The following is a 144,179-nucleotide window of genomic DNA, read 5'->3' as shown; positions in this document are numbered from 1 at the left end:
ACAAATTCATATATTGTGGGAAGGGTTTTGTTATTACAGTTGTTGTTGTTTATTTTTTTTCCAGATACATGGTTGATATTTTCTGTGTAGACAGACATGCTGTCTGCCAATGGAGAAAATTTTATTATTATGTTTAAACAGTATGCCTTGTATTTTTTTGTGTGCTTTATTGCAGTGGTTAGAACTTACAGTATTGTTTTGATCAGGAGTGGTAAGAGTAGACATTTTTGCCTTGTTCCCATTAAGTATAATGTTAGTAGTGGTGTTTTTGGTCAGTGTTTATTATCAAGTTCCGGTACTTCACCTCCTAATTTTCTGAAAGTTTTTATCATAAACATGTTAGAATTTATCAATTGCTTTTTCTGCATCAATTGATATGATCCTATGATTTTTCTTTAACTTGATATATCTATTATATTGATTGATTTTTAAATATTTAACCAGCCTTGGGCCGGGGATTTAGCTCAGTGGTTCCGGTGCCTGCCTCAAAAGCACAAGGTCCTGAGTTCGATCCCCAGTACCAAAAAAAAAAAATATATATATATATATATATTTAACCAGCCTTGCATACCTGGAATAAATCCCACTTGGTCATAGTATATAATATTTAAATACATTGTTGGAATTGGCTTGCTAATATTTTATGGGAATTTTTGCACTTATGTCTACAGTTTTTGTCCTATTTGTTTGTTTGTCTATCTTTTGTGTTTGGCACTGTCTTTGGTTTTGTTATCAGGGTTAATACTGGCCTTATAAAATAAGTCAGGAAGTGTCCTCGTATATTTTCAGGAAGAAATTATGTAACATTATTATTAATTTATCTCTAAAACTACCACTTATAGTCTGACCCCACTCCCACTTGCAGCTCTGGTGTCTCCTGTCTCAGTCCTGTGGAGACAAACAGGATTACCCAACCAACCTTCGGGGTCTCTTCTAGCTCTGCCTGCCTACCTCTATGTCTCAATGGAAAGGAGGAGACTCAGACCCAACAAAGAAGCCTGCCTCCTCAGTTCACTTATTTCCAGGGGAGGTCCCAGTAACCCACTTCCAGAATATGTCAAGCTCACTGATATTGTCCAGAGGACTCTAGTGTGATCCAGGGAAAAGATTAAACCTGCTTGACCTGCCTTCTATTGCTAGGTTGAAAGGCAACGTAGGTCTGTACGGCTTTCCTCTGTTGTATGTCCATAAGAGACCCTCCCATGGTACACTGTTCTAGAGAACCAAGGTCTTAAACTACATTGTCTCCTTTTAATAACATTTCATAGATCTCTTCTGATTTCTTTTGAATTATTTCTAGGGATTATTGTTGTGCTTAGTTGGAGAGGAGCAGGAAAGATAGGTATACACCATCTTTCCAGATTGGAAGTGATCTTCATTTCTTTTTTTTGGTACTGGGGATTGAACTCGGGTCCTTGTGCTTGTGCAGCAGGTGGCAAAAACACTGAGCTAAATCCCAGGCCCCACCTTCATTTTTAATCATAGAAGCTCAAGGACTTGATCTGTTCTCAGAGGGTTTAAATTACTTGAATTCTGCATAGAAGGACAATGACTTAGTATGAAGAGGAGGAAGAACAGGAGACAGAACCATGTATCATTGAAATTAACCTCAAGGTGATACAGCACAAATAGACAAAGAGGAAAGAAGGCAACCATATGAAATGGGGGAAAAAGTCCTTTCCTTTGTAATAGTTCCTGGCCAACTTGTCTTTTCTTCATAATGACCTCTCTGCTTCATATTTTTCATGTAAAGTTTTTCACATCTAATATTTTATTCTATGGATTGTGGAAAAAATTGTGAAATTTGGGGAGCAATTACACTTTTCAATCAACCAATAGATTAAAAAAGAAGTGGGGCCGGGGATTTAGCTCGGTGGTTCTGCCACCTGCCTCACAAGCGCAAGGACCTGAGTTCGATGCCCAGTACCAAAAAACAAAAAACAAAAAAGAAGTGAACCAGGGATTTAGCTCAGTGGTGCTGCTGCTGCCTGCCTTGCAACACAAGGTCCCGAGTTCAATCCCCAGTATCAAAAAAAAAAAAAAAGTTAGCACAAACTATTGGACAAACGTAACATTTTATTATTCATCAGCAATGGATTAAATGAGAAATCAAAGTAGTAATAAGGAATAACATGTTTTTGTTCTTTATCTTGATACCTTTTTTATAAATTGACATTTATAGAAAAGACATACAGTATTCCTTAAGACATGAATTTTTTTGCTATCTTGAAGAGAAACTATTCATTTCCATAGACTCATTACTGATCAATTTCTGCCTGTGAAAGTCAAACCAGATGCAATTTAGGAGAATTTCTTTATTAAATTTTCACTTAAATACGCCAATATTTATCACTTGTGATTCCTGAAGAGAGTAGTACATCCTCTGGCTGAAGTGGATTGCCCTAAAACAATAGGGAACATGATTTTCTGTCCTGGGTTTGGCGTTCTTGAAACCAATCTAGTTACTATATCAATCATCATTTTTTTTAGAATCCTTAATGGTGCATTCTCTATCATAAAGTTTTGAAGATATCAAAATACTTTAGTGATGAATCAGTGTACTTCAGTGCTTCCATTTAGTAGTGAATCAGTGTACTTCAGTGCTTCTATTGCAAGTAATGCCATAACACAGGTAAATTCCTATGATCAATTTGCAAAGTTATATTAGGCAAATAATTCTTTTTTTTTTTTTTTTGGTACTGGGGATCGAACTCGGGTCCTTGCAGGCAAATAATTGTTATAGTACACAATTCCATTTCCATGTGAAGCTAGTATATGGAGTGATATATATTAAACTCTCTAATCTTAAATGGAATCATAATAACACTCCAGCTAATGTTCCCAAAACTATTAAGGAGCAAACCTAAATCACTACAAAATCCACCTGAATTTTAAGTAGTATTTACTGATGAGTAATTACTATCCTTAAGAAAATGCCCAAAAATAGCAACAGAATTTTTGGCTCTAAAAATAGCATTCTCCCACTCAGAAAATACTGGGAGCCACAGCAGAAACTTAACTGGAAGTCTTGAAAGGAAAAAAAAAAAAGCTTCTGGGTAATATAAAAGATCTGCAGATTCTTTTAATCTATATTAAATTTACTCTACTATGACATATTAAAGTTGTGCTACATTGAGGCAATACTCTTAAGTGAAATAAATAGTCCTATTTATTTCATGTGTAAATACTGAATAGTTTCTTGGGTGTGAAAAACTAAAAGTGTAAATAAGGATCAAAATGTATAATTGATATAGTGAAATAGGAAGAAAAGGTCTAAAGTAGTAGGGGAAGTGAGAGGGGTAGTGGAAAGAAAAGAAAGGAAAAGAAAAAATATGAGAAAAGGAAAAAATGGAAACAAAGTCTTTGTGAATAGGGAAGGGTGGAGGGGAATGGGGAAAAAATAAGAACCAAGATACATCATGTACAAGATCCCAATGATGAATGTATGTAACTGTACTGTACACCTAAAATGTACCAATAAACTTAATGGAAAAAAAAGAAGTTGTGCTATACTTTTCAGACTATTGTTTGAATCACATAAAAGTAAAGTATTTATATTTTTAAATGATATCAAGAGTAACCCTAACAGTTGTTAGAATTTTGTGAAAAAGAGAAAAGCCAGCTATCTAACATTCACTATATACTACTTGTCAGTTTCTAAAGTCATGATTAATTGGCTTTTTTGTTTGTTTTGATTTTTGAGACAAGGTCTCACTACATAGTTCAAGCTGGCCTTGAATTCACTATGTAGCCCAGGTTGTCCTTGAACTCACTGTGATTCTCCTGCCTCAGCTTCCCCAGTGCTGGAATTACAGGCATACACCACTGCACCCAGCTAATAGGTTTATTTATTATAGTTAATATACTCAAGTACCATCATAATTAGTAATTATTCACAAATTGACCTTTTCAATTCCAGATAACCTAAGTTTATCCCAGATGAAATAAGCCAGCCTCTTATAGTTTCCTAATGATATCCAAGAAATTATTGGAAACAAACTAGATAGTAGTTTTTGAACACCTTAAAGCCAGGGATCCAGTCGTATTTATCTTTACAGCCCTAAAACTTAGTCCCATAATTAATAATGGTACAATGGGTATTTGGTAGACTGTTAATATTTTAGAACTAACAGAGAAATGTTACTCAAACTCATATACCAGACCATGAAATTTGTGCATTGGCCAGCAATGTTTTGTTTGCAAGAAACAGATCTTACAGTACATGTCTTAACAGAATTAGCATATATTGCCAAACTTCTCCCTACCCTGCGTCAAAATGTCACTTTATACAGCTTTAGCTGAAATTGGATCATATGCTCACAGAATGAAGTGATTGGCCTGAACCTGTGAAAGCCAACTTTTAGAGCCTGATTGGTTTTAACTCTTCCCAAACTGCTACTAGCTGAGAAATCTGGAATTTTCTTAGGAAAAAGACAAGAGAACTGAATGCTTGGTAGGCAACCAACATATACATCCACTAAAGATAATATTGGGTCCTGTTAGGCACAGAGAGTACAACTTCCATGAGGTGGATAGTGGTTTAAAACTAGATACTCTAAAACTTGTGTTCTTACCACTTTAAATTATATTGTGTTTAAAAGAAGTATTGATATAGTTAGACTCTGGACTGCCCTCCAAAGGCCCATTTGTTCAAGTTCTGGTCTCCAAGCTTGGTACTGTTGGGAGATGATGGGAATTTAAAGATGTGAGGCCCACTGAGAAATCTTCTGGTCATAATCCTAGAAGTGGACCATGGGAACCGTCTCTCTCTCTTCCTATTTTTTGCTTCCTGATCACGAGGGGAGTGGCTTTGCTCTACCATACACCCTCTTCATGATGTGCTGTTGAAGACCCAAAACAACGGTGCCAACAGACCATGGGCTAAAACCTCTAAAAATGTTTATTAACATCATTTTAATGACAGAAAACTGGCTAACATAACTAAATATTATAAAATATTATCCTTGTCCTAATTTTAGAAAACTAAAAGTTTCATCCTGGAGAAAAAAGTGTGGTTGAAATAAAATATCTTCTCTTCCCTGTTCTCTATAACCGTTGTTCCTACTGTCCTTACACACACTTTCCCTAATCCACTGGAATACTTCCCATCTTGCCTACCCCAGCCCAGTGCTCTCATACTCCATGGCACTGGTCCATGCTCCAAAATGATCTCTTCATTCTCATTTTAATTCCCATTCATTTAGGTGTTAAATAAAACAATTCTCATTAATAAAAATATAATGCATGACCTAGCTATTCCCCTGCCGGGTATCTTCCCAAAAGAATTAAAAGAATCATACCACAGTGATTTATGTGCACCTATGTTCATAGCGGCATAGTCTGTAATAGCTAAAACTTGGAAACATCCCAATTGCCCATCAACTGGAAACTGGATAAAGAAAATGTGGGGGTTTTTTTCTTATAAAATGGAGTACTACTCAGCCATAAAGAATAAGAAATTAGAGACATTTATAGCTAAATAGATGCACATTGAGGTGACAGTCTTAAATGAAATAAATAGGACACACGTGTAAATACCAAATAGTTTCTCTAGTGTGAGAAATTGAAAGTGTAAATAAGGACTAAAAGGTATAACAGATAATGTGAAATAGGAAGAAAAGGGGCAAAGGGGAATGGGAAGTGGGAGGGGTAGGGGAAAGGATAGAAGGGAATGGAACATGAGAAAATGAAAAAAATGGAAACAAAAGTCTTTGTAAATAGGGAGGGATGGAGGGGTTGAATGGAGGGCGGGGGGCGGGGGGAATAAGAACCAAGAGAGATTATGTAAAGGTACAAATTTCCAATGATGAATGTCATTATATTGTATAGCTAAAATGTACCAATAAAATTAATTTTAAAATATAATGCATTACCTCTCCTAGGGATATGTGCAACTTGTATCATACTTGTTGGACACAACCCTGTGTGTTTTGCCCCCAACAGTCTCTCCAATAGGAATTTCCAGTGGAGAAGATAGTAAAAGGTGGATATGCTGATTTAAGGGTGTCCTCCAAAAGTTCTAGTAAAGAAACCCTAATTTCTCAATGTGTGAGTGTTGGGAAATGAGGCTTTGTGGTAAAGTTTGGGTCAGGGGTGCAGAGCCCTCATGAATGTTTTAAGTTTTTTCTCGTGTAAATGTTCTTGCTCTCATGGGGCTGGATTAGTTACTTCAAAAACAGGATGATATAAAGTAGATCCACCCTTGTGTTATCTTGCTTTTATATACACCTTGCCTTCTGCCATGAATTGGAGCAGCACAAAGACCCCATCAGAAGCCACACGGGCACCAGCACTGTGCTCTTGGATTCCTCCAGCTTCCAGAACTGTGTGCCAAAAGAAACACATTTCTGTATAAATTACCCAATTGTAAGTATTTTGTTATAGAAATAGAAAACGGACTAAGGCAGTACATAAGAGTTTTATTTCAGACAAACCTTTCCTGAGCCCCTAAAATAAAACTTTGAAAGTGTCCTCATTGTGTCCATGAATATGTGACTTCCCCACCTTCATTTTTATATTTAAAAATTTGAGCTATTCCTTATATTTAAAGGTTGGTAATTGATTAATATTTTTATGTGACAGTTTAATTTTCATATTATTCTTCCTCTGCTACACTTATAAAATTATCCTTACTTAAAAATGATTTACAGGCTGGGGATTTAGCTCACTGGTGCCACACCTGCCTCATAAGTTCAAAGTCCCGAGTTCAATCCCCAGAATTGGAAAAAATAATAATTTACAGATTCAGGTGCACACCTGTAATCCCAGCACTCAGGAGGCTGAGGCAGGAGTATTGCCATGAGTTCAAGGCCAGCCTGGGCTACATAGCGAGACTCTATCTCAAAAACAACCACAAAAAATTTACAGAATTCAAATTGCTTTTGAATATGATTATACCAATATTCACCACCACCACCATCTGCAAAAAAACCATTTTTCACTTAGGTCCTTTAAATACACAAGAACTGAAAATAGAAGAAAAATTAAATAAAATAAATAAAATAAAATGGGTAAAATACCTAGAAATCCATCATTTTTAAGAATGACAAGCTGGGTGTGGTGGCACATGCCTGTAATCCCAGCCCTCGGGGGGTTAAAGCAGGAAGATCTGCAAGTTCAAAGCCAGCCTGGGCTACATAGTGAGTTCAAGGCCAGCCTGAATTACATAGCAAGACTGCCTTGAACCAAAAAAAGACAAAATTTGGGATTTATCCATCATAATGGCTAATGGCTTCTTTTTCCTTACAGAAAGCCAAACCTAGTTGAAGTCTAAATTAAGAAACTCTGAGTTGAGTGCTATAGGACTGGTGGAACCAAAAGTTAACATATACTACCAGTCTGTGTCTGGTCAGTTCTAGTCTGGACTGGTAAGAGCTAGACAGTAGGTTGCTTAGCACTTGTAAGTAAGCCAATATTAGACTGTGAGCTCTAAGTAACTGACCCTTGCTTTTAATGCATGCAACATCTAAAAGGTTTATAAGCTTCACCAATATCTTCTCCTGCTTTGCAATCACAAACATTTGCTGCTTCACTACTTGCATATGAGACAGTCCTTCCCACCCACCACCCACACAGAGAAATACTTCTCTTTCAATATTCTGAGCATCTCAGCCACTACATAGTAACTGTTAAAGTGCTTATTATGTCCTCCTTAGAATCTGATGTATTATATTCTATTTTTTCCTAATTGAAAGCAACATTGTATATAATTATAGACTTTCTTCTAAATCAAATTTAAAAAGTCTCTTAGTGATCTTTATAAGACAATGTCACAATTGTTGAAATTTTCAGTAATTTTTATTATTGGCAGAATGAGATTTCTTTTTTTGAAAAAACTATAAAAACCAGGGAATTTTAGATGTGGGTGGCAATTCACTTGGACACATCCATTTAAGCCAAAATGAACCAATTTATGGGTATGATTCTTGTCTGCCAACATTTCTAGAACATTCCCAACACTCAGAATGTGAGAGCACTGGGGGTGGAGAACGTGGGGCCATTTGGGGGCTGCAGCTGCAGTCAGAGCCCCTGCTCCCTGTTTCAGGCTGCATATGAATTACTCCCTCTGCCTACTCACAGACAAGGCCAGCCTGAAACAGAGCATTAGAATCAGGGAGGAGAAAATGATGGAATATCTTACCAGACAGAAGTTCAGAGACAGGCTGATTTTATACCAAAAGACAATCTGACGACACCAGTGTATCTTTCTATAAATCATATGTTCAAGTTTGATTATTGGCTCTATTTAAGAATCAAACCAGCAATCTTAGCTGGATTCATTGCACAGGTAATATTTAAATTCTATTTTTTAAATCCAAGTTTTTTAAGAAAGGCCATATGAACTTAAGCTTGCCTCTGTACCTTCTATGAAACTAACATTTATTGAACACCTGCTGTGTGCTAGTCATGGTGCTGAGTAGAAGAAGATAAGATAAAAGCAAGAAAAAGCCTTACATTTAAAAAGCTCTGTCGGGCTGGGGATTTAGCTCAGTGGTTCCTCCGCCTGCCTCACAAGTGCAAGGACCTGAGTTCGATCCCTGGTACCAAAAAATAAATAAATAAATAAAAAATAGCAGTCTACAAAAAGCTCTGTCTAGTGTGAAGGAAGATATTTGAAAAAATAATAAACATCTAACATAACAAATTATATAAGTAGAAATGTAACTGACCAACAAAGAAGATAACTACATTGGCTAGAATAACCACTGGTGTTGAGATTGGAGGGATATTAAATGGCGTCAATGCTTAAGCGCTTAAATATGGATGAGTAGTGTTCTGCTATGATACATTTAGTCCTCTGTGTAATCTTGTAACTTAGCAGTGTGGATTATAAATCCTCATAGTGCAAACCATATGTATATTCTTCTTCCTTACAGTCAAGGCCCCTCAGTACCTGCTGAGCTCTACTCTAAGATCAATTCTGTATTCAGTTGAGAAGGACTTAAGAATTTCTGATTCATCTACCATAGAGCATCCTACCTGTGAGAGTAGTCAGGCTGGCCATGGGGAGCAGGCATAAGAGGAGAAGCAGGGTTCTAGAGACACTGAGAACCATCAGATACAGAAAGTACATTTATATCTATAAAGTGCTGATTATGTTGTCATCTAACTTAGAAGATTTTAGGCTCAGATACGAGTAGTAATCTATCACACAGGTAGTGTTAGAGATGAGACTTTAACATAATTTTCCTTCAAAGGTTAAATGAACCTATTTTAACCAGTAAGGCAGTTATAGTGCATCCTGTTTCTTAAATTAGGTGGTAGGTACATTGGAGATTATTATTTTACATTTCTTTAAATCTTACATATAATATCATTAGGATTTTATATGTGTTCAGTATTTACCAAAACAAATTTAAAGGATACAATTAAGTGGAAATACTGGATGAGTAGGACAGTATAAAGAAATGTTTCTAATTTTAAAAAAGAGAAAAAAAAAGTGGCAATCAGTTGGCATCAGCAGCATCCCACCAGGAATATTAAAATTATGCTCCTAGAAGAAGCATGGTGCTAAGAAATCCAGAATCAATGAGGTATAGCACCTCAGGAAAGTTCAGAGGTAGGGAACAGGACATCAGGCACACGTTGGATGTTAAGGAAAGCAACCAAACCTCTGGTCAGAATGAGAGAAAGAAACAAAGCAAGTACCAACCCAACTCAGATCCAAGAGATAAGAAAAGTTTCTCGTCACTACCACTGAGGAGATTGTATCTCAAGAACACAGCAGAACCTATGCTCAAACTAAACCAAAAGGCATAGCCCAATCAAAGTAAGAGCTCCTCAATGCACTAGAGGAACTTAACTAGAGTTTTTACATGCTTTCTACGAGGTTAGTCTATAATGGAAAGGATTAGGAAAGGGCTGAATAGTGTCAAGAGTACAAAGCTTGGGCCGGGTTCTAACACATGCCTCACAAGTGCAAGGTCCCAAGTTTGATCCCTGGTACTAAAAAAAAAGTACACAGCTAAGGAAGGAGGAGAATGATCTATAACCCAAAACCTGAAATGTCTGGATAAGAATACTACCTGAAGGGGATAGCTGCTGTGATTTTTCTACCCTTCATCTAGTAAGAGCTAATTTGCTAGATTCTCTCTGAGACCTTTCCCCATCTTCCAAGACTATAGGCAGAGTGGTATGTCAACATGTCTTTCCAACCTTAGGCCCAGGACAGTTGCTAAATCAGCTGTACTCTCTCTCCCAGAATTGGAATCTCAAAAGAAGGAAGGGATGGAAAATATTTGATGCGGTTTCATTTCTGAGTCTGGATTTCAGTGCAAAGTTATTGCCAAAGCTGATCTAGTTCCTGAGCCTTCTGAAGCGCCCGGGCCATCAGTATTTTCTGGATTATGGAAATATCCATGTCCTTCCAATGCATTGTTTCTTTCATTTACATTAGCTGAGGTCATTTCTGTTGCTTGCTACCAAAGTGTCCTAAGTGACTCAGTATCAAAATGACAGCAAGATTCCAGTTCCTTTCAAAATCAGCCTTCCCAAAGGTGGAATCAGAATCAATGCCCTGAGCCTGCAATTTGTGGAGCCCTAAAGAGTTGCCCTCTATCTGCAGAATCATATCTCTCCAGAACTGACCAAGTCAAGCAGACTCTTCCAACCTCATCTCCTCCCACCTCCCTCCCATTCTCCATTCCTATAACTAATGAATACATTTTCTTAAGCTCCAAAATGCTTAAAACATAACTTATTTCTCTGTGATTTCTGTAAAATTTAAAAATTTATGTTTAGTGTCTGAAAGAAATGTCAGATGTAAAATAAATATATTATCATGAAAAGAAAGTATTGTGTTATCTGTTTCTTTTTTGTAAGAATCTTTTCAGTCATATCATGTAATGAGGGACTACTTTGAAGATAATGATACACAGTGTATTAACTATTGTTATTATTAGTATGAAATCTTGTTTTTTTCATAAAATAAACACTTTTTAATATATTGAAATTAAGTGAAAATAGTATGGACAGGTATATATTTTTACTTTAAATTATATCAGGCTAAGCATAACCACTTTTTATTAGATGTGACCCAAAAAAGTGACACTTTTCCTTGTTCAAAAACTAAAGAGGAAAATAAACAATTTTAGTTCAAAACTGAAAGATTTTTTTTAAAGCACACTATTTGCAAGTTTATACACTTGAAAAGCATGAAGATTTTTTCTAGGTCTTTGATTCAATCTTAACATTTTCATTATAAAAACTGAGAGATCCATAAGTGGAGAAGAACAATGGTCCTTAAACTACAAAGAGGTAACTGAAGTTATTTATAGCCATTTTCACTGGCGATCAATATGGTATTGATTTTCTATTCTTGCTTCTCTTGGAGTAATGTCCTTAAAACTCAACCTAAGCTCGGAAATATTAGCAAATAAAAGAATTCCAGTCTGTGGACATGAAAAGAGAAAATAGTGAAAGCCTAGATATTCTTCAGAGGTGAAAATAATTGTCTGCACTTAGTTACTTCTTGTAATCAGAAGATAGTACCACAGTGATCCAGGCTAGGAGCAGCCCCAGTGCAAAGTTCTAGGTTTTACTCTGTTGCATAGCTAAAGTCTAGACCTGTACATTAGATAGGGAGGAACATCTTTAATCCTGGGGAGAGTTGGGTGAGTGTGTCTGGGTCTGGATGGACTAATATGATCATTATTGCAAAATCTACTCAAAGTCCCTCTCCCACTGACTATGAATCAATAGTGTTATCTGAGTACATGAGGAAAAGCAGACTCTCATTCAAATTTAAAAAGAATTGATCAAATTGGGAAGTTTTTAAATTACTGTACATTAAAGTACAAGCTACTAAAGAAGCCCTGGGAAAATCCATTCCAGAATGAAATATAATAATTTCTTATAAAATTATACATGTTGAGAGGCCTATGTTGAGTAATTTATAGATAGAGATCAAAGCTCAAATTTCCAATTGAGAAAACTGGATCCTAAATAAAGAAACATCAAATTGCAGATTCATTTGATAAGTATAATTGTAATAGATTTGAAAAATTCAATAAAAATTACTTCTAAAGGACAAATCTATGCTTTCCTGACTTTATAAAATTGTTTTTCATTGTTGTTAAACAAATCCAAGAGTCACATATGCACAAAAAGCAAACATGGTAAAGGGTGAAATATGTTTGCCTTTAAGTCACACATATTTAAGTGAAATATGTTTGCTGTTAAGTCACACAGTAGTAAATATTTAAAAGAGAGCTGCTTTTAAATATTTCTTTTCTTCAGCATATTTTTTAAAGTATCTTTTCTAGGGCACATTTATTGTCTGACAGATCCAAAAGAAAGCCACCATTATTTGATATCAAAAGTAGTAAGATGGGTCATTTAAGCAATTTTAAAGGACAGTTCAAAGTGGTAATATGAAAATATTATTTTTCTGGAGCGCAACATTTGGGCCATGGGTCACATTCCTATTCACAAAGCAAAACCTCTTGCAATCATATAAGAAATGAGAACCTTGTTGCAAATAATAGAGATTTCTATGATGGCAAAAGCCTAAAATTCAACTTGGCATATTAAATTATAGTGATCACCAAAACCACAGCCATACTGATCTACAGCCACCAAACTGGTAACTCCCTGTGTTACCAGTTCTTGGTCAATTCTTGGTCAAGCTCCTCTTTTTGGAATCTTTTACCCTGATGACACAATGATTTCCTAAACTACACCTACGCAAATTTCCTCTGCCAAGGCATGGAATAAGCCCAATAGGTCTTCTCCCTTTACCCACTTCTCTTGCTAGCAGGAAAAACAAAAACAAAAGCAAAAAACACCTCAAAGATTGTAAACGTAAATATTAGCAAGTAAAATAACTCCTGCCAAAGGCATGGAAAGAAAATGAGACAGTGAAAGCCTAGATACACTTCAGAGATGAAAATAACTGTCTTCTGTCTGGTAATTTTGCTCATCAGAAAATATTACCACAGTAGCTCAGGCTGGGAGTAGGCCCATCTCTCTTTATCCCACGCTCTTGCTAGCCAGAAAAGCAAAAACAAAAGCCAAACAAAACAAAACAAAAAAAACCCTTAAACTGTATAAGCATACAAATTTTTAATTAACTATATTAAGTATTCTTCTCTAACATTTTGTGACACATAATTATTTAAATATATGTCCTTGCTGGCATTTTACACACTCAGAATAATAGAACTAAAAGTTACAGTTCACATAAAAGTAATTCTTCACTTATCAATGAGACCAAATTCTGTCCTAGAGCTAGAGGATTGGCCCTGGTTCCCTTTTCCTCCACTACATGAAAATGATTCTTTTTGTTTTTGTTTTTTATCACATTTGCTGTTCCATTGGCATTGTTATGGTCTGTTCATATATACCAGAATTGTTCATTTGTTCCCAGTGATTAAAAAGGGGGCTTAGCTCTAAAAATACACAATTAACTCTGAAGATTCTACATGATAATAAATAAATATAAAAATTATAACTGAAAGAGCTATTGTGCAGTCTCCCTTATAGACCTAATGTTGGTTTCACTGAATGAAATGGTCCCACATCACATTTTCCAGACACTCAAGAAGATGCCATGCTATGAGGTAAATAGTTACTTGTTGGGAATCCAGATAGTCCAACACTCTTTATGAAGAATCATTTGATACCAAGAACTGTGGTAAGATATTGGCAAGATGGATGAGTGTTGGAGACTTCTGAGAACACACTTTTGTAGTAATGCAAGAATCTGGGATTAATTATCTGAAACCTTCAGGCTTAAATACAATAAAATCATGCTATTACAGTATGCTACACTGTCAAGATAGTCAAATTTACTCAAATTATCATCTCTGGTCACCTACAATGACTACTGATCCAAGATAAGACTTTGGGCAGCCTGATGATTAATGACATAAGAAAATAGAGCATGTATACAGTGATTGTATGTACAATTTCTCTAATATTTTATGTTTTATATCCCAGGATAATTTTATTAGCATCCCTTTTCACTCTAGGAAGAGGAGATCAAGGAAAACTGTGTGCTTCATTTATTATCAGACAGCTTGAAGTTAGTGAATCGCAATAGATTTACTGGTTTTTTTGGTACCAATGATTGAACTCAGGACCTTGCACTTGCGAGGCAGGCGCTGGAACCACTGAGCTAAATCCCCAGCCAGACTTACTTTAAAAACAAGTAAAGAAACACAAAATATTTTCTCTCTTAAGTGACTGCATTAAAATGTCCAAAATCAAAACTCAAAATTTAATCCAACACATTAATGAATGTGTTAACTGAATCCACAGCTTTTCTAGGACTCTTCTATGAAAATTTATGTAGTTTCTGAAAAAGAGTAGAACTCATATAGGGATATTTGGAAAGAATTGAATGATTCAAAAGGTACCAACTTCTTTTCTGGATAAAGCTGTTCCTGCTTTCCCAGAAGACCTTGTCATGGCTTAATCTGAGGAAGTTATCAACAGGGGGCAGGGCATTTGAGTACAGGTACTTTACTACCCCTAAACTCGAATGTCCTCAGGCCTCTAATTAGAACCCCTAGAGACCAGCTCATGCAGGTCTTATTTAATATAACAGCAACAGACCTCTAGACTTGGAGAGCCTGCTTTTAGCTACCACAACAGAGTTAAAGCTCTTCACCTAATTCTCAGATGTAGGTCCATACACAGATATCACCAGAGCACTGAGAGAAGGCTAGATGTATTTACACTGTAGAAGTATCCTGTGATAATAGATATGCATTATGATTTTCTTTCTAAATTTCCACAAAGGAGTTTGTAGTCATTTAATAGAGTATTTGTGCAATGAGAAAAAAGAAATACCCAGACCTTTAAGGGATTATTGGACAAAGCCTTTGAGTTGACACTAATTCCAGAAGTTGAAGATGGATTATCAGTTTGATTCACTTTTTAGAGCAGAGACTTAAGGAGGTAATAAATAGAGTTCTGACCCAGGGAAGCCCCTTGGGCTTATGAACCTATGTAAATGTTATTTCCTGATTCTTCAATGTTTTGTAAGTACAGGTAAACTCAGAAAATGACCAAAACTCCCACACTGGATTCCTGGCCCTTGGTGTAACAGTTTATATCTGTATTTTTCCCAGCATAATTATTACTACTACTCCTTTGTTACTATCAAAAATATCTTCGTTTTGATGATTAATCATATGATTACCATACCTATTATGGTAGGAAGAACTAAGTAGACCTCTCAGAACTTCCCTTCTCTGCCAGAACAATAAATCAAAACCAAGGTCATACACTAGGGAGGAGACTGAGAGGTAGGGAGAAGATGTAAAATTAAATGCCTCATTGGAAGACTTAAAAGGTGTAAGCAAAATTTTTGACCTAAGCACAATTTCTCTAAGACTCATAAAATGTTTTAACACTTGTGCTCAATTGATTATCACACATTTAGTCTGTATTTCAAACTACAAAGGTCACTCCATATATAATTTCTTTAATAGAGAAAGTAAAATTTTTAGTTTGCATCTATTCACCTGACAGATGCTATTTCAAAAAACAGAAGTTTACTTTCTCTTGGCAGGAACAGTAGTATTTTTGTCTCATGATTACAGCTCTTGAACTCTATGCCACAATTTGGTACATGGGGTACTTTATTTCATAGGGCATCATGCTAGTCAATTGCATTATTGTACCATGTTGATAATATCCAGAAATATAAAGTATCAGTGATGGACTTTTTTTTTTTTTGGTACCGGGGATTGAACTCGGGTCCTTTCGCTTGTGCAGCAGGTGGTGAAAGCACTGACTTAAATCCCCGGCCCTAGTGATGGACTTTTGATGGCCCTTTCATCCACCTGAAGCACACAGAAATGACCTCTCCAATATGAAGGACAAGTTACTGTATCTTGCACCCCGTACCATTAAAGACAGAAACAACACTTGATACACCTCATTGGGTTTTGGAAGTAAGAGATAATATGGATGTGCTTTTTTGATTTATTCACAATATGTCCCAAATGGCTTCAAGCTTTGACTGGAACCACTGCAGGTAGCCTCTGCTATTTGTTTTTTAGGACCCAGTGAATCAAACAGGGCTCAAAATTTCTTTAGTTGATTGGAATGCTGCCGTGACCCACACAGCATAGTGTCTGAAGCCAGGGAGAGCCGTGGGAGATGAAGAAAATTGAAGAATAACAAGAAAGAAAGATACATACCAAATTATGCTTTATAGCTGGGACCATGTGGGACCATAGCCTGATGAACTTATGGCTGCCTGGAGTCCAGCAAGCTCTTTATTCATAGTGTAGGACAAATAGGAAGAGAAGGCAGGGAAACCAGTGCCATGTGGGCCATGTGGCCTAAGCTGAACTTAGTGTGACAGTCTTGTGATTGGGGCATGTCCAGAAAGGGAACAAGGATACATAATGTAACTGTCTCCTTGGACTGTGCCATCCAGGGTCTACAATCTTAGTCAAACAGGCTGTGTCTGTTTGACTCTCTAGTCTATGGAGGAGAAAGGGAGTAGAGATGCGGTGAAGGGCCATCTTCAGGCTCTGCCAGAGGCAGAATGCCCTCTAAACCTTGTGGAAATTCCACTTAAGGAACCACAAAAACAGAAGTCCCTGGGGTATTTGAGCATAGGCACATCCACTTTGCTAAGTAATAATTCTTCTTCTGAGGAAAAGCTTTTGGTTTCTATGAATGAGGTTCTGGAAAAGAGTGAATACAAGATTTGTAATAATATTGGACATTCTCTGAGACACTCTTGTGATTGCTCAATAAGCTCATAAAAATGTGGTTACACTGAAATAAACTTAACTATGTATTAGTTCAACTATACTGACTTCCCCTAACCAACACTGGTCTGATATTGCCTTGCTGAGTGTCCATTGTGACATCTATAGTAATCAGACATGAGCCTCTAATGTAGTACTCTAGGAGAACCAGAAGGTACTTGGTATCAGGCTGATTATATTTCTTAATGAAAGGGAAGTTTTGTCATTATTGAAATAGACATTTATTATTATACACTCTTCTAATCTCCCCCAAACCATTCTGAAACTTCTCTTTATAAGTCTGGAGAAATCAGTTTAGATGAAAATGGAGAATGAGAAGAATTTGCTACCTTTTTAAAGATAAATCTTTCAAATAAAGCACCATGACTGATTCTCCAACATCCCCATACTTGTCAAGAAAAAAGTTTTCATGAACAGTACTGGTCACATGTCTGAATAAAAGTTTCTAGGAGCATGAAGATGGTATATTTGACTCCTAAAGCTTCTGTAACAGGAGGGATTATATAATGGAGAATTTGGCTGAAATAACTGACTGAGATCCTAAAAGCCTTTCTCCTTCACACATAAAAATGACAATTAAAAAAATCAACTATCTAATGTCACTATAATTAAGATGTGATCTATTTATAAAATAATTATCAATATGAGTAAAATAAAAATAAAAATCATTTTAAAATTCTATGAAAGCAATTAGATTTCAAGCAGAGCTGTTGCAATAGAAAATAATTCAATTGTTGAATTTTGATAATTTCAACTTTTGAGGGAAAATATATAATACTGATGCGTACAATGACAACTTGATTGTCATAGATCATCACTGTAGTGGAGGTGACTAATTCTATAACTTACTGGATGCATTCTCTTGAAATAGCCTATTTACCTGTCTATATTCCACTTAAGGGATTGGGGTATGCTGCAAGTTGTTGCCTGCAAATACTATGGAGGTGTGAGAGACTGAGCAGAGCAAGATGAAGTATTTACCCTATGCAGTCAGAAGCAACCACAGGGATGAGTACAAATTATTATCGGAAAGTGATGCCAAAGACAAGAAAAAAGATATGAAGTCAGGTACTAGGGAAGCAGCAATAAATATGAAAGTGGAAGGGCAAGGGGAAAAGTTTTTGTCCTAGTGTCCACAAAAGGTGCAAGAATGCTAGATGCATAGTATGCGAGCAGTCTAGAAAACAGTGAGAGGTAATGCACTACCAGGCATAAGTGACAAATTTTCTGGACAATAGCTGGGAGGCTGAGTTTCAAGTAGTAACATACAATGTTAAAGCATCTGGATTTCAGCCCAGGAAACAGCTACTGGCAAACCTAATCATCAGTAGAATCCAATAGGCTTTTTCCTGCACATATGCCCATAGCATAGTTGCTGGGAGGCAGAGTTCTGTTAACTGGAGGAGGACTCTCATATCTGTTTCTGGGTCACAGTGTTACTTTGGGCTCCAAAGAAGAAAGGTAATCCCCTCTGTCTCATAGAGTTACCTGAGTACTCTCAGCACTTCCTTAACTTTTATTTGGAGACAGAACTGAGCTGCTTATATATAAAGAGTTCCTCCCAGGCATACCATAGTGTTTGTTCTCCTCTAACGTGTTTGAAAAATTAGAAATTGTTCTATGAAACATAATAAGCCTGCCATTAGTTTACATGGTTAGAAAATCTTTCTTGCTCTTCAAAATTCTCAGGAAAAAGAATTCCTATAAATAATGCTATTTTTATTAGTGCAAAATTCCAACAAATCACAAGAGTAAGGATCAAAACAGATCTGTATGGAAAAATACATAGAAACTTGAAACAAATAAGTGCTGCCATTTGGATATTTTTAAACAAAATTCAGGAATAACTTTCTGTACATTTTATCATAACTAAAAGCCAAAATTATTTTTTTAAAAGTGGTTTATAAATTCTAATATATCTTACATTTTGTAGGTTGCTAAAATTCATAAAAACTTTTAATTCTCAGTTATTTAATCCCTGGTAAACTCAAAATTATTGGGTTTGAATCAATATTTCCAAATTGTGATTTTATTTTTTCAAACATATTCTCAGTAAGGTTACCTAAGCTAAATGTATGCATATGCCAAAACAAAAATAAAGGAATTAATTTGCTGAAATTGTATTACATATGAAAGATATCACCTGTTTCCAAACATATGCAAATTGCAAGACAAGGATTGATATTTTTATTTAATCAGTCAAAACCTACTATCAATGAACAAGAGACAAAATATCTTGCCCTTATGGATCTACTTGAGTTCTCAAATTTATCCTTTTTCTTCTGATTGCTTGACTCCTGGATTTATTCTTTCTTTCTTTTTCTTTTTTCTCTTTCTTTCTTTCTTTCTCTCTCTCTCTCTCTCTCTCTCTCGTTCTTTCCAGATATGCACATGTTTGAAAGAATTAAACAGTGAAGAATGCTTCACAATCTCATCTATGTGTCCTCCTTTCCTCCTCCCAGAGACAGCCACTCTTACTACGTGTTTATACATCTGGACAGATTTTCAATGCATATGTGTTAACTTGCATTTTACACAAATAGGAACATGCTATGCATTCTATTCTGTATCTTATTTTTTAAAAATTAATTTTATTGGTACATTTAAGGTATACAATATAATGACATTCATCATTGGAAATTTGCACCTTTACATAATCTCTCTTGGTTCTTATTTTTTCCCCATTTCCCTGTCCTCCCTTCAACCCCTCCACCCCTCCCTATCTACAAAGATTTTGTTTCCATTTTTTTCTTTTTCTCATATTAATTCCATTCCTTTCTTTTCCCCTACCCTTCTCACTTCCCCTTCTCCCTTGAACCTTTTCTTCCTATTTAACATTATCTATTATAGCTTTTAGTCTTTATTTACACTTTCAGTTTCTCACACCAGAGAAACTATTTGGTATTTACACATGTGCGTCCTATTTATTTCACTTAAGAGTATTGCCTCAATGTGCATCCATTTAGCTATAAATGTCTCTACTTTCTCATTCTTTATGGCTGAGTAATACTCCATTTTATAAAAAAAAAAACCACATTTTCTTTATCCATGGTGGGCAATTGGGTTGCTTCCAAATTTTAGCTATCACGAATTGTGCTGCTATGAACATAGGTGCACATATATCACTGTGGTATGATACTTTTAATTCTTTTGAGAAGATACCCAGCAGGGGAATAGTTGGGTCAAATGGGACTTCCAGTCCTAGTTCTTTGAGGTATCTCCATACTGATTTCCACAGTCCTTGCACCAGTCGACACTCTCACCAGCAGTGGAGCAGGGTTCCTCTTTCCCCACAGCCCTGCCAGCATTTGTTATTGGTTGATTTCATGATAGCAGCCATTCTTACTGAGGTGAGGTAGAAATCTCAGTGTTGTTTTCATTTGCAACTCTCGAATGACCAGTGATGTTGAACATTTTTTCATGTATTTATTTGCTATTTCTACTTCTTTGTCTGAGAAATGTCTGTTCATTTCAGATGCCCATTTTTGGATTGGGTCTTTAAATTTGGGAGGTCTGATTTTTTTAAGTTCTTTATAGATTCGAGATAGTAGACCTTTGTCTGAGGAACCGCTGGTGAAAATGTTTTCCCACATTGTGGCTTGTCTCTTCATACTGCTGGTGGTTTCTCTTGCTGTGCAGAAGCATTTTAGTAAGAGATCCCACTTGTTGATTGTGCAAGTTCACAGGCAACTGAGGTTTTGTTCATAAAATCTTTTCCTACACCAATGTCTTCAAGAGTTCTACCTAATCTGTGTTCCAGCCGGTTCAGCGTTTCTGTTTTAATATTTAGATCTTTAATCCATTTTGTTTTTAGTTTAGTGCATGGTTAGAGATATAGGTCTAGTTTTAATCTTTGTGTATCTTACTTTTTAAAGTTAATATATTGGAAGTATTTTTCTATATCAGCACATATCAACCTCATTCTTTTTCTAAAAGTGTAGTTAATGACTGTGTATAAACCCACAATTTACTTAAATAATTCACAATTATATTAGTCGGGATAAGCTATGTTAAGTTGCAGAAGCAAATGACCTCACAAATCTCAGCGGTTTGTTTCCTGCTTACAAAATGTCTGCTGAGGTTCTGGGCAAGTCTCCAAGGCAAATGTCTTCCATGTGGCTCCACAGTGATTATTTGTTAGCAGTTCTTATTCTATAGCTATACCATCTGGAACAAGTGGCCTCCTTAGTTGATGAGGAGAGGAAGAGAGAGCTTTGGCATAGATGTAAATCCATATTGCTCAGCCTAACACACACACACACACACACACACACACACACACACACACCTTGCAATCCATTTATCACTCGTCTCTTGGCTTCTCCTAAAAGGAGGAGAGTAAGAAAGTAAAACACTCCTGCATACCTAAAGGAAAGGAGAATTGACCATTTAAACATTAGAAATACTTTTTTGAAACCATATTATTAGTTTGAATCTTCTTGAAGTATTACCTTATATATATTTGGTGTCCAATAAACATGGGTTAACTAATCAGCATGAATAGAGTACTCACATTCATTGACAGCGTACCTAATCAGTGAACATCACTTTACAAATATAAAATAGCTTAGTAAGGAAGCACCATCCAAAATTATGCCTGAATTATTGCTCCCATTTTCAGAAAAAATAAACATAGAAGATAAAAGCAAATATTTGAGGAGTCATTTTAGTACGTTTGGTTCATAATTAAGTTACTTATAGAGCTCTCAGTTTCAAAACAAGAAATATAAGTTAATACATCCATATTTATAGCAGTATTATTCACAATATTCAAAAGGTGAAATAATATAAATGTTCATCAGAAAATGAATGGATAAGCAAATTATGGTAAATATAGACAATGGAAATTCTGACACATAGTACAACATGAATGAGCCTGAGGAGATTTTGAAATAAGCTAGTCACAAAAGACAAATACATATGATTCCATGTATACAAAATATCTAGGCTAGTCAAATGCAAAGATAGAAAACAAAATGGCTGTTGCTAGGCAATGCAGGGTGGGAGAAATCGGGAGTTGTTGTTTATTAGGTATGGGGATTGAGTTTTACAAAATGAAAAGAGTTCTGGAGATGGATGGTTGCATAGCAATGTGAATATATTGAATGAACTATATGCTTAAAAACAGTTAAAATGGTAAAATTTATGTTAGGTATAGTTTACCACAAAAGAAAGATGAGTGAGTAATAATCTTTAGAAAATAACAACAAAAATCTATGAGAAACCTTATATTGCTCTGATTCCTTAAAGAAACTTCAGAGGCAGTTGACATGAGAGAAATGAACTAGCCAGCTAGAAAGAGGGAAGGTTGTAGTCCAAGAAGAAGACAATTGAATCACTGATTTATAGTGTAAACCAGTTTTAGTTGGTGACAAGATCTAATGTGTGGCCGTGGTAGCAGGTGCCTGATGTGAAGTAAAACGAAAGCTAATAAACTATGTGCATGTAAAAAACAGAGGCCAGAATGCTGAATGGAATATCCACATAAAGGTTTAAATCACCCCTGAGTGTCCAGAGTTTGAAATGAAGAGAAAGACAGAAAGGAAGAAAATTCTATGAATGAGTTGTCAGGGAATTGCCCATTATCTGATTAGCATTCCTACAATATTTTAGCTTCTATATATCCAACATACACCAGACAAGTTCATAAAAGTTGGCATGTATGGATGATAATGACAGCCTGCTAGCTAAGAAGAGAAATTTAGCAATCACATGAACTGTTCAAGTCTGCAAGTGCAGCACATTCTTCCCTGTAGGAAATCTGCATGGGAAAGCATTATTACAATCAAAAGCTATTTAGTGAATGTGGAATGAGAGAAAGGGTGGTGGTGATGGTTGAGAGGAGAAGAGAGGAGTTGTAATGCTTAAATGCCTACTAACATCATTCTATAGTAATTTGTTTTATCAGCCTCCAAAGTAAGGTCACATGCCAAAGAACAGTCTAAGGGCTCAAGCATCTTCCCCTTCACTCTATATGCTGAGTAGATATTGCCAAATTTTCTTCCTTTTTTCTAGGCATTCATGCTGACTATCCAACTTTAATTAATCCATTTTTTAAGTTATGATAATGGCATCACTTAATATGTAACCAGATATAATACTACTAAGAAGACATTCTGCTTTGCAAGATATATTGGCATTTGCTATAGACTGAATGTTTATATGCACCACCCCCCTCCAATTTTCATGTTGAAATCCTAATTCCCAGTGTGATGGCATTTAGAGGTTAGGCCTTGAGAAGTAATTAGATTTAGGTTAGTTCACAAACGTGGAACCCCAATAATCTGATTTATGCTCTTATAAAAAAGAGAATAATCTGACTTCAGCCTGAAGAATGGGGGGGAGTGGGAGCCATTAATGTTGGCCATTAACCTCGTGGCCACTGTGACCTCTCTTTCTCAGTGGCCCACTCTTACTCTGCATGGTGTACTTTTATTTCCTATCTGTATCTGGCCTGCACTCACTCTGCTGAGCATATTTCCTTTTCCACCTATAATAAATATAAAACCTCACTACCTTTAAAAAGAAAAAAAATCAAAAATAAAAGAAAGAATACATACACTATCTCTCGGAAGGCATGCATCAAGGTATACATGTAAGAACATAACCAGGAGGAGACCCTTCACCAAGAACCCAACCATACTGGCACCCTGATCTCAGACTTCTAGCCTCAGAAACATGAGAAAGAAAGGTTTATTGCTTAAACTATATAGTATGTGGTATTTGGCATAGCCATCCAAATTAAGACATCATTTTTCAGGTATCACTCTTTGATATCAGTTTTAGTAGACTCTACCTACATGTTTGCCTTGCCTTATAACAACTTTTATTTTACTTTTACTATTACTATAATCATTACTATTATTATTTCGTCAGATTCAGTTTCTTAAAATGTCTGATGCTTTGACTGCCCTCTTGATCATATTTATTTATTTATTATCATTCATTTCCATGAATCTTTGTACCAAAAAGTACTTCCATTTGTACATTATGTACTGAGATCCTGTGAGTCCTAAACTAAGCAGCACCGTCCATCATGGAGAGACTTGAAGTCCTAAAAGAATGATCAATGATCACTCTAAAGAAAATAGGTTCTAACTCTCAACTCTGGAGAAGGCTACACTAATTAGATTTTTCTCAGCATCTATTCAACTTTGAAGGACCATTTTATCTTGCTGTATCATACTTTGTGTTGGGTATTTAGAGAGGTGTATTAACACTTTCAAGTCTTCCAAGAACATTTTAGCATAGTATCACACTGAGAAAAAAAAAACCTCTGGTGTCCTAAGCATAAAATGACTTTTCATTTATCCCTTCTGCCTCCAAAATTTCAATTTCCTCTTCCTTTTTTAAATAGATAACCCATTATCCATTATGCATGCATTTGGAAGGGAACATTGGTATGTATTATCCCAAGTTATTTAGCTGGATTTTTAAGCTTAAAACTAACCTTTTTCTTAGAAAATATTATATGTGTGTGTGTGTGTGTGTGTGTGTGTGTGTGTGTGTTTGCCTGTGAGGATGTTTCCAGAGATAATTGGATGATTCCATGTAAGATGGCAAACTGAACGAAGAGACCTTGAGTATGGGTCACATCCAATTGGGTGGGGGCCCAGATGGAAAAAAAAAATGGAAGTAGGAGGAAGCCTGCTAATATTATACACTTTCTGCTTCCAGGCTGCCATGAGGTTAGCAGCTTTCCTGTGTTGCATCCTTCTGCCATAACATAGGCCTAAAAGCAATGAAGCCAACTCATCGTGGTTTGGAGCTTTGAAACCATGAGGCAAAATAAACCTTTCCTCCATTAACTTGTTTTATTCAGGTCTTTTGTCACAGCAACAGGCAACTGACTAACATAACATTTTTATCTGTGATTATGTCTCTTTTCCAACTTTCATTATCTATGAGTAAATAATTTTTATACATGCAACCATATGTATTATACATATAATTTGATCACTTATTTTTGCCTTATTGTGAATGTTTTTCTAAGTTGATGCACACAGGTTTATATCTGGTTTTATTTTTTTAATTTGTGGAATTTTAAAATATAAATATATAATAAATAAAATAAAATAAATGTAACTCTTACTCAATTAATGGATATGTAGATTTTCTCCAGTATTTTATTATAATAAATAACTGTTATGATCATTATCATACCTAAACTTTGCACAATTCATTCTCTGAAATAAATTTCTAAAGTTTGAATTTATCACAAGGAAATAATTTTAATACTTAATGGCATATTGCACAAAATTTTTCTGATTCATTCTCTGATTACGAGTGCTGATTTTCCTACACTTTCATCAATGCTAGCCATTATTACTCTCTTCTTTTTCTGCTAAGAAACAACAATTGATAATAAGTTGAGCTTATACTTGCATGTGCATAATCTTGACATTCTGGAACCTTTAAGAAAAATAAGCCACCGAATGGAGGCAGCTTGGTAGCATCTGGATATTGATCAGTTTCTCCACTTCAGCAACCCCCCTCTTCTTCCCTGCTTCATGGCAGGATAAAGTATCACCTTTAAGACTGAACCAGAGCACCAGCCCTTTTATTTCCAAATTTAGTATCACCAACTCACACACCTTTAGGTTTGAAACCTTGAAGTTTCTCTAGTTTGTGTTTATAATGGCCTGATCACAAAGTAAAATAGATTCCTCTTGAAATGTGTCTTGCATCTAGGTTTCTATGAACCCAGTTAGAACATCTTTATCCATTTTCTGAGGCTTAGTTTGTTTTTTTTGGGTTTTTTTTTTTTTTGGCACTGGGGACCGAACTCGTCCTTGTGCTTATGGTACAGGCGGCGGAACCACTGAGCTAAATCCCCGGCCCTGAGGTTTAGTTTTTATGCTACATTCTCCCTAGTCCCCTACTCAGCCTCTTCTTCAAACTAAACTATGCAACTTATTACACGTGCCACTCTCTTCATATATTCCCTCTTGGTACAAGGAGGAATCTTTTCAAGTGTTGAGTGTACGACACCTAACCACAGTGTGTGTCCTGACAGAAATCCCATTTCTTCAGTTTCTCTGCATCTTTGCAAATACATCTTTCTTTCCTTTACTCTTACTCTCTCTACAATAATATTCAGGTGTGTCCAAAATGAATGCCCCAACATAACCTCATATCTTTGTGGAGTAACATCATCTTTTTCTTCCCCTTCAGAACCTGATTAGAAAAGTTAACATGTTCTGGGGGCCGGGGATTTAGCTCAGTGGTTCCAGCGCCTGCCTCACAAGCTCAAGGATCCAAGTTCGATCCCCAGTACCAAAAAAAAAAAAAAAATTAACATGTTCTTAATAATTCATGTTCTCATACTCTCTCCTTAATACTATTCATTCAGGCTTCTCTCCACCTATTTCAACATGATGACTCCCAATATTGAATAACCTTCTTAAAATGTCAGAATTATGTTTTAGTTTAGTTTAGTGTTGCAATTTTAAACAAATCCAAAAATATACTCCATTGCATAAAATATTTCTCTGTTATTAGAAAAACAGCCCATAGCTTTAGCATGATTAACAAAGACAACTAACCACATCTTACACTTGTTTTTCTGTTCTCTTAATATATCAACCATTTCTAATCTCCATAGACATGACATACTCTTATCCATGCTCTTGGCTAAACTCTGTCTACATATACTGTATAAATCTTCTCCTGAATGACTCCTATTTATCTTACTTTAAATGAAAGTCAGATCCCTCTGTTATACAATTTTATTGTACTCTATTTTTATCATTTCACTTGTCATAAAAATTAATTATTAGCATAGTTATTTAAGGGATTTCCTCTCCAACAAGTTGTAAGTTCTATGAGGCAAAAGACTGCAATTATCAGACTTTGAAGATAATAGGAAATATTTTGCCATAATCATGGTGAAGAATTAGAGAGTTGACTAAATAACATAAATATTTTCATAGAGCATAGGAATATTAAGGCCAACAGACATGAATGTATGGCAACATTACCCTGCATAGTGTAAGATTGTCTTCACCAGACTGTAACAGGCTGAGTGAATTTGGTAAAGGCAGACAAATAGATTCTGTTAGGGTTAGTAACATTCCAGGAAGTAGGACAGATGAACAATTGGATAAAATAGTTTAGGATATTGGGAAGAGAATATTGTGGTATTAAAGGATAGTAACTGCAGGAGACCAGCTTGAAACTACACTCAGCAGGCTTTAAATATTATTGAATTGGTTGTAATTCAGCTACTGATTAAAATTATGAGTCAATACAAGGCCTAAGTGACTTGCTAGCAGAGCCATTGGCTGTCATATGGAGACAAAATTCCCTATGCCAATGGTCAAGTTGAGATCTCAATGATTGATGAGACTGTGACCTTTGTATAGCAAGATGACACTACAACTGAGGATTTACGACTCTTGTGCAGCCATTCTCCCAGATCAAACATTAGCTAAAGATAACACAGGTGGCTGTTAGCTATGATCTGTGAGATAACACAGGTACCTTGTTAACTATGACCTGTCCTTCACAAGAAAGCATTGTTCCTCCCTTTTTACAAGCCTGGCTCATTAGTGCCTTAGTCCTGCTGTTCCCTACATCTGGCATTACACCCCTTGCTATATTGTGTAATCAATAAATACTGAAAAGTCCGAGGATCATAGTCTTAGCCAAGAAGAGCTCAGATCAGGTGGTCTTAGCCAGGAAGAGCTAAGCTTGAATCCTGGCACCCCAGTAGCAAATTGTCATTTGTTCTTTATTCTTTGTTCTTTGTATATTATTCTTTTATCCTCTGTCATACCCTCTGTCAGATGATTGGGCACCCCCAATGAGTAACTAATTTATATAAACAGGAAGTAGATTCAAAGGATTGACATGTAAAAGGTAAAAGGATTGGAGATCTATGAAGCTTTAAAAATTGTGGCAAGAGTATAATTAAGAAGAAATTGGAAAAAAAGGAATATTTGAGCATAGCACAGAATACTTGAATTGGCCATTTTGAAGGTAGAATATTTTCTATTGATTGAGTTTCAAGGAGTGAACATGAAAATGAGTGGCTGAGGTGGGATGATGGAGATCACGGGAGATGTGTGAGACAGATGTCAAACAGACCATGCAGGACATCAAGTCATTGCAGATAATAGCCTAGCATTATGAATTATGGGAAAGCCTAGCATGGGAAAGAGAGAAAAGTAAGTTAAATGACAGAAACTTCAGACAATGGAAGGGGATATTAGACACATACTTGTGAAGATTTCTACAGTAGATACTATAAAAGAATATGAGACTGGCTGAAGAGAGCTTATAGCATAAGAAAATAAAAGAAGACCACCCATATTAACAGAGCGAAGAAAAGAAATCCCGACCACTAAAAATACAGGAAAACATGGCCAGATAAGTAAGAAAAAAAAACAATACAAACTTTTGAAAGTAAAGAAGATGACAACAATTAGCATATGCCTAGAAGAATGCTTTCTTATATATTATAATTTAAAAATATATGAATGAAGAGGGTTATACAGAAATGATATTTGTTGATGAACGAGCTTATTAGTAATTTTATGAGAAATTATAGAGTGAATATAAGGCATCTCACTTAATATTTTAGTTGTACTCGTCTTTCAAATCTTCTGAGAAATATTGGCAAGGGATGGAGTTCCTTTCATTTTTTTTCCACAGTAAAGCACCTGCCCCATTATGATTATACACTGGTTTAAAATTTCTTAGGAGACTCCTGCTCCTCTGGAAAGGGTAGTGATTTCTTCTTTCCCAGTTCTCCACCTCCTTTTGAAAAGAAAAAACAACTAGTTTATTCTCATGGGAACATTATAATTGAGCTGCTTCTCTAGTGAGAAATTGTCACAAATTAAAAAGATGTGGTACCCTACTATAAATTTGGAGAAGTCTCTACAGCATTTTCAATATTTTAGATAAATGTTTTCTGCTAAATTTTTAGATAAATGTTCTGGCTCTATTAATCTTTTATTGTGTAAGTGTAGTCTGGATAGAGACATGTTCTAAGTTGTGAAGTATTTCCTTGAAGATTTATTAAGTACATTTTTTCTAAGTAGAAGTGAAATGTCAAGTGTATTACCAGAGATAATATTATAAATTATGCATGAAGTGAATTTTTATTTGAAATGCATGCTGTATGTACTGTATAGTCCTATTTTTGGAAGTAAAAATATAAGCAAATATATAATATTCATGATATGTGTATAGATGAATGCATAGAAAACAGTCATCTTTCCATGGCCAAAATTTGCAGACTGCCTGTTATAAAACAGTCACTACTCTACACACTCTGGTGTCTGCTAATCATCCTAGCTTAGCATCAGAGTACAATGAAGAGATTTGGTTGGAGATTTCTTGATTGTGTAGCTCCCTGGGAGCTGCAGCTTGCTACTACTGCCCGTGATCTCAAGACAGTCTCATACAACATGGAAGTGAATAAGACAAGGATAGCCCTGTTTTTGAAAGACTATAGTCCCTAGGGAAAAACAAACATTAAACTAATATTTCAAGCATGATGACTATTACTACAAAGAAAGAACTATCCAGCACTATGGGGATGTAAAAGAGATGTTTGAAAAGGTACCATCCAAAATATTAATAAAGGTTATTTCAGTAAGTCAAGAAAGATTGCAAATGATTTTATATTTTCCTATATTATTATTTTATTTTTCAAATTTTCTGTTTAAAGCAAAACTTGTTGCACTAGATAGGGATCTTTACAGGAACAAAAAGAATAGGATGGATGGATAGATAATTTTATGAGAATTGGATCATGCAATTATGGAAACTGGAAAGTCTTATGAGCTTCCATCTCTAAACTAAAGAACTAGGGAAGCTGGTAGTATAATTTAGACCACTTATAAAGGTCTAAGTGCTAGGGGACCCAAAGGTATAATTCTCAGAGTTGAAGGCCTAAGGACCTGGGAAGGGGGTCCTAGTATAAATCCCCAAGTCCAAAAACCTGAGAATGTGGAGGTCTAATGTCCAAGAGCAGAAGATGGATGTCCTATCTCCAGAAGAATATTTGAATGCATTCTTCCTCCACCTCTAGATGCTCAACAGTTCTATCTGGGCCCTCCACAGTTAGTTGATGGACAGCTCTTAGTTTTTCAGTTCATTGTTTCAAATGCTGATATCTTCCAGAAACACCCTCATAGAGCCATCCAGAAATAATATTTTGTAGGCAGTCTGTAATGGCTTATATCTAGATGTCCCCCCAAAGACTCGTGTGTGGGAGACCAGAGGAGAATCTAGGCCTAATTGGCCTCCTCTGTGAGCACAAAGGAGAAAGGCTGCACTCAAGGGTGATGGCATATTGCAGGTTCTAAGGAAAAGTTAAAACAGCTGAGTTAAAGTTATTTGCCTGAGCATGTACTAATGGATATTGAAAAGCAGATGAATCTTGTGTTACCTTGACTGCTTGTACTCATGTTAGGGTGAATAAAGGTAAGATGAACCATAAGCTAGGGGCTCCTCTGCCTACTAGAGGCAAGAGCCCTCCGGCTCCCCTCAGGTCAGGGAGAACAAAGTAGCAGGTTTAGGTCCCCCACAAGTGGTGCCTGGGTGGGGAAAGCTTGGAGAAGTGGGCTGGATCACCACAGGGGGCACCTGGGGCAGGAGGGACCTAAGACTGGTGGTGAAGGCTGGCTGTGGGTTAACTACACTCATGTGCTCACAGGTGGGACTTTTGGAAGGTGAGTGGATCATAAGTGTGTGATACAGGATTAGTCCACTGATGGGTTTATAGCTGGGTGTGATGTTGAAAAATGAAGCCTGGTGGGAAGAGGTGGGTCACCGTTGGCATGGCTTGGAGGGTACATATCCCTCATCCTCCCCTGACCCCCTGTGCTGTTTGTTGGTGTCACATCGTGAGCTGTTTCTTCTCCACAGTGATGCCCCTCTGCCATGCTGCCCTACCTTAGAGCCAGATAACTATGGACTGAAACCTCTACAAATGATGTACCAAATAAACCTCTCCTTTAACTTGTGAGTGTCAGACATTGTGTTCTAACAACAAGAATGTAACTAAGATACTATTAGAGCATCCTTAACCTAGTCCAATTGACACAAAGATTACATTTAATTTTAACCACATTCTGTTACTAGAAAAGACACAATATTCTTTGAATGAAAATAAGCCAAACAATTCATTTTGGTCCTGCTTAATTTCTTTTAATCTCAATCAACAGCTTTGGGATTTTAAAATGTATTTTAAAAACCAAATCTAAAGACAATGTTGTGATGCTGGTGGTGGGGGTGTAACTCAGTAGTCATTGCTCTGCTCCATCTCAAAAAAAAAAGATGCATATCTCTTCTCGGATTAGTCAGTGGGAGTTGCTGGTTTTCATTCAATCCTGGATATTTAATACCATTTAGATTAAAGAATAGATTTTATAGCATAAAAACAAGCATATGGACTAGTGAAATAGAATAAACAACCAGAAATAAAGCCATGTATACACAGATGCTGCTCAAGTTACAATGGTGTTACTTCCTGAAAACCCCACAATGTGTTAAATATATCATAAACTGAAAATACATTTAATACACCTAACCTACCAAACACCATAGCTTAGCATCAGGGTACAGTGAGGGGTACTGGTTGGTTCCCCTCTTGATTGTGTAGCTCCCTAAGAGCTGCAGCTTGCAGCTGCTGCTCATGATCCCAAGAAGCTATCATACTGTATATCATTAGCTCAGGAAAAGCTCAAAATTGAAAATATAATTTCTATTTGATGCATGTAACTTTTACACCATCACAAAGGTGAAAAACCATAAAACAAAACATTTTAAGTGAGGAATCACCTGCATAATCTTTGACAAGGTTGCCAAGAACAGTACAATGGGGAAAGGAAAGTCTCTTCAATAAATGATATTGGGAAAACTATATATCCCCATGCAAAAGAATGAAATTGGACTCTTGTTTCACGCTATTTGTAAAAATTAACAAAATAGGTTGAAGACTCAAATGAAAGGTATGAGACCATAAAACTCCTAGAAGAAAGAATGATAGTTCTAGCAGCTGGGGGACAGTGAGTGGCAGGGGTGAAGGGAATGCAAAGATGAACATCCGCCACCTGCCTCGCAAGTGCAAGGTCCCAAGTTCAATCCCTGGTACAAAAAAAAAAAGAACAAATTTTGGAGATCTAATTTACACTGAGTGGTGATAACTTAATAATAAAATAGAACAACAAAAACGATAGATTTATGGGAGGTTTACTAAAATAAGCACTTATTTAAAAACCAAAAAATTCAAGGCCAAGTCCTGTGTTTCCTGAATCAAGATCATGAACATCTTGAATATCAATTCTTCCAAAGGAAGAAAGCAGAGAATATGATTGGCAATCAAGTATATAAAGGTAGAAATTCTATTTAAAGCAAATGTAAGCAATGTTCATATTTGTCACTATTAAAGGTGTAGTTACTGGAAAATTAAATATCATACTCTCCTTGGTGATAATTGGAGAGAAATAACTTTTATATCTATGCTTTATGTTTTTCCCTTGATTCTGAAATGACTCATTTATTCCCATACAGAAAAATCCAAATGAGAAAAGGGCAAATGCTAGAATATATATCACTCTTTGGATAAAGAGACTAATGACAATTAACAGCTAAAAATAGTTACATAGAATATCAATACAACACACAGATTACATTTCAAAATGGCTTAACAAATGCATTCAATACTAAAATTACATGGACTTTCAGGTAATACTGACAATCTTTAAACTTCAAGTTTATCATCATGAACATAATTTACTGTGATATTTGGAGTTGTCAGAGGACAAAATGCTATGTAGACATGCTTTTGTGATACATACGCTATAAACTGTAAAATACAAACTACAGATTTGGGTGATTCCTCATTTGTCATGTGAAAGTGAATTATTTCAGCCTAGTAATGGGTATATTATGTAATCTGGTTGATTGTTAAAACTTGAAAGAGAGTATGTAAAAATAAATGCATGACAGTGCATAACATATTTGATATTTCTAAAGCCAAACTTCAGACTGAATGTGCTGAATCAAAGCACTACTATAAATAGAGAACAGTAGACAGCACTGTACTTCTTTGGTCTTTAGATGGAGATCAGTGATGAATGAAGATTGGGCAAAATAGCAAGTGTTTAAATGGAAAACAGTGTGACAAGGATTATGGCAGGGTTATGGCACTGGCAATTAACTCATGTTAATGATACACTTAAGAAACACTGCCCATGATAGCTAATAAATCACAGCTGGCTATCATTAATATTCTATGACAGGAAAAAGAGGAGACAGAGAAAGAGAGGGGGAGAGAAAGAGAAAAGGGAGAGAGAGAAAGAGAAGGGGAGGGAGAGAAAGAGAGAGAGAGATCAGTAAAGGATACACAGTGAAATATGAAGTATCCTATAATTAGAATTATTTCTGATACCAGTGGACACAGGAAAAATTTTGTAGCGAATAGCTCAATATGAAGTGTAAACAAAATATATGGTGAATGTTTTAATTAACAATAATTTATAATGGTAAAAACTACATTGCCATTAATCCCCCTAAAATAGTACTTTCCCTCACTTCAAACACACTTATCCCAGCATCTTAACATTTTCTGAAGCAGTTCTGAAAGTCCTCTTTCTTGGATGTCTTTATGCAGTGCAATCAAAACTAAGGTGAATGCTACTACCGCATGACATCCAATGGGAAGGCAGTCTCGTAAAACATTACGGTGTGTCTTCATCAACCTTATTCTTTGGACCTGGCACTGTGTGACTATCTCAAAGTCAAAATGAGTATGAACGGTAAATTTTTTAAGCACAACTACAAGCATTCATGAAATAATGTCTTTTAAACAACTAATGAGTTCATAAACATAATGTCAGATTTTGAGTGTTTCATTTATTCCATTTGCTTTTGTGTGTGTATATATGTGAGCAAAGAGTACCATAATAGGCAGTTATAATTCGTTTGAATTTTAATTTTCTATATGTTCCTAAGAATACTGTAATTCTAAACAAAAAAGGCAGCTAATATATCACCATTCTAGTCTTTGCTGGAAATTCTTAACTAGACAATTTCCCTGAGACAACACATAATAATATTTACTTTCATATTACCCATACGTATAGAACTTAACAGTCTTCCAAAACTCATTTGATATTCTTGCCAGTATTATTATCTTTATCTTATCAATGATGCCAAAGTTCATAGTAAGAAGTACAGTGTGCTCATTTGTAAGCACTGACTGGACTATTAAACCAGCAATTGCCATATGTGTGATAAGTGGAATGCTAGGGAAAGGGGAAATAGTATTGCAAATGTGACTTTGAAGGTCAAGGAAAGTTTCCCACAGGAAGGAACATATAATATGAAACCTAAAGGATTTGTAAGAGGTAGGCAGGCAAAGATAGAGGAGTGAGGTAGAGATTATGACTCAAGTAGAGGAAATGTCATGTGCAAACTCTAAAATGAAAAGTAGCATGGCATTGTAGAAAATGAAAAACAATTTAATCTTCATTGAATGTAGATTTTGAGGTCTGAGTGGTGATAAATAAGTCTGGATATATATGCAGGCAAAGTTGGACATTGGTCTTTCCTATTGTACCTGCTAAATCATCAAAGTGTAAAAAACATTATGTACAAATACCTGGCATACTTTTCAGGGTTAATACTGTGTCCTTCTTTCACTTCCCTCCCCATCTTCTCCTCCCTCTTTAATGGAGATGCCAATAGGAATTTGATAGTTATAGACACCCAGGCAGCACCTTAATGAAATTTGTAGGTTTGGTGCCTCTGTGTCTAGTTATGTAAGACTAAAAATGGTTATAGTTTATCTCCTTTGCATGTATCTAGATGCAGTTTGCAACCCTACAGTGCTGACTCTTCTAAAACTGTGAACCTTCAAGCCGTTTATGAGTTCTGTCATTGTCAGGAGACCTAGTGAGCACTGGTTTGTTTCCTTTGGTTCCTAGCAATTAAGTACACAGTGATTCAAAGCTTCTAACAGTCACTATGAGCTATATTAGAAGAGATGATGCCTGAATTTGAATTCTATCGATAACTGATGTATTAGTTTGAGTTTGCTACTATAATCAAATACCTGAGGCTGGATACTTAAAAAGAAAAGAGGATTATTTAGCTCACAGTTTGGAGGCTGAAAGTCCAAACTGCAGAGCATCAGCTCCGGAAAGGGTCCCTGCAACCTCACCATTTCACAGTGAATGGCATCATAATGAGAGAAGTTTGTGGGAAGAAAGATCACAGGTGAGCTAGGAAGACAGAGCGAGGGGGAGGGGCAGTCTTGAGACTTCCCACTAGGCCCTATCTCTTAAAGATCTCACCCACTCCCACACTGCCATCATGGGGACTCAACTTCCAACACATGGATCTTTGGGTGGCAAACATCCAAGTCCATAGCAATTCACAAAGGTAGTCCTTTATGAGCTTTTTTTTCTTCCTTTTAAACCTTATGAATAATATCTACTTTATCATATCATACTATCTAGTTTATGTTAAAACAAACATGCTGCAATTGCAGCCACTGCTATTTGTAGAGCCTGACCTTAGTGGTAAACAGATGCCTCTACTTTTAAGGTCTTTTTGTTAGCCTTTATTTCAGGTAAGCCACCTTGTTTCCAATTGTTCCACACTAGGATATTCCATCTCTATTTCTTCTAACATATTTGAGTAGCACATAGTTAGAAGTTGTATGATGCAAATATTAAGAAATCCCTATGTAAATCATTCTGTCAACATTCCCAGAATTCCCATTCTCATTGTAGTTAAATAAAAGTGTGTATTACTGAAATACAGAAATAATTAGGGTGCCAGAACCAAGTTATTGCTAATGCTTTAGAACACTGTCATTTTCTATTAAAGTTGATTCAGAGATAAAACTCACAAAACTGAAACATTACCAGATGTGACATCAAATGGAATTAGAAATAGTTTAGGATGTACAGTATTAGCAAATGCAATCAAAAGTAGTACGGCAGTATATTCTTTGTAGAAAGGATTATCAGTGAACCAAAGATTCCCATAGATGATATTAAATCAGTTGATTGACTGAACCAACTGATATAATATTGAATTAAGAATTTGTTAGTATTTGATATCGTGGAAAATTTAGTACATTTAATGGAAAGTTGTTTAAGGAAGTACTTTGTATACACTTGGGATGCACCTTCAGGCTTTCCTGTGCTCACATAGTGGTATGCTAAAAATCACAAAAGCATACATATGGAGAGCTTTCCCTTGTTCAGGAACTGTATATACTGAAAATAGTAGAGGAATATACAATAGCTCCAAAAGGAATACTAACAGGAGGTTCTCTTTACTGCTTGGTCAAAGAGGTTTCATTAGAATCATTGTGCAGCCATGTAGGGAGAGTCCTGAACTGAGCCTGAGGTAAGGATTAAGGCCATCCAAGCACTTCTGAGGAGCTTCTGCGTAGACATCCATTATTCCATTTGTAGGAGCGTTTCTCATTGAAGACTAGAGAGGAAATAGAGAAGACACAGAGCTTTCTACTTCAGATAGTGCTCTTTGCAAGCCAGGACTTCAAATGTGGAGCTTAAGGAGAAAAAAAACTATAGATGTCTAGCAAAAAAAGCAAATCCCCTAAGGCATCTAAGGCACAGAATGTGACATCAAGAGGCGGGAGAAGTAGTCCCTTCCTCTTTGGGTGAAAATACCCTTGCTTTGGTGCAGAGATACTCCTGGGAATCCAGTGTTGGAAGCAACTTGAGAAAGCACTCTCGGTGTGGCTAGATATCTGCCTTGTCACAGGGCTAGTAGGAAGTGAGTCAAAGATGCCCTCAGCAAGTTTAGGCCAAAGTGGAAGAATCTGAGTTTTTATGAGATCAAGAAAACTATAATTTAGAAATCTCGTACATAAATTAGTGAGACATTAAATGGAGCTAAGGATGGGAAGGCTTTTCAACTTTGGATGACAAATTGTATTTGTTTGCTATCATTTTCCATAAATAGTCACTATAATCTTTTTATTTATTTATTTATTTTTTATTAAATTATTTTACTGGTACGTTGTAGGCATACAACACAATTACATTTCTCATTGGGAATTGTACCTTTACATAATGCATCTTGGTTCTTCTTTTTTCTCCATTCCTAGCCCTCCCTTCATGCCCTCAACCCTTCCCTATTTACAAAGACTTTATTTCCATTTTTTCCATTTCTCATCATTTTTCCTTTCCCTTCTTTCCTTTCCCCTGCCCCTCCCACTACCCCTACCCCTTTGGACCTTTTCTTCCTATTTTGCGTTATCGATTATTCATTCTAATCAATGGTACATTTTAGGTATACAATATAATGACATTCATCACTGGAAATTTGCACGTTTACATAGTCTCTCTTGGTTCTTATTTTTCACCCTTGCCCAGCCCTCCCTTCAACCCCTCCAGTCCTCCCTATTTACAAAGATTTTGTTCCTATTTTTCCATTTTCTCATATTAATCCCATTCCCTTCTCTCCTTTCCTCTAGCCCTCCCACTTCTTTCCCCCTTGTCCCTTTTCTTCCCATTTCACATTACCTATTATTCATTTAGTCCTTATTTACACTTTCAGTTTCTCACACCAGAGAAACTATTTGGAATTTATTCATGTGTGTCCTATTTATTTCACTTAAGAGTATCGCCTCAATGTGCATCCACTTAGCTATAAATGTCTCTAATTTCTCATTTTTTATGGCTGAGTAGTACTCCATTTTATTTAAAAAACCCCCACATTTTCTTTATCCAGTCTCCAGCTGATGGGCATTTGGGCTGTTTCCAAGTTTTAGCTATCACAAACTGTGCTGCTATGAACGTGGGCGCACATATATCACTGTGGTATGATTCTTTTAATTCTTTGGGGAAGATCCCCAGCAGTGGAATAGCAGGGTCAAATGGGACTTCCAGGTATACCTTCTTTGAGGTATCTCCATACTGATTTCCACAGTGGTTGCATCAATCTACACTCCCACCAGCAGTGGAGCAGGGTTCCTCTTTCCCCACAGCCCCGCCAGCATTTGTTATTGGTTGATTTCATAATAGCAGCCATTCTTTCTGGAGTGAAGTGGAATCTCAGCCTTGTTTTCATTTGCATCTCTCGAATGACCAGTGATGTTGAACATTTTTTCATGTATTTATTTGCTATTTCCACTTCTTTGTCTGAGAAATGTCTGTTCATTGCAGATGCCCATTTTCAGATTGGGTCTTTAAATTTGGGAGGTCTGATCTTTTTAAGTTCTTTATAGATTCGAGATAGTAGACCTTTGTCTGAGGAAGAGCAGGTGAAGATTTTTTCCCACATTGTGGGTTGTCTCTTCACACTGCTAGTGGTTTCTCTTGCTGTACAGAAACCTTTTAATAAGAAGAGATCCCACTTGTTGATTGTTTGTGCTAGTTCACAGGCAACTGAGGTTTTGTTCATAAAATCTTTTCCTACACCAAGGGTTCTATCTAACCTCTGTTCCAACTGGTTCAGAGTTTCTATTTTAATATATAGATCTTTAATCCATTTTGATTTTAGTTTAGTGCATGGTGAGAGATACAGGTCTAGTGTTAATCGTTGGCAAGTTGAAACTCAATTTTTCCAGCACCATTTATTAAAGAGGCTATCTTTCCTCCAGTGAGTGTGTTAGGCTCCTTTATCAAAGATAAGATGGCTGAGTGTGTCTGGCATTGTTTCTGCATCTTCTAATCTGTTCCACTGGTCCTCAAGTCTGTTTCTTTGCCAGTACCATGCTGTTTTTATCACAGTAGCTTTGTAGTAGAGTTGCAGGTTGGTGATTGTGATACCCCCGCATGTGTCTGTTACCTAGAATTGCTTTTGATATTCTGGGTCTCTTCTTGTTCCAAATGAATTTTTGGATTGTTTTCTCAAGGTCTATGAAGTATGCTGCTGGGATTTCAATTGGAATTGCACTGAATCTATATAGCAGTTTTGGAAGTATGGCCATTTTCACTATATTAATCCTTCCTACCCAGGAGCAGGGGATGTCTGTCCATTTTCTAATATCATCTTCAATCTCTCTTTTCAGAGTGACATAGTTTTAAGAGAAGAGGTCTTTGATTTCTTTCATTAGGATGATTCCTAGGTATTTCAGTGTTTTGGATGCTATTGTGAAAGGAATTATTTGCCCTATTTCTCTCTCAGTGAGTCTGTCATTCGTGTAGAGGAAAGCTATTGATTTTTGTGTGTTGACCTTGTAACCAGCTACTTGACTGAATTTGGTTATTAAGTCTAGAAGACTTTTGGTGGAGTTCTTGGGGTCTTCTATATAGAGTATCATGTCATCTGCTAATAATGACAATTTGACTTCTTCATTTCCTATCTTTATTCCTTTTATTTCTTTCTCTTGTCTAATTGCCGTGGCTAATGTTTCCAGGACTATATTGAACAAGAGTGGTGATAGTGGACATCCTTGTCTTGTTCCTGATTTTAGTGTGAAGGATTTCAGTTTTTGGCCATTTAGTATGATATTGGCTGTTGGTTTTTCATAGATGGCTTCTATCAGTTTGAGGTAGAGACCATCTATTCCAAATTTTTGTAGGGTTTTTATCATAAATGAATGTTGGATTTTGTCAAATGCTTTTTCTGCGTCTGTGGAGATAATCATATGGTTTTTGTCCTTGGCACTATTGATATAGTGTATTACACTGATTGATTTGCATATATTGAACACTGGGATGAATCCCATTTGATCAGGGTGTATGATCTTCTTGATGATCTTCTGCATTCTGTTTGCCATTATCTTATTAAGAATTTTTGCATCTATGTTCATTAGTGAGATTGGCCTATAGTTCTCTTTTTCAGTTGAGTCTTTCTCTGCTTTGGGGATCAAGGTGATGTTTGCTTCCAGGAATGAATTTGGGAGTATTGCTTCTCTTTCAATTTCATTGAAGAGTTTAAACAGTAGTGGCAGCAGTTCCTCTCTAAATGTCTTGTAAAATTCATCAGTGAAGCCATCAGGGCCTGGGCTTTTCTTAGTTGATAAGTTTTTAATTCCATTTTCAATTTCATTGGTTGATATTGGGTTGTTCAGAATTTTTAGGTCTTCTTCGTTCAACTTTGGTAATTCATATGTATCTAGGAATCTGTCCTTTTCTTCTGTGTTGTCCATCTTTTTGGCGTATAGATTCTGGAAGTAGGTATTGATGATTCTCTGGATTTCTGCTGGGTCTGTTGTCATTTCACCCTTTTCATTCCTAATTGCATGGATTTGGGCCTTTTCTTTCCTTTTTCTGACAAGGTTGGCTAAAGGTTTGTCAATTTTGTTGATTCTTTCGAAGAACCAACTCTTGGCTTCATTGGTTTTTTGTATCATTCTCTTAGTCTCCATTGCGTTGATTTCTCCTCTGATCTTTATAATTTCCTCCCTTGTATGAGCTTTGGGGTTGTCCTGCTCTTCTTTTTCTAGAAGCTTGAGGTTCAGCATCAGGTTGTTTAATTGGGCTCATTCCGTTGTCCTAATATGCGTATTCACTACTATGAATTTCCCTTGTAAGACTGCTTTCATTGTGTCCCACAGATTCCGATATGTTGTATTGTCATTGTCATTAAATTGAAGGAACTGTCTGATTTGTTCTTTAATTTCCTCTGTGACCCATTGGTTATTCAGAAGTGTGTTGTTCAATTTCCACGTGTTTATGAAATTTTTTGAGTTTCTTTTGCTATGGATCTCCAATTTCATCGCACTATGTTCTGATAATGTACAGGGGATAACTTCAGTTCCTTTGCACTTACTTAAACATATTCTCTGTGTGAGTATGTGGTCTATTTTGGAGAATGACCCATGTGCAGCTGAGAAGAATGTGTATTGTGATTTTGTGGGGTGGAAGACTCTGTAAACATCTGTTAAGTTCATTTGTTCAAGAGTTCGATTGAGTTCTAGTATTTCATTACTTATTGTTTGTCTAGTTGATCTATCTATTTGTGACAGTGGGGTGTTGAGGTCCCCCACTACAATTGTATTAGTGCATATGTGACTTTTCGTGCCCATTAGTATTTGTTTTATATAGTTGGGCGCACTTGTGTTTGGTGGACAGATATTTATGATTGTCATCTCTTCCTCTTGGATTGTTCCCTTTACAAGGATTTAGTGTCCTTCTTTGTCTCTCTCATTCAGTGTTGGTTTGAAATCTACTTGATCTGCCAAGAGGATAGCTACTCCTGCTTTTTTTGGGGTTCCTATCACATGGAGTATTGTTTTCCACCCTTTAACTTTCAGTCTATAAGTTTCCTTTTGAATTAAGTGTGTTTCTTGTATGCAGCATATTGTTGGATTTTGCTTCTTGACCCATTCTGCCAGTCTATTTCTTTTGATTGTTGAATTGAGACCATTAACATTGATGGTTATAACTGAAACGTATTGACTTGTCATTGTCATGACTTTTTCTTTTTGTTGGGTTCTCCCCCTTTACATTTAATTTCTTGTCATGCCAGATAGGTTCATTCTGGTTTGCTTCCTGGGGTTGTGATCCTCAATGTCTGTACCTAGGATATTGTGTAAAATTCTTTGGAGTGCTGGTTTGGTATTCACGAAGTTCCTAAGGTGCTCTTTGTCATGAAAGTATCTTATTTCTCCATCCATTTTGAAAGATAGTTTTTCAGGGTACATCAATCTGGGTTGGAGGTTGTTTTCTTTTAGGGCTTGGAATATGTCACTCCAAGGTCTTCTTGCCTTGATGGTTTGTGTTGAGAAGTCTGCTGTGATTCTGATGGCCCTTCCTTTGTATGTGATTTGTTTCTTTTCTCTGACTGCTTGGAGAACTTTGTTCTTCTGTTGTGTTTCTGGAATCTTAACAATTATATGCCTATGTGTAGATTATTTTTGATCAAGGCTATTTGGAGTCCTATATGCCTCACTTATCTGTATGTCAAGCTCTTTTCCCCTGCTTGGAAAGTTTTCTGCCATTATTTCTGTGAAGAGATTTTTTATGTCATCTTCACTCTCTCCTGTTTCTTCATTGAGTCCAATCAGTCTTATGTTATTCTTCTTTGCATCATCTAGCAGCTGCTGGATTGATTTCTCATGTTCCCTTATAATTTTGAAGCAATTTTTCTTTTCCTGGTCACTAATTGCAATCTTATCTTCTATATCTGAAATTCTGTCCTCACATTGGCTCATTCTGCTGTGTAGACTTTCAATGGAGTTTTTCATCTCCTGGAAATCTATTTGCATCTGTTTTATGGATTCCATTTGTTTCTTATGTTGGGATTCCATCATGTTCCTGAGCTCCTCTCTAGATTTATTAATCATGTCTTGCACTAGGGGCACAATTTCTCCTGTTATCTGAGAAATTATTTCTGATTTCATTTTTTCCAGATCCCCTTTTGTTGCCAGTTCAGTGTGTCCAGGTGGTTGAGTATCAGAGTGTTCCATCTCATTTCCCTTTGGGGTTGCTGTGGGTGATCTGGAAGTCTGGTTTTGAGACTTATTTACGTGTTTTCTCATTTCGACTGGGGCGGGGCCTGCTAGCGCCTGCACGGATTACCTCCTCTGAGCTGGGAGAGGTGGGACAGGGGCCAGGAGCAGCGGTAGGGATGGTAACCCAAAAGCCCTTTCCTATTGGCTGGGAGCAGCAGGAGGGATGGTGGCTGGGAAGCCCCTTCCTCTGGACAGGAGCAGTGGGATAGCAGCTCAGAAGCCCCTACCTCTGGGCCGGGAGTGGTGGGAGGGATGGTGGCCCAGAAGCCCCTTCCTCTGGGCCAGGAGCAGTGGGACAGAAGGTGGCCCAAAAGCCCTTTCCTCTGGGCTGGGAGCAGCGGGAGGGATGGTGACCGGGAAGCCCCTTCCTCTGGACCAGGAGCATTGGGACGGCTGCTCAGCCTCCCCTACCTCTGGGCCGGGAGCAGTGGGACTCAGTACCTTGGTCTGGTGGTTTGGTGTTCTCTGTGTCTTTGTAGTGTGGAACCAGGTGGCTGCCTGTCTGCAGCAGGGTGATTCGGCATCTTCCGCGCGACTCTGAACCTCGGTAGGGCGTGGGCAGACCTGCCTGTCTGCAGCGGGGTGATTCGGCATGTTCTGTGTGACTCAGGACCTTGGTAGGGCGAGCACAGACCTGCCTGTCTGCAGCGGGCTGATTCGGCATGTTCTATGTTAGTCACTATAATCTTAATATAGTAAGATTCTATATTGGTTACAAAAGCAGGAATTTTACAATGTACTTTATAAAGTAACAGTTTTACCACACTTTGTAGTCTATTCCTGTGCAAGTTGGATGTCTTTCTGTTTATGTTTTTTATTCTTTCCCAGATTATGGGTGACTTAAATTCAAGGAGTATTGGATTTGTCTTTATTCTCAAGCTCCTGTCACTCAATAAAAGTATGTGACACAGATGGATGAATATGTAACCAACTAGTGATTTATTAATATTCACCACAGTGAATACATGAAGAAAATATGATAAGACTCTCATCAAGTGAAAAATTTGGATTTTTAAATATTCTTGGGAGAACAAACATTTTGGATTATCTGTTTAATTGCTGTATCAAATGTTCTCAGTTCTAGTTTAATGCACTTAGAGGTACATAAATTCTTTTTAAGAGTTATTTTTAGTTAAAATAAATTTCTGGGGGCCAGGGATTTAGCTCAGTGGTTCCGCTGCCTGCCTTGCAACCATAAGGTCCCGAGTTTGATCCCCGGTACCAATAAATAAATAAATAAATAAATAAATAAATAAATAAAATTTCTGTTTTACTAAATGTAACCCTTGTGACTTTTTAAGCATTAATGAAGCCTGTCTAATTTATGCCTAAGGCTAACTCACTTATATGAAGTCCTCCCAGAATACAGACATAAATAGAAAGCTTAGAGTACTCCAGGGACAACTGAGCATCTGCTTGGTGCCTCGGGGGATAAGATACTGAAGAACACATCAGAGTGAAGAGATGTGGGTCATCACCCTGAGATTACCACCACTAGTCATATCAATCAATACCACCACTGTGTAAACCACTGTGTCATATCAGTCATTTGAAGCTGGAACCAGCAGTGGCTGTCAGTAACTACTAGTTTATCACAAACATAAATGTAGCATAGATGACAAGACGTTATCACAATGGAAGAAAGCACAGAAATTCTCAGGTAAAGTTTTGTGTTTGAGGGTGTGCTATTGTTTTTGTTATTATTGTCCATTGTTTTCCTGTTACAGTGGGGCCCAGGAGCTTGGTGGTTTTATACCACACTCAAGGTTGAAAATCAACATAACTGCATGATCCCCAATGGATCTTCCACATTGAGATTCTGTGAATCTAAGTTTTCTGGAAAGAGACAAAGTTGGTTATGAGCCAGAATTTGTTCTAGTTACCAAGCCAAAGCCTGCTTCTCAAAATAATGAGCTTCTGAAGAGGTTAAAATGTTCTTATTCTTATAGCGAGGAGCCTGTTTATAATAAAAGGAGAGCCGACTTCATGTTAAGCATGTTCCATTCTGCTACAAATCTAATATCCACATCAGATGAATCTGTCATAGACAATTTGAGCTGAGAAAATTAGAAATGATTGTTATAATTTTCCCTTAGAATTTAACCAGATGTGACAGGGAATTTTCTCAAGGATACCTGCTATATTTTAAATTGATAACCAATTTCTTATTCTGTGTAAAACACTAAATCCTTTTTTTCAAAAATTAACAGATAAAATTATCATTTCTGCAGCTCATTGCAGAAGAGAGAACAAGACAGTATGTTCCAATTAGTATAAACAGACAACAGAGATTTTCTTTTCTACTGCAGTCTCAGATCTTTGATAGGAGACTCTATGTCTGTTACAAGTTATCAAGGATCAAAAGTATTTTGTACCACGACAAAAAAAAAAAGACACAGATGGAGAAGGGAAAAAGGAAACTGTAACCTCAATAGTAATAATGAAACAACATAACATTCTACTAACCTTACAAAATTTCCAAGACTGAGGATTAACCCTAGAGTAGAGGATTATTTTCCATAGAAAATCATTTTTTAATGCAAAGATTTTTTGTAATCTTTTTAAAATTAATTTTATTGGTACATTTAGATATACATAATGACAACATTCATCATAGAGAATTTGTACCTGTACATGATATATCTTAATTCATTTTTTTCCCATTTCTCTTTATTCCCTTCAACTCTTTCCCCCTATTTACAAAAGCTTTGTTTCCATTTTTCCCTTCTATTCTTTTTTTCTCTTTTCTCTTCTTTCCTTTCCTCCTCCCCCCTCCATAGTTCCCCTTCCCATTTGACCACACCAGAGAAACAATGTGATAGTTAATCATGTGTGTCCTAAGAAACAGAAAAGAAGTGCTCAGGGAGAAAAGGGTGCTTTGAAGGAAAACAGAAGATATGTCCTGCAAGCAGAATGGACCAATGCAAGAACAAGAGGGCATCAGTAGCTCCAAAGTCAATTGCTACTATCCTCTTGTGTCTTTTTTTTTTTTTTTTTTTTTTTTTGCTACTGGAGATCGAACTTGGGACCTTGTGCTTGCGAGGCAGGTGGCGGAACCATTGAGCTAAATCCCCGGCCCATTTGTGTCTTTTTTGACAGTTGATCCAGGTGTCCCACATGATCTTGTGCCAGAAGATTGATATCTAGGTACCAGGTTTGGTGTGTTCTGTATCACAAGATTGGTACCAAGTCCTTGGCTTGATCCCATGTCAGGCTTAGGTGCTGCTGTTCTGTGCCTGCGATCAGTAAGTCTCCTCAACTGATACGCCATGCCCAGCTGCTCCAGCCACATGACCTTGCCTCTTATTACATTTCCCCCGTGAGGAATATAAGATCTCTGTCTAGATACCTCCTGCTGAAAGGGACTATAGTCCCTACCTACTGGGGATTATGTACTCTCTAACTACCTTAGGATAACATGGCTCACTAGCTGGGATGAGGAGAACCTGTCAGAAAACAATGAGTTAGTGTCTATATATGGAGAACTGTTGCGCTGTCTAACAGAAGAGAACTCAGTGGATCTGAAGAGGAACATTAGATAGGCTACCAGTGGCCATTTAAACTGTGATAGATTAGGAATCATTAGTGACTTTACTTCTCTGTCCTTGAAGTGGATTGGGGTCTTGGTTTCTAAAGAGGAACCTCAACTCTTCCAGAAGTTCATAGGAGTAGCTTTCTTCCTTTGAATGGTCTTCTTCAGATATTTCAGGTACAGCTGGCTTTATCTAGGGATATGGTGGTTGCAGAGTGGGCACGTTTGGCAGACCTGTCCGGTGGTCACTGCTAATCCCAGCCCTGTGAAAATTCAAGTGACCATTTCCCATATAACATCTCTTTCCACATGGAAAGAATCATGAAGGGTTTTTATAGCTTTCTGCTGTGTTCCCTGAGGAAGGACCAGTTTGTTTTCTAAATACCAACAGAGTCCCTTTTAACTCCCCCTTATTTTAAAGCCCATTCATCTTCTTGGTGAGTATAGATTGGTTGTAATGGTTCCTCGGGCTCGGGGAACAAGAGTAGGGTCTTGAGGGGCTGCAAAGCTGCACTTCTTCCCTCTGTAGCAGCCTTTTGATTTCCCAAAGAAACAAATATCTTTGGCATCCCCTGCAGTGAATGACAGTGACCCATTTGGGAAGACAGACTGCCTCTAGGAGCTGTAGAATTTCCTGATTGTGTTTTATAGATGATTGTTCATCCGTTAGCAAGCCCTTTTCTTTTCAGATTGCTACATGGGCATATTTAGAATCCGTATATACATTTAACTTTTTGCCCTTTCCCAATATCAATGCCTGAGCAAGGGCTATGAGTTGTGGTTTTTGAGCAGAGGTCCCTGGGGGAAGTAGTTTGGCCTCAATGACCTGTTGGGAACTGATAACTGTATAACCCACTTTTTGATGTCCTTCTTGGACAAAGCTACTTCCATCAGTGAGCCACACCTCCTCAGGATCTTGGAGGGGCAAGTGCACTCCCTTGTGAATAATGCTAAATAACCACAAATTTTACTTTGGAGGATTTCCTTTTTTCATAATTTATACAGGCTACTCTCCGCTCTGCCCTCTGTAATATCTTTTCTCGAAGTGCCATTCAACTGATTAGGTTTTCCCTTTCTTTGTTTTTTTTTCTTCAATACTGTGTATCTTTTTATTACTACATGTTTGTAGCACATAATGTTCACATTCCGTGTGAGGATCAAGAGATGGTCTTACTTTTCTTTGTCACAATTACTTTGTATTAATTTAATTCCATTGGAGATACAACCTTTTTACCTTGGACAGATTTGTTTGTTCCCAAGTCTTTCTGTCACATATTTAGAGACAATAAAATGACTAGACTCCCCACTATATTTCTACCCTCAAATTAGTTCTGAGTTACTTCACCTTATATTCTAAATACATAAAATTAGTGATAGACTATGTGGTTTTCAACCTTTGGTTCTCAAAGTGTGGTCCCTGGGCCTCCATCATTATCATCTCATTACAACTGCAACTTCTACAGCTCTAGCCCAAGTCCACTGTGACTGAAATTCCAGGGGAGCAATCCAGTAATCTTCATTTTAACATGTTCTCTAAGGGTTCTGAGGCATACTAAAGAACCACCATATTCGCTAAATCACACCAGATGAGTAAATTCTAAAAGGCTGTTAAAATTGTTTTTTAAAAAGTCTGATTAGCTTAATTAAAAATAGTTGTCAATGAGCATAGCTTGAAAAATGTTGTTGTACATAAAAATCTGTCCCTAGCACTTTGAGAGGTTGAGAAAGGATCACAAGTTCAAGTCCAGTCTGGGCAACTTAGCAAATTACGGAGAGCCTAGAAAATAAAAAACAGCTGGGGAGGTAGCTCAATACAAAGGGTGTGGGTTCAATCCTCAGTATAAAAAAAATTATATCATTCTTTGTTATCAGGTAGCTGATATGGAGTATCATGGGGGAAAGCTGAATGGAGTATCATAGTACATCTCTATATTTTACTTTTATAATTTATTATAAATATTTCAAAATTTAAAAACTTTAATCCTTCAATGCCTAGTGATCCATTTTTAGAATGCACATAAGAATGGAACATGATGAAATGTTTTCTCTTCAAATTCTTGTTCCTTGAATTTTTCTAGGTAACATATATGAATTTCATGCAAAAATTCAAGAAATTTCAATCTTCATCACACATGATGGGTTAAAAATGTATGAACTGTATAACTAAGGAAACTTACTTTTATGTGGAAGATGTTCTTGTGGCACATCAATGAGAAAACAAAAATCTTTACCAGGCAACCAATGTCATATTGAAATCTTTTGTTCTTCTTATCAATGATAAGGAAAAAGAGAGACACTTCAATTCCAAATATTCAGGGTCTACTTGGGAACCATATGACAAATCATGAACAATTAAGTTGATATTCATAAAATGAAAAAAATTAAACAAAACATGTAAATATATTCACAAAGATGTCAGGAGCCATTCTATATAATTTTGGGGAAAAATCATTTCACAATTAAATTATGATTAGGCCTAGTCTTCTTGTCTGCAGGCCAACTATGACATGCTGAAACAAAACTCCATTTTTTGCCTTAATGGTCTCATGATGCTATGATACTCAAGGGAAAGATTGCATCAGCTGAAGACATCTTGGTTCTTTGCGAACCAGAACCGAGTAGTAATAGAAAAAAATAGAATAAAAAAAGAGAAAGGATTCACCTGGGGAGGGACAAATTCCTAATTCCTCATCAGCTTAACTCATCCCACCTACTATTGTGTAAGAATGCTCTCCTTACAGTGCTCATCAACGTACAAACCTCATGACCTAAGATCTTCATCAGCATAAGATCCTCATCTACATAGGATTACTTCTGCCCCCCAAGTCACCTGATACTCTCTCCAATTATTGTATGTACCCAATAAATAATGGCTAGCTCAGAGAGTCTTTGTCTTTGCCCACTTTGAGGCACTGACCTCCCAGCCCTCATATACATTGAAATTACATAAGTCTCTGTTGTCTTTTTTTTCTTTAGCCCTCACCATCCCCCTTTGTAGGCAAAGGATTGACTGCCCTCCAAAACAAAGAGTTTTATAACTCACAGATACCAAGTTTTAATTTACAAAAGTATATGCATAATGTTTACAGATTTTCATTGACATGATTATACTTCACAAGATAAAATGAATACTTTAGAGCAGGGATGGCTTTTATGTTGGTTCAGGTCCTCTAAGCAGATGCCAAATGGCATTGGACATGCAAGAAATATATTAGGGGAAATGTTGTCAAGGGTAAAGAAGAGGAAGTAGAAGTAGGCAGAGAGAACCATCAGACCACAATGTGGGTCTAACACTTGTAAAAGCTGAGGGGGAAGGAAGAAGAGTTGGTTTAAAGTCTCAGGACATAGCATGGATCTAAGTAAGTTTGGCTGAACCAAAGTAGAGTGCGGGGTCTAAATTGCTCCTGGATGAATCCTGTGTCCTGCATCAGTGATCCTGCCCTAGAAAGCCTTGTGTGCTTGGACATAGCTAGGAACAGCACAGCAGAGGTGTGGTGTCATCTGTGTCCTAATGTTTAAGCCGATACAAATGAATGTAATAGCTTTCACAAATATAATCAAATGCCAAATTTAATTATTTTATAATTCAACCACTCACATATTCTGTTTATTGCCAGACACAAAACTCAACATAGGTCTACCAGTGCTTATAAGAGCAAGGTTACGGATACCACTCAGCTCTGTAATGATCCAGTTGTTCACGTAGTGGTCATTAAAGTTCTCTTTAGTTTTTAATTAATAAACAAGGTTTTAGGTTTATAGGAAATATGAGTGGAAATGCTCCCTGTCCTTACTCTTTCTGTCTTTACCCTCTATAGAGTTTCTCCTATTAACATTTGGCATTAGTGTGATTCTTTTGATGAACCAATATTTATACATCATTATTAGCTAAGGTCCAGGTTTATAGTTGGGTTCACCTCTTCATGCTGGTACATTCTCTGAGTTTTGACATATTTGTGATGACATGTACCCACCTTTATAGTCCCACACAGAACAGTTTTGCTGCTCTAAATTCTCTGTGCTCCACTTATTCATCCATTTCTCCCTTACCCACCCCACCCTAAACCTCTAGCAACCATTGATCTTTTTACTATCTCCCACTTTTTCCTTTTCCCACTTTTTCCTTTTACCAGAATGTTATGCAGTTGAAATCATAGAATATGTAGCTTTTTCAGATGTGCATTCAAGATATGCACTGAAGGTTTCTCCATGTCTTTTCAAAATTTGATAGCTCATTTCTGTTTATAACTGCATGGAAGTACCACAATTAGTTCATGTGATCACTTACTGAAGGACACCTCAGTTGCTTCCAAGTTTTGGCAATTATAAATAAAGATACTATAACTATTCATATGGAAGTTTTTACTTGAATGTGTGTTTTCAATACACTTTGGTAAAATCAAGTGTGATTGCTGGATCATATGGTAAGAGTATGTTCAATTTTGCAATAAATTGCCAAACTATCTTCAAAAACAACTGCAATGCATTAATACCTTTTCATAAAGAAGTCATAAAAATCAAAATTAACATTTTATAAAATCTTACCAACTTCCTTATTAGAGACTCAAATGCAATTCTCTTTTTGTACAGTAAAGGCAATGACAAGGCAGGGAGGCAGGGAGAGGTTTCCTCCACTCTAGACTCAAGAGGGCCCTAAACCTTTCTCACACAAAACAAAGCTTAACCTAGGTAAGTAGGAATTTCTCAAAATAATTTAATGCTTATAGTTGTTTCTGCCTTAACCTCAGCTATTAATTACCATCCATTTGACAAATAGGATGTCTACACTTCAAGACTGTGGCCAGGGTCAAAACATGTATTTTCAAAGCTTTGTGAACAACTGTTGGTAGTTTCTAAATATGTTCCCGGAAAATAACAACAGAAGGTAATGCTGGATTGTAGAAAAGGTATTAATTTTCTTCTACCTTTTCAGTCATTGAGGATAGATTTTAAATCTTTTTTAATTCCCTAAAAAAATCTTTATGAAAAGAAACAGATGGTCTACCATGCCTAGAACACCTGTTTAACTGGTTACTCTTAGTCAGACAAAGCTTCAAAAACAAGAGACTCATACTTATTTACTAAAAATACGTAATAATTACAACACATATGTTCCTCTACAGAGTGTGAAGGAACTGAGGTGTTTTCCAATTTTTAAAAACATTGTCATTAATAAAAGGAAATTCTACTTTAAAAACAAAAGTAGATCAACTATCTTTTCTTTCTAACTGTAAATGTAAAACAGTTATTTTAGGAATTTCAAGCAATGCTTAAAACTACACCAAATTTCACCATAAAAAGATAATCACTATGAATATTTTGGGTAATATATTTTTAGCATCTCTCATTCAGTACAAAAAATATATGTTTTTTAAAATCTGTGTTATGTTCTGTACATCTTCCCATCTAATACTGACCTCAATAACCAGTTTTTGATTGTATGATTATATCATAACTTATTTATGAATCTTACACTGTATTAAGCAAGAATTAGGTCATGCTAATTTTTTGGTTCGTATAAAAAATTTTATATTTCTATAAAATATTCTCGAGGCTTTATTTTTATTACCTTTTTCAGATACTTTAGTAGTACTATAGTATAATTAAGTTTAAGCTTATATAGGTTTTTTTTGTATTAAACTCTTTTATTGGTACATTGTAGGTATACAACACAATTACATTTCTCATTGGGAATTGTACCTTTCCATAATGCATCTTGGTTCTTATTTTTTCCCCATTCCTAGCCCTCCCTTCACGCCCTCCACCCTTCCCTATTTACAAAGACTTTATTTCCATTTTTTCCATTTCTCATCATTTTTCCTTTCCCTTCTTTCCTTTCCCCTGCCCCTCCCACTACCCCTACCCCTTTGGACCTTTTCTTCCTATTTTACATTATCGATTATTCATTCTAATCATTGGTACATTTTAGGTATACCATATAATGACATTCATCATTGGAAATTTGCACCTTTACATATTCTCTCTTGGTTCTTATTTTTTCACCCTTGCCCAGCCCTCCTTTCAACCCCTCCATTCCTCCCTATTTACAGAGATTTTGTTCCTATTTTTCCATTTTCTCATTATATAGTTTTTTTGAGGCTGCTATATTCCAAGTTTTGTGCCAAACTATCTTTCTACTACTATTACAAAAGAGTCTGAATTTTTTGACTTAGTTACTAATGCTGAGCATTTGATAGGTAAACACAACAATAAAAATACTTACAGATGGGCTGGGGATTTAGCTCAGTGGTTTTGCTGCCTGCTGCACAAGCGCAAGGACCTGAGTTCAATCCCTGGTCATATTTACAGATGAAAAATTCTGTTTTGTATCTTTTTACATTTCTTTAAATCTTAAGCACATTTTCTTTTACTTAATGACCATTTATGTTAATTTTGTCATTTGCCCACATTTCTGTTAGATAATATTTTTCTTATGAACTTGAAGATCTCACTATATGTTAGATGAGACAAAAGGTATTTGTTGCATTTCTAAAAGAGCTAATTTTTTTTCCATTTCTATTTGAAAGCCCCCAGTTTTAAATCTTCTCTGTAAAAGTACCAGAAAAGTATTAGTATGCTTCTGAGAGAAAGATACATATTGCTAACAAAAAATGATTCAAAAGAGTTTGCTTTCTATTCTCAAAAGAGATTTCAGATGACAGTTACAAAAATTATTTATTTGATGATAGCTAATAGCCATTATCTGACAGATGTGTTTATCTGCTGGTAGTGAAAATCAAATCAAACCAAAGAACACAAAACAAATCTATATATACATACTGCTCTTAGTTTATAGTCCTGTGATTTCTACTTCTATACTCTAAAATGATAGTGTATTGTATTGTCTGTATCACAGAAAAGAACTGGAACTCAAGAAGTAAATTAGTACAACAGCATGCTCACTTGTGACAATCATGGAGCCACCTGTGTCCCAATTATACATTCATTAGGTACTACAAATCACATCAGAGAGAGCAAGCCACCCTAAGTTAGTGCTTTTCTATTGTTTCCTGAAGAAGACGGTAAATTCAGACACCTACTCAACCAAATCTTTTGATTTTGCATTACTGGAGGAGCCTTGTAAAGAATATAATATACAGAGAAAAGCTCTCCTAATACTCTCAGAGCCTAAAAAGTAAGGAGATTCCTCCCTCTCTGCTTTGCAGCAAAGAGTAAAAGTATAGGGAGATCAGAATGTAACATATGTATAATTGTTGCCATTGTATATATTTTGAATTAACTTGTTAGTTTATTTCTAAAAATTGAATTTTTGTTTGTTTTTTAATCCACTGAGGATGTAATACAGTATATGCAAATATCTTATAAATAGAAACAGTGGGCCCAGGCTCACACTCCATTTCGATCATCAATGAACAGGTCTAAAATGGCATTTCTTAGCCTTTATTACCTATAAAAAAGGACACATCTCAAGAAGAGAGGACTGACATTATTTAATCTGGCCCTCCTTTCACCTTATAGTAGAAAGAATGATCTCCTTACTCAACGTGTATGTCTGGGACACAATATTCTGTTCTTGTAAAATATAGGATCAGTCACCCAAGTCAAGCCACAGTAATACAAAAAGAAGAAGAAAAATGTGAACTTCTTCTTCCTCTATGATTTTCTCTTTAGAGGAAAGGTATCAAACCTTTGTGTGAGATCAGAATAAAATGTCACCTTTTTAGTGAGTATAAAATTCTGTTCTATTCATATTTACTACTTATTTTATGAGGATGTTTAATTTCCTAATTAGATCTTAAGGGCAATTTGTCAGGGACTTTATCTCTTCATTTTCATGTATTTTCTCACAGTGTACATAACGAATATTTGTTTATAGTGCTTTGCAAGTCTTCAGAAAAATGAACTAAAAAATCTACATGTGTCACATAATTCATTTATAATAAATCTGATAATGCCTTTAAAAATATTATAAACTCTGTTAAATTCTTAAAGATGGGATTTATTTGAAAATATTTAAATAAAACACATTTGGTAGCTTTCATAGAGGGTGTGACTCTGCACTTAAAAGAGGTCATTATGTGTTTGCATGTGTAGTGTGTGCATGTGTGTGCATGTGTGTGCGAGTATTCCCTATCATGGCTGAACATAAACATTGTTCTTAAGCATAATAATCAAACACAGCAGAAATAGAGCATTCTATAACAGTAAGATTTCTATGTAAAAATCACATTATAAAAAAAATCTTTACTTTTCCTGTAAAAATAACCATCAAATTGAAAATGTGGCTGTCATTACATCTCTCTAGAGCTAAGCTTGTACTTCAAGTTTTGTCAGCCTCCTTTTTTTAGCTATAACCCCTTCTGATGATCCAAAAGCATCTATGTTCCTGAAAACACACAGTTTGCTTTCAGATAACAAATGATTAAAAGGTTTGCAACATGAATTTTTCTTTATAGAAACATTTCATTTTGATTCCTACATAACAATATTAGTAATATTTGAAGTTTTCATGATTTGCATTAATGTCATTATCCTATTAAATTTATCCTTATTACTTTGAAAATAATAATGCCCTGTTAAATACTTAATCATTTTTATTTTAAAAACATTTTACTAGTAAAACTGACTATTTTAAATCAATGCTTGGATTAATCTACATAACAAACTATAAATTGATTATGACTGCATTTGAACACTGAAATTCTAAAATTAAAAAATAGGTCCTGAATGTTATAACTACTACAGCTTAACATCGTGGTTATTTCTAAATATATATTTTGGTGGTCAGATTTTTTTTCAGGGCTAAACTACATGACACTAAGCAGGAAGGGAGAGGCAGTATGAAAACCAGTGACTTGTGTAATCTACTTTTGTCCAAAGATCTGCTTTGCTGTCAATTAAACAGATTCAGTTTTTCTGTTACCTTGGAACCGATTACCACAATGATATTAATATTTAGTAGGCATTTGCATGCTAAGTGCTGTGGTAGTTCACTGAATCCTTAGAGCAACCCTGTGAAGCAGTTATTACTAAAGCTACTTCACTGGTGAGAAAACTGATGTGTAAGACTAAACAACTTGCTCAAGGTCATGGAGCTAGTGAGTTGTACAGCTAGGACTCAAATGTATTTTCTCTAGCACTGAAGTTCATGCCTTTAATGTCTATTCATTGCTTCAAACAATTCTTTTTTATTTTTTTGCTCAAATTCAATTTGCTTTATTAAGGTAACTTGTGTCAGCCAGCCTTCATAATTGTTTATAGGCTTCAGCTAATTTAGGGGACAATCTAATACACAAAGAATGTTTGCACTGTAAAATATCTTACAAAGTGGCACCAGAGGGTGCAAAGGGTTTGTCCTCAGACTCCCTACTAATACTTTCCTGTAGAATTGGTGATGGAATGGTGGTACAAGTCAAAGACCTGAAAAATGGAAGCAAGGTTGTGGTGTCTCGCCCAGGGTTCTGCTTCTGGCAATTTCAGTGCCTCTGCCTCGGTGTATCCTTCCCCTGCCCATGCGTTCATCCTATACATGTTTTTATGTATTGAGGGCTCAGCCAAGACCTGACCAGGCCCCTGGTCTCGAGGGAGCCAGTCTCGAGGTGAGTCTGGGAGCATGCACAGTGATTTCTCATTATGCCGGAAAGGCTTCTCAGAGCAGCTTCAAACAATTCTTAATGAGCAGGTACTAAATGTCACATACCCTACCAGATGCAGAGGAAGGTGTATTCAATTGCATAATTCCTGACTTCCACTGGGCTTAGTAGGAGAGACAGACAACAAAGGAAAAACAAATGACTAAAGCAATTATGGATCTCGTGTGAGACTCTTGCACAGGTGTGAGCCTCTCAGAGTGGGGTAGTGATAAGTCAGCAGGTTCTCCTGACACCACTGTGCCATCCAGGACACACAGCATCTCTGATGTTTCTCTGTCCTATACTGTCTCAGTTCTCAAGGAGTATCAAGTTACCAAACACAGTTAAGCCTTTGTGTTACCAACAAACCTGTCAGCTAGATCATCCCTCCAACTCAAAGGAAGCTGGTGGGAAACATACTGGAGAGAATCCATGAATCCATGTGCCATATCAGAAGCTTGCTAACTCTCAAAGTAATCAGCCTGGGTCTCGGGCCGCCTGGTAAACAAGGTCACTCTTTTTTAGTTTGTACATGGGGACAGATGGCTTTCAGTTGATGGAGATAAGCAATTGATATCTTATTATGACTAACTTTATTTAGGGCATCATTCTTTAATAAGGTCCAATGGTATCTTGTGGAAAGAATCACATCTTTGAGAATGTAGTCAATAAAATTCATGGTTCTATTTGAAATCTATGGCCATTTCTATCACTAAAGTTCTTACATCATGATATCAACAAGAGGCAGAATCGCCTTTAGTCATGTGACTTGAATAACTTCCTTATACATGTGTTCACTGCAGGTTCCTGTATACACAGATTTCCATTAGGACCCTGAAAAGTACCTACTGCCACCAAAGAACCAAATCCAAATGTTGACTACATGGGCTTTAGATTTCAATGCCTCTGTGATATTTCCAGAAGCAACCTGAAGCAGTTGTGAAAAATCTGTCTTTTCTCAATTTTGTTCCACTCAGGAGATATATTAGTTTCCTAGGGCTGCCCAACAAAGCACCCCACACTGAATGGCTTTAAACAACAGAAATTTATTTTCTTACTAGAGGCTGGAGATCTATGATCAAGGTATTCACGAGGGTTGGTTTCTTCTGAGACCTCTGTTCTTGGTTTGTAGATTGCTGTCATCTCCCCAAGTCTTTACACATTCTTTCTTCTCTGTGTGTATCTGTGTCCTAATTCTTTTCCTAAAAACACCAGTCATACTGTATTAGGGCCCACCCTGATGACCTCATTTTAACTTAATTACCTGGTCACATTTCTTACCTCCAAAAAGTCATAATGTGAGGTATGGAGGTTAGGACTTCAATACAAGGGTTTTGTACAGACACAACCCAGCCTACAACAGGAGAGTTGGCAAGATGTGAGAGCATACACTGACTGACATATCATTCAGTCATATAGTAGGCATTCAAGATAACTCAATTCCTGAATAGTTCTTAAGGCTGGCCTAGAGCCGCTCTGAGGGCTACACCCTCTCCCCGTACATAAGGGGGGGGGGGTCCAAATCTGTAATTCGGAGAGGCAGACAATCAAATGAATGCCTACAGCTTCCTGTAGTACTGTGTTTGCTACAGAGGGGCGTGTACCACTGGACAGGAAGTTAGGTGATATAAATAACATTGAATAACATAGTGAAAGTGATTTAATTTCCTTGCAGTCTGAGGAAGTCCTTCATCAGACATTCTATGTTTTGTCAGTAATGCTTTTAACACTTGTTAATTCCTCTCTACTCACCCTTCAAAGCTTTTTTCTTAAACAGAAAATAGGTCTCAGGCTTAGAGTCTGTGATAAGCAAAAGCATCTAACTCTAATTACAGTTTTGGTTTTTTATTATATGTTTATTTTTATTGATTTCATGAAGCTACCTTGCATTTCCATTTGGGGTGATAGTTTTCCAATTAAAATAGTAAATTTTTTTTGGTACTGGGTATCGAACTCGGGACCTTGCGCTTGTGAGGCAGGCGGTGGAACCACTGAGCTAAATCCCTGGCCTGCAATATGTTTTTTTAAAAAATTTAACATACGGTATGTATAAAAAGTGAGCCAGGCTAGATGCGGTGGTGCATCCCTATAATCCCAACTATTCAGGAGGCTGAGGCTGGAGGATTGCACGTTTGAACCCAGCTTGTACCATTTATCAATATCCTGTATCAAAATAAATTTTTAAAAAAGAATGGGGATGTAGCTCAGTTGTAGAACTACTGGTAGCATGCGTAAGGCTCTGGATTCAACCCCCACTATTGAAGGAAAAATAAAGTCAGTCAGCTCAAGGAGCAACACTAATGACACATAGGGAATAGACAGATATGGTAAAAATCATAAAGTTAGTCAACAAGGGATGTGAAGTTTTAGAAGTACCACCACATAAAATAAGCAGAAATATTGGTCTTACTGACTTAAGATATCCACTAATGGACACTCCGTAAAGCAGTGACACTTCTGGTTACTTCCCTGACCAACCACTCTAAGTATTATCCCGCAAGCCATGATCACATACATATACAATTGATTCATACGTAATTGGAAGACTATCCTATCATGCTATTAATTGTTCTTTATCTGGGGCATGAGCATTTAAAATTGTATTCTTTCTGCTTTTCTACATGTTCCTAATTTTCCATATGTTCTTTGTATTTTGACATTTGAAAAAAAAATATTAAAGTTGAAAATAGAGTTCATGTAAAACAAAATGTCGTATTTTAATATTTCCAAGATGAAGTCCTTACTACCTAAAGTGAAGCCCACTGTAGGTCAGGGCTTTTTTTTTTTTTTAAAGAGATTTCTTTTGCTTTCAGCTAAGAAAAGCATAGCATAACTGGTGTTTCAGTTAGGCTTAAGCCATTGCTAGCAAGAGCACCCATCTGAGGTGTGATTCAGGGTCAATAAAACACAATAGGTTTGGTTGATTTCCTTAGCATCAAGTTAGCTAATTTTTTTCTTAAAGTGATTAAAAAATAATAACTTGTATCACAGAATTTTTGAAACCAAAACATCAAGTGAAAAAATGCTGACAGGATGAAATATCAATCTCCACATACATTATTTTATTCCTTTATAGCCTCTCATTGTAAGGGTTTTTTCTGGATTTTTGTGGTTTTTTTGGTAATAGTTCGCAATCATTTTAACTCCATCATTCCTGAAGGATCCAACAAGGTTTCTAAGAATAACTAACTATTAATACAGGAAGAGTGTGAACCTCAAACAGGTGCAAATCCAAATGGGAAGGAGAATTGCATGTGAATAAAATATGCACAGATGCTTCTGATACACTTCACTTTGCTAGTTATTGCTCTGTAATATTTTGTTGAATATTCAGATCAACATTATAGGCTACTACTAATAACAAAGTTTTACTAAATCATGCTGAACATTGTGAATGCAGCCCAGCTTCCATTCTGCCCTAGGCCTTCCTCTCTGTCCCCTTTCTTCCTGTCTCCACACCCCCTGTACTCGCAGAGAAAGATGACCTCCTCTCCAACTTCAGAGCGAGGCCTGGGTGATTTAAGAGTAATCTTAACCCTGCCACAGTGAACTTTGTAGGAGCTGGGCCTGGGCAAGTTGGCACTGGCATTCCCCGTGCCACAAGACTAGTTCAGAAATGAGCCTGTTGGCTAGTGTGAGTCAGCGGGACTCTGGCTGCTTGGAAAGAAATCCCCTTGGTGTGAGGAAACAGTGCTCAAAAGAGATATGCTGTCTTTCTCTGTATTGTGTACTCTTGTGAAGCCAGGACTTGGGAGAGTACCTCCCCAGTGAGGAAGCAGGCCCAAGAATGAAGCAACTCAGAGAAAAGGGCACAAAGGAAGGAATTACAAGGACTGCACCAACTTTAAAAATTTCCCACTTCTAAGGTACATGGGGGGAACATTTACTTGTCTCACAAGCCAGTTGAGTTAAAGTTTCCCATTTCTTGCAGCTGCAAGTACAGTTATAATGACAATACAGCGAATATTGAACTATTCTTCCAAATATAAGTTCATTGTCTTATCACACCATAGTTTTTGTGTGAACTGAGTTTCACTTAGTAGGTTGGAATGCATAGGGTAAGAGAGTTACTTTAGTCTGTGTAACTATCGATTTAAGTTAATTGCTTCAAATAGCATCTTAAATAATTCTAAAAGTTTCCATTAAATTCAATACAGTAATGTGGTAAAGTTATAACATATGAAGGCTTTTAGTAATCACAAATGTCAATGATCTTAAAGCATATCTCAGTAATAGGATTGTTTACCCTAAGTTTTATCTGTAATGTCCTTGGGATCTAATCTTAAAATATCAATGCTGATAAAAAGTGATTAAAATACATTTCTTTATGAATAATTTATGTATCACATCATCAAGCTGAAGAATTACATTGGGGGAGATTACAATAACTCTTTATAGTATAACCATAAAATAACCTGTGTGTTTTTAAAAGTGCTATCTTTTCAGAATATTCCTTCCTTTAAATATATTGAAATATTTAAAAGACAATATTAAAATTATAAGAATACAACATAGAAATAAAACCATAAAAATAAAGATGGGTTCTTTTTCAAACAGATGTGAAATTGTCTCTATTTGTTAAAATGTCTTGTGACTCCTGTGTTTGGGAAATCTGTGCCTTCAGGGTGTGGGGCCGAGGGGGTGATGGGGAACAGAGGCAGGGGCATCACATGACTCTTCTCTTTTTTCATCATATAATTATTTCCTGGAAGAAATGTAACTTCATTGACAGTACATGTTTTTATTTAAGATTACTTAAATAAAATAATTGTGGAACACCTGTGTTACATTGTGTTGGAAAATCTTCTGCCCTTCAAACATGCTTATTTTGGAGTTTCCACTTTATTCCCAATACTCAGCAGTATTTATTTTGCAGACTGCAGAAGCATAGGCACTTTGCCATCCGTCTTAATTATTTACTTATATTTAATTTGCTAGGTTCATATATTCTTACATATTATAATAGCATGTGGTTATAGAGAAAATAAAATATTGTAGCTAGCTGAATATTGATCATCTAGATTTAAATTGATTTCTATTTTGTTGACACAATAAAAAGAAATTGCTACATCAACAGAGAAAGCTCTTAAGGAAAAAATGCATTAAATTATTCTTTAAGGTCTGATAAGGTCCAAATGAATACTCCGAGCTGATTTGTGTTCTACTTTCAAAAATTTAAAACATTGGGAGACTTTGTTTTGGGGGGAAGAGCTTATAAACAAAATATTCCAATGAGTGACATTTTGACTGAAATAAATAACATATTTAGATGCGTTATTATCTTTCAGAATGGCCATAATTGACTTATTTAAAGAGTAGGTGGGGAGAGGAAAACTGTACTGAATAATTTTGTCTCATTACTGGTATCAGATTAAAGTATGCTTGATTTAAATGGATTTGAAGTTAATGAATACAACAACTGCTATGAAGTTCTACCTTTTCATATCAAAATGATAACATTAGGGACCCATACTCATGAGAACCAGGCTGGGCACAGAGAAAGCTAATTGATCTAGGCAAAAACACTTTAAGGGAAAGGACAAGAAAAGAAACCTGATGAGGTGTGTAAAATGAGTGCTCCCTAAGCTCTATTCTTAGAAGTGGTAAGTTTGGATTGAATTATAATTGGGTCCATTGAGATGTATTTGTTATATCATTTAATGCTTTTTAAATGGAAGTAAACTCAAGCCCTGGTAAGTCTGCTCAGCTTTCCTAAAAGTTACAGCTTACTTAAAAAAAAAACACACACACCAGTAAAACTACTTTAAATAGGTATTTGATAAATTTTTTCAATTCCTTTGTGTAAATTCAAAGGTAAATTTTTCAAGATAAACAGCTATGTGGATTTTGGTATTTGAAATTTGAAGAAACTCTTGGGAATCTTATGATGCCTGATAGTTCTATATTGGTTCATTTAAGAAACAGGAGAAAGTCCTTGAAAACTTCTGATTCCTACATTCAAAAAATTGAAACCTAGAAGTTTGACAAAAGAAGAAAGCTATTATCTAAATATAACAAAATAATACTATAACATTTTATTTTTAAGAAATAACTATTTCAAACATTGTTTACTATTTTGATAAATTTACAATAGAAGATATTATATAAATATATCTTGTCAGATTAGGTTTAGAGTCTATTTACAGGCTTAACCGCATTACTGCTTTTCTACTCACTCAACAAATATATTGAATGCCTATCGTATGCCAAACACTATTTTAGGCCCTGGGGATAGAGAGTAAAACAAACAAGATCCCCTTCTCATGGAACTTAATCAGTTTATTGCTTTTCATTGGCACTTGTGCTGGCAATATAATGACAAGTTAATTTCAAAAAGGATTTGGGATGCACTGTCTCTAAACAGTGCTAAAATGTTCAACAGGAAAATAACAAACAGGTAATATCATTTTGAATTGGCCCAGCTGAATAGAAATCATTTTGGTATGTTCATATTCCTTGAAATAACAGAAACTAGTGTGTTAATACTGCATGGATGGCAGACAAATTTATGATACTCCATATCTTTATTTAATGAAAATATGTAAATAAGAATTATTGAAACTGACAAAATGCATGCTTCTGAAAAACATTTATGAAAAGTTTTTCATTGCATTTATGGGAATTGGTTTGATTTCTAGAAGTCTAGGCCAATATTCTTCCTTTCCTTTGTTCTCTCCCTCCCTCCCTGTCTCCCTCCTTTCCTTCCTTCCTTTCTTCTTTCTTGCTTTTCTGCCTTCTTGCTTGTTTTCTTCAAATTCACCTCTCACTTTCCAAAAAAGTAATCTTGGGCCAGAGATTTTAGTTCAGTGGTTTCGTTGCCTGCTGCGCAAGTGCAAGGACCCTAGTTCAATCCCTGGTACCAAAAAAAAAAAAAAAAGAAGAAGTAATCTTTGATTGTCAGGCATATTGTAGAATTACCAGTGAGAACAATGATATAACACACAAGTTTAGTATTACGTCTCTTTCCCTTTCCTTTCTTTTCTTCACTGTTCCTCTTTGTCTTAATACTTGATAAGAGACACAGTACTTTACACAGGTAACATACTGTGCTCATCTTCTTTCCTGACAACCTTGAAAGCTTCATGTTTGCAGTCATTTTAACCTTTAAGCCTTTTCCCAAAACATCATTATAAAACTTTCTCTTCTCTTCTAGTCCAATAAATAACTTATTTTTATATTAAAAGTTTCTAAAATAAAATAGATTGTTTTTGTCAGTGTATCAGAGAATGGATGGTGATTTTCTCATGTGCAGTTTGAACAATGTAATCTCACAGTGACTTTTTTTTTTTTTTTAAATTTGGGACCTTGCACTTGCAAGGCAAGCAGCAGAACCATTGAGCTAAAACCCTGGCCCCTCACAGTGACTTTTTTTGATCTATACTTATGTATTTCTCTACCCAGATAAGAATTATATTTGTAGCTAGGAGTGGTGGTGCACAACTGTAATTCCAGCTAGAGAATGCGGCAAGAGGAACACAAGTTCAAGGCCAGTCTGGGGAACTTAGGAAGACCTGGTCTCAAAAAACAAAATAAAACGAACTAGGGAAAGAGTTCAGTGGTAGAACATTTGCCTGGCATGTGCAAGGCTCTGGTTTCAATCTTTAGTACCACACACAAAAAGAGATACATTTCCATTCCTGTCTATCACTGCTGTAGATATAATGCTAACAATTTTATAAATTTATCTTTTTTATTTATTGGACAACAATAAAGTAGTCATCACTACAAAATTTTTAAGATACCTCTAGGCACTAAGTATATGGTAATGAACAAAATAGACAAATTTTATAACTTACTATAATTTATATTTACCAATTTTTGGAATATTACATGTTTCTAGTTAATATTAGATAAGCCAATAATGTCAATATTGAAGATTCTAGACAAAAAGTTATTACTGCTTTTGCCAATTCTTATTTGGAACATTCACTGTTTTTATAATAGAATAAGCAATTCAGAGCTGTAAAAATTTATAGACCACAACTAACATTTTATAATCACAAGCAACAATTACAAGGGAATTTCTCAGTTAAACATCAAACCAAGTATGTCTGCAATAACTATAATGTCCAAATGAACCTTCCTAAGAATTTCATGTACTACATTGACATTATCATGATTTCAACATATAATTAGGCTAATACCTTAAATGTTCTCAAACTTCATGGAGTATTTTGTTGAAATAGGACCTTACTTCTCTTTAGGCATAATATTTCCCCCCTTTCACTATTCCGAATGGTTTTCAATGTGAACCTGGGTTAGGAATATAAGTGATGATCTTCTCAAAGGCCCACAAAGTGACCACTTAAGAGTAGAAGATTAACACGGACAGGGTTTGGGTAGGGTGAAAGCTAAAATGTAGTCCTCACTTTTTTCCCTAAGTTATTGTATATTTTTAAAATTATGCGAATGTTTTTATCTGTATAGTTTCACATTTGTCTTAAATAGAAACCATGCTTTAATTTCTCACCATGGATTACTATTGCTTCTCCATAGCATGGTGTGCTCTGTTTCTACTCGAGCTTCCTGGTGCAGCTCTGTATTCTCAGGGCAAATGTGAACCCCAATTTGAGAATCACTAGGGTAGCATAAGACAAGAACTCAGGATCCCTGAGCACTCCCTGTTACTAAGTTGTTCAAGTTATCCAGTTTCAGCTTTTCTCATGTGTTAAAAGGTAAGGCCCCACTTTACTCTTCACAGAGTTGCTGGAAAAATCAAGAGGATCAGTATTTATTCAACAATCTAAACTTGTGTCAGATACAAATATGAAAAGCTTTCCATTTTACTCCAATTGTTGCTTTCAAATATGTTCCACTGTATCTCACTTTTCCATCCCTTAATAATAGTTTGGTTAGATTCCACAGGTTTCTGATCATTTTCTGCTTTAAAATGTCAGTTCAGTCCAATTTAATGATTTAAAATTCTACTTCATATCTACCTGAAATATCATCTTGCATTTCCTTAATTCCAGAATAGTTTCCACCTAAGGGACTTGGATTGGGGAGGGAGTGGGATCAATGTTTTCACTGCCTCTTCTCTTTGGTAGCCTTCTCCTATGAGTTGGGAGCAGATATGGAGGAAGACTAAATGTCCTTGACTTAGCAGATGCATGTAGTCTTAACTGTTTTTCTTGCTCTCTATTTAAGATTATTCAGTCTTTGATGCCTCTGAGTGGCTCTCAAGTAAAGCAGAGTCTTTCATGGGACAAATGGTGGGAGTTATTTCTAGTATGATACTAGGGAAGGGCTTCCCAAAGCCATATATTCTACCCCGAAAGATCCACCTCACTTGGTCATCTCTGACCCCTACTTCACTGTTCCTGAGACACATCTGTTTCTGTCTTGTACTTTGCACCCTTCAGCATTTTGCTGCTATAATTTCTTCACTGATACCTTGTTTTCTTGGACACCAACATTTCTCAGTCAAAGGAACTGGCATTATATTCTTTGCATCTATAGAAAGATAACACATTTTTGCAATAAGAAAAAAATGGATTCAGGTTGCTAATAAATCAACAACTCTCTCTCTCTTTCACACACACACACACACACACACAACTTGTTTCTCTCTTCCTACGCAAGTGTCCATGGTGAGCTGCAGGTCAGAAAGTCCATCCATTTCTGAAAGGTCCCTTAGACCCACTCGCTTTTATTTGGTTTAGGATGAGGAGGGGAAGCACTTCCACCTTCTAAACAGAAAGAGTCTCAAGTTTATCACTCACCACTCTTCAGCTCATCATGTATGAATGTAAGGTTAGGTAGGTGCTGGACTGATGGTTATGCATAGCAAAGTCAGTGTAGTTACTTCTTACCAAGCCTGGGAGAAGGATCTGAGTTTCCATTTCCTCACATACTTTTTAGAATGAGGGGGACATGGCATCTTATTACCATTTCTGGGGTCATAAGTAACAACAGCAAGGCAGCAGATCAAGTTTCTATTCAACAGCCTATTAAACTGTTATTGCTTGCTAGAACCTGCTTGGAAATGTACACACTTATGCAAATACAAAGTATTATGTTGGCAGCAGAAACACATGCCATAATCCAGGAAGAACAGTTTTGTAGTTTCTGTAATCACCAAGGAATATTAACTTTGCTCTATCCCTTGTGAATGGGGACCAGGGGAGCTCCTTGTGCTAGCTTAGGGCAATGTGTAAGAAGTTGAGGGAGGCTTTTCTCTGCCCTGCACCCAGGCCATGAATGTATTTAGAACCTTCATTTGAAATCAAAGGAGGTACAGTACACTGTTCATTGTCACTTAGGTGTTTACAAAACAGAGAACAGTTCATTTTGTACCCCTCAAGTGTACTTGTAATATTAGCATCAATTAGAATCCTGTGCCAGATATATCTTGGTAGTAACAGAAGATTCTGTGTTACTATTCTGTGGGTTCGGATTTCTGTGGACTAAAACACTCACCCAGAAGCCTATGGAATTTCTCCACTACATAGCTGAGCAGGCTGGCACTATTTCTTCCTCCACTATCAGCTTCAGTGTGTGAAAAGGAAGCTTTTTAGTCAAGAAAAAAATGATGCACATCAAACATTATCCAGTAGGTGAATCAAAGTCCCACAACGTCACATAATGTTTCTCGGTGTCAGTGTTACAGTGGTGAGCCTTTTATTCCGGCATTCTAGTTCTATCTTCTTCTCCAAAAGAGAAGCCCTCTCAAAACTGACCAAACAAGCAAACAAACCAAAACAAAACAGAAGAACCCTGCTGCCTCTAGAATGTGGTCACCCTAGCAGTGGCATAGTCTTTGCAAAGCAAAATTGAACAGTATTTTCTGTTGGCCTGCAGCTCTTTGTCACAGTTCTTGAAGCAGCCCCTGCTCTGCCTATCCTCTGCACTCAGGGACCTGCCTCGAAAGCGCAAGGTTCTGAGTTTAATCCCCGGTATCAAAAAAAAGAGATAATAATCCAAGTACTGTATGTTATGACTTTTTTTGATACTGGGCTATACTATCTTTCTTACAATAGATATTAATGGCCCTTCCTCAAAGGATTAAAAGCACCCAAATGAACTGCTTAGTTACTTTTTAAATAATTTTTTTATCCCTTTCTCCCCTCAATCCCCCTCCCCCCATGTACAAAAGCTTTGTTTCCATTTTTTCCTTCTATTTTCACTTTTTTCTTGTCCCTTCCTTCCTTTGTCCCTCCCTCCTCCCTTGTTCCCCTTCCCATTTGAACACTTTCTTCCCATTTCTGAACATCTATTATACACTTCAGTCCTTATTTTCACTTTTGGGTTCTTACACCAGAGAAACAATGCGGTATTTTAACATGTGTCCGATTTATTTCACTTAGGAGTATGGTCTCATGGTCTATCCATTTAGCTATAAATGTCTGAAGCTCATCCTTCTTTATGGCAGAGTAGTACTCCATTGTATTAAAAAACCATATCTTCTTTATCCACTCATCTGTTGATGGTCATTTGGGCTATTTCCAAGATTTAGCTATTACAAACTGTGCTGCTATAAACATGGATGTGCATATATCACTATGGCATGATGCTTTTAATTCTTTCAGAAAGATACCAAGAAGAGGTATAGCTGGGTCAAATGGAACCTCTAGTTTTAGTTTTTTGAGAAATCTTCACACTGATTTCCACAGTGGTTGCACCAGTCTACATTCCCACCAACAGTGGAGAAGGCTTCCTTTTTCCCCACAGCCCTGCCAGCATTTGTTATTGATTTCTTGATAGCAGCCATTCTTTCTGGAAATGGAATCTCAGCATTGTTTTAATTTGCATTTCATGAATGACCAATGATGTTGAACATTTTTCATATATTTATTTACTATTTCTACTTCTTCATCTGAAAAGTGTCTTTTCATTTCAGATGCCCATTTTTGGACTGGGTCTTTAAATTTAGGGAGGGTCTGATTTTTTTGAATTCTTTATATATTCTAGATAATAGTCCTTTATCTGAATAGCTGGTAAAAAAAATTTTCCTATGCTGTGGGTTGCCTCTTCGCTCTGTTGGCTTCTTTTGCTGTACAAAAAAAGCTTTTTAATAAGATGTGGTTCCAGTTGTTGATTCTTTGCAGTATTTCCCACGCAGTTTGGGTTTTGTTCATTAAGTCTTTGCCTACTTCTATGTCCTCAAGCATTCTACCTATTCTCTCTTCCAGCAGATTTAGTGTTTCCATTTTGATATTTAGATCTTTGGGGCCAAGGATTTAGCTTAGTGGTTCCGCCACCTCCTTTGCAAGCGCGAGGTCCCGAGTTCGATCCTCAGTACCAAAAAAAAATTTAGATCTTTGATCCATTTCCATTTTAGGTTAATTCATGGTGAAAGATATGGGTCTAGTGTCAATCTTCGGCATGTGGAAGGCCAGTTTTTCCAGCATCATTTATTAGAGGCTTTCTTCCAGTGAAGGTGTTTGGCTCCTTTGTCAAAGATAAGGTGGCTGAGTCTGTCTGGAGTTGTTTCTGCATCCTCTAGTCTGTTCCATTGATCCTCAGGTCTGTTCTTTGTGTACTTATCACAGTAGCTTTGTAGTATAATTTAGTCGAGGATAGTGATACTGCCTGCCTGACCTTTGTTGCCCAGAATTGCCTTTGTTATTCTAGGTCTCTTCTTCCAAATGAATTTTAAGATTGCTTTTTCTAATTCTGAGATATGCTGTTGGAATTTTGATCGAGATTGCATTAAATCTTTTTTTTTTTTTTTTTTTGTACCGGGGACCAAAGTCAGGACCTTGCGCTTGTGAGGCAGGCAGTGAAACTACTGAGCTAAATCCCTGGCCCCACATTAAATCTTTATAACAGTTTTGGAAGTATGGCCATTGTCACTATATTGGTCCTTTCTATCTAAGAACAAAGGATTTCTTTCCATTTTCTGGTATCCTCTTCAACTTCCTTTTTCAGAGAACTGTAGTTTTCAATGTAGCTGTCTTTTCCTTCCTTTGTTAGATTGATTCCTAGGTATTTCACTGTTTTGGATGCTACTGAGTCTGTTTGCCAAGTTTAATTATATCAGATCCTAGATTGAAAGGACCAAGTCATCTTGGAAGTAAGTGATGAATACTAACAGCTTTCACTCTTATTTCCTCTTTTAAATGGAGACTATTTTCTAAGCACTTGTTGAAGGTCAGGGTCTGGCACCATGCTTTTATAAATAGCAGTTATTCAGTAAATATCCCAATTTCATTAGTCCTAGAGCTTTGCTTAAATTTCACTATATGCATATATGTGTGAGTCTGTATGTATAGGGGAAAAGGCAGAAGGAGTACACAGCCCATGATCTCTTGTGCCGTGGGCCACAGATGTTGTTGGAAAGAAAAAATAGAGAAATACATCAAAGTAAAATGTTTTCCAAAATGTGAAACAGCTACAGAAAGAGAAAGACTTCAACCAAAATCTTTTATTTTGTTTTGAAGTTTTTTGGTAGAAAGAGAAATAGAAAGCTATTAATACAGTTAGCTATTAGGGTGACAAGTGGATTCAGTACCTGTCAGTTTGAATTTGCATGCTTATGTGTGTATAGCGCAATGAATCTTGCATTGTCCAGTATCTATTTGCATATTTTGTGTCATTAGTGTTTGCTTATTATTTGCAAACAGTAATTGGTACTTCATAAATGTATAATAAAATTTTCCCTCATGAATTTAAGCTAAAATGTGATCATTTATGTTAGAACTGAAATTACTGCTGTTTAATATAACATATGAGAGGAAATTAGATTTCAAGACAACAGATATAGATGGTGATGGAATTATAATTTCATTTCTAGATAGGAAATTTCACATCATTAATTCTGTACAGTCTCTAACAAAACACCATGCAAACTAAGTTGATGACTTTTCAACAGCTCTGATGAGGTGATTTTATTTACTTATTAGTGTATATTAGTAGTCAGAATACTGGGGTTTGTTTTGGGAAATTGGTACCTGATAATACATGAATATAATGTATCTTGACCCTTCTCTCCCTTTCCTCCCCCTAACCCCCCTTTTCTAACTCCAAAAGTCTACCTTCCAGTGTCCTGTTGATAAAGTGATTTTAGAAATAATGTTTGGGAAATTCTGATAAACAGAACTATGTCAAAATTTTACTATATGTAAAAGCCCCCTGGCCCCCATGCTGGAAATCAAACCTAGGGCCCCACACCTACTAGACAAGCCCTCTACCATTTTAGTTAATTTTAATGACTTGAGATTATTCTCTGGCATGAAGCAATGGTTTATAATCTAGGCTATACCTTTCTGGATAATTTAAAGCAAACTAATAAGATGGAGGCTCCTGGTTCATTTATAGCTACTACTTCAGGTCTGAGATATTCATATAAAAAGATAATGAATAAATGACACTCCATTTAAACTTTAAACTAAGAAATCATGTAAGCAATTATTTTATAGTTGAAAATGAGGCTGAAAAAGGTAAAGTGATTTGTCTAAGGCAACCAAGTATGTAAATAACAAAGGAAGGTGCTAAACCTTAATCTCTTGGGTTCTTTCCAATGGAGATATTTAATCTCATTGCTTGGGGTTCCCTTGTCTATAGGTTACTGCTAGGTACTTTTTATTTTGGTGGTTGTTGACTTGCTTCCTGATTTTTAAATTTTGTCGATATGAACATATTTATTAGATCAACAGAAGATAGGTTCAATAACATTGGTATTATAACAACAAAATTTAGGGTACATTAAACTCTACCACATACAGGACCAGATTCTTCAATAAAGAATTTCAGGGAGTAAGAAGTAAGAATGGGTACTTATAAAAAGAAATGAGATATGCCAGCCAAAAGCACTGTTTTGGAATTTGTTCTAATCTTGATCTGAACAGTAAAAGTGAAAAAAAAAATCATAGGCAATCAGAGAAATTTGAACAGTATATATTTAATGGTATTAAGGAATTATTGTTAATTTTTCAGTTATCAGAACAGTGGTTAAAAGATTATTGAAAATATTTTTGTCTTTCAGAGGTACACATCAAAGGAAATAGTGATGTTAGAGATTTTCTTCAAAATAACGCAACAGATGAAGATGATTGGTCTTGATGTAGTGAAGCTGGGTTCTGAGTATTTGGAGGTTGATTTTATTTTTCTATGTAAGTATTTTTGATATCTTTCACAAAAGAATACACTGTTCAATGGCGAACACAAAGCATTGTAGATCATTACATTGATTTTATATTGAATAATATTACAGTACATTTCCGGAGAAACCGAGGGCCCCTGAAAGGGTTTTAGATGTTAATATATGCCAATCTTCACATGCTCCTCCTCTTGTTTTGAGCACAAAGAACAAAAAGGAGAATAATAAGAAGAAAATAACAAAGAGGGCCAGAGAGATTATGTTATTTGTTTTCAAAACAACAACTTCTATGTTTACAGACCAAAAAAGCAGTGGACTTAGGTGATATCCCAACTCACTTTGTCTTTTCCGTCACTGGTTGTGAATTACTGTTTTTCAAAGCAGAATTATTCCAACATTTTATGTTTAAAATACCCATAACCGCTCCAACCGATTTATTTTTTTAGGTTTTAAGCTAAATAATCTTCAAAAGGTTTCTAACCTTCCCTAAAATAAAATCTTAGCCGATCTTAAAGGGAAAATGCGGGCTGCCAGTGTTTCGACGCCTTACTTTTTACCTGCAGCTTCGCTACTTCGGGAGTCAGAGCAGCAGCGACCCCGTAACTTCCGCCCGGGACCACACATGGCTTCAGGGCGCGTCCGATCCCAGGGCGCTGGGAGAGTGTCAGTCAGCCACAGCGATCACCGAATTCTCGATCCTTGCTCTCCCAGTCGGTGCGGGAGGGGGCGCGCAAGGACTATTAAGCAATTTCAGAGTTATGTACTCAAACCAGTTTTCTGTGATTAAATTTTTAAGCAATATTTACACTACGTGCCTGGAAAAAGCTAGTTAAAAAACCCATTGCTATATTTCTCAGGTGATGGTGGGGCATAAAAGAGAATACGCTAACCCTCACACTCCACACGCAGCAGCCGGAAACGTGGACAGCAGTAGTGCGCCTGCGCGGCCACTGCTCCTTAAGGTCTGCCTTTCCCCATCCAGCTGGCAGGGAGCGCTGTAAAGTAACGAACCAGTCTTCTCCCCAGGGCCCTGGAAGGGAGCGTGAAAGGGGGGAGGTGAAGCGGGCCGAGGGGCGTTCTATCCTCGACTGCCCTGCTCTCTATCACTCTTTGTCCTCCAGCGTGCCCTCAGGCGCCCGGCTCCCGGGCCTGGTTGCTACGCGGAAGAGGGGCGCGGTGGCGTCGGGGGCGGCTGCCTGGGCGTTTGAAAAGCGGCTGCACTGGCGGCAAAAGGTCCCGGAGTGGCGGGCTCGCCTCCATCTGCGGCCGGGCAGGCCGGGCTGTAGAGCGGTTTTTGTGGAGTCTCGGCCGGGCGTGCGGCCCGGAGCGGTGGCGGGTCCTGGATCCCGGAACCCGGCTCACCGCACCCTCTTCCCGCAGCCCCGCCGGCCCCACCATGGTCTCCAAGTCCGACCAGCTGCTCGTCGTCGTGTCCATCCTGGAAGGTGAGAGCGGCCTCACTCCGGGCTTCGCAGCCGCCGCTTCCTCAGTGAGAAAGTCGCGGGGGACCGAGGCTGTGTTCACCCCAGAACCCTGTCAAATTTCCGCTGAGTTCCCAAAGACTTCTTGGACACAGTACGCAGCGAGGTCTGCTAGGCAATTGATTTCAGTCTCAGCAGGGAGTGTGAGCGCTGTTCGGAATAAGTGATATTTAGCATGACTAGCCAAAGCCGCGGAGAATGCAGAAAAAAACGATTTGCAGCAGAAGCAGCATGTGGCTTTTATGTGTGTGCTGAAAGCGTTCCCAGAAAGCACGTTCTGTTCAGCAGTCTCCAGGCAATGCCCTTTATAAGAACTTTGCCATCGACTCGAATACATTGTTCCTACCGTTTCAGAAGGGTTACAGAGGCGTTCGCTCTGAAAGTCTTGATGGAGGGGGGCTTAGCGGGCTGTCATTGTGGAGAGAGTGTATTATATGTTCCTTAAAGTTGTGATGAGTAAATGTCATTGTTTATTGGAGACTCACTGAAAGTCTGGCACTAATGCTAAGGGTATTGGCAATGGAGAATGTGTGAATAATTCATTAGTGTGTGGAAAAGGGAATGACTACCTCTATCTGGGGAAGCCCAGGAAGGCTTACCAGAGGAGATGATATTTATTTGGGTAGTGTCAGGTAAAGAAAGGAAGGGAAGAGCAAAGACCACTTAACTTAGGGAAAAGCAAGGTGTATTTTGCCTTGCTTGAATTCATTCAACAAATGTTGCTTGAATGGTGGAGAGAAAGTGGAGGGCATAGGAATTGATAGGTAGACTGGGGACAGGTTGTAATAACCTGATAGGGAGTCATCTTGAGAGCTGGCCAGGAGGCCTGGTTGGATTTTTGTTTCCCCCATGGGTGGTTATTTTGTGGAGGCCTGGTACTGTAGGGGGACGAGAGGAAAGAAATGGTGTAAACTTAAGTTTTGAAGTTTGGAATAAGAGACTGATCAGAAGCAATAATTGGGACAGTATTGTTAAACTACTGTTTAAAAACATAGGACTAAAATCGTCTTATAATTTGGTTAACAATTAGAGGTATAACTGCCTTATGCTGTGAGGAAAACAAATGTCATATAAAACTTTCCATTTGAGGATGTAAAGATCTGTGTACTTAGAGATCAAATTAATGTGCAGGATCCCAAATATGTTGAGAAATGATATATTAAAAACCTGTGATCTGAATTAAATATAGATTTGGAGGTGGGGTGGTATAGTGATTGAAGTGTCTAGAATAGTATGTAAGCTTCAGCTGACTGCATAGCCAGGCCAACCCGGGACTGAGTATGTTGGCAGGAACATGGAAGAAAGCAATAAGATGACCAGAGTAGAGGAAGGCGAATATTTACCACTATTGTATAACTTGAGTGAATAGGCTCTAGAAGAATTTGAAAGCCAAAGAGTTTAGAATTAGTATTCTAAGAAACAAGTTCATAGCATATATATAATATGATCAAAACACATGGTGAACACTTAAATTCAGTATTAAAGTAAAAGACACATTGCCTTTAATCTCCTCTCAGAATACTCCACCTTGCTTCAAACACATCCCATTATTTTTGTCACTCTTTGAAGCAGTTCTTGAAGTTTCCATTCATGAGTGTCTTATGAAGTTTGATCAAAAATAGGGTGAATGCTCCTGCCAAGTGCTGTCCTGCAGAAAGGCAGGCTTGTCAATGTGTCTTTATCCACCACTGGATCTTGTGCTGTGACTTCTGATTCTTCCCCAAAGTCAAAAATGATGAAGAAAGATAATGTTTCGATCTATTCAGAACTTTGAGGTGGCCACAACTGTGCAGCTAGACCCTCGTGAAAGACTTCCAGAATTGCTTCAAAAAGTGGCAAGAACGATAAGTGTTTAAAGTGAGGGGAAGTATTTTGAGGGGGATTGATGGCAATGTGTCTCTTACTATAATAAATTCTTTATAGTTTGAACATTCATCCCGTAGTCTTTGATCACACATCATAGTCCTAAATAGAATGCTGTTCTCAAGCTCAGTTTAGTAGCAGTGTATGGGGAAGAGAACCTGGATTCAGTATGAGTAGTAACAGGGATTTATTTACTTAACATTGGTTAATCATCAGGAGTGGTGACCCTTACCTGCAACCCCAGTGGCTAGGGAAGCTAAGGCAGGAGGATCACAAGTTTGAGGTCAGTTTGTGCAATTTAACCAGATCCTGTCTCAAAATAAGGGCAACTTAGAGACTGAGACCCTGTCTCAAAATAAAAAAGGTGTAAGGATGTAGCTCCTCGTAGACCTTTGGTTCAGTCCCCGTCACCACACATGAAAAAAGACAAACAGTAGCTAAAATTCAATCATGGTGTCAATACTTGGAATATATTGGTGTGAATACATTTTTAACTCTTTAATTTCAGATGTTATTGAGATCTTTACTACTTAAAATTATGAGCCAAGAAGAGGAGCATTGACATTACCTAAGATCTTTTAGGAATGCAAGGCCTTGGGCTTATGATAGATTGACTGGACCAAAATCCACATTTTAACAGGATTCCCCAGAGGATTAGTGTGGACATTCATACTTGAGAGGCACGGACTTATAAATTATAACTTTTAATTTGATTCTTGGTTTTTATGAATGATAAAACTGAATGTGTATGCATTAGTTTCTGCAATGTATGATAAGTCAGCTGCTCTTAACATGTATTGGTTTTTAAGATACCTGCTAAATGATCCTATTCGATTTTTGTACATTGCAGTTAATCTGTAGAGTCTTGTTTCTTCAGGTCGCCATTTCCCTAAACGTCCAAAGCACATGCTTATAGTAGAAGCAAAGTTCGATGGAGAACAGTTGGCTACTGATCCCGTGGACCATACTAACCAGCCAGAATTTGCGACCGAGTTAGCCTGGGAAATTGATAGGAAAGCACTGCATCAGCACAGGTGACTACTGTTTTAAATTTAGATAGCCACCTTTATTGGTCTCTTTTTTAGGCTTTTACAAATATTACCTCATTACATTATAGCAATAATCAAAATTTTTAGTGTCTTTTAATGTTCTAGGAAATTTTTAGTCATCGTACTCGTTTAAACATCAGAACAACCATGTGAAGTCAGCTGATTTCTCCACTATTAGAGATGAGGAAACAGTCCCCAGACATTAAGTAACCTAGTGACTTGTGCTAAGTCTGTTCATTAGATGGTGGTGGTAGATCCCAGCCAGTCTATCTCAAGGGCAAGTTTAAAAGCTTTCAACCACTTCGTTAAACTTTCTTTTATTGTTTTGGCTAATGTGTGAGACAACAGATATTCTGAAAGTACATTGATGATGCTTTCCAAATAGTGGTTGGAATTCATCGTTATTTATAGTAATCATTATATATTTAGTTGGCTTGCTAAGGAATTATAGCAGTATCCAATGAAAAAATCATATGAGACTCTTTCTAGTTAATTCTGTATTAAAGATGGACTTAAAGTTGCAGCATCTTATTTTTTATGAACTCTATAACCAGAAACAGTTAAGAACAGCAGTGTTTTTATTAAAGGATTGAAAGTGAGGGCCGGGGATTTAGCTCAGTGGTTCTGCTGCCTGCTTCCCAAGCACAAGGACCAGAGTTCAATCCCTAGTACCAAAAATAAAAAAATAAAAAAATGTGTATCTCCTGGAAAACATAATCACTTCAGTGCTTGCTGTTTCTCAATACTAAATCAAATTAAAATAGAAAGCTAACAGAGGAAGGAACTCAGGGAGAAATTTATTTGCTTCTTTTGCTGGATGAGTCCATGGATTTATTTAAAGGGATATGAAATTCTTAGAGAATATCAAAATGTTGTGTGCCCTCTCAGTGGTATCTGGAATATATACTTAGATCGAGTCCTGCTGTGCAGTGTCAGGACCTGCATTTGTAGTTATGTTGCAGTTGTGTTAGTGCTAAGTGGTATACTTTCATTACTGTAGGCTGAAAAAACACAGATAAATTGAATTTAAAAGTAGGCTGAAAAACACAGATAAATTGAATTTAAAAGGCTGAAAAAACACAGATAAATTGAATTTAAAATTTAAAATTTTGTGTTAAATGCAATTAAATAGTTGCACTAGGTAAAATTGATGATAAAGTCTATTCAGCTCAATAGTTTCTGAACAAAAAGAGCCCAGGTTATGCTAGTCAATATCATTTTACAGAACATTGTCATGAATTAGTAGTGATTTAGTAATTTAAATTTTAGTAGTTTGATTTCATGGTGTTTAAATCCTTAGTTTATTGTTTTTATAGCTATGAATACCTATAAACATATATGTGTATTTATTTTTTTATGTAACAGTATGATTTAAGAAAAATAAAGTCAATCATGAAGACCCATGATAATTCTTGGCTTTCAGATGGCTCTGTACATTGTAAAAGTTTAAGAAACATTGACCTAGATTGGCCTCTTAGATGAAACACTAAGATTTTGACATGTTTTTATTGCTGATAGCAATGATATTAGCATATAGATAAGTAAATATAATCGTGTTCTTGGTAATTGAGTCTTTTTAGAAACTCTGAGATTTCTTGACCCAACAAAATTATAATTATCAGGATAATAATGGGCAATTTTGTCAAGGATAATAGAAAGTCAGTTCAATATAAGAAAAAATTTATCATATAAACTGTTATGTTACAGACTACAGCGTACTCCTATCAAACTCCAGTGTTTTGCCTTGGATCCTGTATCTTCAGCCAAGGAAACTGTAGGTTATATTGTTCTGGACTTGAGAACTGCCCAAGAAACAAAGCAGGTATTTTGATATTTTGTTGATGATCACTACTTTTAGTAGGTACTAGATTAGTGGGAAGAACATGAAATACTGGGCCTTACATGGATCATGGTTCTGATGTAGTATGACAATTCTTATATAATGATATAGATCATGGGTTCTAATATAGTATGATATAGTATGATACCTCTTATGTTTTAGTTTATGACTGTGCTTTAGAAAAGTCTTAACTTTTTAATCATTCCTTTGAACTGTCTCTCTCAAAGAAACTTGTCTCTGAGCCCAAGCCTGTATTAAAATTGCCTTGAGCTTAATGTTATCAGCTCCTGAGCTTTCCTTTCATAGCTGGTCCTCTGGTGCTCCCTGCTTTAGTGAATGTTCACCACTCTCCTTCCAGTTATATATGAATTAAAAATATCAAAGAGTCTTCCTCCACACTTTCTTATTCCCTCCTTTGTAGTCACCCATTACAGTTTGTTTTTCCCTCTTGATCTACTATTTTGCATTTTCACTGCTGTGACCAAGCCACAGTTGATTCTTATTTTGGCTGTCATAATAACCTCCTAGTTTGCTTCCTAGTCCTTGCAGATTATTTTACAGGAAGGAGTTGCTGATTATTATAAAATACTGTTTCAGTTAGTTTATCAGTTTACATTAGCTTCTTTATTGGTCGCTTCTCTTTCAGGCTGCTATAAATACGTAATTCTTACCTTTCTCATTATATTTTAATAATCATATTACTCAGTATTTTTTAATGTGCCAGGAAATTTTCTTTCTTTTTTTTTTTTTTTTTTTTTTGGTACTGGGGATTGAACTCGGGTCCTTGCGCTTTCACAGCAGGTGGCGAAACCACTGAGCTAAATCCCCGGCCCTAGGAAATTTTCATAGTACTTCACAGCAATAACTCATTTAAACATCAGAATAACCCTATAGTATTGGTGTTATTTCCCCTATATTATAGATGCGGAACCTGAGTCCTGACAGCTCAAGTAACTTGCTCTAAGTTAGAGTAAGTGAACTTACTAAAATACATTTAGTATTACACTTAGTATTACTTATTATTTAGTACCTTCTTTCCCCAAAGAAAAGAACTCAGGGTCCCGATTCCCATGTTAGTACTTTTTATTATTGAACATGCTTCTTATGTCTTTTTAAGTATTTTCCAACCTTTTTGTATGTGATTGACTTTAGAAATCTTTTAGTTTTTCTTAATGTCTTTATTTGATCACAGTTCCTTTTCTTAAAAGAAGTAAAAATTTGAAAAAGTAGTTGGGCATGGTGTCTCGTGCCTGTAATCCCAGGCTAATGCAGGAAGATTGTAAGTTTGAGCCCAGCCTTGCCAACCTAGCAAGACCTTGTCTCAAAATAAAAAGGAATAAGGGTATAAGCTCAGTGTGAAGGCCTTCAGTTCAATCCCCTGTATTGCAAAAAAAAAAAAATCCTTTATCCCCCCCACCATTCTTGAATCTTGTTTTGCTTGATAGAAATCTAATTTATCTGTTCTTTAACATTTTTTATTGCTGATAGCAATGATATTTGCAAATAAATTGGCCCAAAATTGGAATCATTCAAAAGGAACTAAAGTTCTTGAATGCTTTAAAAGAGGACTTGTTTTCCCCCCATCCTTGGGTACTCATTACCTGTCTGTTCTCAGGCCTTTCCCTTCTTCTTTGGCCTTAGACCCTAAACCCTGGTTGAGTCCTGGGTGTTTCCCTTGCCCAGCATCTCCTGCATTGTGCAGGTGTCTGGAGGGCACTTCTGCAGTCACTGTGCTGTGGAGAAGTAACTCCTCTGAGGAGGGGTGTGGCTAAGGGATGAGATTTGCCTGCGAGTGTTCTTGATATTCCTCATTCCTTTGTGTAGTTTTCCAGGACAGTTTGTAACCATATTTGTGATCAAAGTTCAGGAGAAATGGTTCAAAATTTATTTTTTGGAAAACCAAATGCTGTTTTGCTTTTCTTTGTTTTCTAGCAGATAATTTGGCTAGTAGAATTCTTGAAGTTTAAATTCATTCTCTATAAACAGAAAATTCTAGTTTTATTTTTCTGAATTGTGTTACAGAAAAACATAAAATCTGTAACTACTTATATAACTACTTAGTTAAAAATCTATTTTTCAGGTTTGTATTTTTTGTTTATTTGAGATAGCATCTCACTGTGTAGTTCTGGCTGGCCTAATGAACTAATGGCTATCCTACTGCCTCAACTTCCCAAGTGCTAGGATTACAGGCAAATGCCACCATCCCTGGCTAGGTTTATGTTTAAAATTAGAAAATATCAGGGGCTAAGATTTAGCTCAGTGGTGCCGCCTTCTGCCTCGCAAGTGCAAGGTCCTGAGTTTGATACCCGGTACCAAAAAAAATTAGAAAATATTTATCATAATAAATACAATAGATTATATTTTTCATTTTGAATTTGTAGTTTTTTAAAGAAATGCTCATGGCCTCATTAATCCTGTTTTACTTATCAAACATAATTTGAAAATAAAACAATAGTTTCTGCTTTTGATCATCAGGTACTGTATCTTTGTGTAGCCGTGGTCAGAGTAAGAATGTTGTTTCCAAGTGTTGAACGGTCCCTTGGTGAATAGTGATTGCTGTATCAATTGCACACATTTCCTGGGCCGTGTGATTGTTTGCAGGCTCACCTGGGTATTAGAATTTCTGAGGCTACTCTAAAGGGAATACTTGGGTAATTTAGGATACTTTATTCTATAGAAGGCCTTTGTTTTATCACTCAAGAACGTAGTTCATAAGCCAAAATTCTAGTGCTGCACCTTGGTATTTGTAAGGTTTTTTGTTTTTTTTTTTGTACTGGGAATTGAACTCAGGACCTTGCACTTGCCAGGCAGGTGTGGTGCCAATGAGCTAAATCCCAGACCCTGTAAGTTTTTTTAATAGTAAGATTTTTTTTTCTTTATTTGGTACAGGCAGAACAAAACAGAAATGTGGCAAAAAGAAAAGTATAAGTTAGGAAACAGCATAAGTTAGAAAAACAGAAAGTTGATGGTTTAAACAGTTGAGATGAGATTGGAGATACAAAGGTATAAAGATAGAAAGAAATATGTTTTGTGTTTTCTTTCACTTAGTATTTTGCCTGTTTAAACAGGAGAGTGCCAGAGACTCCTGCAGTAAGTCTCTAGTCGCCCCCCACCCAGTGTGCGACACAGTCCTGAGAGAAAAACACACTAAGAAACAGAAGAGAGAGAAAGTGGGGTGTTAGGACAACCCACGCCGGTGCAACCAACAAAGGCGCTAGCCAGTCCCAGGCACTTTTATTGGCAATCAGTTGAGATAAAGGCACTGTGAGGTTTCTGTGGAAATTAATGTAAACAAGGCTCATAAGGACAAGACAAAGCATTTTCAAATTAGGAACAGAATAGACAAAATATATGATTAAAATTAGAACATTGTCCTAGTCTGAAGGATTTAGTTGCGGGAACGGAATTTGGTTGCAAGCTACTCTGAGCTCTGCAGGTAGGCTTAGGCCAGATTCACTTCTATAACCAAGCCAATTGTGAGGTTAACTTTTTACAGCCTGCCTTGGGCATAATCAATATTACAGTCCTCTGCGGGAGAGAAGCAAGAATCTAAGCTTCAAAGTAGCTTCTTCAAAGGGAAATTCAGTTGATGGGTTCCTAAGTAGTATTAATTTCTTTGGTAGAAAATGTGGGTTAAAAAAAAACACCTTTTCTTTTAAAGAGGAGAAAAATGCTAAGAAACTACAGGAAATGTATTTAGAATCTTGAACATTTCCAATACTTTTTTCCCTACTATTAAGGTGTTGCATTTTTGTTGTCCTCTAGGCACCAAAGTGGCACCAGTTGCTGAGTAATAAATACACCAAGTTCAAGTCTGAGATACAAATAAGCATCACTTTGGAAACAGATACAAAGGCACCAGTGGATAGTTTTAAAGCGAAGGGAGCCCCACCTCGAGATGGAAAAGGTTTGTGCATCATCCCAAAGACATCTGAGAAGTTATCTATGGACGAGGACTTCAGGAAGGGGAGGAGATAGATGCAGGAGTGTGACATTGTTACACGTGCAGCACCTGTTGCTCTTAGCTCTTGGTTACAAATCTAAGCAGTAGGAAAATCTTATCTTCATTTGATATATAATAGAACAAAGAAAATTTTCTATTTTTAAAAATTGCTGCTTAAGTAAATTTACTTCTAGAATGATTATAGGAATGCCCCCTAAAAGATATGCTATTCTGCTTTTTAATTCATTTGTAGTTTAGTAAAACCTTCCTATTTGTTTCGTTCTCTTGTGCTTTTTGGAGAGTGCAGAGAGTTCCCTTCTGCCCCTGTCTCCACACAGGTACAACGTTATCCATTATTAACATCTCGGAGTCAGAGTAGAGTCTCAATACATTTGATGACTTTGCACTGATACATCATTATCTTCAAAGTCCATAGCTTACATTAGAGTTCACTCTTGTACGTTCTGTGGATTTTGGTAAATGGGTAATGACACCTATCTGCCATCGTAGTATCATCCAGAATAGTTTCACTGCTTCCTCTGTGCTTTATTGCCCAACATCTGACTGAAGGTAGGGTTTGTGCCTCAGCATCAATGCACTAGTGACTTAATTCTCAAGGTTGTGTATGATGGTATTGCAGGTGAGATCTTCAGAAGGTGATTGAGTGAGGGTTCTCTGCCTTTGTGGATGGGCTGATTCTCTTTAATCATTAGTGAATAGTGCATTGTCGAGGGGGGTCAGTTATCATGAGAAGGGTTTTTATTATCAAAGCCAGTTAGTCTGGCTGTCATGATCACCCTTGCTGAGTGATACCCTGTACCACCTTGGATTCTGTGTAGAGTTCCCATCATTAGAAAGATCATGGCCAGATAAGGTCCTTCAACCTTTAACTTCCGGGCACTGCAACTAAAATTTCTTTTCTTTATAAATTACCTAGTCTCGAGTATTCAATTATAACAACAGAAAAATGAACCAAGTCAACTACTGATCTTTGTTTCTGTCTACATAGTTTTGCCTCCTCCAGAATGTTTTATAGTTGGACTCATGCAGTGTGTAGCCCTTTCAGAGTGATGTCTTTCATTTAGTAATAAGTGCACTTAAGGTTCCTCCATGCTTTGCATGGCTTGATAGCTCATTCTTTTTTAGTGCTGAGTAATATTTCACTGTCTGGATGTACCACAATTTGTTTACCTTTTCAGCAACTAAAGAAAATCTTGTTTACTTCCAACTTTTGGCAGTTATGAATAAAGCTGCTGCTATAAACATCCGTGTGCGAGTTTTTGTGTGGACCTATGTTTTCAGTTGGGGTAAAACTAAGGAGTATGATTACTAGATCTTATGGTTAGAGTACATTTAGTTCTGTAAGAAATCTCCAAACCATTGTATAGCATGGCTATACCATTTTACATTGCCATCAGCAGGAAATGAGGATTCCTGCTGCTTCATAGTGTCACCAGCATTTTGTTGTCAAGTGTGTTGGGTTTTTGCCATTCTAGTAGTTATGCAGTGGTATTTCATTGTTCTTCTAATTTGAAATTCATCAGTGACATATGATGTTGAGCATATTTACATATGTTTATCTGCCACATCTTTGATGTATCTTTTTGGGTCTTTGGCCCATTTTTTGCGGGGGTGGGGAGTACTGGGGATGGAACTTAGGACCTTGTGCTTGCAAGGCAGGCGCAGCACCACTGAGCTAAAACCCCAGCCCCCCAGGCCATTTTAATCAGGTTGTTCATTTTCTATTGCTGTGAGTTCCTTGTAATTTTGGATAGCAGTCTTTTATCAAATGTGTTTTTTAGAGATATATTTTCCCAGTCTGTAGCTTGTAGTCTGTCTCTTGACATTAGCTTTCACAGAACTTTTTAATTGTGTTGAAAAGTGGCTTATCAGTTATATCCTTCATGGATTGTGCCTTTATTGGAATATCTGAAAAATTGTTGGCATGTTCCTTATGTTGTCTTCCATGAATTCTTTTAGTTTTGTAGTTTACACTTAGGGTCTATGAAATGTTTTGAGGTAATTTTTTGAAGGTTGTAAAATGTATCTAGATTGATTGATTGATTGATTGCATATGGTTACCAAGTTGTTGTAACAACATTTGTTGGATAGACTATTTTTCTCTGTTGATTACTTTTGCTTCTTTGTGAAACAATACCTGACTCTACTTAATTGCTATAGCTTTATAATAAACCTTGAAGTCAGGTAGTATTAGTCCTTGAATCTGTTCTTCAGTGTTGAGTTGGGCCATTCTGGGTCATTTGCTTTTACATATAAAGTTGAATCAGTTTTGCAGCATCCGCAAAAGTAATTTTCTAGAATTTGGTTAGGATTACATTAAATCTATAGGTCAATTTGGGAAGAGCTAACATCTTGGCAACATTGAATCTTCCTAATCATGAACATGCACTGTCTCCACCTTTAAAATTTTTCCATTTCTTTTATTAGAAATTTGCTAGAATTCCTCATATCTTTTATATATTTTCTTAGATTTATAGCTAAGTATTACATTTTGGAGGGATGTTAATATCAATTATAATGTGTTTTTATTCAAATTTTTTGTGGCATATTAGGAAAGCTCTGCTGACTTTTATATGTTAACCTTGTATCCTGCACCTTGCTATGATCATTTTTAACTACAAGACTGTTTTTTTCTGCAAGTCTTTCCACATGCAGATTTTCCACATAAATAATCATGTTGTCTGCTGAAAAAGATCGTACAGTGTTTCTTCTTACTATATATACCTTTGCTTGTCTTACTACACTGCCAAGGACTTAAGTACGATGTTGAAAAGGAGTAATGAAAGGGGACATCCTTGTCTCATATCTGATCTTAGTAGGAACACTGTTTTGAATTTCTGCCCATTATGTATGATATTACTTTTGAGGTTTCTATAGATATTCTTTTTTTTTTTTTGGTACCGGGGATTGAACTCAGATCCTTCCGCTTGCAAGGCAGGTGGCAGAACCATTGAGCTAAATCCCTGGCCCTCTATAGATATTCTTTATCAAGTTGAGAAAGTTTCCTTCTAAACCTAGTTTATTGAGAGGTATGGTTTTTATTTGTTTGTGTTTAATTATCACAAATGAGTGTTGGATTTTATCAAATGTGTTTTTTGTACCTACTGATATAATCATGTGATTTTTATTCTCTTGCCTATTGATATTGTCATTTACATTAATTGATTTTTGAATGTTGAACAAATTTTGCATACCTAGGATAAATTCCATTTGGTCAGGGTATATACTATAATTCTTTTTGTGCATTGTTGGATTTGGTGGGCTGATATTTTGTTGAAGATTTTTGTGTGTATGCTCATGAGATATTGGCATGTATTTCTTCTGCTTTTTTTCTTTTTTGTAATGTCTGGTTTTGGTATTTGGTTAATGCTGATGATAAATAAGTTAGAAAATATTCTCTATCTCTTTCAGGATAAAATTTCTTCCTTGAACTTTTGATAAAATCCACCAGTAAACTCTAATCTAGGTCTGCTTTCTGTTTTGGAAGGTTATAAATTACTATTTCAATTTCTCTCTTAGATATACCCTAGTCATATTGTCTGTTTCTTATGTGAATTTTAGTTCATTTCATTTAGGTTATTAAATTGTGATTTTAGGCTTTATTTTCCCTTTAATGGCCATAGGATTTTTAAGGGTATTCTCTCTTTCATTTCTAATATTTGTAATATGTGTCCTCTCACTTTTTTTCTTGTTAGAGGCTAATTGACTTAATTTTTTTTTCAGAGAAGCAGCTGTTGGTTTTGTTTTCTTTTTTCCCCCAATTGGTTTCTTATCTTCAGTTTCATTGATCTGTTCTAATTTTTATTATTTTCTTCTCTATTCTTTGAACTTAATTTGCCTTTGTTATTTTTAAAAATATTTTTAAGGTGAATGCTTAGACAGTTGACTTTAGATTTTATCTAACATATGCGTTCAGAGTTATAAATTTATCTCCAGGTACTATTTTCATTGCATCACACAGATGTCACTAAGTTTTTGTTTTCATATGACAAGTTCTAACTACATTGCTAAGTTGCCCATGTAGCACTTGAAATTGTGATCCTGCTTACTTAGCCTCCCAGAGTGCTGGGATTATGAATATGCACCACTACATCTACCTAGTTTAAGATATTTTTTAATTTCTCTGCAGATTTTTTTGACTCATGTTAATTAGAAATGTGTTGATTAATCTCCAATTATTTTGGAATTTTTCACCTCTTTTTTTGTTACTGATTTTGAGTTTAATTCCATTCTAGTCTGACAGTAAGCAGATAGTGTGTGATTTCTAGTCAAGTATCTTAAGGTGTGTTTTGTTGTCCAGTGTGTGGTCTATCTTGGTGAAGGTTCCATGTGACCTTGAGAACAATGTGCGTTCTGCTGTTGGTGGATGAAGTAGCCTGTCCAAGTAATTGATGGTGGTGTTGCGTTCAACCATGTACTTATTTATTTTGTGCCTTCTGGATCTACCAGTGAGTGTTGAGTTGCTGTAGTGGATTCAGCTGCTTTTCTTTGCTTTTTTTTTTTTACTAGTTTTTGCCTCAAGTATTCTGATGCTATATTGCTAGGTGTATACATGTTAAAGAATTGACCTCTTTATCATGTAGTGTCCCTTTTTGTCCCTTAGAACTTTCCTTATCTGAAGTATCCTCTGTCTGAAATTAATATAGTTACTCTACTCTGTTTCTTTTTGTGTTACATGGTATATCTTTCTTTATCCTTTTACTTTTAATATATATTTGTCTTTATATCTAAAGCAGGTTTCTTATAGACAACATATACTTGGGTATTATTTTGGATCTAGTTTGACAATTTCTGTTTTTATTTTAATTTTTTTGGTACTGGGGATTGAACTCAGGACCTTGAGCTTGCGAGGCAGGCGGCAGAACCACTGAGCTAAATCCCCGGCCCAATTTCTGATTTTAGATGATGCTTTTAGACCATTGATGTTCAAAGAGATTATTGATATAGTTGGGATTAAGATTGACCATATTTGTTGTGTGATTTATTTGTTGCCCTTGTTCCCATATCTTTTCTGCCTGTTTTAGTTTTAATTTTGTATAATTTCATTTACTTTTCTTTCTTAACACATTAGCTATACTTTTAAAAATTGTTCAAGTCTACTTTCAATTATTATATACCAACCCATGAATAACTCAAGTACCTTTTAATAACAAAAATATATTATTTTTCTCCTCTCCCTTGTATCATTGGAGTCATTTAACTTTTACATAAGCATACACACACTTGCACACATACGTGCACATACATAATTGAATAAATTATTGCTATTACTATTTTGAATAATCCATTCAGTCAATGAAGAATTTAAAGCCAGGTTCAGTGGTGCTGTCCTGTAACCCTTGGACTGTGGAAGGGAGAGGCAGAAGGACCACAAGTTTGAGCCAATTTAGAAACTTAGCAAGAACCTGTTTCAAAATAAAAAGGGCCAGTGATGTAGCTCAGTGTGAAGGCCCTGGGTTCAATCCCCAGTATCACCAAAAATAAATAAATTAAAATTTTTTTATTATTCTACCTTCACTTGTCCTTTGATGCTTATCATTTCTTTATGTAGCTCCACGTTTCTGACCCATATCATTTTCCTTGTCTCTGAACTTTTTTTAACGTTTCTTGCAAAATGGGTCTACTAGCAACAAATTCCCTTGATTTATGTTTGTCTGAGAAATTCTGTATTTTTCTCTTTGTCTCATTAATGTCCTTTGTAGTATAAGAGTTTAATTTAGGATCAGGTATTGCATTTAATTGTCATGTAATAGATCCTTGAGCATTCATGACTTTGAAACTGCAAAGATCATGGGCCAGTTAATTTCTAGAAGGCCTTTTGACTTAGATTTGTCTGAGTTGAGATTTAGATTGTGAATCTTTGGCAAGAATATCCAGAAGTGATGCCATGTGCTATCCTATCAGGTAACGCAGGTTTGATTTGTTCATTACTGATGATGCTTGCTTTAATTACATGATTGATGTGGTATCAGTGTTTCCAGTTGTAAACTTGCTCTTTTTTCCTTTGTAATTAATTTTTGTGGAGCAGAATTGGGAAATTATGAAAAATACTTCATTTCTCATTGACCTCCAATTTATTCATTTATTTATAATGATATAAATCTATAGTTTTACTTGTATTTTATAGCCTTTAAATATCAATTTGCGTTTTTCCCAGATTTGGGTATTCCTTTCAAGCTGCTTCTGTTTCCTTCTCACTGTCTGCATAATTCTTTGAGCCTCTTGTGTACTGGTACAACAGGATATTCTAGGCTCATTTTTCTCAGTCTCAGTCCTGGTGTTAGCCAGTCAGCCATCTCCATCCACTTGTGTATATATACATATTGTCTTAGCCCATTTTGTGCTGCTATAACAGCATACCACTAATAGAGTAGTTTATAAAGATCAGAAATTTATTTCTTACAATCCTGGAGGCTGGGAAGTCTAGGGTCAAGGCCCTCCCATTTCATGAGGTTGAAGTCCAAAGGGAAAGAGATGATTTCACTCCGTCAAGCTCTTTTATAAGGGCATCTTGTCCCATTCACAATAGAGGAGGCCTCCTGACCTAATCACTTATTATTAAAAGCCCCACCTCTTAATACTATCACAGTGACCATAAATTTCAACTCCTGAATTTTGGAGGAGACATATTCAAACGTAGCACATGTACACCTTTTCATTTGTATTTATCCATATGAACAGCATGCTGATTTTCTCTCTTTCATATTTGTAACTCTTCCCTGACAATGAGAAACCTCTCATAGTTATTATTTTAATTTCTAGGCTTTGTTGTCCTTACTATATAATGGCTGCCTTTATTAAAGTAATTAATGTATCAAATACTTTGCTAAGTGTTTTGATTGAAGTGTTTAATTTGGTCTTCTCAACAACCACATGAAAGCTTTGCAGAAGAAAAATTGGATACTAGAGGAGATCATACAGTTTTCTGATATAACTGATGGCAACTGGAATTGGTAAATTGGTCTATGTGGCTTAAATATTTATTTGTGCTCTTAACAATTATATTATTTTAGCCAATCCTATGGTAAGAACATCTCTTTAGGATTAACTTCTAGAAGAAGAATTACTTGTTTTTACGGTATGGATATACAGAATTTTGATAAACACTAGTGTGTTACCCTTCAGTAGGTTGTACTAGTATCTACTTTTTGAGATTTCTTGCTTCTGCATTTCTCCAACACTAGATATTATCTGTTCTTTTAGGATGTGTGTGTGTGTTTTAAGCAATTTGAAAAATCCTTGTCCCTGTCCAGTCTTTTCATACTGAAACTTATTTGATTATATTAGTCAACTCTCAAAATTATTTCATGGTTTTTCTTTATTCTTAAAAACCTGTCCAAATGTCTCATCATAGCATTCAGGGAGACCCTTCATGATACAACCTCCACTTATCCCCCCAACAACTTCTGCTTGTAGGTCAGTTCTCTGTGATCCAGCAGCCTCACCTATTCACCTTTTCCAGCCCTTGCTGTCTCATACTTCTGTGCCTTCATATTGTTCTTCCCATGTCTAGAACATACTTTCAGTCCTCTGTTCTCCATTCAGTCATCTTTCTTGTGTTAGCTAAATCTACTGTTCTTCACCTCCCAGTTTAGGTTCACTAGGAAACTTATGTTAGATGCCTTTTCTACATGGTTTGTTAAACTATAATTTAAAAAATGTTATATTCTAGTCCTTACAAACAGAATAAAGTTAAAGAAGTTTCTTTGGAGAGTAAGAAATTAAAAGAAACCTTTTGAGATATTGTTTCCACAAATATTGCCAAGCAAATTAAAAAATATAACGAGTTTTTAAAATCTCATAGTAGTGTATGCAAACTGTAGATTGTGTTTTTCTGTGTAAAGTGCCTGCCAGCCTTCCTGGACTTGACCCAAAGGACCTTGTAGCAGTGCTGAATGAGGAAGGAGGCTACCATCAGATTGGACCAGCAGAGTATTGTACTGATGCCTTCATTATGTCAGTGACCATAGCGTTTGCCACCCAGTTGGAGCAGGTGAGACATTCCCTGAGATTAGTTATTCATAAAGAATTTAAAAGCATCTTTTTTATAAATCTTACCTTTTAGATATTGAAATGATTTGCAAGTAGACTTTTAAAAAATGCACTCAAAAATATTTTCTTTCATATAAGAACATTTTAACTTTAGGAAGAGACTGGATTTCAGTATCTTGGTAGTGAGAGAACAAATTAAAGTTCAGGATTTAGGAAAATAGCCATCAATAGATATTATTTGCCCTTATACTGTGTACCAATATAAGGACTGCTGAAAGGCGTTTTTGGTACCAGAGATCGAACTCAGGACCTTGTCCTTACGAGGCAGGCACGGGCACCACTGAGCTAAATCCCCGGCCCTTGAAAGGAATTTTTGAATTTGCTATTTAAGTGTACTTTTTGGAGAAATTTGCAGTTACAGGAACACTTTGTCCTGGTAATACTTAATGCCTGTTGGATCTAGTATTATATTTTACCTTTTAAAAATGGTAGTAAATTAGCCTGTTATTGTTCTGAATACTGGCAGAAGACAAAAGCTTCCTAGTGAGACCCAAAGGACTTTTAGTCTCAGTATGACAACATGAATATCAGTATATTTTCTTCAATTTTCCTATTCCAAGTCCCACAGAGACTACACAGAGGGCATACAGTGGATTTTGTCACAGCTGAGAAAAATTAATTTGGGAAATGCATCACTTTTACTGTGAGCAGTAAGAAGTCCTGGTCTTTGTCTGAGGAGACACGTTACCCGATTTCTCAGGGTTACTGATGTTTGAACATCTCCGAGAAGCACCCTGGATAAAAACTGAGTCAGAGCCTGGCAGTCTTGGCATGTCAGACACTCGTGATAGATTGACTCTTCCCAACAGTGCACAATATAAAAGTAGCTCATGTTTTGTCTATTTCAGGATAAGTCCAGTATTCTTGACATTGTGTGGTCTGTGGGGCTCTAGTAGCTAGAATTAATATTTTTAAAAACAGACAACATGACTTATGACTCATTTTTATTAGACTAGTCACTTTTTTAGAGGTGCAGAATTCCCATATAAGCTGCATTCACAGGTGAAATGTGCAATCACTGACTATTTTTATGTGACTTTCAAGATTTCTCAGATAAAGTTTTCCTCAGGAAGCATTTACTTTGTTACACTAGTCATGTCCATTACAAAAAGGAGATATATATATATATATATATATCATCTTTCTTTCTTTGGATGCTTATTTACTCTTTTTCTTCCAGTTTAATACTATCATTTCCTCATTAACAGGCGCGCTTTTGTCTTTCCCCATCAGTTTCCTTAGTTTTCTTCTCTTCATCAATCTCTACTTAGGAATTGCTTCAGTTTAATATGTCACCCTGAAAGTTGTTGAGAAAGTTGCCTTTATATTAACCACATCAGAACACTCTTGCCCACTTGTCAGATGAGTAGGAGCCCTCTGTATTCTTACTGTGTTAACATATTTGTGCACCAATTTGAATTGCTATTTTATTTCTTGCCTCCATGGGGAAGCTTAGTGGTTGATATTTATTGCTCACTTACAATGTGTTGTGTGCTGTATAATAGACTTTGTGCTGTTTTGCATATACTATATATAATTCTACCACAATCTTAGAGGATTATTAGTTTCATTTTAGAGATGAGATAGCCCAGGATTAGGTAGATTTTATAGCTAGTAAATGGCCCAAATATTTCTGAGTATATGATTACTTTTCACATTGTTTTTGTTCCTGTATTATACTCTCCTGTCTCTTACAGGATTTGGAATAAGATTTAAGTTGGAATCTCATTCTCAATATTTACTAGCTCCTTTAATTTAGGCAAGTTACTTGCCTTTCTGAGGCTTGATTTTTCCTAGTGTAGTCATGGTACTACTATGATACCATCTTTGCAGATATACATGAGGAATGATATAATAGTAAAGTATGTTCCATGTAGTTTCTATGTAAGAAGCTACATTTAGATAGTAAAAGCTTGTTGTGCATAATTGACCTATCAAATCCACAACTAAATACAGTAATACAGTTCTTAGTAATACTAGGGGACTTACTGGGACAAATTATCCTTCCAGTTTAATTATCTCACACACACACACACACACACACACAGAGGAAGACAGCAAGAGATACTGATATCTGGCAAAGTGATCTCTCTATAAAAATTAAAGCCAGCTAGGTTCCTCAAAGTGTTACATGACCCAGAAATGCCAATTATGATTATGCACCCAAAAGTATTAAAAACGGGTCAAAACAGTATGTGCATGTGAATGTTCATAACACCACTTTTCACCCTGGGAACTACCCAAATGTCCATCAGCAGACAAATGGAAGAACAAAATGTGGTATATCCATACAATGGAATGTTACTCCACTCTTTGGGAATGAACTGTTGATGTATACTACAACATAGATGAGAACTGAAAACATGCTGAGTGAAAAAAGTCAGACAAAATAGGCCACATATTGTATGATTCCATTTATGAATATGAAATATCCAGAGTAGGCAAAAAAAAAATTGTAGAGATTAAAAGCAGATTTGTGGTTCCCTGAAGCTGAGAGCAGGAGAAAAAATGAAACTGTGAGTCTTCCATTACATTTGACTGGTCACATTGTTTTAGTTTGGAACGAAATGATCCACTTAGTTTTACTATCCACTTAGGCTTTTTCCTCTCAACCTGGTCAAAGACAATATACCAACATACCTTTTTATATGCAGATCAGTGACAGACCAGAAAGGTCCATTTGGAGCCAGACTGGATGGTGTTTATGTTCCTTCTTTTCCTAAATATTGAAATATTTAGGGAATAAATATTAAGGGAATAAAAGAAACTCTGTTTTCCCACTCTCTAAATTCCAGGATAATAAAAAGGGAGTTTTTGTTTGTTTGTTCTTGTTTTGAGACAAGATCTATGTAGCCCAGGTTGGCCTACTGATCCTCCTACCCAGGCCTCCTGAGTGCCAGGATTATAGGCGTGGGCCATCATGCCCAGCAATAAAAGATTTTAAAAAGTATATCTTCCCATAGTGAGAATTATTTAAAGTTAAATGTACATGAAATATATAGGGGCCACCTTTATTACTTAATGTTTTTATTGCTTTTTGATTATGGAAGAAATAAAAGAATATATGAAAGTCTCTTCTAATTAAACTCTGAAATTGTCATTGTTAAGGGAAGTATATTTTTCTCTAGAGATTTTCTCACTCTTACACTATAACATCTAACTCTGTGATTGACGCTATCATAGTGCAGAACAAGTATTTTCTCTTTTAACACTTCTTACAACCCTAAATGAATTGAACCACGGAGCAATGAAGTTATTTTTCTAAGGTTTCACAACATTAAGGTTTTATAACACTTCACTGATGGAACCAGGATTAGGGGTTGGAGTCTAACTCCATAATTTATAGTTTTGTAGGTTTGTATATGAACATACATATATATCAGGCATGTGTATATATCTACATGATTAAAATTAATTCAACAGATACATTTCAAATTGTAGGATTAAAACAATTTCTTAATATTATGTGTCTGATACTGTGCTAATATGACCTAAGTAATTACATTTATTTTCGTAACTTTTACTGTAACTTTTTTTAACCTAACAGTATATCTTAGCTAACTTTCATATCAGCATTTCAGTATTTAGTAGCTTTACTGAATGATACCTAACTATAAGCATTTCCTATCAATGGGCACATTAAATGTTTACCATATATTGTTAAACAATGGTCTAGTAAACATGTAGGGTCTGTTAGGAGATAGTTTCTATTTTATATGGCAAGAATCCCATCTCTTAGTCATATCTGACCATGAAAGTAGCAACTCTGAGAAATAACACTGCTAGTATAAAAGACATTTTTTGCAGTGATTAATCACAGGTATCTAAGCTTTCTTAATCAAAGATCTAGAGTAAGATATTTAAGTAGCCTGGATTAGGAGAGGGATGATAAAAGAAAAAAATAACCCAGATTAAGATTTTTTTAAACTTTTTCTCATTTGTAAGATGGAGCCTTTATTGGTAGGATAAGGATAACATGAAATATGTGTGATTAGGAAAGCTTAGTTTAAAATACTTGATCCTTCTAAAAAAGAATGTTCACTTATTGATTCATGGATTATTTGAGTGAAATGAAAACTTTAAAACAATGTAAACCTGGGCTGGGGATTTAGCTCAGTGGCATAGCGTCTGCCTGGCAACCGCGAGGTCCTGAGTTCGATCCTCGGTACCAAAAAACAAAACAAAACAAGGTAAACCTGTTAAAAGTCTTTTAATCTCCATGCTTTTTAAAGATGATCCTTCAAAAAATACCAAACTAGTAATTCAGTAATAATTTTGCAGAGATTTAGAAATTCAGTGGTTAATTCTTTTGGTATTTTAAGACAGGCTCTCACTATATAGTTCAGGCTGGCCTCAAACTCATGGTTATTCTCCTTCAGCCTCTTGAGTGCTGGGATTACAGGCATGCGCCACCATGCCCGGCTGAGTGGTTAATTTTAAGACTAATATGTTCCTGTTCGCTAGAACCACAGGTGGTACATACGTGACTGTCCCACTGGTCCGCTTGTACTACTGGTGGGACAAACGGATCTAATTATTTTTATTGGCCTTTTTACTGATAAAATTAATAAAAAGCCACCCAATGGAACAGTCATGCATGTACAGCACTGGTGGTTCAAGTGGCCCAGCAGTGAGACATGAATTACAGCTCTGTTGTGAATGTGTTAAACAAATCAACATTTTTGGAGTACAATTTAGTGGTTAAGAAAATAATACTCTTTTTTTATTTTCAACCTTAAATGTTTAGTTAATTCCGTGTACCATGAAACTTCCAGAAAGACAGCCTGAGTTTTTCTTTTACTATTCTTTACTGGGAAATGATGTTACAAATGAACCCTTCAATGATTTAATCAACCCAAACTTTGAGCCAGAGAGAGCATCTGTTCGCATACGTAGCAGTGTAGAAATTCTTCGTGTATACCTGGCTCTTCAGCCTAAACTACAGGTAAGCAGTACAGCAAATTGTTTTTTATTAGAGATGATTTTTTAAATGTTTGTTTAGTACTAAACTGGAGGTTATTATATGTTATTTCAATAATGGAGATCTTCTTTCTGCCATATCTGTTACTTTTTAAGGTATTATCAAGGTCAGTGAAATTATTATTACCTCTAAATTTTAGGACATAAGATCAAATTGCCCAGTTATTAGAAAAGAGGTGTATCAGTTATCAGTCCTTTATAGCAAAGGTCATGCCTGGAGATTGCAGCCATGGCCATGGCAAGGTTCATTCCTTGTTGGTGGAGATGTTAAGTGTAGGAGCACAGATCACAGACTTGGGATTTCAGAATTTACCTTATTGCTATTAAAATCGGAGATAGGGACAAATTTCTAAAACCAGTCCTTGAATTATTTTTTGTTAACGCTTTTTAAATTGGATTCTATGGAAAAGTAAACCTTAGTGAAAGTTACATTTATGATAATTATTTTTGACTGAATTTAATTAAGTAGGGTAGTAAAATAGGGTCAGTCATTTGTCAAAAGAAATCTCAGTTACTAGACTGGGCAGTTATTACATTTTGGGCAGGATGTGAGAAGATACATTAAGAAATTTTAGTACTAAATTTTAGAAATGATTCTGCTAAACCCAAAATAGTTAGAAAACCAAATACTATGTAAACTAATAGAATGAAGGAAAAAGCAATTGAGTTTTATTTTCTTACCATACTCCATCCTTAGCAAAAGCATTAACCTCATTAGTTTGCTTCTAATAGAGGACATTTAGGTCATTAAAAATGCTTTGTCTTTAGCCTATAGAATTATTATTATAACATTGTGTCTTTTTTTTTTTTGGTACTGGGGATCGAACTCAGGTCCTTGTGCAGCAGGCGGTGAAACCACTGAGCTAAATCCCTGGCCCAACATTGTGTCTTAAGTTATAGGTCTCAATATAGGTCTCTTGTTAATTCAATCACTATTGATATTTGAGCCAAAAAAAATTTTTTTGAGCCAAAATTTTTTTTAAATGTATTGATGACTCATTCTTCAGAATGTTGTTTTTCAAGGCTTCAGTATAGTAGGAGGAAGAATAGTTTCATAACACATAGCTGGAACAGTCTTTTATTTTTCCTTTAATTTTCAAAAGGTGGGTAATATTGAACTTCTGTTTGGTTATCATTAACAATACCTTTCATCCCACATATACTTTCCTACCTTTTTTTGTTCATCCCTCTGTTTTATATATAAACATATGAAAAGCAAAAGAGAAAAAGAAGTACTAATGGTGTTTTAAAGGTGAATAAGATAAACTTATTTGAGGTAAATTTGAAATTAGGCTTATCCAGTGACGTATTTTTTTAGAACTATGTTTAAATTAATGTTAAAATGGAAATAGAAAAATGTTTGATTTTTTAAAATTCACATTCCCTTTTTATACAGTTTGCATTTGTAATATGTAGCATACTGAAATAATGAAGTAATCATAGCTCAGCAAAGAGACCAAAAAGGATGATAACATAAGTACACATTACTGAAAGAAGGAATGAAAATTACTGATTGACTAGTAAATTTTGTTGTATCACTGGTTTTAACAATCATGTGTGAGAAGTACTTTGAGCAAGTGGAGCAAGTGGAAGAGTTAGCCTGCACTATACTGTCCTTCTATGAATCATTTTGTAACTTTTTTAAGTTTATGGTGTTTAGGAGAGAACAGAGACAGCCCCGTTTTGATTTTTCCTTTTCAAATTAGATCCATCTGTGCTGTGGAGACCAGTCACTTGGAAGTACAGAAATACCATTACATGGACTACTGAAAAGGGGCAGTACAGAAATCAACCAGCACCCGGTCACAGTTGAGGGTGCTTTTATCCTTGACCCTCCAAACCGAGCCAAACAAAAGCTTGCACCTGTTCCTCTAGAGCTGGCCCCAACTGTGGGAGTGTCTGTGGCTCTGCAGAGAGAAGGCATCAACTGCCAGGCAAGTAGTGACCCCTCTTTGTTCCTCCAGCTGCTCTAATGTCATTCATTTTAACAAAAGTTGAGCCTACAAAGACTTACCTGGCATCAGTATTTTTATTCTTAATTAATAGTCTACATTATATGATACTTCCTTTCTGAATGAACCTTTTAGAAGAGTACAGTGGCTTCCACTTTATTTTATATATTTATTTTTTAGACAGGGTCTCACTATGTAGTTCAGGCTGTCCTTGAATTCACTGTCCAGCCCAGGGTGGCCTCAAACTTGGTGTAGTCCTGCCTCAGTCTTCTCCCACCCAACTGCTGGCATTACAGGTATGTTCCCAACTCAGGAGCCTCTACTTTATAATTCATAAGTGACTACACTCAGAGCCCTCTTAACCTTTGGGGTAGTTTTGTGTAGTACAATCCATTTTCACATTTACTGTGGCAGAAGGACAACTCTGGCAAAGAGAATTATTTTTAGACCTAGTCTCTGGGGCTCTGCATTAGTGGTATCTTTTTGGTTGGCATAACTTCAGCTAAAAGAAGATTGTTAGTTCATTAGAGCTTTATAGTCATCATATTCTTTTTAAACAATTTTTTCAATAGAAACGAGTGTTTATTTGAATGTATATTTTTTTTGATTGTATATATTTGCAGAATTAGCTTTAATATTGTGTTCTTTTGAAGAATTGATCTATATGTAGATTGTGAATTAAAGATAGAAAAACTGAAATAATTTAAAATGTGTATATATGTATGTATCTACTTAGAGGGAAGTGGACTAAAGGAAAACCTGTTTTTTTCCCTTTAGGCATTATTGCATAGCACTGCCTTGGGAAGAATCACTGTTCCCAGGGTCATGTGTGCCTGACTTTTGCAAATATTCTTTCTTACTCATTAGGATACATTTTGGTACTCAGCTCTGGGTGTTATATTTCCTTCCTGTTTATCTTCCTTTTTCTAATTCTAGATGCTATAAGAAAATTTGCAGATTGTGAAGAAAAATAGATTAGGAATATCCAAACTGGGAAAGGAAGCTTATATGTATATAAAAGCCAGCTGTTTTGCTTATTATGAACAAAATTGTACTTTATTTAAATTATTACTTTATTTAAACATTGTTTTTAGTCTTTAGTTGAATTAAAGACCCAGAATGGACATGAGCCAGAGCTTTCAAAGAAGAGAGTTTTATCTCCCGTAAAAGAGAAGACGCTTACTGGTCCCAAATCACCGAGCATATCCCCAGCTGCACCTCCCAACCAGACACCACCAGCCAAAGACGATGCCACAGAAAGTGAGGTAGAAAGCTTGCAGTATGATAAAGATTTAAAAACACATGTAAAGGGTAAGATGTTCTTTGCACGTATCTTTTTACTCTTGGATGTTGCAGCCATCCAGTTAAAAAACAGCTATGAAAACTTGCATGGGTTTTAAGTAAAAGTTGGAGTTTTTAAAAACCAGTAATGGTGTGGTGACATAAAACATTTCCATTTAAAGTAATTGTAATCTATTTAACTTTGTAATAGAGTTTACTAATTGAGGAAAGAAATTAAAAAATGGGGCCGGGGATTTAGCTCAGTGGTTTTGCTGCCTGCTGCATAAGTGCAAGAACCCGAGTTCGATCCCCAGTACCAAAAAAAATAAATGTAGTTCATTCAAATAGATTTTTATACTATTCAACTCTTGAATAAAGATTCACTGGAATTTAGAAAAAAGAGCTATTAACTACCTCTTCTGATAAAATGATAGTAATTTTTATTTCAGATCCTTGAGAGTTTCAGAATGCATGCATCTGGTTTTATAATATTTTTCATATATTACATAAGGGTCTGTAGTTAACTGCACAGTAGAAGTAAGTAGTGGTAGATTGGAGTTAGGATTTGGGAACAAGGGTTGGTTCTGTTGCTGAGTAGATGTGTCCTTGGGCCACTTACTAAACATCTCTGGTCTGTAATAATGTTAGACTAAATATCTCTGTCTTCAAGTTTTAGCTTCTTGTTGGACTGTTTCATACATACCTAGAATAATGACAACTACTTTGTACAAAACAGTGATGTAATTATCCCTTTAGTAAATTGGAAGTGTAGCCCTTCAAATGCTTAGTAGTATATAGCTAACTCTTAGAAATGTCAGTCAGATGTTGCTGCTTCAGTTATCTTGTTTTCATGTTTTTGCAATATTTGTAGAGAGTGAGCTTGCTCTTTACACAATTCCAGAATGAGAGTTAAAGGCCAGGTAATCTGGACAAGCCATTTCTAAGATACTTAGCCTCAGCTCATATGGTCATAACGCAAAAGTCAAATTCCTTGTATAAAAATAAATGAGATGGAAATTTTAAATTATCTGAACAATTTTTCAAAAATTCATGTCCATTTTAGGCACTAGTTCTTCTGTACCTGCTTCACTGGCCCAGCCGGTTGCTGCGTCCAAAGCTTCAGAAACAGCTTCAGCACAGAAGATTGCTGTTCCTGCAACATCGCATCACTTTTGCTTTTCAATAGATTTAAGGAGTATCCATGGCTTGGAGCTTAGTTTTCCGGTTAACTGTATATTAAGGTGTGATTTTTGTTTAAGGAGAAATGCCTTTCCTCTAGTTAGGGAATTGCAGAGAGAGAAATGCCACCAAAAGCATAACTTCTGTTAAGTCAGTGGCTTAAGGGGTAAGACTGTATCCTAATGACTTTGAATTTAAACTAGAGTGGCATTGGGTAATGCCTTTTCTATTCTGGAGTAATAATTGTAGTTATTTATAATAATTTATTGATGCTTCTATTTAAAATGTAATGACTCTTGAACTTTAAAGGTTTCTGTTGTTGTTTTGTTTTTCTGGAAAGAGAGCCTGTAGGTTAAAATAATGGGAGTGTATAGTGTTCAATTTCTCTATAAACCTGTATTATAGTGGAAGGCTGTATTCCTGGTATCTGCATTTTAAAGCTGTGAATCTAAAAGCCATACTTAATGAGCTGGAATAAGATGTGTCCAGTGTTCATTACAAATAAATATGTATGGGTCAGGTGTGGTGACACACCTGGAGACTGGCAGGAGAATTGCAAGTTTGATCCCAGTCTGTCAAAAACAAATTTATGTGTACACACACATACACACACATGCACACACCACTTAAATGGCTTTACACAATGGTTTGCTTTTAATGATGTTACATTTTTATAGACTTTAGTGACTGAGATATAAATTAAATATAATAAAGTAATGTGTTTGGAGTATTTAGCTAAATTCTTTAAGCATTTTATTTGAAGTTAAGTTGTTGGTCTTTCTGTGATTAAAGTGAGAAAATCTTTTGTTTTAAAACTAGGATGATATTTTTATTAGAATGTTGCTGGCACAATAGAATATCTCCTAGACGGAGTGGTACCCCTTTTTATTGCCTTTTTTCAGGAGGACATGGATGTGGTACATAATGATTACCATGAGGAGCTGGTGCGTGTGCACAATACATCTCCGTTCTTTTTTCATCCCCCCACCCTTCCCCTCCATCCCTCCTTCTCTCCATCTTTTGGTCCCCTTCCCTTTTACAAAAAATCTATCTCCTTTTTTCTTATTATCTTTTATTTTGCTCTTTAATTTATTTATACTTTGGATTTCTCATATAAGAGAAACCATGCAATATTTAAACTTGTATATCTAATTTATTTCACTTAGCATTATGGTCTCAAGGTGCATCAATTTTTTAAAAAATGGCACAAATTTATCCTTCTTTATGACAGAATAGTACCTATTGTGTATAGATACCATAGTTTCTTTATCCGTTCATCTGTTGATGGACCTACAGACTGCTTCCAAGATTTAGCTAGTATGAATTGTGCTGCTGTAAGCATCAGTATGCATGTATCACTTTAATATGATGTCTGTAACTGTTTTGAGAAGATACCTAGAAGGGCAATAGCTAGGTTGAAAGAAATTTCTAGTTTTAGTTTTTTGAGGAATCTCTATTAATTTCTATAGTGATTGTACTAGTTTACATCCCCACCAGCAATGTAGAAGGATTTCTTTATCCCTGCAGCCAAGTGAGCACTTGTTATTATTTGATTTCTTGATGATAGCCATTCTTTCTGGAGTAAGGTGATATCTAAGTATTGTTTTAGTTTGCATTTCTCTAGTAGCCAAAGATGTTGAATATTTTTTCATGTATTTACTAACCATTTGTACCTCTTGTGAGAAGTTTCTTTTCATTTCAATTGCCTGTTTTTTGATTGGGCCTTTTGTTTGAGGAAGTCTAATTTTTATATATTCTAGATATTAGTCCTCTGTCTGAGGAATAGGTCACAGTTTTTTTGTCCCATTCTGTAGGTTGTCTCTTCACTCTTGGTAGTTTCCATTGCCTATGTCTTTAAGAGTTATACCTGCTTTATCTTGTAACTGAGTAAGTGTTTCTGCTTATGTCTTTGATCCATTTTTATTTTAGTTTAGTACATAGCAAGAGATATGGATCTAAATTCAGTCTTTTGCATGTGGATAACCAGTTTTCCCAGTACCAGTTTTTAAAGAGGCTATCTTTCTTCCTGTGTATTTTTGGCCCCTGTGTCAAAGATCAAATAGTTGAATGCACCTGGGGTTGTTTCTGCTTTGTCTGTTTTGTTTCATTGATCCATGTGCCTGTTTTTGTGCCCGTACCAGGCTATTTCTATTACTATAGTTCTTTTAAACTTGAAATCTGGGATTGTGATCCTTAAAATGAGAAAATCTTTGTCGTTTTGAAATGGCACTCCTGTGGATCTCATTAACTACACATTGTTTCCTGCTGTTATTTGAGGCATACCTGCTTTTTACGTGATAAGTCAACTCATATTTGCATCTGAATTTTCAATAGTTTCCTTCTTGTTTCCAAATCGTCTATCCTTTGGTATGAGTAATGGATAGGATCAGAGGGACCTAACACTAAGAATGAATATGAATTCATAGAATCAAAGTCCTGTTTCAGCTTAAGTTCTACAGTTACAGTTAAATGCTGATTTATTACAAAAATGTTTTTATTTGGAAACTGAAGACTGAAAAAATATTTTCTCCCTCACACATAATTTTTCTCAAAGGGTTTGTTTTCTGTATTTTAGAATTAGAATTGTTATTTGTTCTGGTTTGTCTTTTCCCCCTTCATTTCTTATCTCACTTCTGCTGTTACTAGGGAGTCTGGTCTCAGTATGTCTGGAGAGGATGTTGGCCAGGACCACAGTCACAGGCAGAATGCAAAATTAGAAGGCATAAATAAGCCTACTTAGAAAACACTAATATAAATTTTTATGTTTACTTCTTGCCATCAGAACCATTTTTTAATCATTAAGTACCTACATTATTCCAACAGTGCCTGACATTAGAGATACATGAGCCACATAAGCAGCTCAGCTTACTGAGGAAGATGGATTCACAAGTTCGTTAATGTAGTTCACTTGGCAAAGGGAAAAAATATTCTAAACAAGAACGAAATAGTTGCAACCCATTTAACATTCTACATAGAATTCACTAGTTGCTGGGTCTGTCTTTGATCCATTTAAAGCACTTTAAAAAAATTGCTGCCCATTCTTTTCTCAGCTTGGTAAATTTTAGATTATGATGCTCTAAATTGATTTGTAAATTGTGTTATAGATTTTGTGAGATAAGACTGGTTTTTGAACAAGTTTAACCTGCAGAACTTACGTCAATCTGTTGTTATTATTATAATCACTGGATCCTGTACTCCTGTGGTAGGGACTGAAATTCTATGACATGAACTCTCTCTGAGATGACTTGACTTTGGTGGATGTGCAGGAATTGGGTAAATGCACGAGATTTTTTTTTTCTAGGAACAGCAATTTTTATTAGTACTGTTTAAATTTTAGTTTTATATATGTTCTAATAAGATATAGGATGAAACCAGACTATAAGTCCCATCTGTAGACTATATTGTAAGACTGTATTTTTAAAATTCTAGGTATTCATATCCATTTTTTGGAAGTGCAGCTCCTATTATGACTAATCCTCCTGTGGAAGTTCGGAAAAACATGGAAGTTTTTCTCCCCCAGTCTTATTGTGCATTTGATTTTGCAACTCTGCCTCATCAGCTGCAAGATACCTTCTTAAGGTTATGTATACACTGTGTGTATTTTCATTTCTTAACTCTTAAAAATTTGTATCTTACTAAAAGAAGGAATTTATGTAGTTTAAATCCATAGCAGTTTATGCATTTGAGAATCAGGAGACAAATTTACTGATAATGTCTGTGATATTTTTGCTTTTATTACAGATATATGTGCTTTATTATTAAAGGCTCTTCTGATTTTTCTTACTCATTTGTTTGACTTTAGATACTTGAACTTTGGTAAGATGATCTGTAATGAGTGAGTTTTGCAAAGAGGTCTTGCCTTTTTGAATGTAAGGAGATAAATAACTAAGAATATGTCATTTGACGATTGATTCACTGATGGCTATAGTGAGTTATTTGATCCTCTTTTTCATTTACATTGGAGGTGTTTGTTTGTTTTGGTACCGGGGATTGAACTCACGACCTTGAGCCCACAAGTGGTGCCACTGAGCTAAATCCCGGCCCTGGAGGTTTTAATCTAGCCATCTGAAATAGATTTTGAATAAAAAATTAGATCTCTGCAATCTTTTACTTTCTTAAGGCATCACAATCCATATATATATATATATATATTTAAAGGAAGAATGAAGCATTGCTACAAATTATCTGACCATTTTTAGGGATAGTGCTATTTAAAGGGTTTTCTCTATTACTTAGAGAGAGTTATAGAAAATGTAATAGTACTTCATATTTGTCACCCCATGGAATTAGGCCTTTACATAGATGACTTTCCAGGTAACAAAAATGTCTCTGACTACATTAATGCCATTTGACTGCATCAAAAACTTTAGGTGAGGGCCGGGGATTTAGCTCAGTGGTTCTGCCACCTGCCTCACAAGGTCCTGAATTCAATCCCCGGTCCCAAAAACAAAACAAGACAAAAAAGCTTTGGGTGAGTAAAGACTTTAATTCAGAGATGATAGATAAGAACATGCATTTCTCTTTTTCTTAGGATTCCTTTGCTGGTTGAATTATGGCATAAGGACAAAATGAGTAAAGATTTACTCCTGGGGATCTCAAGAATCCAGCTTTCTAACATCTTGTCTTCAGAAAAAACTCGCTTTTTAGGCTCTAATGGTGAACAGTGTTGGCGTCAGACTTACAGTGAGAGTGTGCCTGTTATAGCAGCACAAGGGTAATGCATTTCACAGAATTTGTTTTGACTTTGCCTTTTATTCATGTAATGATTCCAGTTAAAGAGCCACAACCTCACAACCTGATCCTGCCAGATCCTCTTTTTGCTGATTTTTCTTCTTTGACCTATGGGCTCTATATTCCAGGTTACTCCTTAATTTTCTGATATCCATTTTACTTCACAGACATAAAGAATCTTTGCTACAATAATTCTTACTAAGATTGCTAAGTATTTTCTCTCTTTAGCCTGACAGTTTTTAATTTCAGGATCTGTTTTATGTTCTTATTTAAAGTTAGATTTATAATGTAATTTTACATTATTTTGCATTAAGACAGCTGTGACTTTTTCTCCTTGAAAAATATTTTAACTTCTGTCTGAAATCTAAAGTCAGAATGTTACAAATGTCAGTAGAAGCAGCTTTTAATTTCTACTTTATTTCTTTTGTGGTGTCAGGGATCAAACCCAGGGCCTTGAGCCTACTAGGCGAGCACTCTATCACTGAGCTATATTCTCATCCAGAGGCAGGTTTTAAAATGCTATAAATTATTGAGGGCTAGGGAGTATCTCTGTGGTAAAGTGCTTGTCTAGTATGTATAAAGCCCTGGATTTGATCTCCAGTATCACCAAAAAAAAAAAAAAAAAAAAAGGAGTGGTTGGAAGGGTGTGAGGCTTCATTATAGTGTACTTGCCTAGCATAACCACAGCCCTGGTGCAGTCCTCAATTCCACCAATAAATATTTTTTCCATAATGAAAGACTTGAAATTTTCATATATTCTAGTCAACATATTGTCATTAAAAATTAATAAAAATTCAAATTCAGTTTAACATTATATGCCACTTGTCTGTTTTTGGAACATAGCAAGAATGTTAAAAGGAAATGAGGCTCAGCAAAAGTCTTAGATCTAAATGTTTTATGGAATTTCTTTTCTTAGTCTTCTCCATCTGTAGCCACTTGCAGAGACTGAAAGATTTAAAATTTTATTCATTTGGAAGATATGGGAACAGCTATCTTGGATAATCAAGCATTTGGTTAAAAGAGTTCTTTTTTGTTTTGTCTCCTCTTACTAAAAAGTCTCTTAAAATCATTAATTTCTGTAATAAATAGAATATAATCAAATCATTAATAATTGAAGCTTTTTAAATGCTGCCTGTTATAAATATTACTTGTATTGCCCTGCCTTGTAGGTAGAGAAGTTTTAGGAGATTTACCTGCATAAGAACCTCAGACATGCTCAGGAATTTTTTTTTGTGTATATAGTAGTGGTTCATTTTATTTTATTCATTTCTTCCAGAATTTGTGTGAGTAGGAGAATAAAATGTAAAAGTTTGAGAATTAAGAACTGTAATTGTGTGAGATCCATTTATTAAAGTTTTGTTTGACTGAAATTATTTGATTTAGAAAAACTTTTTCAAAGAATTTATGTTCTTCCAATGTTTTGTCTTGATTTTATTATTTAATGATCAATATTACATGTAGTTCTGTGATATGAAGAGGTGCTTGTTATGCCCAAAATAATATATAGTTATCTTCTAGGAGTTATTCAGAGACAATACTTACGTAAAAGTACACAAAAAAAACCTGTCAGAATAACCTATATAATCAAAAGTAGAGAACTGTTAAGTGTATTTTCACTCATAAGTTCATTAATATAATTTCCTAGGCAGTGAGAAACCATATTTTGAAGTTGGAGGTCAAGCTCAGTAGTAGAGTGCTTTCCTAGCATGTGTGAGGCCCTGTGTTAGATCTCCTCCACTAAAGAAAGCACACAAACACACGTGCGCATGTGTGTGCATCCACATTTTTGAATTGTTTATGAGAAAATGCTTCTGATATAAATTGGAAAAAGACAAAACTGTCAGTGTGCCTGCTTGTATGTGTGTCTACATGTAAGTAAAACAATGAGTAAGGAAATAAACTCAGTATTAGCAATATTACATGTGGAAAGGAAGATTTTAAATTTCATCTTTTATAACTTTTTAATTTAAAAAAATGCAGCTGCTTGGGTATTGTGTAGTAAATGTAGGTTATGCATTTATCAGAGTATTTGTGATCAAGTAAAATTGTGTATATGGAAGGTTTTGAACCCTAGAAAGCTACGGTAATTTCAGCAGCAAGTATCAGGTGCAAGAAATGTTGCATATTCCTCAACACTGGACCACAGCGGAAGTAAAAGGAAAGATATTATAAAAATGTTTCCGTGAATTTGAAGGTATTTCTTATTTCATTTGTAGGTCAAATAACAGGATAGTAGATCTTTCTTATACTGTGACTCTAGAAGATTATGGACTAGTAAAAATGCGTGAGATTTTTGTCTCTGATTCATCTCAGGTAAATGTAATCAAATGTTATCCAATTATTCCTTAAAAGGAACCTATTGTATGGGTGTGTGAGTGTGTTTTAAATGTATTTTTCTGTTCATATCTTAGGGTTTACCTGCTGTGCAGCAGAAGCCATCATCTCTTCCTCCGGCTCCTTGTCCTTCGGAGATCCAAACAGAGCCTCGTGAAACACTAGAGTACAAAGCAGCACTTGAGCTGGAAATGTGGAAGGAAATGCAAGAAGACATTTTTGAAAATCAGGTTACTTTCTAAGTTTTCCTTTAAAACTCTGTTTTATGTTTTCTTAGTATGTATTTCCTTCTCTATAGCTGGATATTCTTTCCATGTTCCTGTCTAGTTTCTTTGAATTACAGCAGTGCCCTACTCACAAAGAAAAATTGAGAATAGAAAGATTACTTGAAATACGATGATTTGGTTGATGCCTCTTTGAAGGATTTCTCTAAATTGTGTCCATTATTATTGGGCAGAATTAAGAATGAAGGTTATTCTTTTAATTTCAGGTTATCATTTGGTATATCCTCCTGGAACCCAGCACCATCAGTCTCCAAACAAGAGAGCTAGAAAACAGAATTCACCCTTAGCTTTATACTCCCAAATTACACTCATATGGATGTTACTTTCCTCAAGCAAGCTCCATTTTTAAAAAAATAAAATAGAATGCCTGAAAAAAAATTAGTGATCAATATTAGTTCCTTAACTGAAAACAACTGTTGTGTTTATTTGAAGTATTTGGAGTGTTTTGGAGGTGACTATTTTTCTTGCTTTTGTAGTTAAAGCAGAAAGAACTGGCTCATATGCAAGCTCTGGCAGAGGAATGGAAAAAAAGGGACCGAGAAAGAGAATCACTAGTAAAGAAAAAGGTAATAACTTGTAAAATTTAGGGAAGAAAAGAAGCATATTAATGATAATATCTTGTTCTCTATTAAAGAAAATGTTTAGAAGGAATAAACTAATTATAGTTGCCATAGAGGAAATGAAAGGATAGGTCAAGGCAGGAGAAAGGCTTTTCACTGTAAGGGGAAATTAATATACTTTTTGAGTTTTGAAATATGCAAATACATTACCAATTCAAAAAATATATTAATTTTTAAAAATGAATATTCTAGGAAAGCCTAACTTTATGAAAAAGAAAATAGCACATTTTAAGTATATATGAAAATTATAGCCTGTAAGTTAATTAAAAACCTCAAAACCTTTTGAGACATTTTTAGAATCAAATCATGAAGTAAATAGCATCTTTAAAACTGCTAATGTGAGACCACATAATCTAATCTTACTCCAGAAAGCAAAAGTTCAGTATTTATCCACTTATACAGAACTTGTATTGACTACAACAAACCCTGACAATGAAATTTCTAATACGCGATTTTAAAACTTTGATTTCCATGTATTCCACCATTTTAACTTGTGTTGATGAGCTGTTGCAACTCCAGTCTGAACACAGATCATGATGATTGCCTGATAAGTAGATGAGCTATTTATTTGAATTAGTCATCGAAAAACATAGATTTGAATTTGCCGTTTTCTTCCAACTTATTTTTCATTTTGAGACCAAATATTTCATTTGTCATTAAATACCCAATTTAAAAAGAATATTGTGAAGTAGGATGTGTTAACATATATGATTGGTCTTTAAAAAATCGAGTCAAAAGGAGAAAACAAGTAGTTTTGTTGTTTTTTTTTTGGTACCAGGGATCGAACTCGGGTCCTTGTGCTTGTGCAGCAGGCGGCGAAACCACTAAGAAGTTTTTTTAGTGTAATGAAATCTTTTAAACCCAAATTCTCTGAGAATCTCACTGTTGTATTTATGTACTCATATTTATATGACTAATATATTTGTATTACTGTTGTTTTTCAATTGAAGCTTTTTCAAACACTGTATTAACTTCTTTAACACTTTGAAAGTTTACCTGAAAGAATACGTACACCTGCTTCCCCCTAAAGAGCTTTCTGCATAAGCTGAGATAATGTTTGTTCTGGCCTATATGTGACTGCCTGTCAGAAAGCCAAAGATAGCTGTCATGTACCCACAAAGGAAGGCCATATAAGGGACATGAAGAAGTGTTTCATAGATAAGATCATGTTTTCACATGGTAGCTATCACCAAGTAAACCAAAGAGCATTCCAAAGAGAGAAAGCCCTTTTAATGAAGACAGAGAAGTTTGAAATAAGCTCTCCATTAAGAAAACTGTAGTTTGATGTGGGAGGAGGGAAGGACAGGGTGTGCCTTAAAAAATAGGGTAGCCCAGGTTGACATGTGAGGGACTGAATGACTGTATATTCCATTTAGAGGAATTTTGACTAGATTTTGTGTAGGCTTTTCCAGTCAGGGCTTCCTGAGAGAATGAAGCCTCTTGCCCTAAGGCATTGTTGGTAATGAGTTAAATTTCTCTCGTGCATCTAGATTGCTAGAATTATGTACCATTTTAGGAGATGACAAAGAAGATAATCACTTCATTTTCCACGTTCTGTGGTTTGGATGATGTACCCTGTGAAAAAAGATGAAACTTTTTTTAAAATGAAGATTTTTATATAAAGAAATAAGGCAATCAGATTTCATTGTAGAACAGTCATTCTGATGGAGGAGTAGTGGATGAAATAGAGGAATCTGAAACTAAACTCAGGGAGACCAAAAAAAGCAGTGTTTACAAATGAAAATGACTGTAAGCTAGCTATAGGATTAAAGAAGATGGAATGCTTTCAAGAGATGATGTAAAGGTTGTTTATATCTTTGGGCCTCAAGGAGTCCACAGTGCTGCCCTTAGTCAACTTCTTTCTCTAGTCAGTTCATTCTCTTTCCAGAACACTTAATTCACACAGTTTTCCTCCTATCAGACAATTCTCCCTAATCCTCATCCACTTTGATCTCTTCCTTTGTAAAACAGTTTATCAACTTGACTTTCTTGACCAGACTCTTACTGTATTTTACTGTTTTCACTGGTTTTTCCTAATTTCATGCTAGATCTAGCCACTAAATAATCAGCTTTATTGGCTTGCCTTAGGGCCCAGTCCTTGAATTGCTTCTTTTCTTTATATATACTCCCTTCTGTGGTGATCTCATCCACTTCCTGATATTATATACATCAAAATTATACACGTAATATGCAGATAGGCACATACACTTGTATGCTCCATCCATGACTTATTTGGATTCTTCACTTGGCTTCTTAGCTGCCTACATACACCACCAATTAGTAGTCTAATAAGGATCTTAAATTTAGCATATCTAAAATGAAAGTTTTTATCTCCATTCTCTAAATTTTTCCTTGTTGACTCTCTATCTTAGTAAATGACATTTTTTACTCAGTTGTTCAGGCTCCAAACTAAGTCATGTTTGACTGTTCCATTTCACATCTAGTTCATTAGCAAATCCTGTTGGCTTCACATTCAGAAAGTATTCTGGAAACTAACCACTTTCAAGCACCTCCATCACTATCATGGTCACTCCTAAGATTACTGTTTACTTTTTTAAAAAACATTTTTATTAGTGCCTATTAATTTTACAAAATATTGAGTTTCCGTGTGATTCTCATACATACATATAACTTAGCTTGATCATATCCATCACCCTATTGCTTTCTTTACAGGCCCCTCCCCCTTACCCCTTTCCTCTTGTCCAATAATACTCTCCCATCTAAGTACTTCTTAACTTGGTATCTCTTCCTTATTGCTAGCCTCAGTACTTTTTATACCCACACTGGCCCGAAAGTGCAGCTTTTAAAATATAAGATAAAATTATGCACAGTTCTCCTCTGTTCACAACTCATCCTACTGAACATCACATTTAGAATGAAACTAGAGTTCTTACTAGGACCTCAGCCTCAATGGTCTGTGCCCTAGCTTTCACTCGCACTTCATCTGTCAATCCATTCCAACCACATTGGCCTCCTTGTGATTCCTCAAACCACCTCCTTGGGATCTATGGAACATCTTCCTCCAGAGAAACTTTTTTTTATCTGCTCAGAAAAATCCAGTGAAGTCTTTTTTGTCTACCAAAATAGTGTCCCCTTCTCTTGTCTGCAGGCACTGACCCTTCACTCTGCATTATTTTCATCACAGGATGGACTTATCTTAAATATGTACTTATTTATAGTCTGTCTTCCCTAAGAATATAGGTTCCACACAACTTTGGTTTTGCCCAGTGTATGATTGGTATACAATAAATATTTGTCTTGAGTTCAATCCCTGGTACCAAAAAAACCCAAATATTTGTTTTAAAAACTTAGCATTTCAGACTTTTACACAATTTTAAGTTTGAGATTTATGAGGAATACCGTATGGAAATTTCCAAAAGGTATTTAGATCTGGAGGCCTGAAACTTTGGAGGGAGTTTGACTGTATAATATAAATTTGGGAGTTCTTAGTCTATCTGATGGTAGGAAAATGAGATCACCCAAAAGATTATGTTGCTTGAGAGAAGAAAGCATCCTGGATGTCTGGAAACACAGATATTGAGTGTTTATATTAGTGACTTGATTAATAGTAAAGGGTATGCTGAGTATAGATTTAGATGAACCAAAACTAGATGGTATAGTTAACAAAAGTAATATAGAATAGTCCTGAATGAGTGGCATGCTAGGCCTAAATCATCAAAATTAAGGTATCAGATTCTGCAGTTACATTGAAATGATTGTTTGTTTTTTTGTTTTTTGGAGTTTTTTCATTCCAGGATTGAACTCAGAACCTCGCGCTTGTGAGGCAGCGGCACCACTGAGCGAAATCCCCAGCCCCTTGAAATGATTATTTGGACATTGGGCATAGTTATGCCAGGTTTAAAAACTTCTGGGAATTGTTTTTTAACATTAGCAGTGTAGCTTGATCTTCAATTAGGAAAGACAGTTTTAGACTGTGTTATTAGACATGGGTTATCCTAGACTTTGGAAGTACACAGACTTTTGTCTCAAATTTGTGAGGTCACATCTGTGTATCATATTTTTGAAAGGACTTAGTGAAGAACCTAGATTAGAGAATATGTAAATCATAACCTATGAATTAGACTGCAGTGTGTGTTCGTCTTAAAGGAGAAACAGAAAGAGATGTGACGGTCATCACCAGTCTGAGATATGGGAGGATGTATTTCCTCTGTCCCAGGGCAGAAATAAGATTAAAGTATCAGTTTCTAAGGAGCATTAAACCAGGGATCTTCTGACAGTATGAAAGATAAGATCGAGATGGGGATCTGGGACCTGGAAACTACTTGGTAATGAAGGCAAAAGAAAAAAAAAAAATTGGTTGAGAAAGTCCTAGTAAAATAATATTAGTATGAATGGAAAGATAGAAAACCAAAAAAGTCCTGCATCCTCCATAAACTGAACAGGTAGGCTTCTTATTCTGAATAGGGCTCCTGTTCTTTTTTTTTGGTACCAGGGATCGAACTCAGGTCCTTGTGCTTGCGAGGCAGGTGGCAGAACCCCTGAGCTAAATCCCTGGCCGTAGGCCTCCTGTTCTTAAAGAGAGACTTCAGGCCTAGAGAAATCAGAGTAGTAGACTAGAAGTTAGATCAGGAATCTAGTTACTTTAATATAGTAAAATATCAGATCAGAAATAATAGGAAAACTGTCTTAGTTACTTTTTCTCATTGCTGAGACAAAATACCTGACTTAAAGGAGGAAAGGTTTATTTGGCTCACAGTTTATAGAGGTTTCAGTTCATAGTTGGCAGACTCCAAGACTGGGTGGCATGGCAGAGGAGCATCACAGAGGAGAAACAGTTCATGGCAGGCAGAATACAGTAAACAGCAAGCAATGGCATAAGCTCTTTCTGTCCTTTACATTCTATCTAGGGTGCATGCCCTTAGGGCAAGTAGCACTCACACCCAGGGTGGGCCTTCCTATTGTCTATACTCAGAACAGCCCACAATCAGTGGACTAATTTAGTAATCACATACCCTTAATCCTAGCATCACACACTCTAGAGCCAGCCATCTCTAAAAAGCCCCACCTATGACCACATGAGGCTTTGAGGGAACACGCAAGTCAACAAGAATTGATTTGTAACTGACTAGTTGATCTAGCAACTGGATTAGTTCTAAAATGAGAGAGTATAAGTGACTGAGAGGTTCAGAGAGATACTGGAAGATTTTAAAGGTCTAGGTTTTAATTCAGCCCAAGATTTTGCTACCAAACTGATTGCCCAGTAGGAGAATTTCCTTGGGAAACTACACTAAGAGATGTCCAAATAGAAGTGTGATAGACTTCTTTGTAAAGGAACAGTGGGAATTCTGCTTTTAAATTGGTGAATGTAAATTGACCCTTTCCTATTCTCAGATCCTATTTCAGTGAAATATATATTTTAAATATGTATATTTTTAATATGAGGAGAATATAAAATACCTTTTTTATTATATTTAGGTGGCTGAATATAACATTCTGGAAGGAAAACTCCAAAAAACTTTAATTGACTTAGAGAAACGAGAGCAGCAGCTTGCCAGTACAGAATCAGAGGTACCTCATTCATCTATCATATCATTATTACACAGAGTCTATAAAGTTCATACCATTTATTTATTTTTGCTCCTTACTTAATATAGCATATTCCATGGAATTATTTTTCAAACACTGTAGAAAAAACTGCTATTAACTAGATAAAGCATGTTTCCTATGTTAGGGGTAGATGGAAAAGTGTTTATTATTTGAAATAGTTAACTGTCATTTAGCTAACTTTGGCTGACTTTTATAATAGTGGAAGTTTTTAGTTAACTTTCCCGTTATATGGAGAGAGTAGTTGGTTACACTGCCTAGAGAAAATAGAACATAGATGCAGGGGCATACAATCCTAATTTTTTTTTCAGAGAGAATTTCTCTCTTTCTTGCCCAATAAAGATGAGATCACAAGAAAGTATGATGCCTTATGTTAGTATTACGCCTACTTAACATTTTGATGGGTCTTAACTAAATGCTACCCTAAAACCTTTCCATAATGTTCATTTTAAAATAACTAGAATTTTAAAATTTAAATGTCACTTGTCTAACCACAATGTTTCTGAAAATTTTCTCAGTAGATCACCCTAACCTTAACATTACAGTTTCTAGGATTTCTAAATGATTTAGGTGTGTAGACCTAAATACATCTGCTAATCACTTAGGCAGAGAATCAGAAGTCTCTAACAGAAGAAAAGAAACTCAGGTGCATTTGTTTTTATAATAAAAAAGGACTGTATTTAAATGAGAAATTTAAATGATTAGGGTGTTTTCAACTGAATTTATCCAAATTATACATGGATTTTTATATTCTTATTAAGTGATAATTGAAAACTGTAAAATCAATTACTTAAACATTATCATAACTAAAAGGGATGTGAAATTTGTAAATATTCTGAATATTTGACAGAAAATAAGGATAAGACACCATTCAGCAGTATAATGCAGCTAGTTATAAGCCAGATTCTTAAAGATGTTTTTCTTTAAGCTTCAAAGAGAGAAAAAGGAATTGCAATCAGAACGTGAACAGAACCTGAAGGAGCTTCAGGACTCTGTCCGTCGGGTCAGAGAAGACTGTGTTCACCAAGTAGAGCTGGAAAGATTAAAAATCAGGCAGCTGGAAGAAGATAAACACCGACTTCAGAAGCAGGTCGTCATCTTCTTATTCTTACAGCCTATTTGTATTCTACAAAGGGTCACTAAAAAGTGATAAAATTCACTATGATTTGGATTATCATATTTATTGCACTGAGATTCAAATTTACTTTCAAGTTGGATCTTGTTTTTCTGAGTTAAAGCTAAGGCTGTGTTAGAATAATTTTATTTCCCATATTACTATTTGAATGAATTATTTCAGGTGACTTACAGTGTAAAATGTTTTTCTGATAGATCTCCTTTTAGCACATATAGATAATTATGTAACACTGGGCCAAATTCAGCTAGGCACTATAATGCTTGAGAGAATTGTCCATTTCCTTACCTCATAGTCACCTCTTAACCCATTCCACTCTGCTTTATGTTTCTCCTGCTCCAGTTAGGCAGTTGTTAGAGACACCACAAATGGCTGAGTCACCAAGTTCAGTGAACATTTTTCATTTCTCATCTTACTAAAATTTATTGACAATGTCAACATTATTGTTTTAGTCTTTTCTCAACTTGTGTGCCATCACTCTCCTTGTTTTCTTCCATCTTTCTAGCCACCCTTCACTTTCTTTTGCAGACTTATCTTACTTTAGCCATTAAATAAATGTTGGCCTTCCTGCAAGCTCAGAACGTACTTTCTACTAAATAATCTTTTCTATGTCCATACTTTGAAAGATAATCTGTGTGTCTGAGACTTTTACATTTATATTTAAGACCTTTGTTTTGCCTCTAGTCCCATATACAAGATTGCTTTTTTGACATTTCTATTTGGATGTCCTAAAGGCATTTTAGATGGTTTTCTCATCCATACCCAGTCTTTCTGTGTTTGTAATTTCAGTGATGGGACCATCTAATCTCATGTTGCATCCAGAATACTTTTGAAATTTGTAAATTATCACATCCTCTTCTTTGAAACCTTTTATTGTGTCCTTACTCTCCACAGTCCTCTGCATAATTTGAACCCACCCTGTCTCTCCAACTTATCTCCCATTCTTTCATACCTGCTGTGTACTCTTGCAGCTACATTGGTCTTCTGTCTTCTAACCTGCTGTGCTCAATTCCCTTACATGATCTTCATGTGTGCTGTTTTTCTGGGCCCTTTGAACACTGTTGACTTTTAGTTTTCAGCTAAAGCATCATTTACCCCAAGAAATCATTCCTGACCCCTGCTCACAAGTTTAGGTCAAGTTTTTGTTATATATTCTCATGGAATAATTACTTTCTTATTCTTTTTCTTTATCCTCTATCAGTTTTTATTTTCTTTAGCATGATAATTTAATCAGTGTCAGATTGTTTGTTTCATAGAAAACCATTTTGGCTTATAGCTATAATCCTGGAGCCCAACCCAGTTGTCAACAATGATAAAGATACAATAAATATTTGCAGGGGAAAAATTAAGCTATTAAAAATTAAGCTTATCTTTCTTGAAAAATTTCAGTGTAGATTAGATATAATGATGAATGCCTTTAAAGTCCTTAGTACATTCTATCATGAAAAACAATTTCCATAGCAGCTCAGGGTCAGTAACAGTTAGATTATTTACGTGGTTTTAAAGATAAATTTGATTGTTACTGTGGGGTTCTCATTTAAAAAGGGGCCGGGGATTTAGCTCAGTTGTTCCGCCGCCTGCCTCACAAGCACAAGGACCCGAGTTTGATCCCCGGTACCAATAAAAAAAAAATATTAGAAAGTTGTAAAAGTGGGCAGTTGTCATGTATTCACTGGTAATTCTTCTCTTCTCCTACTTATCAGGAATATCTAACCACCTAGAACAAAGGCTTTTAATATGTATTAGAATCACCAGAGATACTTTTTGTAAGAAGAGGACGAACTGTAGGATGAACTGGTAGTTTTTAAAAAATTACCCAGGACATACCTCTCATCTTTTACCAATGTTCTAAGACCAATTGGGAAGCAAGAAATTTCCAGAATGCCCAGATTACTACGTCCATGACTGTACAGATTTATAATTTTCAGATTTTCTGTCACTGAGATAAAATACCAACACATTCAACCTAAAGGAGGAGAGGTCAGTTTATTTCGGCTTACGGTGTCAGTGGGTTCTGTTGATTCAGTTCGTGGTTGGCACTCTCCAAGATGGGAACTGCATGATAAAAGGGCATGGCAGAGGAAGGCTGCTCACATCATGGCATTAAGGAAACAGAGAGCTGGAACAAGAATACACACATCCAGGTCACACCCACAGTGACCTACCTCCAACCAGGCGCTACCTCCTAAGACCCCTGATGAAAGTATAAAACCCCTGTGGGCTAGTCACTTTCCAAACACGAGACATTGGGGGGAAATTTTAGATCTAAATTGTAACGTTCTGCCCTTGACACTCAAAAGGCTGACATTCATTTTGGTATGCAAAATGCATTTTAGTCCATCTCTGATATGCCAACATCCTTCACAGTCCAAGTCCAAAGTCTAACTGAAGGCAAACTCTTAGCTGTGAGCCCTGGTAAAAATCAAAAAGAAAATTAAATACTTCCAATGTATAGAGTAAATGTTCCCATTCCCAAAGGGAGAAATGAGGGGATAGAAAAGAATCAGACCAAAACCCAGCAAGCTAAACTTTAAATCCTATAGCTATGTGTGCAGTACTCAGAGCAGGTTGTGGTGAGATACAAGGTCCAAAAGGCTTGGTTGTCCCCACCCCTGCAGCATTGCCAGTAGCAACCTCCATGGCCTATCTCCCAGGCTGGCCCTGGCCTCACTGCCTGCAGCTTTCTTTAGCAAATATTCTATATTCCTGGCACATCCAACTTGCTGGGAATGCAGTTTTAGCTTTGCTTTCACAATTGCATGTGTTGCCCACTTGGGCATGCTGTTTAGTCCCCCAGGCCTTTGAAATATTGGTGGAAGCCTCTGTGACCTCATAACTCTTATATTCTGTATTCCTTAAAAAACTAGCAGCACATGGATGATGCCAAGGTCTGCTCCCAGGGGAGCAATACCATGGCTGCAGAGGCCTCTGAGTGCATAAATCCCTGGCTAAACTCTGGGAAACACTTTTGTAAGTGGCACCAAATGAGCTAGACTCCCTCGGCCTCTCTTAATTCAGTCTTTAGCTTTTGCACCTTTGAGCCTGTGATAGATGGGATCTTGCTGATTCCTAAGATGACTTCAAGCCATCTTTCCTGTTGTCCCACTGCAAAGTACTTGGCTTATTTTTAATGCTAATCTTTTCAGCCACCATATTCTCCATGGCCTCAACTTTGCAGGTGCTTCTTTTCTGACGAAGCTGCAAATTTATCATATTATTCAACTCGATTTTTTTTCTCCTGATTTTCACTGTAGACCTGACTAAAAGTGGCCAGCAATACCCATGCCACAGCCCAAACATTGGTTTGCTTTTAAATTTTATCCACTAGATCAATTAGCCTACCACCCTTCATCTCAGTCTCCCAGTCTCAGGACATAGGCAAAATGAAGACAAATTTTCTGTCAGTGTAACATATGTGACTTCTAGTCCAGCTGTCAGAGTCCTTGTTCCCAACTGAAACCTCCTAAGCATGGCCTTTATTGTTCATATTCCTATTAGCCTTCTGGTTTGCGAAGCTCCAACCAGAATCACTTATCAGGCTTGGCTTACAAGCATTCTAAATCTCTAGTTGACATCTCCAAGGCTTGCCAAACTCTTTTCACAAACCAGTTCCAAAAGCTTTTGAACCATATGGTCAGATATAGTCACAGCAGCACCCTTACTTCTCTGGTGCCAATTTCTGTATTAGCCAGCTTTCACATTCCTGGGACAAAATAACTAATGCTCACAACTTGAAGGAGAGATGTATTTTGGCTCACAGTTTCAGAGGATTCAGTCTGTAGGAGGGCTGCTCCACAGCAGAAACAGCGTGGTAAAATGGCCTGGTAGAGCAAAGCTGGTCATTTATGATTGCCGGGAAGCAGAGAGAGAGGGGAGGAGTAGCTGGGGACAAGAATACAACCTTCCAGGTCATGTGACCCATTTCCAACCAGGCTCCATCTTCAGATAGTACATTCAGCTACTAAACTGATCAATAGATGCATCCACCAGAGTATAGTACCCCCATAATCCAGTTACCTTCCAAACATATGAAACTTTAGAAGACATTTTAGATGTAAACCATAACAACATTTCACTTTTTTATGTATAGGAAATCTTCTGAGGCCATTATTCCAAGTTATATGTATTATATATATAATCATTTAACTAGACCAGCAGAAGAAACAATTAAGTGTTGTCAGCCATACCAGATGAAGATAAAGTATCTGTGTATCTGTATTCAAAAAGAGAAAAGTTTAGGTATAATACTTCAAAATTACTGTAGTTTATGAACCGGTTAGTAAAGGAAAATGAACCTATGTGCCTTGGTAGCTTGCTGGTTTACAACCTGATTGTTAAGTAATTGTTCATAGTAATGTACCTGAAACTACCAAATACGATATTAAGTTTATTATGCTTTTTATTTAAAACAGAAAAGTAAATGACTTCAGAATGGTTTTTATTCAACTTTGAATATTAAAAGAAGTAAACTTCATTTGTATGGAAACGTTTCATGCACAGAGCAGCTCATTACCTAAAGAAACTAGATACATCCTGATTAGAAATTTTTTTGTCAGTGATGATTTCAATTCCATTTGCCACAGGTTTTCTGAGTATTTCAACTTTAGTTAAATCTTAAATCTTAGGAAAAAAATAATTGGTTTACCTAATGATGGACAGTCATATCAGTATGCGTTTTTGGAAAAAATGTCTTAATGATTCTAGCTTGTATTTAATTTTTTAAAACCCTCAGATTTGAAAAGAATATTTGTATGCCCTCTTTTTCTTTTAAACCATTTAAAAGGAAATTATAATGTTAGTTAAGGCAATCTACCTCTTTTTTAAATATACGACATATTGACTGCTTTCATTAGAGCCTTACTCTAGATGAAAATATCTGATTTCTATTTTTTTTTTTCTTATGAGCTGTTTAATCTTGCAATGAAAGACAAAATGATAAGAAGGGATAAGCCGAAGTATTCACTTACTCAAAATATTCACTCATTAGAGAAGGAGAGAGAAAGCACTGAAAATTTTGCATTTATTTTTCTTAAAACTAGATGCTGGGGCAGCATATTTAAAGGATAACCAACAGCTCAGACATTCTTTGGATTTAATGCATAATTACAATAGTCACATGCACATCCTAAAACAAAAAATAAAAAGTTATTCCTAAAATCATGTGTCAGTAAAACTTGCCTGGAATTGATTATACAATATACACGACATGTATACTACTTTGTAGCACAAAATTTCTCAGAACACACATGAAAAATAGAATAATTTATATTTATAAAAAGTACTATTTCGTGAACAAAACAACTGAAACTCAGAAAAAAAGTGATCAGAATATTATAGGACAACTAATGCCCTGTTTCTCTTTGCAAAAGGAGGTAGATTCATAAATTAACAGTTCAGAGTCTGGTATTTTAATGTTACTTTTTTTTCTTCTTTTTCTTTTCATCTGCTTCCAGTTTAAGCTTAACTTCTTCAGCTGTAAGGGCTCCAAGTTTCTTATTCTTTGCTTTCTTAACCTTTTCCTTGATGGTAGCCACATCAGTTTTAGTTTCAGTAGAAGTTTCCTTAGGTTTTGCAAGTGGCTTTTCTTTAGGTGGAATAAACGCTTTATTTCTTTCCTCTTGTCTCTTACTGAGAGCTTCTGCTTGTTTAGCCTTTATTGCTTCCATTTGCTGTTGCTTCTTCTGATTTTCCTTCAAAAAGTGTTCACCATTAGCCAATTCTTTGTCAACCTGACTTTCTGGCTGTGGTGGTGGGAATGGTGTATACTCTTTCTTACAGTTTTCTTCTTTGGTTCTTTGCGTTTATTCACATTTTTGTGTTTGAACTGTGGCAAAAATCTTTCCCAACTTTGTGATCATAAATTCAGAATCTTTTGCTAACTCTCGTTTAATCATTAAGGTTTTGATATTATAAATTGGGTGAATATTCTTCATGGTATCTAGAACTACTTTTCAAACCTCTTTTAAGCCACTAAAAGGTCCAGTGGCTGAAACTGTGTTTCCCTGAACCATAATGTAACAGTTTGTTAAGAGTTCCAATGCCTTCAGAGTAGATTCTTTGGGACCAATAAATCGTTGTCTTCTTTTTGTGACTCTTTATTTCTTAGTAAAGAACCTATTTTAATGATGTCACACACAACATCATCCTGAAGGATTTGTACTGCCTGTTCAAATGAAACACTTCTTGCTAACAGTTTTATTAGATCTCTGGCCCTGATGATGATGTATGGATCAAAAGTCTTCTTTGTAGTACAAACAGTCATGCTGCCCTCATTCAGGTCCAGGGTTGCATTAATGTGATGTTCATTCAAAGCCTTCTGCACCAAAGGCCAACACCTTTCAAGTAGGCCTTTCTATATGTAGGGAACAAAGTTGCAAAACTGCTCTCCTCCAAGAGTCCTCTTTAGAAAAAGCTGGTTCCTTCCAACCATCAGGAACAGTGAGGAGTTCTGATTCATCTAGGTTCTCTGGCTTCGGTTTCTGGCTGCGAAATTCATTTTTCTCAGGTGCTGCAGATGTCCCGTTCTCAAGAGCAGAATTCTAGGTTTACCTGTGCTACTGATTAGCTCACTAGCTCTTTCACCCTCAGTTTTTTTACCTATTAAAATTATGATGGTCATCATTTTATTTATTATATTTTGTTTTCTGAATGTTCTATATGAACATGCCTTAGAATAAAAGATACTGTTGAGATTTGTTTTTAAATGTCTAAATATTTTTAAAATACAGCTTCTTGATGCTGAAAATAAGAATAAGACTTTGGAAAAAGAGTTCCAACAGTTCAAGGATCAGCAGAGCAACAAACCAGAAATCCGTCTACAATCGGAAATAAATCTTCTCACCTTGGAAAAGGTACCCTGTTAATTTCTTGGCAACTAGTCCCATTAATAAATTTATAAAGTCAGTAAGTAACATATATCATACAATTTAATAATATTTCATTATTCTAATATCAAATAAGAATGTGTCAGAGAATTCAAGTGATAGAACATTGTTAGTACTTAAATTTGTTAGATTATCAGTTATAGCTTACGCTAATTAGCGCAAACATGTAGAAATACAGGAATTCACAAAACTGTCAAGTAAGCTGAAGAACTAGTTTTAAACTATGGCAGGAGAAGCAAGGCACAGCCAGTATTTGGTCACAACAGCCCAGTTAGGATGCCATGTCCCTGGATTCTGTGTCTTCTGGTTCTACGGTCATACCACTGAACTGTCAGTTTTGTGGTAGCCGTTGTGAATCTTCTTTATGTCTTAGTACTCTTTAGATTTGATGTCCTAGACCAGAGTGCCCATTTACATCACAGACCTCTACTCTAGCTGTCAGTTTGGAAGAAGGGATAGCCATCCTATTTTGTTTTCTGTGTTTGGAAGTCAGGTCCTATGTCTCATATTAAAATTCCCTCACAAACAGAATGTGCAGGGGCTAGACATCAACAAGTGTGTAATGTCCAATGGGCAAGGTAAGTTTGACAGTATGTATTGGGATTTGTTTGAGAAGAAGAGAGGGGCCAGGGATTTAGCTCAGTGATTCTGCCACCTGCCTCGGAAGCTCAAGGTCCTGAGTTAGATCCCCGGTACCAAAAAAAAAAAAAGAAGAGGAACCAGTGACATAGAGTTTGGCAAGTGTGTTGGGGAGCAAAGGCATTGTGGTGAGACTTAAGCCCTGATTCTTTGAGGAAGAAGGCCAGCTTTAAAGTGTGATGGTAGAATATAGTAGATGAGGTTTAAAATATGGACCTTTAAATTCATGGCAAGGAGTTTAGGTTTTGTTTTAAGTCGAATAAGAGTTGTGCATAATAGTTAACAGCATCAACATGGAGGCAATGACTGGTTCAGATTCTGGCTCTGCCACTTACCATGCCACCTTGGGTAGGTTCATTTACTTCTCTGTATTCATTTCCATATCTCTGAAGTGGGATTAATAAGATTGATAAAGGAATCAAATGAGTTTATAGTTGTAAAATGCTTAATGCAGAACCTGGGATATTGTCCATTTTCCTTATTTATTTACCTTTTTCTTACAAACATAAAATTTAAATAAATAGTGTGATACCATTAAAGCATTTTAAGTAGGAGAGCAACTCAATCTTTACATTTTAAAAAAATTCGACTAGTGTGTCGAAAATGAAGAGTATAAGACCTGACTCTTTAGCTAAAGGCCTATATAATCAGTTGCCTACTCATGAAATTTTCTTGAATGCCTTAGAACATTTCTCTAACTTTTTGTACTTTATATATCCAATATCTTAAGAAAAAGATAGTGTGTTTTTCTAATGATGGATATCTAATTAAAAATTATTGAGAACTCCAAAGCACTTTGTATCTATTGATTTACCACTGTATTAAAAGTCAAAACCAGAATGTTTTAAAATATTCATTTAAAATAATAAACATAACAACATAAATGACATTTTTATTAAGAATAACCATTTTCTAAAACAAAAAAAAATTGTAGGACGTATTATCATTTGACCTTTTTGTAGTCTCTTTAGTGTCTAGATAGTAGAAGACAGCTGAATTCTTATATCTGGTTTTTTTGTTTGTTTTTGGTACCGGGGATCCAACTCAGAACCTTGCGCTTGCAAGGCAGGCACGGTGCCACTTTGCTAAATCCCCAACCCTCTTATATCTGGTTTTATATTCAGTCCATTGTGATATCACATATGTAGCCTCTGGAAAACTCCACTGTACATTCATAAAAGAATGAAAGTAAAGAAGACAGATACTGTCTTAGCATTATAATGGAAGTAGCTCTGATCTCCTGGACCATTTAAGATCAAAACTCTGGTCTTCAAGATACCCTAGCATGTCCAGGGCTAAACTGGGTCACCTCCCCTAAAAGTTGTTCCCCTCAAGTGCTGCTGAGCCTCATAAATGTTTCTCAGCTTGTCAGGTGCCAGGCTGTCTATGGGTCTTCTTACTCCCATACTCATTTAATTGCAACACTTAATGATTCTGTTTCTTACATATTTGGGGAGTCTCTTCATTTATTCATTTTTGGCCATCTCTTCATTTTTCTGCCAGTGAACTTGATTCCAGTTCAACTTTTCCCAACTGTCTTTTGATAAAATCAAGTATTAAAGTATTTCTGTTTGTAAATATGAATTTTCTGACCTAGCTAACAGAAGTACTTAACTATTTAAGTACCTTGTAAAACAAAGCCTTTCAGCTCTTCTTAAAATTCTTTATAAATCTTTTTGGAGCCAGAAGAGGGCAGAATCTTATTTCTTTCAATAGTAACAAAGAGGTAAAAGCACAAAAAGAAGACATAAGTGAAAAAGTACCTGAGCTGCTCTGAAAGTTTTGGTTATTTATATCTAATTGAGAGCTTTTTTTCTTTTCTGATTATCTATTTTCAGTATAACACGAACATTCCTATTTTCAGTAAACGGTCTAAAAATAATATTAAGATTCAGTTTTATGGAATATAATTCTCAATTCCTTGTATTATATAAGAAGTTGGTAGTAAATAGTTTGTGATTTTCCTTTATATAGGAATGTTCTTTATGTAGTTTGAAAATTGAGACTTTAAAAAAAATAAAAGCATATAATTTAGTAGGGCATACAGAGGTTGAAAAGACAGAAAACATATTGAAAGAATCCAGAGTTTTTTTTAATCAAGCTTAAATTTATGTAGTGTATTTAAGAACATTTCATATCTACTCTTAGGGAAAGATAGGAGGAAAGAGTAAAAGTATAGTAGCCTTTTGGGACTTCTTTTAAGTACTATAATTTGTTATGTAATTAGGAAGATAACTCAGAGTAGTGAATGACTGAATAATTAGATACAAAGGAATGTGAAGGAAACTCTTTGCAATGAGGAGAAACCATTTGGTGTTCAGGATCTAGTAGTTTAAGACACCTCATGTCCAGGTAAATTTGAGCTGAGCCTTAAGATTTAGGTAAGCAGAGAAGAAAAAGAATTCGCAGGCTCAGGAAGTAATTTGGGTAAGGATGAATTAGGGAATGGGGACACAAACCTGGTTGGAGTAGTGGATTTCCTGTTGAGGAAGACTAAAAATGGAAGTTGAGCAAGTAGTATGGAAACTGTGTTGGAGGAATGCATTGACCCCTAGGCAGAAGAGTGGAGATTTAGTATTGTAGCTACAGATTATTTAGTAGAGAGCAAATTGATTTAATACTAGTTTGCAGGATTTGTAGATAGATCTGAGGCTGGACGGAGAAGAAAGCTGTTTATACTCAAGACCTGCTTATGAGCACAAGAGGATGAGCTGAGGAAGTGGCAATAGGAATATAAATGAATAAAATTTGAAAATATTTCGAGGGAGAAATCTGTAGTTCCCTGTGACGGATTGGACCTGGGATAGGAAGTTGACAAAGATACCAGTGAGTGCTAATCTGTGTTTTTAGTCTTCTTGATTCTGGGTCCTGAGCTGAGTTTCCTTTTCAGGAGTGTAGAACTTGTCTTATGGTAGTACATTACTTTAGTCATGGACCAAGGACACCTTAAATAAAAACACAAGTGCAGAGGTTTCCAGAAGTCTCAAATCTGCTTACAATAAGGGCTTTTACCTCAGGGTTTTTAAATGTCCTAAAATTGTATCAAAATTTTCATTTGGTGCATTTTTCTGGGAAGTGGGTCTATATATTTCTTTAGAATCACAGAAGCATGTTTATCCTTTAAAAAAACATAATAAAAGTTGGGATCACTGAGGTTGTGATAGGAATAGTTAGAAAAATGAGGTTTGTGTCTCAAATTTGCTATCTACAGGTTTATTTGTTAAGAATAAAATTATATGTAGAAGTGTACCTGTGCTTTAGTGTGAATAACTATGCAAATGTGCACTGTGTATGGCAAAACAGATAGAATCTACCTAGTTAGTTTTTCCTGGTGGAGCTGCTTCATTAGGCCTCATCCTGGGATACTAGACCTTCTCCAAGAACCCACGGACCTGGTCTCTTTTTATAATTGAAGACTTCTACTTTATCCTACAGCTACAAAAGTTTTTTTCTATTCTTCTGAGGTATGGGCTGTTGTTAAATTATCAAGTAATATATATAAATCTCTGAGGCATAAGTGGAAGAGATTATCTCTGATAATCTCAGCAGTATTATTCAACTTAAGATGCTTGAGTCTAGTTGTGAAATGTCAACACAGCTAAATCCAAGCACTAGGGATTCATAAAGCAGGAAAGATCTTGATTTGATGCAGTCGTATATTACTAAGAGAACGTTCTGGTCTTTTGTGAAGGGAATTTGGCAGTCTGCTTTTCCTTTCATTTTATTTTCGTATGAGTTTTCTAAAGTTGAAAATTTTATAGTGTCTTTGATTTGTTTTCCTGTAAAATTTTAGGAGTTGTATGAGAAAAACTAGATTTGATATAAAAAAATTCAGCCAATTCCGAGTAACAATGTTTTACTGTAACTCAAGGAGATTATTACGTTATCACTTAATAGTAAAACTGTCTGTTGGCTATATGAATTTGTTTGGTACTTGGTTTGAAACACTGAGTACATTCCAAAACATAGCCAAGTTGGCTTCAGTTCATGCACAACAGATTGCCTGCTGCAAGTATAAATAACCGTGTTTTTTAATTGAATCACGATAGTGTTTTTCTTTATATATTTGAGGAAAAATAAGGAAAAAAGTGAGATGTGTGTTATTAAGGAACATTATTTTTCTTACTCTTGGGTTTAACATTCTTAAAATATTTCTGACTTTGTACTCTCTTAGTAAAGTGCTTTCTGATAAAACATTTCACTGTTTCCAGGTTCCGTATAGTTCTGCGAAAATATAGTTACAAAAGTGTCTCTGCTAGCTCTCTTTGTTGTAAGACAAAATTCCACATAATTATAGGCCTCCAAAAGGAAAATTTGGTTTCTAAGATGTAAAGTGTCAGCTGAATTGGAATGTTAACAGCTAGAACTGCTTTTTGTAAAAAAGTATTTTTCACTCAATGTTTAAATACATTTACAGTAACTGTCTGGAGGTTAAAACTAATTCAGTTCTTTTTAGTATAGGCTGTAAGGCAATAAAAATAAGACTATATTTTAAACAAGAAAATGTTCATGTGCCATAATATTTATAGTAAATTATATAACAGTTTTAGATGATGTCGTATGTTACTCTATATAAACTCTTTTCTTAAGCCAGACTCTTTGTATATATTATCTTTCAGTGATTGTACACAGTGGTATAGTGTTTCACTTGAAATGATCTTAATCACTGTTAGGTTGAACTTGAAAGAAAGTTGGAATCTGCAACTAAGTCTAAACTGCATTACAAGCAGCAATGGGGACGCGCTCTGAAGGAACTTGCCAGACTTAAACAGGTATGTAATTTATACATTATTCTTTTTATGTCTTTTTTACTTTGTTTCTTTACAAGTTTGAATGTTTGGCAACATCTTTTATGATCAGATGTCTGCATTTGAATCCTCAGTGCTTTTTTTAAAAAAGATGTATTATATGCAAGATGCTTCTTTTTCATAATTAAAAACTCAAACTTTTAGATCTTTTTGTTTTTAAATTCCAGCTATTCTTTTTTCCAGAAGAAATTGGGGTTGATTTATTTTGCTTTCACTTATAAACAACCACTTCTTTTCTCCTTAGTATTAATCTTTCTATTAGAACTACTTTAGGTGGGAGGAGGAGATTGCAGTTTAAGGATAATTTACATTTAACATTTCCTAAAATTTAAGAATATTTTAAATATTATTCCCAGGAGTAGCATAATTCAATTAGAAAAATGGATCATAAGGGAACTTTTAAGAGTTTAAACTCTTTGTTAGTAGTTTTCTGAATTTGTCTTTTCCTTCCTACTATTAGACAACAAATATTGTTAAATATTTTTGACATAATCTCTTCAAATGATTAAAATCAAAGAAAATATGAGCAGAATCTTTATTTTGAATCAGTTTATATGACCTAAAACTTTTAAGAATCAATAAGTTAATTTATTCTAAATTTGCTTTAATATATCGGTTTATTTTGAATGAAATTTAGTACATAGTGTCTTTCAGGTTTGTATTTTTCCTAATGTATCTCAATAACCATCATATACTAGTAAATATGTTTGTGGTACTATACTCATACTTAGAGTATACCAGACCACATGAAAACTAAAAAGTAGTAGACAGGGCCAGGGATTTAGCTCAGTGGTTCCAGTGCCTGCCTTGCAACCGCAAGGTCCCAAGTTCAATCCTCGGTACAAAAAAAAAAAAATAAATAAATAAATAGTAGTAGACAGTTTATCCTAACATAGCTTATAGATAATTTGAGATTAAATTATAAATGGAGATAGGTGGCTAACAGTAAATATAAAATAATAATATGCAGGTTGTATATTCTTTACCCATAGTGCTTGGGACGAGAAGTGTTTTGGTTTCAGGATTTTTCAGATTATGGAATATTTGCATATACATAATGAGATATCTTTGGAATAGACTCAAGTGTAAACACACAATTCATTCACACATATGTATAACCTGAATATAATTTTTTACAATATGTTTAGTGTGTCATGTTCTGACCATAGCTTATCATGAGGTCACATATCAAATTTCCTACTTATAGCATCATGTCAGTGCTTCATGTTTCAGACTTTGGAGCATTTTAGATTTCCAGATTAGAGTTGTTCAGCATGTCCTTTCAGTGCTCACAGACTAAGGATGGGCATTATATATAGTAGTACTAAGGGCCTGTACTCAAGGCAGTGTCCTGGATGTACAGATTTAAGTGAGGCATGGGCCTTCTTTCTTAGCTTGGATTCTTGTCAAAGATGATGCCAAAGGCTCAACCATAGTGTCTGCAGAGAGTTTCCATTTTGGAAAAACAGTTAATACAGAGAAGCTAATTGGAGTGTGGGAAGGAGATAAGGTTTGCAGTTGTGAACATCTTGATTTTTACCAAGAAATTCCACACACTGTAAGAAGTATGAATCTGTTGTTGGGAGTATGATTGAGCCGAAGGAGACACAGAGTCCTTTGCAGAGATAATACAGTATTTGAAGCTGTACCAGATAGAACGTGAAATTCTTATGTTTGAGGAGGAAGGAAAGCTAGTGAAGAAAATAGTAACTAGAGAAAAAGAGTGAAGATCATTATAATTATGCTGATAATGATGAGGGCTTGATGCCCTGTGCTAAATAAGCCCTTCAGATGTTTTCATTTAATCCTAACTAATGTCCTGATATACAAGTAATATTATTCCTCTTTTATAAATGAAGAAGCTGACTTGGAGTTAAATTGCATCATACAGGTACTAAGTGATTGAACTAGAACTGAAGTCATTTGACTGAGTCCAATCTCTTCCCCTTTCATAATATTATGGTTTTAGTGCATAGAAGTCATGGAATGAAAGAATTTCCCGTGGAAAGAAATGAGGGATGGAAGACGGGTTTCTGACAAGAGTATTCAGTGAAAGTAGTCATGAGCTGTTGGCATATCTTAGCAAGGAAAATGGTATTGAGTGTTAGGCCAGCTCTGATAATGAGAATAGAAATGACTTTAAGGGGGAAAGGGCTTAATACAAAGTCCTGATGGCAAGATATTTAGTATAATCAGAATAGTCCTTATGGAATTGGGAGCAAGGAAATAATGTGATGAGAACAAGCTGTTAAAGTAACAGGATACAAACTTTATCAGAAGCAGCATAGGCAGTAGTTAAAAACATGGCCCTAGAGTCAAGACAGCTGGGTTGAATCTTGGCTCTATCTCTATCACTATGTATTTGGTAATTGAATTTCTCCTTTTAGTCTTCTTATTTGTTTGATGAGAACTTTTTCTTCACAAGTTGTTCTAAAGTTAAATAAGTAGTCTATAAAGTATTTATTACAGTGTTTGGTAACGTAATAGCTGTTGTTAAAAGGAGATGATAAACTGTTATATAGTACTGTTGCTTTTAGTCCATGAGGACCATGTTAGATGGTAGCCTTTAAGTATTGATGAATAGAACAAATATTAGAGACTTTGTCACTGAGTAGCTGTTTAAATGGTAGTTTTAACATGTTTTATAGAAACAGTACAGAAGAATAAAACAAGGACTAAATGTGCAGATATGCAAGTGTCAATAGGTGAACTTCTGAAATCTGAGTATAAAGGAATGTGAATGCATTGAGTCGGAAGAACATCAATAGGTAGTTCATTTGTGTTCATTTACTCATTCAACAAATGCTTATGGAGAACCTACTGTGAACCTTGCACGGTGGTAGATAATACAGATATAGCAGTTATTTCCCATGAGCTTCAAGTTCATTTACCACCCAAAGCTGAAAGAGAGTATCTCAAAGATAAAATATTTCAAATAAAAATGTTAGATTGCAAATCCTTTTAAGTTTTAAAATAGAAAGTGGATGGAGAAAGTGTGAAAGATAAAGTTTGCTACTGAAGCTGAGTAGTGAAAAAGAAACTAATACAATGGTGATTAGTCATGAGGCATTAACAAAATTAGTTGAAAAGATGGAATGGTGTTAGCTGTTGAATAAAGTATTTTGGGGGGAGAAATAAGTAATCATTAATAATTATTGAAACATAGTTTCATTATAATTAACATTCCTTTTTACTTTAAATGGTATGTCATGTTTTCATATGTGTATATTGTAGATTGTATTCTTTTTTAGTTTCTTCACTATTGTGAAACTATGTGAAGTTCACCTCCTTCACAAGAAGGATGACTTAAATTCATCTCTCTTTGTGGTGTTACCCTGGGACACTGAGGTGGTCTATTTAAACAGGAGATTCAGTATGGAAGGCTCTCCCCCAGGGACTTCCTAGCACATGTATCCTCATACCTTTTTTCTACCTATGGGATCTTTCCAGTTAATCATTTTTTTCCTCCTATGTATTTTTTACCCTCTAGCCCACAAGCCATTGACAAATTAATTTTAGTTATTTGTTCCTAGTAAGAGAGGATGTCACAAAAGTTCAGAAATAAAACTGTTAAAGTAGTGGTTCTCCAAAACTTACACTCCATAAAAAAAATGAAAGTAAGAGTTTCAGCCTTTGAGGGCACTGTTGTTCATTGCTTCTCATTGTCGACCAATTTTATTCCTTATCCCACAAACTTTCTGCTTTAGAAACACTCTAAACAAATGTTGAAATCACTAGGAATCACTGATGCTCTGCAGACCTCATTGAGATGCAACAAATTAAAAAGAAAAGTAATAGATTCTTGGGATTGCTATAGTGAATTTTGCTTTGCCACTGTTTTTGGAAGATTAAAATTAAAACTAGATCAAATTGACGTTTCTTATATGTGACAATTACTTTAAAAAACTTTCTTTTAAAACTTTTTATTAAAAACACATTGTGTTTGAATATGAGATTGGAATTGTCTATCTGGTTTTGTTCAGAGGATTGTTTGCACAACTTCTTGTTTAAATTGGATTAGGACCATGTTAATTTTATATTGCCTCTGGTGAATAGCCACGGGGCTATAATCTCTGCCAGTAATTTATCACATCAAAATCCTCTGGAGGCCCATACAAAACATTCATGTAGTACGGATTAGATGGTGAAAGCCATATCTTAGATTGTTAATAAATGTTAATGACAAAACCCAGCTGGTAAAGCTTGGAAATAAGACCTAATGCTTGATGCCCATTGCCAAAAGAATGTTTAAACAGATTTCCATTACTCAAAGGTGACCTAGTATAGTCAATTTGTGAATTAAAATATCATAACCTTCTAATTATTTGGGAAAAAAACTTTCCTTCTGATTCACAACCATAAAAATTATAAGCTTTGTAAAGCTTTTTTCTTGTGACTGGGACAGCAACAACTGTAAAATATAAATAAGGATAACATAAAAGGAGTCCTGGTTTAGAAAACAAGGAAATGATACCCTTACATTCTAAGTTTGGTATCTTGGGCCATAGTTAAAAGATCTACTTCTTAGACATTTATGGGCCAATTTAGTTTCCTTTTTTCTCCTCTTTGTGAAAAGGTGCTACAGAAATATTTTAAAACCAAAATAATTAAATTGGTCTACAGATACCTGAGTTAAGATTGTCTGCTTTAGTCCTTATGGCCAAAATAGCATTCTTACATATTTACCTAAAAACATTTAGAATATATTTATGTAAGCAGATAAAGGCTACCATTTTAAGTAACTGAATCATTGTTCTAAAATATGAATTTGTTGTAGAAAATTTAACATTTTTATGTCAGATATAAAACTAGGTATGTTTGTTCCCAAGACAGAAAACAGAACTGAGATTGTGGGTAGGACGTGGGTCCTTTACCATATTTGTGCACAGTAGATCTGTTTAAAACGAAGCTGATGTATTTGGTTAAAACAGCACAGGCTTCATCAGCTGACATCAGCACTATCTTGTCCAGCCTCCTGCTTATCCACTCAGAGTAATTAATTTGATTAATTTAGAAGTAATTTAGCCAAGGATGGGATGTAAATCTTTGTTTAAGAAAACAGTTGGAGGTCCAAGTCTTGGTTAAAAACTATGTCTTGAAACCATCCAGGCCCTCCTCCTGGCTTGTCAGCTCTGGGTTATTTTCAGAAAACTTTACTTGAGTTCCTTAGTTTAGTTGTAAGTTTTTTCCCACAGGCTTACATGGTATGTGTGAGTGGGAGGGTAAGTAGTGGCCACTTTTTAGCCTCTGTTTAGTCTAGTGTATGTATGTTTACATCTTCTCTCTGGATTTATAGGCCGCCAAGGCAAAATAAAGATTATACTTACTTGATTGAGGAGCTTGTAACCCAGAGCACCTGGCAGTGGACTGGGTTCCTTTCACTGACCTCTCTTTTGTGTGTGTGGTGTGTATGTGTGATTATTGGTAATACTGCATACTTAATTACAACTTTAAGGTATCTAAAGGGTTTTCTGGTATGTTTTAGAAGAAAAGTGTTTCGGGTTTTGCTGAAGTTCGTTCTACAAAGCAACCTAAAATAAAGTTATTTTTTTCTCCCTTATCTAAAAAAAAATGCAAAGTTTGTAATACCATATAACATAGAAAATAAAAACCACCAATACTTTTATCTCCTCAGTCGGCAATAATAATTTGATATATTTTTGTCCAGATATTTTTCCTTTTAAAATAATTACTTCCTAAGTGAAAGACATTCTAAAGACAAGATTCTTATGTATTCCTCAATGACCTTCTTTAAAAAACAGTATTATGAATGCTTTAGAAGCCCTTTGTATGACTTCGTCAACTGTATCTTCTTCCTTTCCAGAGGTAACCACTGTCCTGAATTTCATATTTATTATTAATTTGCATTTATAAGACATTAAAAATATTAATTAAGCAACATTGTTTATTGTGTATATGGAATCATCTGAATATACCACAGTTTATACAGTCTGGTGGATATGTTTTTTACAGATTTTCTTATAATAAAACAATGCAAAATATTTCTTGCACATGTAAGAATTTCTGAAGTGTGTATATCCAAAAGTGGAATTTCTGTCCATTGGACCCAGTTATTCCTTTCCGAGGTATCTTCCCAAAAGAGTTAAAGATGTCATATTACAGTAATACGTGCATACCCATGTTTACAGCATCATAATTCATAATAGATAAATCTTGGAAGTGGTCCTTATATTCATGAACAGATGACTGGATAAAGAAATTTGGTATTTATGCACAGTGAATTACCCCTCTGCCATAAAGAAGGATAAATTTGAGTCATTTTTGGGAAAATGGATGCACTGTGAGTACATAATGTTGAGTGAAATAAATCAGATTCACAAGCTCAAATATCACAGGGCTTCTCTTATATGAGATACCCAAAATATAAATAAAGAGCAAAATAAAAGAAAAGGGATATGTGCATAGATTTTTGGACGAGCCTGGAGAAAAGAATGAAAGCCATATTAACTGAGATGGATTGAAATTAATAATCAGGGGCAGGTATTAAATTTTTATAGCTACCATCTTTGTAAAATTAACCATTTCTTATTTGTTGCTCTTACCATTGTTCCTATGGCAATTCATTGGGTTGACAGCAGTCATTTTCTTTCCTTCAATTTTGTTATCCTATGATACTCAGCTGACCTCAGTCATTAATTGGACCATGAGTGATTGTGATAGCAAAAGAGAAAGAAAGTATTTAGGAAAACTTGGACTTTTCTAGAGTAGATGTGATTTATAGAGTTGGCATTGCATGGCTGGATCATGGATATTGTCCAATAGGATTATAATCATAAGTCAAAGTTATATGAAATATATATTCCTGATATGAGGTGTCTGGCTTCTTTCTTTCAAGAGAGAACAAGAAAGTCAAATGGCTCGTCTTAAAAAGCAGCAAGAGGAATTGGAACAGATGAGACTGCGTTACCTAGCTGCTGAGGAAAAAGATACAGTAAAAACTGAGCAACAAGAATTGTTGGATATAAGAAATGAATTGAACAGGTATAATAATTAAAAGATTTTTAATTAATTCCTTTTTTCCTACAAAACCAAAAGCTGCAATAGGACAGCCTTTTAATTGGGTCGTTTGCTTCAGGGAAGGTACGACTTTAGATCTGTCAAGGGTAAAGTGGGTCATATGTAAAGTGTATTAAGACATTAGGTTCATTTGATATGATCTACAAAATTTATAATCACAAATGCTGTCTTGAGCCACCAAAATAGTCCTCAGCACACAGCACTTCTTTTGGTTTCAGTGCCATAGATGAGAGCAAACTTTTGGAAGGCAAGGGTCATGGTAAAATTCAATAATCTATAATATCTTCCAAGCTTATAACATTGTAACCATTAAATAAACATTTTTTAAATAGAAGAGAACAAAAGTAGTATACACATTGTGCCCTGGAAGCATGGCACTTAGAATTGACTTTATTCATATATCTTCTAAATACAGTTTCAGTTCTGAATCAATTTAATATAGTGATGGCATTTTTCTTATGTATAAAATTTTGTTTTTATTATGAAAAATTACATTTTTGTATGTAGACAGATTGTCTTCATATTATAAATTAACAGCTATTGGTACTTTTAAAAACATATAAAATTGGTTATATCCCTACATATGAACAGTGAACACAGAAACCAAAGTGAAAAACACAGTACTATTTACAGCTGCTCAAAAAAAACCTTATTTATAAATTAATAAAATATATATAAGATCTGTGTGCTGAAAACAAAAATATGCTTATAAATAAAATGGAAGAACATCTAAATAAGTAGAGTCAGATGTCTTTGGGTTGAAAAACAATTTTCATCTATAGAGATATCATGGGATATTTTCATCACATATATGTGTATATGAACTGAACTGTGTCCCCTCCAAATTAATGTTGAAGCTGTAACCTCTGATATGATGGCATTTGGAGATGAGGCCACAGAGGTGGAGCCCTCAAGAAGAGATTAATGGTCTTATAAGAAGAAAGACCAGAAAGCCAGAAAGCATGCTTGGTATCTCTTTCTCCCTACTGGGTGAAGTGGAGCTAGAAGGTAGCTCTGTAGAAAATGACTGTGCTGGCACCTTGGTCTTGGACTTCTAAACTATAAAAGTGTGAGAAAGTAAATTTGTTTTTAAGCTGCCTAGTCTATGGTAATTTTTTGGCAGTCTAAACCAACTTAAGACAGTGTGCTATGTGCTAACAATGATGTACCAATCCCTTGATAAAAGTAAAACAAAGAAAAATTCCCCCCAAAAGACTATATAGTACCCCACATACACACTTTATCCATGGGGAATATATTCCAAGACCTTCCCACAGATGCCTGAAACAGCACGTAGTAATGACCCCCACATGTACTGTTATATCTATGATAAAGTTTAATGTATTAATTAGGCATAGTAAGAGATTAATAATAAAATAGAGTTACAATAGTATACTTAATAGAAGTTATGTGAATGTTGTTTCTCTTGCAAAATATTGTACTGTACTCACCCTTGTGATAATGTGAGATGACACAATGCCTACATGAAAAGATAAAGTGAATTGTGTAAGAATTAGCTCTCTATGTAAGGGTTACTTGAACATAAGCACTGAAGTACCATGACAATTGTCTGACAGCAGAAGGATACTAAGGGACTAAAGGTAGGTACCCATTACAGCTGGACAAGCTAATGATTCATGTCCTAGGCAGAATGGACTAGACAGGCTAGTGCTACTCTAATAGCATGCAGTACAAAACTTAAAAGTTACTTGTTCCTGTAATTTTTATTTAATATTTTTGGACTGCAATTGACCATGGATAGCTGAAACTGGATAAGGAGGACTACCGTACTTTTTGTGTTTGTACCTGTGTGTGTCTGTGTGTGTGTGTGTGTATGCTGCTTAGTGATTCCTAACATAAAGTACAGTTGAAGGTGTGATTAAGTTGAAAATGACACTATAGAGAAACCCAGTGTAACATAATAGTTAAAAGTACAGTCTGTAGAATCAGATTAAACACTGGGTCTATGATGTATTAGCTGCATGACCTTGAAAAAAGGTATTTACATCTTTCTCTTTAATTTCCTCATCTCTAATGGAGATATCTTCCTCAAAGAATTGCTTTAAAGACTAATAAAAAGTAAGACAGGCATATAAGTCACTTAAAACAACTGACACATAGTAAAAGTGTAATAAATATGAACTGTTGTCTTAGGTGTTAATATAACTAAATTTGTAATATTTTATCCTTTAATTAAAATTCCATTTAATCAGTATTAATCTGAAATATACACACAAAAATAAATTTTAAAATATTAATGCTATGTATAGAAACAGAAGAGCCAACTAAACTTGAAATAACTACATTCATGGCAAAAAGAAAAAGTGAGTGTAGTGGTCTTTGGTATAGATTTTCCAACAAATATTTATTCAATGTCTATAGTTTGTAGACTTGGATGATGTTATACATTAATAAACATAAAATGATTCTTGCCTTCCATATTTTTGCTGTCATATATAGCATCAAAACCAAAAAGTGTTGTGTTTCAGTGGCTTAAAACTATCAGACTATCAAATTTGTAGATCTCATCAATGCCTTTGGAAGTTAGGATTCAGAGAACTGAAACTAACAATATAAATATATAAATGTGGACAAAAATCAGTTCTCTGTATAAGGAAAATCACATAAGTGATAGGTAAGACATAATAAAACAGTTTATATTAAGAAACCTAGGATTTAAGTGGTCACTAGTAATAATGTGTGTTGACTCCCAAAGAATCAATACAGTTAAGGATAGTAAGAGAAATAGTATTCAATATTCAGTACTGCAAAAATCATCTCTGAAGTATTCTTACCAATGTGTAACATTCTTTAAGTGATATCAGCTCCATAGAGGTATTCTAATACAATGTCACCAGGACAGTAAGAGGCTATATATCATGTCATCCAATTGGTTAGGAGAGTGAGGGATATTGAACTTGGAGAAGAGAACGCCTGGGGAAAGGAGTAGATAGCTATTTGCAAATATCTGGAGGGCTACCATATTTTTTTTAAAAATTAAGTGGGCTTCCCTCAGGCAGGAAAAAAATTATAAAGAGGGAGAGTGACTTTAATATGAGAAGAAACTTTCTAACAGCAGTTTTACAAAGCAAAAGATTCCTAGTGGCAGGAAGTGTGTGAATGGAATCCAGGTATAACATTTGTCATGATTTTTTTTTTTTTGGTTCTGGGGATCGAACTCAGGACCTTGTACTTGAGAGGCAGGTGCCAGCGCCACTGAGCTAAATCCATGGCCCTATTTGTCATGAATATTAGAATTTCCTTTGATGATGCTAAGGATTTGTTTAGCTCTAGGTTCCAGATTCCTGTTCTGATCATGACTGATGATTTGCATTTTATTAAATATGTGGTAAGGATAGTCTGTCAATTTTGCGAAAATTGCATTTGTCCTTCATGAATGAACAGATGATACAGAAAAGAAAGTGGTTAAAGTTTCTAATATATTAAGGCATTGCTTATAGGGCCTCTTCTTTCTAGTGACTGTAAGAATTAGGGTAGAAGAAAGAGCTCCTCAGAGATCTACATGTAGGCTGGAGATTGTATCTCAGTAGTAGAGCACTTATCTAGTATGTGCCAGGCCATTACTTTGGTGGCTAGCTCCACCACAAAAAAAAAGAATAAAGAAGTCAAGTCTACCCTTAACACATCTTCATGCTTGCTCAAATTCAGTGGGAAAATTTGGGACATAACTCCTGTATCTCAGAATACAGTGTCCCTCACTGTTGAGGCTTTTTTTTCTGAGAACAGAGATTGGTTCCCTTCTTGGAGTGTATTCTTGAGTTTCCTTTTCTTGTAGGAGAAATTTGAGTTTCGTGTTTCAGAGTTACGCCAATTGGCCTATGTTCTCTGAGCCCAGGCCTCCGGGGCAGTGGGAGTTGGACGTTCCTCACTGCTTCTCCCCGCCTCTCCCAGGCCCCTTGTGCAAATTCAGAAGTGGGCTTGCTTCTCCTTGGCTCACTCTGAAGATCATCTCAAAGCAGAGGTTTAGACTCAACTGCTTTATCTTATCAAGACAGAATTTAGGAATAGTTGCAAATTAAAGCTTTCTGTAGCCAGTTATTAGATAAATATAAAGTTAATCTTAATTGTACTTTCTAAATTAAAATACATTCCACATTCCAAAGTCAGGGGACTCACTAGGTGATAGCAACACTGTTATTACCACCCCCTCCATTTTCAAGGCAGTATGATCAACGGTAATCTGTTGGAACTACCCAAATCCCAGAGTAGCACCTTATTTTTTAAAGTCTCTGCAAATGAGGTCATCAGTAACATAACTTGAAGATACATACTAACTTTAATGTGTATATGCCCACTGAACCATGCACTTAGACTCAGTTTTACTCAACAAATAACTGGAGGTGTAAGTTCCACAACAGTGGATGTTTCCTTTTGATTCATTGTAGTGTCTCCAGATAGTTTGGCATAAATAACTGTTGAATGAATTTAGAGAAAAACTTTATGCTGAAGCAGCAAAGGTGTAATTACAACTTAAAGGATATAATAAAAGATGATTAAATGATGATACAACGTGAAGCCATTTACAAGAATGATAATATGTAGGAGAATAAAAATAAGTGGAAAAAATAGTACATATATGCATTGCTTATATAATATCAATAATTTTTTAGAAAAAGATGTAAAGTACATGTATACATTTTTAATTAAAAAGAAATACAGAAAAATTACACTCATTTTGGTTATCCCTGTATGATAAAATTGCAGGTGATTTTTATTTTCCTTATACAGACCCAAAATTTCTGTAGTTTTGGTGTATTTTATAATGAGAACAATTATTATTTTTTAAATTGCCTTTTTAAATATTTTGATTTTTTTTTTTTTTTTCGTACCGGGGATCAAGCTCCGGTCCTGGCACTTGCAAAGCAGGTGGCAGAACCACTGAGCTAAATCCCCGGCCCATATTTTGACACTTGACTAGCCAAGCCATTAGTTTTTGTGTTCTTTGGAAAATATTATTAAAACTTACTTTAACATTGAATCATTTTGTTTTAAAATAGTGCTGTTAGGAAAAAACAAAACAGTATTTGTTGTCTGCTAGAGTAGCATTTGTTCTTGACTTACCAGGTTAAGGCAACAGGAACAGAAACAGTACCAGGATTCCAGAGAAATTGCCAGTGGGAAAATGGATGGCCTGCGTGGCTCTGCATTGGAAGAAGGGTTGGATGATTATTTGACTCGCCTGATAGAGGAAAGGGATACTTTGATGAGAACGGGTGTATATAATCATGAAGATCAAATAATAAGTGAACTCAACCGACAGATCAGGGAGGTTTTGGCTAAAAACAATGCCAGTAATTAATAATATTTGGAAAATCTTTACAGAGACTTCAGGTTTAAATTTTTAATTTTATTGTAAAACTCAAAAATGAAGAAAAATGGGTATTTTAAATGCTATTTTCAATTTTTTATAAGCAGAATTTTGTATTTCCCTGTATAGTATTTATTTGATTTTATTTACTTTATGCTACCTCTCCAGTGCTGGTTTTATTCATAATTACATTTTATATACTCCTTTTAAAATTTCAGTGTTTCAGTTTGTAATCTGATGGCTAACTTTCGAAACAGCTTTTCACTAAGTTTGGTCTGGGAGAAATGACAACAGTAATTTCCAGTTATACAGTTTTTCATGTTGAGCCAAAAGAGTATATGTCGCACTTTAATAATATTGTGTCTTGTTCCTTTTGAGTGTAAATATTATAAAAGTTGAAACCAATTATACATGTAGCTCATTTATGTAACTCATGTTAGATGACTTTTTTTCCCCTTAATTTTTAATAATTTTCAAGTGACACGTTTGAAAAACAAAGTAGTATCAATACAGAGAAGCCATATGACATATTGGGTGACAAATTAATCATTTGTTTAAAGTTAGCATATATTAAACTTGTTTTAAGAACTATTGAATTTTCAATTTTTCAATATATTCTTGATTTCTAAAAGCATGATTTATTTACTTAATGCTGTTTTTTTCCATTAGCCTCCTGCTTAACACTGAATTGTCTTTTGTTAAAATTAGCGATTTCTTTTTATTTTCCGGTGATAGAAAAACTAGCTGCTAAGCCCTCTGCAATACTATATGGAAACTGACAAAAAAGATTTAGCTGGGAAAAAAAGAATGAAACAACTATTTTTTACTCTAATTTTAATCAGCCTTTTTCAGAAGTACATGAGATTAATAAGTCCTTGGGTTTATGCAGTACCGTGTCTGTATAAACTTGAAGCATTCCTTTACATCATATTCCTCAAAGCCAACATTTGTCCTCAGCACATTTGTCTACACACACACACACACACACACCCTTTATGTAGTACTGAAAAAGATTATTACCAAATTCACAAGCTTGGGTCTTAAAATAGATACAGTTTAAAAATCTCATTCCCAAATGTAAGTATATACTTTAGGAAGTATATACTAATTATTAATAAAGCAGAATAAGTTACTTAGTAACATTAAATTAATGTTCTGTTATTTTTCAACAAAGTATATCTTGTTTGGGAAATTAAAGTCCCTATTTACATTATATATTTTTTCCTTTATTAACAAAGTATTAATCCTCTTTAAAAAAAAACAGCAGTAAATAACAGAGAAAGTAGTTACTGAAGGAGTAATGAATCAGTTAATCATAGCAGGAATTTGAAATATTTATTAATTATGGTTATTTTCTCATCCATTTTTATGCCACACAAATGGAACAAAAGTATTCTTTCTGATTTGGAAGGTCTCCATTCTGACAACCTTCATTTGCATTGTGTGATGCCTGTAACTTTTCAAACACTAGAGGGGGCCTTAGATTTAAAGAAATAAGAACTTCTCAAAAGTGTATGTGTGGTTTATTTTGCCTTCTGTAAATCAGTCTTTTGGCTAATGCAATTTAACAAATAAAATAATTGTGTGTATCTTTGAGTTCTTTAGTAGTCTGTTATTTTTGTTTCAAGTCACTGTATTTTTTATTTTTTCTCCAATTTTAACAGTCTTTCATAGTCCTTCAGCTGTAGCCACTCTGTAAGTGGCACTTTACATATTTACTAAATGGTTAATGCTTGGGCCTTAGTGAGTATGACCACAGTAGCTAAGTGAGTGGGTAGACAGATAAGTTTCTTGATTACCACATGGAAGAGGAAACCTTTCCTTGTATATTTTTAGGTGAAACGTAATTTACCCTTAAAATGTCTATGATTACATTCCATGAAGAAAGTCTAGAGTTTCCATTTCTAAGGTTCACGTGTATTACATAGAAGCAGTGTCATGTCTACAAGTATATCTGAAACCATGTCTGCATAAAGTTGGAGAGTTCCTTTACAGGAATGCCCCAGTGATTTCTATCTGGTTGTGAGTTACTGTGCTGGAGCAGGTGGGAAGGTTTGGGTGTGGTTTAAGGGTACACCAGGGCTCTGCACAAACTGAGGGAGACAGTCCGGTCTGAACAGATAGTCTTTCCTCTGTTGCTGCTCTGCCTAGATACTTGTCAGCTGAACCTGAGTTCACAGACTGCTCTAGAACACATTGCTTGTCCCCAGCAGCTTCAGAACAGCTTGACCTGGCCTTAGCGTCTACAGGAAGGTCCCATGCTAGTTGTATATGGAAGCTTAAAATGTGGTCTCACCATCATTGTGTCTAGGGTTACTGACTACCTAATATGAGTTTTTACATTGATATAATTCAGATACCCTTCAAAAATCACATTTTAAAGTATACAATTCCATGTTTTTTGTAGATTTACAAGGTTGTGCATCCATTACTACTATTTAAAACATTTTCAGCACTCCAAAAGGAAACCCTGGTACGTGTTAGCAGTCACTTCCTTTTTCCCCTACTCTTCATAGCTGCTAATTTGCTTTCTGACTTAATGGATTCACCTGTTTTAGACATTTCATTTGATATAGAAAATTTTAAGTATTAACCTAAGATACAGTTTTTCTATGACTGGTTTCTATATTATATACTATTTTATGAGATATTGAATTGAAAGAAAGATCCAGAAGGTCAACATAAGGATATAATATTTAGCATCAGTTAAGAATAGACTCAATTGTTCTTTTATCCATCACCTGCAAAAGAACTGGTCAAAAATGACACTTTTGATCTGATTCCCAAACAAACATGCCATTGTTACCTTGTCAAAATGGCACATTTTTCCATGTAGAGTATAGGGATAATGGCACATAGTCAACCAGAACATAAGTCCAACAAGGGCAGAGCCCAAGTCTACCTTATGTGCTGTGATGTGCCAGAAGTAAGATAGTGCCTACCCTCTGTGTATAGGCACTCAGACAGTAAATGTCCTCTCAGACAGTGTAGTTGTCCCTCAGCTCTCCCTCTACAGTGATTGGTTCCAGGACCCCTGTGGATGCCATGCTCTGTGGATGTCCAAGCCCCTTGTATAAAATGCTGTAGTATTTGCATTTGACCTGTGCACATCTTCACATAGAATCTAAATCGTTTCTGGATTACATATATCTAACACAGTGTTGGTGTTATGCAAGTAATTTTCACACTATCATTTAGAAAATAATGATCAAACATTGCATACATATTCAGGTGAGAGTGGTATAATATTTTTAAATATTTTGACCCAGTTGGTTGAATCCACAGAAGCAGAATCCACAGATTAAAAACTCAGATACAGAGGCTATTTGCTAAAAATATCAAGAAGTAAATATTGTGCATGGTCTGCCTAACGAAACAGACATAAAATATTTTGATTACTGGGATGCTGGGAAAATAGGCTTCCCTGTTCTCACTGACAGGTTTATGAATTTATGACATGACTGGCCACACCCTATTGAGTAGTTCTGTCTGATTGTTTTTACTTTATAGAAAAATCAACTTTAAATTCACAGAGACAGAAAACAGAACAGGTTACCAGGGAGCAGGGAGAAGAGTTACTTTTTAATGGGTACAGCTTCTATTTGGGATAATCAAAATGTCCTGGATTTTGCATATGAGACAGAAAAATGAAGCCCAACTTTTCCTTTTTCCCTCTGACAGCTGCGGGGTATGATTTCACAGATAGCGTCACACTTCTACCCCTAACTGCCCCAGGATGATCTTGCCTTGATTTGCTACAGCATCTTCCTGTCAGAAGCGGCCACAAGTCACCACTCACCCTTGCTGCCCTGACAGGCACAACTCCACAGGCAGCTGCCACACCCTCCCTGCGCCATTGTCCCCCAAATCCCCAACCTCAATGGGCCATGATCAACACTGGGCCCTTCCTGGAATCTCCTTGAAAGCAGCAGCAGTAGTCACAACTTGTGCTGCATTTTTGTGGAAAAGGTGAGTCAAGCAGCCACTTCCCCCATAGTTCCACCCATTTGTCAAGATGATAGCGGAAGCTATCCTAGACACCCACAGCTACTGTGGGAGACATTTGCCTTGGCTGCAGCCGGCTTGTTACACAGACCTATCCCAGATGTCCCTGCTCCTACTACTTCAAAGGTCAAAACAGGTCCGTGAAATTCAGGAGACTATTTACAGGCTGTTCCATATATATATATATATATATATGTATATATGTAAAACACTTCCCTCACACCCCTCAGGTCAGTCCAGGAGAGATCCCTTGGTGTACTATCACCCTCTGCTGCAGCACAGATCCCAATGAAAGCCTTGCTCTGTGGTCTGTTTCCTACTTGTGATTCTTAGCTTGGGAAGAGTGAGTTGAGTGTGTTTCTATAGTATAAGAAAGCTGGAACATTAAGGACTATTAGCCCTGAAGAGCTCCAGAGGGCAGTGAAGAGCAAGGGTGGCAGAGTCCTATGGAGAAGTCTTCTGCAGGAAGAAGCCTGCAGAGACCAGGGGAAAAGCCTCCTGAGAGGAAATGGAAGAGGTGGGAAAAGCTCTAGAAAACCACCAAGGGGGATATAAGCCCCAACTGCTCAGCAGCTGATAGGAGTGGCTTGGTGATGGCAGGAGCTGTGATACTAAGATGTAACATGAATTGCTAAGCAGCACTGGCACTCAAAGCTCAACTGTAACACCAAGGATTCAGAGCTACCAGCATTCAGAATCTGGAGCCCCAAACATCCAGGGGACTGCAACTTTGCCAGTTTGTCATTTCTGTCTGAATTGAACAAATTCTCCAGCTGATTTGGTGACAGTAGAAATGGTCATAGAATGCTGAACATACTTAAGGCCACTGAATTATACACTTAAAAATGGTTACAATAGGGGCCAGGGATTTAGCTCAGTGGTTCCTCCACCTGCCTCGCAAGCACAAGGTCTGGAGTTCAATCCCTGGTACCAAAAAAAAAAAAAAGAAAAAAAAGGTTACGATGGTAAATGTTATATTGTATATGTTTTACTATAATTGAAAAAAGTTTGTATCAGTCTTTGCTTCAACTCTGCCTACCTAGTAGTCTCACTACCGAAGGGATGTTTTCTACACTAGAGTCACCTTTCAAAGCAACCTAAAGATGGTGGCAAAGATGCTTCCTTACATGTTTGTAGCACTCTTGTTAACAAAGTCTGAAATTAGTGAAAGTTAATTTCTATTCTTTTCTAAAGGTAAATTTCAGGATCTTTGAAACTTCAAATTTTAATGCCTTAATAATATATAAAATTTAACTCATTAACTTTTTTAAAAAGCATACTGACAATAAAACATGAGACGCTTTTTTTTTTAGCAGCCATAGTCCATACCATGAACATAAGCTGGAAAAGAATTTTTTTACAACAGATGGGTATTTCTCAAAATTAGGCTTAGTAACTTTTTGTTGGTGGTAGGTAGTCCTACTTTTGGTTGGTGATTTTGTTAATGGATAAAAGTGAATTTTGGGCCAGGGATGTAGCTCAGTAGTACAGTTCCTGTCTGGCAAGTGTGAGGCACTGAATTTGATTCCTAGTACCAAAAAAAAAAAAAAAAAGTGACTTGGAGTGTTGAATAAAGTCTGGTTGAATAATTTTTTTTTTTTGATACTGGAGATCAAGCTCAGTACCTTCTGCTTGTGAGGCAGGCAGTGACACCATTGAGCTAAATCCCTGGCCCTGGTTGAATAATTTTTAATTGTGACCTGAAAATTTAAATCCACCTTTGACATTTGCATTTTAGCCATTATACCCTTGCTTTTGGAGCCTAAACTTTACACTGTGTGCTTTTCTGCTGCCTATTCTAGAGTACAGTCGTGTCTTCCTAACCATAGGGCCCTCGCTTCCATGGCTTACTGAGATGTAGCTCATTTAGTTTTTTGTAAATGGGAAAATAGAATTGCCTAAAAACCCAAATTTTTCACTAAAACCAAAAGAGCTAGATTGCTCACTGATTTTATTACATAACCTCAGTTTGGCATCAAATTAGAATCCACTATTGTTAGGAATGTAACTGTAAAAAGGTCGCTATATACTTAAATCTCATTTTATTTGCTTCTCTGGGGGTTGTCTTAGTGTTTTCATTAGAAATGTTTGTACAGATGTAGGCCCTTCAGATATGAAGTTGCTGAAGTGGAGACTCAGAAGTTTAGCTTTCAAATTGAAAGGGGTGGAAATCTGTTTAGAAAGATTAATTTATAGATAAATAATTTACTGAGTCTGATTTGCTAATGTACAATAATCCCTAGAGGCTTTTAAAGATGTAGTCATTATATTCTTAAGGTTCTAAGAATGTTAAACCTGTCATTCATAATAGAAGAGCACTAAAATAGGACCCATTTATAATTTCTTCTTGGAAACACTTCATCCACAAATTCATAGACAAATATTTTTTCTTTTCCAAATAACTTATCTAATAGTTGGACAGCAGAGCCCTTTTCCTGATTAACATGTTAACTCGTCAAAAGCATGCAGAAACACAGAATGAGAGCTGGCTTCCCCAATAGTTTAGATTAAAAGCTGGCGTGGGCATACAAAATATTACTGAAAAGTTAAACTTTGACATTTATTGCACTTTTTTTAGTGAATATTGACCTGACAGTGAGTCTGTATGCCTTGTAAGTTCCAACATATTATTCGTCAGCAAATTCTCATATTAGCAAATAGGTTGAGCTGACTAAAAGCATTATTAAAACACTTGTTTCATTTCTACTTCTTTCAGTAATCAAAGATGAGAACAATGTTATTAAAATTTCTATGTATTTCTTGAGAGAAATTCTGAAACTGAAGCATTACTCTTATTACTTAATACTGTGCACAAAATCCAATGTCCTGAAGATAGTATATCAAATCAAAAATTTGAGGCTTTAAT

General features: G+C 35.8%; 2 protein-coding genes and 1 pseudogene across 5 annotated transcripts; 1 reads left to right on the top strand and 2 right to left on the bottom strand.

Annotated features, from left to right (window-relative positions):
• Positions 1-64,655: 64,655 nt before the first annotated feature.
• On the bottom strand, positions 64,656-72,694 carry LOC106010154 (uncharacterized). 2 transcript variants are annotated; one of them, XM_087180527.1, is made up of 2 exons: positions 70,861-72,694; positions 64,656-64,716 (listed from the first exon to the last, which is right to left on the bottom strand). In XM_087180527.1, exon 1 carries the CDS (start codon positions 71,738-71,740, stop codon positions 71,432-71,434), a length of 309 nt encoding a protein of 102 aa, XP_087036653.1. In that variant the 5' UTR covers positions 71,741-72,694; the 3' UTR covers positions 64,656-64,716; positions 70,861-71,431. The 2 variants fall into 2 exon arrangements, with proteins under 2 accessions (XP_087036653.1, XP_087036654.1); XM_087180528.1 differs by lacking the exon at positions 64,656-64,716 and adding an exon at positions 70,086-70,493.
• Positions 71,603-138,904, top strand: Cep120 (centrosomal protein 120). Of its 3 annotated transcripts, XM_004854478.4 has the most exons (20): positions 71,603-71,748; positions 74,525-74,681; positions 76,404-76,518; positions 80,302-80,443; positions 88,345-88,493; positions 93,300-93,497; positions 95,239-95,466; positions 96,579-96,795; positions 97,829-98,006; positions 101,374-101,523; positions 102,476-102,658; positions 104,892-104,988; positions 105,087-105,239; positions 105,770-105,859; positions 111,350-111,442; positions 112,407-112,568; positions 119,339-119,461; positions 124,807-124,905; positions 131,798-131,943; positions 137,065-138,904. In XM_004854478.4, exons 1-20 carry the CDS (start codon positions 71,700-71,702, stop codon positions 137,297-137,299), a joined length of 2,964 nt encoding a protein of 987 aa, XP_004854535.1. In that variant the 5' UTR covers positions 71,603-71,699; the 3' UTR covers positions 137,300-138,904. The 3 variants fall into 3 exon arrangements, with proteins under 3 accessions (XP_004854535.1, XP_087036645.1, XP_087036646.1); XM_087180519.1 differs by lacking the exons at positions 71,603-71,748; positions 74,525-74,681; positions 80,302-80,443; XM_087180520.1 differs by lacking the exons at positions 71,603-71,748; positions 74,525-74,681; positions 76,404-76,518; positions 88,345-88,493.
• Positions 117,941-119,146, bottom strand: LOC106010167 (KRR1 small subunit processome component homolog pseudogene; annotated as a pseudogene).
• Positions 138,905-144,179: the final 5,275 nt, after the last annotated feature.

The sequence above is a fragment of the Heterocephalus glaber genome, unplaced genomic scaffold (genome assembly GCF_053883595.1).
Source record: "Heterocephalus glaber isolate CG9 unplaced genomic scaffold, H.glaber_assembly_v1.0 deba00001463, whole genome shotgun sequence".
Classification (NCBI taxonomy): domain Eukaryota; kingdom Metazoa; phylum Chordata; class Mammalia; order Rodentia; family Bathyergidae; genus Heterocephalus; species Heterocephalus glaber.
The sequence above is the reverse complement of the archived record's forward strand: the minus strand, read 5'-3'. Positions and strand labels throughout refer to the sequence as shown.

Excerpts from the sequence above, each read along its gene's own strand:
- Cep120 (XM_004854478.4), top strand. The coding sequence starts at position 71,700 with ATGGTCTCCAAGTCCGACCAGCTGCTCGTCGTCGTGTCCATCCTGGAA. Across the intron at positions 93,498-95,238 it reads CTCTTCAGCCTAAACTACAG|ATCCATCTGTGCTGTGGAGA; the intron begins GTAAGCAGTACA and ends TTTTCAAATTAG. Across the intron at positions 124,906-131,797 it reads AACTTGCCAGACTTAAACAG|AGAGAACAAGAAAGTCAAAT; the intron begins GTATGTAATTTA and ends CTTTCTTTCAAG.
- LOC106010154 (XM_087180527.1), bottom strand. The coding sequence starts at position 71,740 with ATGGACACGACGACGAGCAGCTGGTCGGACTTGGAGACCATGGTGGGG.